Source organism: Brassica napus, chromosome C9, assembly GCF_020379485.1.
Source record: "Brassica napus cultivar Da-Ae chromosome C9, Da-Ae, whole genome shotgun sequence".
In the NCBI taxonomy this organism is placed as follows: Eukaryota; Viridiplantae; Streptophyta; class Magnoliopsida; order Brassicales; family Brassicaceae; genus Brassica; species Brassica napus.
Window position 1 is genome coordinate 42,635,025 of NC_063452.1, and position 120,037 is coordinate 42,755,061.

Genomic DNA, 120,037 nt, shown 5'->3' on the forward strand with positions numbered 1-120,037 from the left:
CCCCCACAACCTTCATTTTTGAATGATTCCCTAGTCTGACCGTTTTATTGATTCCTTCAATCATCTCGCTGAAAAGAGATAACTCCCCACACATGTGATTGTTGCATCCTGAATCAAGAAACCACACATCGTTATGATGTTGCTTTTGTGGTTCCTCAATGTGTGCCATAAGAGAGAGCTGGGAACTTTCTTGTATCTCTTCAACATACACCATGAGTAGCATCTCTTCTACCTCTTCCTCTGCGCAGTTTGCTTGGTACTCGTACTAGAAGTGACCAAGTTTGTGAGAGTTGTAGCATTCAACTGTTGCCTTGTTGAGTGTACGATGTCCTCTACCTCGACCTCTTCCTACATGAAAAGCAGAGCCCGTTCTTCCTATTCCTCTTCCAACATGATGGTCATCTGTTACAGTAAGAGCTTACTTTTCTCCTCAATCCTTCTTGAACTTATGCTCATGCACAAGTAAAGAGCTTTGCAGAGCATCAACAAAGAGGCTATCAACATCTTTTGATTCCTCAATGGAACATACAATGTAGTTCCATTTGTCAGTGAGATTTCTCAGGATCTTCTCGACAATATTGACATCCAGCATGTCATCTCCACAGTTTCGCATATCATTTACGATCCCCATTACTCGAGTGAAGTAAACATCAACAGATTATCCCTGTTTCATTACCAGGATCTCTAAATCTCTGTGAAGCCGATTAAGATGTGCCTTTGTACCCGATCCTTTCCTTGACACTTCAGCTCTTCATCGAGTCCCAAAGCTGCTAGGATGTCTGAAAATAACGTATTTTGGGTCGATAAAGGCATCCCACAGTTTTAAAGGCGGTAAAGAAACTGGGTTTGGTTCATTCAATTGGTATCAAAGCGATTACAATTCTAGGAAAAAATACATCCGCAAGAAGTCAATGGATCCATATTTGAGCTAAGTCATGGATCGACTTAGAGGTTCATAGAAGTCAATAGATTCAGATTCTGAAGTAGCGTGAAGGATTGGCTAAGATTTTTGGGATCTTAAGGAACGTTGAGCGGACTGAAGTCAAGACGAATCAATAGGTTCAAGAAAGCCATAAGGAGATCTGAAACTGACTAAGTAAGGCAAGCATTAACAAGGACCGATTCGACCAGAGGTGCAGCCAAGGATCTGACGAAGTTGGAATGCACAAGTCGTCCATGACGAATCTGGATGTCTGGATTCAGTGAGAAAGTGCTCAAGGGAAATAGCCAAGACGATTTAAACAAATTAAAGGCCCTGATCGGGAACTGGGATAGACAGGTGGTTCAAGAATTGTGATGGAGGTCTCAATGAAGGATGTTTTGAATATACGAGAAATTGGCTACGGTAGTGAATTGATTGCCAATAGATGTTACGACCAAACTAAGAGATAAGAAGATATTGTGATTGATAAGTCATCCATGAAGGAATGTATGCATAAAATGATCAAGGCATTGGACTACCAGACGTTGGAATTCCACGTGATTTCTATTCAGGAGTATTGTTATGTTGAGAATGCTTAGACGAACTCTAAGGTTTTCAAAGAGATGGACAAGATGGTCCGGGAATTAGAACTCAAAGTTCCATGAAGGGATTTGAATAACCAAATAAGTGTTACATGACAAAAGTGGCGATTGTAAGCAAGACAGGATATAGAGAACAAGACAAATGGATTGTCGAGATGACTAAGCTCGATCGTCGTAGTAGGGTTGTGCAGTCCTTGAGTTGAGGTCATCAAAATAATAAATTGAAAGTAAAGTATACTTTCCAAAGACTAGTTAACTGATCAAGAAACTACTCGAAAGTACCAAATGCTATAGATGATGGGTTGTAGTCAGAGTGACGATGGTAGTGGTATGATCAGTTCCTTTCATAAGTGTCTAGATCAGAAAATGTGCATACAAGCCGTGAAGCTTGCTAAGGCTTGACTGGATTTTAGATGATGGCTCAGTAGCTTGGGTTAGGTCAAGCCGGTCGTGATGATCGATTCTTTTCATGTGAGAGTTTAGACAAGTCAAGGTGCTTATGGACATGTTGCTTTCTAAGACTTAGTTGGGTCGCGAAACGACTGCTCGATGAATTGGAATGATTAGGATTGACAAGCGATCGAGTGTCTGTTAGACATGGCGCCTTTTGGAACCAAGTGGCGTTTCCAAAGCGTTCATGTGATTGTGATGATATAACCTTGGAAGCCAAGCGGGTTTTTCAAAGCATTGTTGTATTGACGCCAGTATGTTTTGTCGCATGTGGAAACCATAGAGTTTCCAAGACGTGATTGTTTTTCACCGTGTGACTTGTCTTAGTGTCTGTGGGAACTAGAGAGTTTGACAAGATGTAATTGTGATCGCGTCGATGGGAAATGAATTATTTTGCCATCGTGTGCATATACTGATGTCTGTGGAAACCGTGGATTTTCCAAGACATAACTTTGACTATCATTGGAATTCAGTGAGTTAACTGTTACGGGTTTCTGATCGCGATGAAAGCGTCAATGGAATCTTAAGGAGTTTGCCATCGCGTGAATGTTCTGATGTCTGTAGGTTCTGATGTCTGTGGAAACCATAAACCTTTCCAAGACATAATTGTGACGGTCACTACAAGAAAACAGCGGTATTCTGACGGACATTCCGACGGAAAATAAAATCCTCGGAATTTCCCGAGGAATTTTCGAGGAAATTCTGGGTTTCCTCGGAATTTCCTCGGAATATACCAACGGAATTCCGAGGAAACATAAATTCGTCGGAATATTCCGAGGAAATTTCGACAAACTAGTGATCGATCGATGCGTTTTTGGACATATACCCATCGATCGATCACATTGTTACGCTTTGGTCCATCTTAGTGATCGATAGATGCATTTTTGGACATAAATCCATCGATCGATCCGTTTATAAAAAAACATTTGAGATTTTGAAACCCCAAACACTAGTTCCTCGGAATTTCCTCGGAATATTCCGAGGAAATTCCGAGGAACACTTGATATCCTCGATCGACCGATGGGATAATCTCATCGATCGATCACATTGTTACGCTTTGGTCCATCTTAGTGATCGATCGATGCGTTTGTGGACATATATCCATCGATCGATCCGTTTATAAAAAAACATTCGAGATTTTGAAACCCCAAACACTAGTTCCTCGGAATTTCCTCGGAATATTCCGAGGAAATTCCGAGGAACACTTGATATCCTCGATCGATCGATGGGATAATCTCATCGATCGATCACATTGTTACGCTTTGGTCCATCTTAGTGATCGATCGATGCGTTTTTGGACATATATCCATCGATCGACCCGTTTAAAAAAAAAATTGACGTTTCGAAACCCCAAACACTAGTTCCTCGGAATTTCCTCGGAATATTTCGACGGAATTCCGAGGAAGAAAAGGGTTTCCTCGGAATTCCCTCGGAATATTCCGAGGAAATTCCGAGGAAATAGGGTTTTTAAACCGAAAACAACGTTTTTGCGGTTTGAATAACACCTATATAACCCTTATTAAGTGTCTTACGTTCATTATGAAGTCAAAAATTTGTTCCATACCCTATAATAAACACTTTTCCGATTGTATGAACGAAATCCCCACAACATAAGAGAAACACTTATACACTTTAATGAACGGTAAAGGGAATACTTACAATTCGTTTTGAAATTTGTTATTTCATGGTTTATGCTCATCTATACAAAGAATCCTCAATGGTATGCATTACAATTGTATAAGAAATGAAATACGGCAAAAAAAATTGATGTTTTGAAACCCCAAACACTAGTTCCTCGGTATTTCCTCGGAATATTCCGAGGAAATTCCGAGGAACAATATAAATTAATAGAAATACATGCACATGATATTCTTTTTCCTCGAATTAATGAAAATATTCCGAGGAAATTCCGACGGATATTTAAGTGGCCGTCGGAATTTCCTCGGAATATTTTCATTTAACCGGGCAAACAAGCCGCCAAATATTTCGGGAAAATTGAAATTGAAAATACTGAGGGAATTCCGACGGAAAATATCCGTCGGACCCAAGGTTTTATAAACTCGAACGCATCTTCTTCCCCATTTCTCTCTTCTTCCTCTCCGGCGATCTCTCTCTCCTTCCGGCGTTCTCCACCTTTTCTCGCGACGATCTCTCCGGCGAATCCTTTCCATCCCCTTACAAATCATGTAAGGACCCTATCCCACTCTCTTAGGTCCTATTTGTTAGGTTTTTAAGTAGATTTGATGATTTTAGAAGGTTTTTGATAGATTTTTGTTAGGGTGATTGGGTAGGATTGTGATTTGTTGTGTAATAGGTTTAGAATTGTGATTTGGTTGTGTTGAATTGATTTAGAACTTTTTTTATAAATTGTTCATTATTTTTGTATTTACAAAACGTTTTTTCTATATAAATTCGATTTTACAAAACGTTTTTTGTATATAAATTCGATTTTTGGATTTATGAAAGATGATTTCATATTTATAAAAATATTTATATTTATTAAAACTAATTTTGTATTTATAAAACATTTTTTTGATTTATAAACACTATTTTTTTATTTTTTTATTTATAAAAACTATTTTTAAATATACAAACCGTTCTTTGTATATAAATTCTATTTTTGGATTTATAAAAGATGATTTCATATTTTAAAATTAATTTTGTATTTATAAAATATTTTTTTTTATTTATAAACACTATTTTATTATTTTTTGTATTTATAAAAACTATTTTGTATTTATAAAAAGATGATTTCATATCTATTAAAATATTTATATTTATAAAACTAATTTTGTATTTATAAAACATTTTTTGATTTATAAACACTATTTTATTATTTTTTGTATTTATAAAAACTATTTTATATTTATGAAAAGTTGATTTCATATTTATTAAAACTAATTTTGTATTTATAAAACATTTTTTTTTATTTATAAAAACTATTTTATTATTTTTTGTATTTTAAATATGTTTTCTCTTTCAATTTTAATTTTATATTTTCGAATTTCAATTTAAAAAAATAAATTTATAATTTTTTTTTCAATTTTGGAAATATTCCGAGGAAGTTTATCCCTCGGAATATTCCGACGACATCTTCCTCGGAATATTCCGAGGAATTTACGACGAACTTGTGGTCCTCGGAAATTCCGAGGAAATAGGGTTTCCTCGGAATTCCGTCGGAAATTTCCGAGGGATTTTCGAGGAAAGATGAAATTCCGAGGAATTATTTCCGAGGATTTTTTTCGTCGGTATGTCGTCGGAATAGCGTTATTCCGACGACATACCGACGATTTTTTCCCTCAGTATGCTGCTGTTTTCTTGTAGTGGGTGTAAATGGGAACATGATGAGTTCACCATTTCAGAATTGTGACCCAAGAAAGACTGAGAGTTCGAAAGGAAAACTGTGCAAAGGATCAAGTGTGGATATGGGAAGAAACTTTTTAAGTATCAGCAATGACCCAGAAGTATCAATTTGGATCAGTATGGAATCCAAGTTGAGTGATCCTTGAGTACATGAAAGGATTAAGTTTCCTAGCATTTGGAGTTGATGCTACGAAAGGATTAGATTATGCAAATCAAACAGTCAAGAAAGGAATGTACTAAGAATGGAAGGACTAAGATTGAGTTAATGAATGAATGTGATTGGTTAAGAAAGTAAAGCATGTAACCTAATTCATTCTTTTTTTTAACTCGAAACCGGCAGAAAATAGAAACATCTCCGGAAGCAATAGCCCAAAAGTGGGAGACAAAACCTAACAATGAGATATACGAGAAATAAGCATTAGAGAGCCACAAGTACTAAAGCTGGAACTGATGAACTGATCATAACTCGCAAACACTCCGGAGAAACATGAGACCGAAGATAACCAAAGAACCAATGACTTAAGCAAACCCAACCCTGAAGGATACACCAACAAGCCAAAACAGGCGCAACATCGGTAAAAGCATGTGCGAGGATAAACTTACATCAACACCAGATACTATTGCAAAACGGAAGCAAGGCATAGGCAAGTCAAAAACACACAACTAGGCTCAAGGACCCACGAACTTGAAATTCTAAAAGGAAAAACACTGGCGAAGATTTACATGTCATACACGCGAACATTCGTTAGGCAGAATAGCGATCTACAAAGCTAAAACTGGCCACCTCCTCGCAAGAAAACACCTGCAAATCAAACCTAATGCGTCGTAACATAATTCATTCACACACAACAAAATCAACCTAATATAAACTAAAATTACAAGAGGATATTAGTTAATCGAAATTACAAAAGATGAAAGGACGACATCTCCGATAAGAGAACTCACAATCTTTGCGAAGAAGAGGAAAAGTTATGACAAATTGTCTGATGAGTTGAGGGTGACGATCGGACGACGGTGACAAACTAACGCTGATGACGATAAACTAATATACGGCGAACTCGAGATGAAGACGAGATATTAAGTTGAAGAAAGCTAAATTTTAATTTTAACTAGGTGTTTTCCTGCACAGTGTGCATTAATAAAAAAAATTTAATTAAATTATATTTAAGAACAAAATTTTATTATTATTTATATTTTAATATGCTATTTCCAATATTTAATATAAATTTTGATTTAATTAAACATAAAATTAAGATAAAATAAACAATTTTGTTTATTTTAAATTATATTTAAAAATAGATATGTCTATATTTAAAATTATAATCTTAGATAGATCTTTATCTATTTCTTTAGGAAAAAATATATTAAATCTACTTGTATAAAATTAATAAAAAAATTGATATAATTTTTTTTATAAATATCAAAAAGTACAATTAAACAGTATTTCTAGAATTTGTAGATATTTAAAAGAAGCTAATAATATTACAATTTTTTTTTTTTTTAATTCACATTTAGTCATAAGTCATGTTATCAATTCTAGTATTTCATCTCATATATATTTAGTGAAAGTGATTGTATAAAAGACATGTGTCAAATCATTTTACAAATAATGTCTAGGGAATTATCTATTTAATAATTTATTGAAAGAGACAAAATGGTAATTTATCCTATTTAATGAAATCTAGTTGAATAATTTTGGACTTTGGTTGCTAGTTTGAGAAGAAAAACTTGGATTATGGTCATATGGTCAATTTTTCTTTACATATTTCATAATTATATTTCTAAATCTTTTTCTTTTCGTGGAAGTCTCTTTTGGTCCAGTGGTTTGACCAAGACTTCGTAACATGATTGGTAATTGTTCATTCCCAAGAGTTGAGCCATTGATCTAAAAAGATGGGAATAGGATAAGCAGTTATGTCAGATAATTTCTCTTCTCTCCACAGAGGAAGCTGTTAAGACGAGCGTTTTATCCACTAGATGAAGACATGTTTGGATTTTGCTTCCTAGTTTTGAATTGAGTTCCAAAAAGTTCTTCTCGGATACCAATGCCTTCGTGAGCTTTGGTGACAGATTTTTGGACTCTAGTAGGGTTACATGCATACAGAAACTCAAGTTAACTCTTTGTAATAATGCAAACACTGTAGATGATACCTTTTATTCAACGTCATGGATTGGTGCTGCAATAAAGCGTAAGATCCAACATCTAGACATATATAAGGCTGGATATGGTTTTTTTACTCACAGTCGCCTAAGGTTGCATAGCTGTGAGACACTGGTATACTTAAGACTTTTTATGGTCTTCTTGGATGACGCGGTGTGCGTTGCTTACCTTGTTTGAAGACAATGTATTTAGAAGAAAATTGGCATCACGGTGATGCCCACTTGAAAGAAACTTATCTCATCTTGCCTGTAAAGTTTAAAGATTGTCGCATCTAATATATATTGATACACAAGTGTATCGGGTGCACTCTTGGTCACTGGAGAGCCTCAACATTGAAATAACTCCTAAGGTGTTTTATCGTACTGTTGCTGGTATTTTGGCAAAAAAAAAAATCGTACTGTTGCTGGAATTGTTATCGATGCTCCTCTACAAAACTGTTTGAGCATCCATGATCATGAACTAAAACCTTTATAGTAAACAATTTAGAGTCCAATGCAAAGTTATATATTTCTCTCAACTATGGTTTAGTTGGATCTGATATCAGAACAAATGTATCATCGAGAAGTAGCTTTCGTGATTTTCTCACGGGGATTTCTAGGGTCGAACTCTCGGAGATATGACAATATCTCAAAGTAATTATAAGTTCGAGGTTTACATATATATAGTTCAGCGCAGGTTTTGGACAAGCATAATATTTTATTGCGAAAGTCTCTAACCACATTGTTGTCTTTCTTTGTTCCAAATCATTTGTCTATACTTGGAGACAGAACCACTGCCTCAATTTGAATACATATGTCTTGCCTGTGCGTTTCTCTACACGCTACCAGTTCGATATGGTTGAAAACATTTCTTAGAAGTTTCCCTAATCTAAGATACCTCACCATTTCGATGTTGTTCTCATCTTCTTCTTATTTTCCCCTAAGGAACAAAACGGTTATAACGATTACTCGGAGCCACCATCGGTGGAGGAGAATCAATATGTGCCCAAGTGTTTTCGATCGTCTCTCGAGTTTGTCGATATCAAATTGTCATTTATTTTTTTTTTTGAACAAATCAAATTGTCATTTAAGGACATGATATAGGCATGAAGTTGGTAAGCTACTTCCTTGAGAATTCAGCTATCCTCAAAAAAATATACCCAGAATCTAGTATTATATATTAAATTCAAATGCTAACGAACATACTAATATAACAACGAAATATATATATATATATAAACTTACCTTAATAACGACTGAAAGTTGATGGTCTAAAATGATTAGTAACTGGAAACACCATTGTTGACTCTCATGACTGCAATATATTACCAAGTCAATATGCAATTTCAAACCCTGCGGATTGGGCTGTCTCGGTCGAATTTCTTTAGTTACACTAGAGATTAATCCGTCCTACGCGCGGAACTATATTAATTTTTGTATATTATATATTTTTTTAAATTGTGTATTTACTTATTATTGTATATAATTCGTATATTATATATTACGTATTTAAATATATATTTTCTTATATTTTCGTATGTACTTACTTATTATTACTTTTTATATTATATATTTACATATTTAAATGTATATTTACATGTATTTAATTTTTATATTTTAAGATAGATGTCTAATGTAATATTTCCATTCTTTATTTTTTTTTATTTACATTTTAAGATAGATGTTTAGTGCTTAATGTACTTTTTCCATTTTTTATATTATGTATTTACTTATTAATATTATTTTCGTATATTATATGTTTACTTAATATCTATATTTTACATTTTAACATAGATTTTTAAGGTTTAATGTACTTTTTCTATTTTTTTATATTATGTATTTACTTATTAATATTATTTTCGTATATTATATATTTGTTTAAATTGTGTAATTACTTATTATTGTATATATAATTCGTATATTATATATTTACATATTTAAATCTATATTTACTTATATTTTCGTATAATTTAATGAATCAAAACTATACTAAAAGGAGCAAAAGAAGCCTTCTTACGGCATCCACGTCGGACAGAAAATATGACCAATAGGAATGCATCAATTTATCCACGTCATTTGACATGTCAATTGGTTTGGGCTTTAAGTGGTTTTTCTTTTGTTGTTTGGGCCCATTTTCGTGTTCTTTGCCTCAAGCAGCCTCCGTCTTTCGTATCCCTATTTTTTTCTTTCCCCGTACCTTTGCGACTTCCATCTCTTCCGTTTCTCATCTCTTTGATTACGTCTCCACCAGTAAATCACCACTAACTGAATCCTTGATTAAGCTCATTCAATGGATTCTTTTCACCTTCTTCTCTGTTTATCTATATATAAATCTCTTTTCCTATCTTATCTTCCCATCCAAGTTGAAAAGACTCTCATAAACTCATCCCGATGGAATCCACCGGCAACTCATCCGTCTCCGGCGATCGTAAAGCCAGCAAGAAGACCGTCGCCTCCTCTGTGGCTGCGAAACCAAACGGGAAGTCCCCTCCTTCGTCTACCAATCCGATGAACCCAAACACTGTTACCGCTCTGTCCTCCGCGCATGCAAACCAAGTGATGTTCTTCAGAGATGTTTCACTCGGCCCACGCGAAGCCGAGTTGAGGTTTCGTCTGATTCACTTATGGGAGGCTCGAAATATATACACGAAAACCCTGATTGGACAAGAGATGCTCCTTATCGAAGAAGAGGTTTGTCAACGTGTTTAGCTTCCCTCTCTATTTTTCGTCTTGAATCGTGTTTTTGATTTAATATTAGTCGTTTAGATGTTTTCTTCGAGTCTTGCTTTTGGTAGATCTTATTAATTTTTTTGTGATTCTGAATTTATATTTGTCTATTAGATTAGTTCCTCCGAGTCCTATTCTTTGTCTTGCTTCTGAATTCATATTTGTCAATTAGATTGGTTTCTCAGAGTGTTATTATTGGTTTCTCCGAGTGTTATTCTTTTTCAGTAGATTAGATTGGTTCCTATGCCTGCTCTATATATGTCGCTCTAAGTGATCTGATGTATTGTTTGATTTATATTAATCGAATATTTGATCTGATGTATTGTTTGATTCATATTAGTCAAAGATTTCAATTTATTTTCAGGGAACTGTTATTCAAGGTTTTGTTCCAGCCGGTCGAGTAGGGACATTTGATCTTGTAGCTGGTTCCGTCTATAAGCTCCGCAATTTTTTCGGATCCAGGAACAAAGCTGAGTTCTCGGTTGCTGATCATATCGCCATCATCTCATTCAGTTGGAATTCTGATTTATCCGTTCTTGAGAACCCTCCGGTTCTGATTCCAGAAGACAGGTTCAGGTTCCACAGCTTCGAGGAGTTTATGGCGACCTGTGATTCCAAGGGTGATCTTTACGGTAAGTCATGTTGAACTATGATTGGTCTTTATGCCTGCATTTTAGTTTATAATTTTCACCTCCAATGATTATTACCCCGTTGAGTTTTGTTAACTAATCAGAGTATTATTCTGTTGTTTTTTGTTGACTGTTTAATTATGCTATCTCAGATTATGTTGGCCACATGAGGCTGGTGAATGGGCAGACTCTCACTGACCATATTGTTCTTGACGAAGTTGCCATAGCTGAGAAGCGGCATCTATGTGTTCATGTTCAGACACTTGAGTAAGTTTATTCATTTGTTAGTTGTTTCCGTTGTGTGTTATATTTAACACGTAATGTTTACATGTGTAGCGGACCAGTTATGAAGCTATATCTATGGGATAATGCTGCATCTGAGTTTTGCCAGAAATTTAAATCGTATGGAAGGATCCCACACGTTCTTTTGGTCACCACAGTAAACCCTAAGCATCTTGGAGGTTAGCATTTTTATAATAAAATTTCATGCTCATATGCGTAAATTAGCTGTGGTTAATCGTATAGTTTTGATTAACAGGAACCCTTTGTCTCACTTCTATGTCATCATCTCGAGTGTTCATGGATGATGATGTTCAGCCTAGCAAGGATTACTTTGAATGGTAGGCATTTGTGTTCATCATTTTAATATGGTTTTGATATTCAAGCGTGTTCATGTGTAACAATTTTTGGGCTTCCGCCTTTTATCAGGTTGAGCTCGAACACAGGTATTGCTAATAGGATTGCTGCTGAGGTAGTCACAAAGCCTGAGACAGTGACTCTTGAGGAGCTATTCTCCTACATTAAGCAAGAAGCTTCTAAGGTCAAGAGTTGTTATATTGTTATCATTCATTTCTGCGTGCTTGGGTACTTATGAATTTTGTTTTACTTTCCACAATGAAGGTTGCTTGGTTTGAATGCACAGCAACTATAGATGTTGTCCAGGGTTCTTCTTGGTATTACGTTTCCTGCGGTGGATGTAATAGTAAGGCAGTTAAAGACCCTACTTCTCTGATGTGCAGCAACAAGAAGTGTGAGAAGAGTGAAGTCACAGGCGTGCCTCAGTAAGTGTTGTAGTCATAGTTTCATCTACGTTTTGTCAGTACTAATAGCTAATCTTCTTTCGTTGCAGGTACCTCACGAAGATTTCTGTTTATGATAAGAGTGAACAAGCAGTTTTTGTCATCCTTGGTAATGCCGGCAATGAGTTGACTGGGAAACATGCAGCAGAATTGGTTGCTAATTACTTTGAGGTAATGTTGGACCTGTCCATCAATGGCAAATAAGTTTGTATTATAGCAAATTAGTTGGAACATCACCTATTCATGCATTTAGTAAAGGTTGTATTATTTGAACTCACGTATGTTTTTACATGATTGATAGTCTAATGAGGGAGCAGGAGCTGACCATTGCGTTCCGGTTCCGGGAGCTTTACTTGATACAATAGGGCAGACACGGAAGTTCATCGTGAAAGAGTCGGACCATAACTTGAAAGGCAAGACTCAGACCATAACTGTCACGAAGATACTCCCACTAGAAGCTCCACTTCCAGCCACGTCCGATGATATTCCTACGACTATGGGTGATGGATCTGCTCCTTCCAGCGGCTTTGGAGATGCTGCGGGTGATAGGGATAGAAAAGCTGCTGATAATCTTGAGTCAGACGATGCCAAGCGTTCCAAGAGTGGCTGATATAGCTTCAGCATATCCTCTACTTATTTACGTTTCTATAAAGACTTTGCTTTCTTTCAATTTTAATATTCAGACTTTTGTCTTTTTATGTTTAAGTTATTCTGATACAATTTCCGTTATATGGTTTTTACTTATCCCTTTAATCATCTACTTATCCTAATATGATCTTATTATGTTTTTTTCCTATCACTTTATGCAGTTCACTTTAGAAACATAAGATTAGGAATGTTGATAACTTGGGATTTTATATTGATTATTGTATCTGTAAAGTAATAAACCAAGACCCTGTATATTTGGACGAAACATACTCATTAGATCCAATAAGCTTCACTTACTGATGTGAGGATTCTATTTTCATGTCCCAATTTATTTCCATGTGTTTTTTTTTGTGTTTTTTTTATTAAGTAGCAATTAAAAGGATTATATACGGCTGATTTTAGTATCCACGAGTTGAATAGATTTATATGAGTTTATTTTTGAGAATATCTATTTACCATATTTGTAATGATACACGAGTTGAATAAAAGGGAAGTATTTTTCGAGACCCATAACTTTCCAGACGACCATATCTCTCCATCTTCTTAAAAATGTAAGTTTTTTTAAATCACCTAACCCTCTCCATAAGAAGTTCCATATTCCAAGATGTTTATGTTTTATCGATCGCATACTAAGGTTTGAATCTTGGACGAAATGGGGAAATCACCTTCGACAAGCAATCTGGACACCGGAGGTAAGACAAATAATTATTTAGCTGTTTCAAAATAATGATTTTACATATTTAGACTGATTGGCTAAGGATCCTAGACTACTTATGCTACGTACTTCTATATCTGCGTAAGAACAAAACTACACACAGTATGTCTTACAAATCACTGCATTTTAAATACAATTCTGCAGTATTACTCAGAACACGTTTTGATGAGACGAACCCCTGTATCGCAGTGCATGAACCATTACTCAATAAATACGTATAAGTTCCTTCATTTTATATTGACCATCTGTAACAACCAATTTTTTACATTTGGCATTTTGACTTCATTGGGAGTTTTTCCCAAAGAAACATTGATTTCTTATTCACACTACTCATCGTTGTAATATTTGAGGTTGATATCTTAATACATACACCTTTCTATGTTTGTAAAGAATCACGAAAGTGGAGTTTTTATATGTTTATTTATAATTTATATTTATGGTAACTACTAATTTATTCATCTAAGATTTATATAAAAATAGTTCTCTTATTAGTTTATATTTAATTAATATATACACTACTCATCGTTGTAATATTAGAGGTTGATATCTTAATACATACACCTTTCTATGTTTGTAAAGAATCACGAAAGTGGAGTTTTTATATGTTTATTTATAATTTATATTAATGGTAACTACTAATTTATTCATCTAAGATTTATATAAAAATAGTTCTCTTATTAGTTTATATTTAATTAATATATATAAACTAATTTAACAATTTTTTTTGCAGTCCTAACTTCTATAGCTCTACATCAAATAATAATTTAAAAATTACTAACTCCTCTATTTTGTTTTAAAACACAGTCGTGAATTTCATTATATTTGAAGTTTTCAGATAAAAATGCATAATATTAATCTACAAGAACAGTATTGTGTTGGGTGCAATAATATTTTAAATCTAACATCAAATATAAAAGCCAGAGAAAGAACCGGAGCAAGAAATTTTCAATCAAAATATTATCCTAAAACACTCTCCAAGATTTTAGATTATTGCTGGTTCATTACAGAAATAGTAGTTTTTAAAATAACATTTTATATTTCAAAAGGGAATTTTGATTTTTATTTCAATATTATTAATTTATATTTTAACTTCAATAGTTATAAAAAATCATAAACATATATTTGAAATCTTATTTATTTTGATTTGGTATAACTATTTAAATATAAATTCTAATAAATTTGAGACTTTGTTTGTTTTAGTTAAACTGAAAAAAGTTTTTATTAATTTAAATGATGAAGTGGAACAGATAAATTAAAATAATGTACAAATATCTAACTATCAATTTTATTTTTAGATTGGTGTTACTTTATTTAGTTTATTTTTATTAATGTGAGATACATATATACATACATATTATTATTTTAATTGTGATATATGAATTATTAATATAATTAATAGTTTACGATAAATAAGTATTTATATACAAAATTGACATAAATATTTATATACAAAATTTACATCTCACAATCAATATGATGCCATAACATAATTTTCTAAAACCATGTTATCTATTTTAAGTGCCTTGACATCTTTTTCAGCGAGAACAATTGTAATGATGACATGTGTATAAATCACTTCGTAAATATAGTTTAGGTTATACGTATTTTGAGGATTAAAGCATCAAACTAAATGAAGTTTACTGCTCTGATTATTATATATTTTGTTAGACCAAATCAGTACTTAGCTATTTTTTTGAAATACATAAGCTTCGTCCAGCGTAACACAAAAAAGAAAACGAGAACGTCCAATCGGATCACGTTCGAAATCGAAAGGTGTGTATTTATTATACGATATACATTTTTCCCTCCTAAAATGGTGTATTTGAATTTTTTCTAATTATGAGTATTTCTCAGTACGTCTAATAAACGATCAACCAACATTCAAACCGAAATTCTATGACTGTAAGTTTATATGGATTATGATAACATTCTTTTTTGAATGACTATTCGTATAACTAAGTGGGTTTCACATTTAAACAAACAGGTGGATGTGATATTTGCGACTCTTATGGTAAAAAACGTTATACCAGTATCTATATCTTACCTTATATCCTGTTAAACTAATTATTTTAAAACATATTAGTAAAACAAAAAAATGCACGTAACATGAGAAGGGCTATCTTGCTATCAAAACGAACTACTGTTACAGTGTAAGCATCATAATCAGCCAAATCTATTTAGGGTAAATATATTTATAATTCTGATGTTCATTGTTTATATTATATTTAGATGGTCAGTCAGGTCAGCATGGCTTGCGACACAGTCGACAAAAAAAAAAGAAGGTACATACCATATATTTATTCTAAATAAGAAAAATATAAGAACTTTGTATATAATTGATATTTGTTATTTTCAAATTTGACATTTTTTATTTAATTATATAATTTGGTGTATAAAATGTATATGTCATATAAATTATTACTTAATCTCATAAACCAATGTTTCCTACTTATATAAAATGTATACATATAAATTATTAATTTATATTTTAAATTGACCATATATTTACAAAATATTTTCAAAAAAATAATTATTTTATTATTTAATAGTTTTGTGTTCAACTTCGTACCGCCCCAAACTTGGGATAATCAAAATTTATTAATATATATTAATTATTAAATTATCAAGTATTTATTTATAGAGGTTGTACTATAAATCTTATGAAATATTAAGCTCAATAACAATTCTTAGATATTAAACACACTATGTGTTAACAATTTCAAACTCAATTTAAATCAGATAAGGGCTCCACTTCTAACGCCGAAGAGAACCCAATCGTTACATGCATAAAATGTGGTGCATTAATGTGGACTTCAGAGAGCACTAAGACGGACCCCAAAACAGGAGAACCAATATTCACAATTTTCTGTAACCATGGCGAAATAAAGCTTCCTCTGATCACCCAACCGCCAGCCCTGTTAGATGAACTTCTTCATCATAGATGATTTCGGGATACAATCCGAGTATATAATTCTGTACTGGCTTTCACATCAGTTGGGATGAAAATGGATTATGGTGTGGTGCATGCGCCTGGTCCTTACACTATTCGGATCCAAGGTCAAACCCACCATAGAATTGGCTCGCTTATACCGCAACAAGGCCGTCTCCCAGAGTATCTCCAGCTTTATATATTTGATACCACAAACGAAGTCAGAAACCGGTTAAACGCGATGGGTCAAACCTCGACAGAAGGTAATCTTGATGAGACAACCTTAACGCGCCTAATCGAGATGATTGACGCGAATAATTGTTTAGCCAAGTTTTTTCGACGGGCACGTGACTACTACGAAAGCAACGGGAAAGAGTTTACTATTAGGTTGCTCCCAGATAAAGGGAAAGGGAAAGAGTACGATCTTCCGAGTACGAGTGAAGTCGCAGGCCTTATCGTAGGGGATATGTCATCAACAATTGGAGAACGGGATATAGTGGTCCAATTCCAATCTGACACATTGCAGCAGATACGTGATGATCACCCTCTATACATGAGCCTCCAATATCCTCTTCTGTTTCCATATGGTGAGTATGGTTTTCACCCTGACATCCCGTTACATCTTCAGACAGGCACTTCAAGAACAAGGCAATTCCTAACCCTACGCCAATTCTATGCTGCCCAGATACAAACACGGCTTAACCAAGGGATGACGTTGGTTAAAGGCGGTCGTCTCCTCCATCAATATGTTGTGGATGTCTATACGGCAATTGAAGAAGATCGGTTAAGGTGGGTGAGGAATAATCAAGATGTCCTGAGAGCCGAGCTCTACAGTAATGTACTTGATGCTGTTGGCAAGGGTGACACTGATGCTAAAATTATTGGCCAAAGGTTCATACTACCGCCAAGTTTCACCGGTGGGCCACGTTACTTAGTCGAGAAATACCATGATGCGATGGCCATTTGCAGAGTATATGGGAATCCAGATTTGTTTATCACAATGACGGCAAATCCTAATTGGAGGGAGATTAGAGAGCATCTTGAGAAATATGGTGGAGACTCTCCCAATGATAGACCAGACATTGAATGTCGAGTCTTTAAAATGAAGTTAGATCAGCTACTCAAGGATTTCAAAAACAGAACTTTTTTCAGGCCATACACGGCAGCTCTCCACAGGATAGAGTTTCAAAAAAGAGGGCTCCCACATGCACATATATTATTGTGGTTGGGAAACTCTTCCAGGACACCGAGTGCAGAGGAGATAGATGGGATTATTTCAGCCGAGCTCCCAAACAACGAAGAAGACCCAGAAGCCTCCAATTTAGTAATAAAACACATGATCCATGGTCCATGTGGTGACGCTAATCGGAAGTCACCATGTATGGAGAAGAATGTCTGCACCAAAAAGTATCCTCGACCGTATAATGACAATACTTCAATTGATAAGTCTGGGTATGTATTATATCGTCGGCGTCGGAACGATGATGCGACTGTGGTAAAGGATGGGGCAATTCTAAACAATAACTTTGTTGTGCCTCATAACATTAAGCTCCTGAAGAAGTACGAAGCTCATATTAATGTTGAGTGGTGTAATCGTACGAGTGCAGTAAAGTATTTGTTCAAATACATAACCAAGGGTGTTGACAGAGCATCTGCAGTTATAGAAAAGGGGTATACGGCAACTACATCTGACGCAGTGGCCTCTAGCGAACCGAAGGATAAAGTTATCAAGCAACGGAATGAGATCCAAGAATTCATCGATGCTCGATATCTTTCAGCTTGTGAGTCTATGTGGCGGACATTTGCATTCCACATACACAAAAGAAAGCCATCAGTTGAGAAGCTAATCATTCACCTAGAAGGTGAACATAATATCACAGTTAAAGAAACTGATAACCTCGGCCGTGTAATCTGCAAGCCTGGTATTGAGAAGACAATGTTCACTGAATGGATGGTCTTATGCAGAAGGTCTGAGTTTGCACGAACGTTGACTTATGTGCAAATACCTGAATATTTCTTATGGAACAACACTACGAAAGTGTGGTCTGAGCGTAAGAGAGGAAAAGCCATTGGGAGAATCGTAGCGGTCCACCCATCATCGGGTGATCGGTACTATCTAAGGATCCTCATAAATAAGATTAAGGGTCCTAGAAGTTATGACGAACTTAAAACGTTTAACGATGTGAAATACCCCAACTTTAAATCGGTTTGTCACGCACGAGGCTATTTGGACAATGATGTTGAATGGTACGAGAGTATGTCAGAGGCTGCTATATCGGCTACCCCATTCCAACTCCGGGATATGTTTGTCATATTCCTAAATAATTGCTTCGTTACGAGCCCTAAAAAATTATGGGAACACTCATGGAAGTCAATGAGTGAGGATATACTTTACAAGAGACAAAGGCTTTTGGGTCACGAAAATCTAGAACTGGATGATGAGATCCTTGAGCAGTACACGTTGATCGAAGTGGAAACGTTGATGCGCATGAGTGAACGCTCGCTAAATGATATTAAGGAGATGCCGAAGATCAAACCTGTTTTGCTAAAAGAATTGGGGAGCAGTTTGTGGAACCAAGAAATGGATTACGATGTTGCTGACGAAACACTAAGACATGACAAGCAGTACAGCTTACTTAATGATGAGCAACGTGCAATTTACGAATCAGTCTTAGAGTCTGTTGATAAAAAGGATGAAAAGTTATTCTTTCTACAAGGCGCAGGAGGCACTGGGAAAACTTTCCTATACCAAACCATTATATCCAGACTTCGCTCAAGAAAGAAGATCGTTTTGCCGGTTGCCTCTTCAGGTATAGCTGCATTGCTTCTGCCTAGCGGGAGAACAGCTCATTCTCGCTTTAATATTCCTTTAAAGCTATCTGAAGATAAGCTCTGCAACATCAAACCAGGTACAATGCTGGCCGAACTAATCGAGAAAACAGACCTCATAATTTGGGATGAGGCACCTATGACTCATAAGCATGCTTTCAAAGCACTAGACAAAACGTTGAAGGACATAATGTCTAAGAAAAATACACCCACAAAGGACCAGACTTTTAGCGGCAAGACAGTTTTGTTAGGTGGTGATTTTAGACAGATCTTGCCAGTAATTCCACATGGGAATAGAGCTGATACTGTCATAACTTCAATAAGTCATTCATATCTATGGGATAGCTGCCACAAGTTCTCTTTGAAAACAAATATGCGAGTCAATCAAGATGAGAAGGAGTTCTCCGAGTGGCTTCTCAAAGTCGGGGAAGGTCGCACACAATCAGTACAAGAAGATGAGGATGATGGCTACCATGAACAGATGATAATTGTCGACAAATCACTAGTTCGAGAGGTTAAGGATGACTCTTTAAAACAAGTTGTTGATGTCGCATATGGAGATGTCAACAAGGTAAAGGCCTCCCAAAGCTCCTACACTGATAGGGCTATACTCACACCTCGAAATGAAACAGTCGATGAGATCAATGCATACACAATCTCCAAAACTGACGGGAATTCAAGAGACTACTATAGTTACGATAGCTTTGAGATTTCGGACACTCAATCTGATCAAAATGATACGTTATACGCGATTGAGTATCTCAATTCCTTGGAATTTCCAGGATTGCCTTCTCATAAGCTCACTCTCAAAGTTGGGGCCCCGATTATGCTTCTGCGAAACATAAATCAGAGAAAAGGATTATGTAATGGTACCCGTATGATCCTAACTTACATAGGCGAACGAGTGCTTAAGGCAGAAATAATCACTGGCTCACACATTGGAAAAGAAGTATTGATACCAAGGATTGTTCTCTTGCATGATGAAACAAAGCTACCGTTCACTTTACGTCGACGACAATTCCCTATTAGATTGTGTTATGCAATGACAATCAACAAAAGCCAGGGACAAAGTTTGAAAGAGGTTCTCCTATATCTTCCTAAACCGGTCTTCGCACATGGTCAACTCTATGTAGCACTCTCACGTGTAACAAGCAGATCAGGACTAAAAATCATTAAAGGCGAAGATTCACATCCACAAAAAGTGAAGAACATAGTTTACAAAGAAATATTCAACCGCCTTCGTTCCCATGAGAGTAAGTAAAATTTTAAAATCAGAATCACAATCAATATGTTTTTAGCGATTATTTATCTAATAATTCACATTTATATGTTTCTCAGTATTTTAGCTATCAACCGAAGAAGACAAAGCAAAAACTCCTACTCTAATGATGGATATCTCCCTACTATCAAGTACGTCTACCTATACTATAAACTAAATGAATTGATTTCTATTACTAATTTCTGATCACTGATTTATTTTAGAATAATTTCAGGCTCCCCAACTCGGAAAACTCATCGCATCAACATTTCCTCTTCGGAAAATGACCACCATCTTATCTATGATTTCTATTTTTCTGTCCTAAGACCTTAGTATCTGTTCTTTGTAACGATAATAACTTTCCTCTGCTTTCCTCTGCTTCTGCACAAGAGTTATACCGAATTCTTATTCCATAACTGATCTACTTTACATAAACTACTGATAAATGCAAAACTAAATGACTTAACAAACGGGATTTAATATAAAATTTGGTGCGCATGAACCTCCAACATTCCTGTTGTTTTGGAAAATACAACACTCTCATTCCAAATTCTTATTACGATGTTTACAAACTTCAGGATTGCTAATTTCCCACTACAAGAAAATATATTTTTTACTAGGGCAGTATTCGTTGTAAATTCGTCGTAAACGGGGTGTTAAGACGAATTAACGTCGAAAGACGTTTCGTTGTTAAACGTCCGTCGTAACGGAGGTTTCGTCGTAAACGACTCGTAACGTTTACGACGAAATATATTCCTCGTAAAGCGCAGGGAAAGGATTCGTCGTAAACGCCACGTAAGACTTCGTCGAAAATCCCACGTAATTATTTCGATGTAAAGCACACGTAAATACTTTCGTTGTAAATCACTCGTAAACATTTCGATGTAAAATCCTCGTAAATATTTTGATGTTAATCACTCGTAAATGTTCGTTGTAAACTCCATGTAATGTTTACGAGGAGTTTACATCGTTTCTTATTATATTATTATTAATTAGTATATAATAGATTTTAATTTATATTTAATATTCAGAATTTAAAATAATTTAAATTTTAAAACAAAATATGAAATTGGAAAACATATTTTTAAAAAGTCATACAATAATATTTAAATTCATAATACAAACAGAAAAAAAAAATACATATTGTCGAAGTAGTTGGTGGGGTTGCTCGGCTGTTGACGGGTTGGATCGGACTCTTGGGGATCTCGTGGTGGCATTCCAAGAGCGGCTCGTCTCTCACTCAACATTCTCTGCATAACCGGGTTTTCCACGGCCATCACGTCTAGCAAATCCTCAAGAGAGTCTAAACGAACCTGCTGGCTATCCATTTGAGCCTTCTGGCTATCCATTTGAGCCTTCATCTGAGCAGTCTCTTCATCCCGTCTCGAAGTGTATGACGAAGTTGCCCTTGCAACTTCGTTAACAGAGCCTATACCGACTATCCGTCCCTTCTTTTTAGGAGCCACCTATAAAATCAAAACATATATTAATATAGTTAATTATGTTAAAATATTTAAAATAATGTAAACTAAAATTTTAAGTTACCTCTTCGAAGATTCTGTCGACCTCTTGGGTGGACAATGTGACTGGTAATCCATCGGGAGACTCCTGGGTTAGTTGCGTCTCCCGTTCTTCAATCCGACCAGCCACTGTTCGGAAGAGTTTCTCAGATGCAGGATCCACAAAAACTCCGTCGGATGTGGCGTGAGTCATCTTGAATAGGTCAGACAGAGAAGGTAAGACTCCCGTCTTCTCGAACTACAAAAAAAAATTAAATTAAATATTATAAATTATATTAATTGAATATTTTAAAATATATATTTAAAACAAAACTTACAGCTTCTAGACGGACTCCTGCATGAGGTTTTTGTCCGGTTCTGTGAAGCATGGGCAAATGACCATCTTTATCCTTCGTCCTTCGAGAAGCCGAGCACGAATTGGCCTTTCTGATCGAAGAGGGGTGCTCCCAATAGGCGATGAGGCCATCCCACACATCCGTCGTGAGCTCAGTGGGCTTTCCCTCATACCCGTAGATCTCCCACTTGTCCTTCCAATCAGAGACTGTGTTGCAGAGGCGTATCTTTGCCTTTGCAACAAATTCCGCCTTCACCCTCTCGGTGATTCCCAAAGACCAATGCCACTTTTGCTGAAACATAAAAATTTTGAAAAATTAAAATTAATAATAAATATTAAAAATATATATATATATATATATATATATAAGTGAAAATTTAATTAAATTTAAAAATCTTACCGCAAAACATTTAAACCACGTGATCTTAACGTGATTTGGTATCTTCCTCTAGTTCGGGTATGCCCCGTCGTAGTAACCCTTAATCGTCGCCGAAACGCTCCGGCTAACACGGTTGTTAGCCCCAAACCTGAAAAAAAACAATTTAACCGTTACAAAATAAAAATTAATTAAATTTTAAAGTAATAAAAATTAATAACTTACCAATAAGTTCCTCGGGGTCTATCGGGGTCTAGAACATTCAAACCCTCCCGTCCAGGCTAGGCAAGCAAATCCTCCACCGTATATCTCGCAAAGGGAGCATATGAAGGCACACGCAAATCCCGATGAACTGCACCTTCTGGGACAGGCTCAGGTGCAGCCGCTGGAGGAGGAGGTGGAGGCATCTGCGGTGGAAGAGGAGGACTCGAAAAAAACTCTATGAGAAGTCTGAGAGTCTGGAACTGCATCGGAAGACGATGGACCGGAAGAAGATGTACCGGAACCATCGCCAAACAACTGGGCATAAGTAGGTGTTGCTGGTTTCCTTCTAGGAGCCATCTAAAAAAAATTTAAATAAATTTAATCAATTATGACGACATAATTAAAAAATTATTCAGTTACCTAACTAATCACCTAAACTATAGGATTCTGTCATCTAACTAATCACCTAAACTAATTATCTAAATAATCACCTAAACTAATTACCTAACTAATTAATAACCTAAACTAACTTTAAAAAAAAAAAAAAAAAGGAGGGAAGAGAATGTACCTTAGGGAGAGGAGAGGAGTTTAGGAGGAATGGACGAGGCAGCCTCGTCTCGGCGTCCCAATATATAAAAAATGTTTCGTCGTAAACGCGACGTAACATTACGATGAAGTTACCAGGCCCGCGTTTTTTCATTTACGACGAAGATACCAGGCCCGCGTTTTTCGATTTACGACGAAATTACGTCGAAACGTCGGTTTACAACGAATTTACAAGGCCCACGTTTACGACGAAGTTACCAGGCCCGCGTTTTTCCATTTACGACGAAATTACGTGGAAACATCGGTTTACGACAATTTTACAACGCTTAACCCTAAACACCGAGAATGAAATCCCTAAACCCCAAAGTCACATATCATCTAACATCATATCTCTTCTTCTCTACTACTTTATGCTCTTTCTCCAACTTAAACTCTAAAACCCTAAAACTCCAAATAATTTTTTTAAAATTAACACAAATACATATTATATAAAACAACATTTGTTACACATACATTAGGATGGTAAAAAACAATATTTCTTTAAACATACGTTACAATAGAGAAATACAACATCAGAGACATATATTTCATCACTCTAAATCGTTTTCGTTCTCATCAATATTACATCACTCTAAATCGTTTTCATTCTCATCACTATCATTACAATCATCATCGTCGCTTCTCTCGAACTCGTCTTCACGTGCTTCATCTGTCGCATCTTCGGGAATATCTTCATATTGAAAGTTTTGCGGGTCGATCAAAAGGATTTCATCAGTTGGTTGTTCTGGTACCTCAACTTCATTGATAGCGTCTTCTTCTTGCAAGGGCGGTTCTTCTTCAGCGACAATGTGTCCACGAGGTGTAATTTTGATAGCAGCTAACCAGTTTATCCCGGAAGTTCGAAGCCGAGGATAAAGAAGGAAGCTTACTTGCTCGGCTTGTGAAGCTAAAATGAAAGGCTCAAATTTGTTGTATCTTCTCCCAAAATTGACATCCACAACACCAAATTTGTTATACCGAATCCCTCGGTTCACAACAGGATCGAACCATTCACATTTGAAGAGGACGCATTTTAGCTTCAATAACCCTGAAAATTCCACTTCAATAATCTCCTGCAAGATCCCGTAAAAGTCCGTTTCACCTTTCACACATATTCCGTAGTTACTCGTTGCCCGATGTCTCCCATACTCGTATGTGTTAAAGGTAAATCCTCGTGTGAAATACATAGGTGATGTGGTGACCTTTGCAACTGAACCTTGAACCAATTCGTGAAACCATACGGGATAATAAGGATCGTCATAATCAACCTGCCAAAAGCAGTTATTCTTAATTAATATTGAAGTATCAAAACACTTACTTAATTAATCAATGAATGAGATATATTACGTACCTGTGATTTTAACCACTTGACAAAGTGCTTATTTTTACGTGTGTCCACATCAGTTGCAGATATTCCTGGTATTGCTTCTTCAACTTGAGATACAAACATGCTGCAAATAAAACAAATAATCAAGTCATACATAATTAACTACAATTCATATAATTAACATTCACAAAAATATTTACCTTACAAAGTAACGGGTCACTGCATCCTCGCAGTTGAGCAGAATATAAGTGTGGACACTATGTTTATCCTCTTCACATGACCACCATACTTCTTTCGTTTTACCACCAAACCGTGCAATTTCGCAGAAAATGTCAGGAACACCATCAATTGGATATGATGTCGGTACTCCACCATCATCATATCTTCTAGGAACTCTTTTCCTCGTACGAACAGTTGGAGCAAAGTAGTATGATGTGAAGTTAGATGTTTCGGCTGTCAAACTTCCCGCAACTATTGAACCTTCCACCTTTGCAAGATTTCTTGCTTTCCCCTTCAAATGTTTCATCTGTCGCTCATACGAATACATCCATTCGTTGTGAACAGGTCCACGAAGCAATGCTTCATACGGTAGGTGGACAACTAGATGCTCCATGACGTCAAAACATGAAGGAGGAAATATCTTCTTTAGGTTGCACAATATGATCGGAATGTTATGATGAAGTTGTTCGATGACTTCTTCCTTGAACGTACGTGTGCTAAGATCTCTGAAAAAAGCGCCGATGGCTGTATATTGCAAAAGTAATCAAATTAATAACATTTCATAACATATGTATATATATTATAAAATTATAATTACCTGCAAGTGCTTCATGGACATTTGCTGGAAGGAGCTCGGCAAAAGTAAATGGAAGTAGTCGTTGCATAAACACATGACAATCATGACTCTTTATTCCGGAGAACTTTTGACCTCGTTCAACACATCTTGACAGATTTGAAACATAACCATCAGGAAACTTAACTTCTGATGCAACCCAGTCAAACAAGGTTGTTTTGGCTTCTGATAACTTCTGATGGCCGGTGAGATATGGAGGAGGACCGTCTCTGACAATTTTTTTGTGCCGAAACAATGTCTTATTTCTTCTGTACGGATGGGCAAGTGGAAGAAAGCGACGATGACAGTCAAACCAACAACTCTTCCTACCATTCTTCAGTTGAAAAGCATCCGTCGATCCAAGACAATATGGACAAGATAATCTTCCATGTGTTGTCCAGCCAGACAACATCCCATAAGCAGGGAAATCACTTATCGTCCACAGCAGAACTGCTCACATCGTAAAATTGTTTTTCAAGGAACAATCGTACGTCCTCACCCCTTCTGACCACAATTGCTTTAGCTCTTCTATCAACGGTTGAAGAAAAACATCAAGAGACCGTTTTGGATGCTTCGGCCCAGGGATTAATATGGTCAAAAATAGAAATTCTTGTTCCATGCACATATCCGGCGGTAAATTGTACGGCGTAAGAATGACTGGCCACAAAGAATATTGTCTACCTGACATTCCAAATGGACTAAATCCATCGGTGCATAACCCAAGATAGACATTCCGAATATTTGTAGCAAAATCTGCGTGTACCTTGTTGAAATGTTTCCACGCTCTTGCGTCTAATGGATGTGCAACCTCACCATCTCTCTGGACATGTTCCGCATGCCACCTCATCGACGCAGCAGTCCTCTCAGATTGATATAATCTTTTCAATCTGTCTGTAATTGGTAGATACCACATCCTTTGGTACGGTACCCTATTTCTCCCACGGCCTTGCGGTTTGAATCGTGGTTTTTTGCAGAATCGACACTCTTCTAACTTGTCATCTTCTTTCCAGTAGATCATGCAGTTGTCGATGCAAACATCAATCATCTCCGAAGGTAACCCAAGACTATAAACCAATTTCTGAATCTCATAATAAGATTCAGCAGACACGTTGTCTTCTGGCAAATACTCTTTAAACAACTCCGCCCATGCATCCATGCAATTCTCAGGTAAATTATGATCCGTTTTAATATTCATCATCCTAGCTGCTAGAGACAATTTAGAGAGACCTTCTCTACAACCAGTGTAGATTGGTTGATTTGCAGCATCTAGCATTTCATAAAACTTTTTTGCATCCAAATTAGGTTCTTCTACATTTCCAGTTCCATCAGCTATTGTTGTAGTTGTTTCTAAAAATGCATCACTAATCATATCTTGAACCCTATCATGATCTACCATTTGCTCATGATCTTGATGATAATTATATTCATTATGCAAATGATTCGGTTCTTCACTATGATGACCATCCTCAAAATTATTATTACTACTACTAGCTTCATTTCCCCCATAACCCTCTCCATGTTGATACCAAATGTAGTACTGTGGTGTAAATCCTCTGTTTACTAAATGCTTCCATACAGTTTCACTACGTGCAAATTTTGAATTCTTGCATTTCCGACAGGGGCAGAACATCTTACCGCTTTCCTGTGTGATCGGTGTACTGGTGCATGAATGTTTCTAGCCCGCTCAGAAATGCGTTCATCACCCTCCCGTTGGAATCTTTGTGCAAATACATCCAACTCCGTAACTCGTAAATACTACCGCCACCGGCCATTTTTTTCTTAGATTTTTTTTTTCAAATCTTTTTTTTTCTGATTTTTTTTTTCGGATTTTTTTTCTCCCGTTTGTGTGTTGTGAGGAAGAGAGTTGTGGGAAATGACATATATATAGAGAAATTTTCGAGTTGGGTAGTTGAAATATAACAACGATTTTACAAGGAATATTTTACATGGATTTTACATGGTTTTAACATATTATTTACAACGACTTTACGACGAAATTAGGTAAGTTAAAGCACATTTAATACACGTTTTCACCTAAATAACGGTAACATGCTTCGTTGTAATGTCGATGTAATGATTATGACGTATTTCTCATTCCACGTACATTCGTCGTAAACTTACAAGGAGTTTATGACGAAATCAGTTCGTAGTAAATTTACATGGCGTTTACGACGAAAGTTAGATTCCTCGTAATTTCGTTGTAAAGCCCATGTAAATTTACGACGAAATATTTTCGTCGTAAATGTTCGTTGTTATGGGCACGTTTTCTTGTAGTGTACAGAGTTTATACTGTACTCAAAAACGCAATATAAAATAAGCAAGAAAAATGTGATTACTAAAAAATCTACTGTATGTCCACATATGTGTGCAACTGACTATATAGGGTGAAAACAAATAGTTTCATAAAAAAATCTTCCTAAAATGAAAATTAAAACTTAATAAAAATTATCAAAATAAACTCAACCTCAATAATCATATAACAATAAATAATAATAAATTTATTAAAAGATTTTAATACTACACAAAATATATATAATCCCATTAATAAACAAACGGAATATGATTCATTCCCGATGTGTATTAAGATTCTGTAAGCCACAGGGGTATCAAACATCTGATTCTGATCTTAATGAGTTTAAACCAAACGGAATATATAATTTGTATTTAGATGTTTAGTTCGGTTCGGTTCAATTTTAGCAACTCAAAATGGACCATCTAATTAGCAATACCATAATAATCCAACACCCATCTAATTATCGGGCCAAGCCCAGATGTAATTTTACATGAAAACGGCCCAAATGGCAACAATTTCAATTAAAAAGTTGAGTGCTTCAATTGGAAAGTCGGGACCCGTCGTCTTCCATCTCCCGACTGCGATAATCTCACCGCCATGACAGAACCGATACCTTCCTCTACTCTTCAATCAAGACGTCGGAGGTTTAGTGAGATCGATTCCACATTCGGAGAAAGCTATCAGTACCGACCTCGAACCCCATTCAAATCGTTCGATGAGCGGCTCCAAATAAGCCGACGATTATTCTCCGGTGCTGCTCCGTCCATCGGAGGTTCTTCTCGCCGTTATCATAATGACGAAGCCGCTAACGGGTACCTCTATCTTTCTCTCCGACGCTTTACACTTCAGGGTTCTTTAGATCCTAAGGACCCTTCTTTAGATGATGCGTTTAGGGTTATCGATAGCATAGGATGGTCTTACACTGTGATGCATGTGCATCCGTTCTTCCCCAGGGTCGTGCGAGAGTTTATCTCAAACAAACCCTTCAAATATGAAGGTGCTCTCATGCGGGGACATGTGTTCCAATTTAGCCCTTATGTGATCAATCAGTTGATGATGACACCATCTGTTAATCACTCTTTTGGGTGGAGAGAAGTTGTTCTGAAACAAGCCATCTCATACCTAACCGGAGGCCAATGCTCCGGATGGACGGGATTCAGTCTCATCTCTCTACTCAGTCCTTTCCAAGTTCTATACCGCGTTTGTGAACTGAATTGGCTTCCAGGTTCCGACTCTGACTCAATGATGAAAAACTGACTCCGTCTTCTATATGCTGTAGCGAAACGCAAGCCAATTGACTTTGGTCATCTTGTGTATGACCAAGTGATCGAGGTGACCCGCAAAACAGACTGGGACACAAACCTGATTTTCCCAAACCTCATCTACCAACTCTTGATGCTTCAGAAGGATGTTCCTTTCCTACCAGGAGATGAAGAACCTATAGGAAAAGGTCTCCCTATCTATGGGTTTGCAGATGACATAACTGGAGCAAGAGGACGTCGAAGGCTGTATTAGCTAAGCAGCCATAGAATTTTTTGTTAGCTCCATCACTCATTTCACAAATGTGACAAATATATGACCTTTTTGTAGAATCACATCGCTCTGAATCCTCTAATAGACTGTTGTAGTGTAAAAGAAAGTAATGTTTTGGTATGGTATCATAAGTATGGAGTCAGATATGTAGTCAAAATATTTATTTCAATGCTTGGGTATAAAGTAGCTGTTTTAGTTGCTTACAAGTGCTTGACTAATTAGGATAATTATAAGATTTCAACATATTCTGACCATGATCTAAGAAGAGATGATGCATCTCTGTTTTTAATAGAAGCGATGTGTTGTGGAAAGAGGAGATATACAGCTATCAAAGACGCAGACGACATGGGAACTGGAGTATTTGACAAATCTCTTTCTTGCTTTGGTTGTGGACTCGGCTGGTGAGTAGCTTATGTACTCTCTTTCTTATTCCGTTTACTTATGAGTCTAAGACCAATGCTGATTTCTTATTATCTTTGTCTCCCCACATGTGTGGTACTACGCTACGTTTTTTTTATCTCGGGAACTATTGCCGCAGAGATCCTAGAGAAAGGCCTGGCCTTGCTGCTTCCCCAATCACTGTAAGTTACTTCTTATACGAAAATTATAGTGTAGAAGTAGATACTCTGTAGTCTGGATCAGAGTACTGAAGTTGTAAAATTGATGTATGCAATGGGATTATCTCTTATGTTGCACCTTTTTTTTTTTTTTTGCTTTCCTATGGTTTTAAAATTTTTTTGAGATCAATATTATATAAGATCAAGCTGTCACATAGGAGGTGGATATACTTTCGGACAAGGTCTACTTATTAAGAGATGCAATCTTTTTGGCTTGATTTTGTACGAAAAGGGGAATGAAGAATTGTGTTTAAGTTGATTTTGTTTTGCAAAAATTAGGTTCGCGCTTACTAAGTTTTTGTGAATGGAGGGATGAAAGTTAAGGTGCATGAGTCCGACATGACTGCAAAGCCTTTCACGAGTATGTTGCTCAGTTTTAATGGCATCGAACCAGAAGGAGAACATATATAAATAGTAACAACAATTTTTGTAATTCATATACATTGACATCATTTATTATAATTGATTTTAACCGAACTATTAAAAATGATAGTACTAAAATATTTCATTCGGATAATTAACACTTCCTGCTTCACACATCAGTCTACCGTTTCTCTCTTCCTCCGTAACCAGTTTCAAGCTTCTTCAGTGTACATTCTCTTTCCAACGTCGCTCAGTTAAACACGAACCTCAACTCAAAACGTTTGGTGAGAAAGAGAAGATAGAAGTAAAATGGGTTGTCAAGTTGAAAAAGTACCACCTGCAAGAAAAAGTTACAGTACCGCGTTTCATAATATCCAGCCTATTTATTTAAAAATGATATACATATGAGCACAGAAAAATTTAAACTTCAGCAAAAGCAGAGCATTTTAATTACTAACAAATATTAAGGTATGATTACTAAAAGACTTATATAAACATTTTTCCCTTTTCCAACTCTTCAACTGATACCATTTGACTAATATGAAACAAAATATGAATTTATATTATTCCAAACAGAACATGTTAATCTTCGGAATAAATTGCTCTCATTTTACAAATATTTCATAGAAAATATTAATAGTAATGTAACATTTCAAATCAAACACAAAATTGAAATAGCCCATATTTCTTAATATAAAAATTACTAATAGTAATACAATATTCAAATCAACAAAAATTTGAAATAGTCCATTTTCCGCGCGTAGTGCGGACGAAATCTCTAGTATATGGTAATAATATGTAGTATGGTAATGTGATTTAATGTAATAAGGTAATAATATTAGTGATACCACATGTCTTATTTTCGAAGAGGGTTTCTATAACGATGTGGACGCTCTCTGGAACCTCGATTAGTTCCTTTTATTAGTATAGATTATATTAGCTAGCACGCACCGAGCATCGGTTAAGTGGATACAAAGATAGAACCGGAGCAAAATAACCGAGTTGGTCGGTTAAGAACAAAACTAGGGTTTTGATACTTGATTTGTGCTTCATGCCTTGAAGTGTTTTCACCATATTCGTTTGAGCTAGAATTTTTGGCAGATCTGAGGGTAATCATTATAGTGTTTTCTTGTTTGATTCGATTTTCCCGTTTAGGTTGGTTGCAAGCTATGCGTCTGTAATCACGTGCTCCAAATCGTCCATATAGAACTTGCATTTTGAATTGTTTTGAAGAGTTTTGTTTTTGTTTACTGGAGAAAGGACATATATATGGTTGGTCAAAAGGAAGCGAAGCACGCTTGTTTCAAAGGGTTGCGTCTGAGGTTTAAGGAAGATATAATAAGCCAGCTACCAGATCCTTTGATATGTCACATACTTTATCATCTTCCTTTACAGGAAGCTGTTAAGACTAGCGTTTTGTCCGCCCGATGGAGAAGCCTCTGGCTTTGGGTTCCTCGTTTGGAACTTAACTCCCAAGACTTCACAGATCTAAACGCCTTTGTGAGTTTTGGCAACATGTTTTTAACCTCCGATAGGGATTCATGCATACACAAACTCAAGTTAACTATTACTATTGGTGAAATTGACAATGATGCTTCCTATGTCTCGTCCTGGATTGATGCAGCTATCAAGCGTAAGGTCCAACATCTAGATTTACATTGGTGTGGAGTGTCCAACTTCTTTACTAAACCCTTAAAGTTGTATAACAGTGAGACTTTGGTAGACTTAAAACTCTCTGAAGTACTCTTGGATGATGCCAAGTTTGTTTACTTGCCTTGTCTAAAGACTCTGCATTTAAAAGATAATTGGTATCCCAATGAAGCCACTTTTGAGAAACTTGTGTCATCATGTCCTGTCCTTGAAGAGTTAAATCTTATTATTCATGAGGAGGATACAAAAACCTTTAGGCTGCAGTCTCGGTCACTAAAGAAGCTCAATTTAGTACGAGCTTATTTTCACTTTCGTTCTTCTGATCCGGGAGTTGTGATTGATGCTCCTCTACTATGTTGTTTGAGCATTTACGATTATGCATCAGAAAGCTTTATAGTAAACAACTTGGAGTCCATTGCCAAGATAGATATTTCTCTCCTCTTTGGTTCGGGGGTTTTTGATGAACGCAAGAGAAGTAACGTCCACAGTTTTCTCCTCGGGATCACTAGGGTCACGGATATGACGCTATGTGCCAATACTTTCGAGGTATATATATATATGTAAATGTATGTCTTAGACATGTAAGTTTATATCATGAAACATTCTGACCCATATATTTCTCTGTATCTAGATAATCTGTGGTCAATATTCAGAATTAGATCTGCTGCCTCGTTTTGGTTACATGTCCCACCTGCATGTTACTTCACGTATATCCGATTTGAAATGGTTACCAACCTTTCTTGACAGCTGCCCGAACGTAAAGTCTCTCGTCTTGGTGATGATTCGGATTCTCTTAAACCGTTTTTTTTCTCATCTAAATGAAATATTATATATTGCGTTTTAATGAATCCACTCTTGTTTTTTTTCCTCATCAGAGTTGGTTTTGTGATTATGAGAAAATGATCTCTGAGGAAATGAGTTTTCCATTTGTACCTCAGTGCATGTTATCGTCTCTAGAGTATGTTGATTTTAAAGTCCGAATCTTGGGACTCACGGCAGAGATGAAGCTAACAAGGTACTTTATAGAGAATTCAGCATTTCTCAAGAGACTCACTCTACGTTTGGTGGGTAATTCAGCTAGAGATAATTATACTCTCAAAGAACTTCTCCGAATCCCAAGAGGCTCTACCAATTGTGAAGTCGTTATCCTTTGATTGGTAAAATACTAAAGAGTAGCTAGAGGTTTTGTGGTTTCTTTGTCAAGTGTAGTTTCATAAGCGCAAATTATTTCAGGAATCTCCAAACTATCCTCCCCCCTTTTGATATGTTCCTTTTATTCATAAAATCAACATGTAGTTTTGGTGGTTTATATGTAATGACATTATAATGACAATATGCAGTTTCTTGGCAAGAACCATTATTAGTTTGATTTGTTCATATTAAAAAGAACGTTGTTATTTTGCTCATTCATTTCTGAGTTTCCCATGGCAGCTCTTATTAGAGAACTCTTGGCAAAATCAAACTGAGCCATTAACTTTCATTAATATGAGACATAGAGAAATAAAAATTGATCTTACAGACCAAACAAAAAATCTTCGGTGAATAAACCGAAAATCTGGTAACAAAGAGAAAAATTTGAACCACAGCTTGTCATACACGCTACCGACCATTGGCAAGAATGTGAGGCACACATGTCACTACCAAGACTCGTTTATTTTCTCTTCGTTTATAGCTCAACTCCTCTGCTAGAATGCAGGTTGAGTTTCACTGCTCACTCTCCTCATATTATATATTGTTAACAGTTGGAGACCCAAAGCTCACTCTCTCTTATGTGGCTATGCTTTTAGGTTTGATCCTTTCCTAAATTCTCAGTGGCATGATTACAAAATACCCTACTGAAACCGAACATAATTTTTTTAGCATTAGAGGACACCAAAGATATTTTCACAAAGACAAAATTAGGAGATTGTCACGCCTGCTTCAGCTGTTATATGCCTTTTCACATTTCACATGCTCAATTTGTTCATCTACAAGTTAAAATCAGTGGTTTCTTTGTTGTGGCGCCATATAATCACAACTCTGTCTTCCTCTTTGCACTGTTTTGTCATTCTTCTTTAACCCCTGAGATTGAGCCATAGGAGTCATTGCCACATACATTGAGTTTGGAGATGATAAAGCTGCTGCTGCCGCCACTTTGTACGTTGCTGCTGAAACTGACGCTGCTACCATTTTCTGTGCACCTTCTCTGACTTGAATGTAAGTCCCCTTCTATCATAAACAACTGCAGCCAAAACATGTTTTAACACGCTAGTATTTTTTGAGAAGATGAATAAATGATTTAAGAATTGGGATGAGACAGACCTCGAGATGGCTAGCAACAAAATCTTCAACCTCCCCGTACTTCTTCCTGTAATCATGCCATTGCAGAGGCGCTAGCATTTTGCAAGCAGGTGTGTTTATAAGAAAGAGACCACTTCCAAATTCACTCTCATTGTGATTGGTTTCGACTCTCACCGTTGAACTGATTCTGACTCTTTCACCAGCTGGTATAGTACGAACGATACAAGCCAAAAGCGACCTTTCATCGAGAAGAGCGCTCTCTAAGTTCCTCTCATCTTTGCCGGATGAGACTAGAGTTTCATGCACGATCACTACAAGAAAACACACGCTTAACGACGAAATTTAACGAGGAAAAACAATCCTCGTAAATTTACGTCGAGTTTACGAGGAATTTACGTGAAAAACTAAAGTCATCGTTATTTCCTCGTAACGTAACGACAAAAGTGTTTCGTCGTGGATGTAATTTTACGAGTATTTTACGAGGAAAAACTATTTCCTCGTAAATATGACGTAAACTTTGCGTGGTATTTACGAGGAAAAGTTTACGTGTATTTAGCGAGGAAATTTTTGAATCCACCAACTTTATAGGTGTTACACGTTTTTTTTGCCGACCTAATTAATTTTCGTCGTAAATTCATAGGAAAATTACAGCTACCAGATTCGAATTTTCCTATAAATATGGATGTTTGAACATCATTTTAAACACACCAACAACAAAAAACGTGAAAGAAAAAAAATGGCTGGCTCCGGGACTATTTACGAGTTGCGGAAGTGGATGTATATGCATAGAGATGCTAACGGGAGAGTGACGAAAGAATACCTTGCGGGTCTGTAGACATTTATGCATCAAGCAGATTCAACACCGCTCGCCCAAGAAAGTGGTAAGATGTTTTGTCCTTGTCGGAAATGCAACAATTCGAAACTGACAAACCGTGAAAATGTTTGGAAGCATTTAATAAATAGAGGTTTCACGCCAAATTACTATATCTGGTTTCAACATGGAGAAGGTTTTAATTATGTTCAGAACGAAGCTAGTAGTAGTAATAGCAATTTTCAGGAAAAAAAACCGGTTGATCATCATTTGCATAATGAACATAGTTACCATCAGGAGGAGATGGTAGATTATGATAGGGTTCATGATATGGTAGCTGATGCATTCGTAGCTCATGATGAAGATGAAGAACCTAATATAGATGCAAAAAAGTTTTACGAAATGTTAAACGCGGCGAATCAACCACTTTACAGTGGTTGTAGAGAAGGTCTCTCTAAATTGTCGTTAGCTGCTAGAATGATGAATATTAAAACTGATCACAATCTACCTGAAAGTTGCATGAACGAATGGGTGGACTTGTTTAAAGAGTATTTTCCGGAAGACAATGTGTCTGCTGATTCTTATTATGAGATTCAGAAACTGGTTTATAGTCTTGGGTTTCCTTCGGAGATGATAGATGTTTGCATCGACAACTGCATGATCTATTGGGGAGATGATGAGAAGCTAGAAGAATGTCGATTCTGCAAGAAGCCACGATTCAAGCTGCAAGGACGGGGACGTAATAGGGTACCGTACCAAAGGATGTGGTACCTACCAATTACAGACAGATTGAAAAGATTGTATCAATCAGAGTAGACTGCTGGAAAGATGAGATGGCATGCCGGGCATACTCAGACGGATGGTGAGATGACTCACCCATCAGATGCAAGAGCCTGGAAACATTTCAACAAAGTACATCCAGATTTCGCTAGCAATATCCGGAATGTGTATCTCGGATTATGCACAGATGGATTTAGTCCGTTCGGAATGTCAGGGAGACAATGTTCATTGTGGCCAGTCTTTCTTACTCCATACAACCTGCCACCGGAGATGTGCATGCAACGGGAGTTACTATTCTTGACCATATTAATACCTGGTCCGAACCATCCAAAAAGGTCCCTGGATGTTTTTCTACAACCACTAATAAAAGAGTTGAAAGATTTGTGGTCAACAGGGGTGAGGACGTATGACTGTTCAACGAAGACGAATTTTACGATGCGAGCGATGCTTTTGTGGACCATAAGAGATTTTCCTGCCTATGGGATGTTGTCTGGATGGACTACACATGGGAGATTAGCTTGTACATATTGTAATGGAACGACAGATGCGTTTCAACTGAAGAATGGTAGGAAGACAAGTTGGTTTGATTGTCACCGTCGATTTCTTCCCATTGGCCATCCTTACCGAAGAAACAAGAATTTGTTTAGGCACAAAAGGGTTGTGAGAGACACTCCTCCTCCATATCTAACTGGAGAACAAATTGAAGCGCAAATCGACTACTACGGAGCTAACGAAACAGTTCGTTGGGGTGGTAATTGGCATGTCCCTCGTAATATGCCAGATTCTTACGGTGTTCATCACAACTGGCACAAGAAGAGTATATTTTGGGAGTTGCCATATTGGAAGGATCTTCTTCTGCGCCACAACCTCGATGTGATGCATATAGAGAAGAATTTCTTTGAGAACATCATGAATACAATATTGAATGTCCCAGGGAAGACAAAAGACAACATAAAATCGAGGTTGGACTTGCCGGATATTTGCTCAAGAAGCGAGTTACATATTAAAAGCAATGGACAAGTTCCCGTTCCGATATTCAGATTATCTTCAGAAAAAAAGTCGGTGTTGTTCAACTGGGTGGCATCAGAAGTGAAGTTCCCCGATGGGTATGTTTCGAATCTCTCTAGATGTGTTGAAAAGGGTCAAAAGTTCTCCAGGATGAAGAGTCATGATTGTCATGTATTTATGCAACGACTACTGCCCTTTGCATTTGCGGAGCTACTTCCAACAAACGTACATGAAGCACTTGCAGGTACGTAGTGTATTATATCACAATAATTTACAAAATAATATATGACTAACATTGTGTTTATTTATTTTTGAATATAAAAGGCATTGGAGCATTTTTCAGGGATCTGAGCACATGCACTCTTAAAGAAGAAGTTGTGGAAAAGCTTCAGGAGAACATTCCCATCTTATTGTGCAACTTGGAGAAGATATTTCCTCCCGGATTTTTTGTCGTCATGGAGCATCTAGCTGTCCACCTCCCATATGAGGCATTAATTCGTGGACCTGTACATTACGGATGGATGTATCAGTATGAGCGAGCTATGAAATATTTGAAGGGAAAAGCAAAGAACCTCGCCAAAGTTGAAGGTTCTATAATTGCTGGAAGTTTGACGGAAGAAGTTTCTCACTTCACATCGTACTACTTTGCGTCAAAATTACGTACCCGGAGAAAAGCTCCAAGAAGATATGATGATGGTGGTGTTGCGCCAACATATGCAGTTGCTGGTGTTCCAGACATCTTTAGCCAGATTGGGCGACTCGGTGGGAAGTCTAAAGAGGTTTGGTGGTCGAGTGAACAAGACGCTCATAGTGCACACACCTATATTCTACTCAATTGCGAAGATCCATTGATGCGTTATTTTGAAAGGTAACATATATTGACACTTCGAAACACATATAAGTATAATTAATTGTATAATTGCGAGAGATTCATTCCTATAAAATGTGATTTTACAGCCTATTTGTTTCTCAAGTCGAAGAAACATTTCCTGGTATATCCACAAGTGACGTAGACAAAAGGAAAGATCAACACTTTATTAAGTGGTTGCGGAATCAGGTATTAACTAAAACTTTTTTTTCATACATGATCTGTATTTCATTAACATTCTCTTTATTTTTGCAGGTTGATTATGACGACGACGATGCAGATTATCCTAAGTGGTTACACGAAGTAATTCAATCTCCACTTGTAAAGGTCACCACATCACAGATGTATTTCACACGAGGCTATACTTTTCATACATATGACTATGGTAGACAGCGGGCGACCAGTAACTATGGAATATGTGTGAAAGGGGAAACAGATTTCTACGGGATCTTGACGGAGATTATTGAAGTCGAATTTCCAGGGATACTGAAGCTGAAATGCTTCCTCTTCAAATGTGAATGGTTCGACCCCGTCGTCAACAGAGGTGTTTGGTCTAACAAATTCGGTGTAGTTGATGTCAACGGTGGACGAAGGTACAACAAATTCGAGCCTTTCATCTTAGCTTCACAAGCAGACCAAGTTAGCTTCCTTCCATACCCTCGGATGAGAGATTCAGGTATAAATTGGTTAGCAGTGATCAAAGTTACACCTCGAGGACGAATCATCAGTGGAGAAGAACCACCATTGCAAGAAGAACAGATAAATGAAGTCGAGGAACCTGAACAAGAAATTGATGACATCCTTCTCATTGATCCGCATAATCACGAGTACGAAGATCTTACCGATGATGCCACAGACGAAGCTGTTGAAGACGAGTTTAATGAAAATGATGATGTTTCTAGTGATGACGAAAATGTCGATGTATCCGATTGATGTATTTGTTTTACGAATAAGATGAGGGAGTTTGTTTTATGAATAAGATAATGTGGGGTTTGTTTTATGAATAAGGTAATGCCGGGAGTTTGTTTTATGAATAAGCAAATGTGGGAATTGTGGTTTGGAATGGAAATAAAGATGGGGTTTGGAATATATGAAGTAGAAAATAAGGAATATGGGGTTTGGGGTTTCGGGTTTCGGGTTTTGGGTTTGGGGTTTCGGGTTTGGGGTTTCGGGTTTCGGGTTTCGGGTTTGGGGGTTGGGTTTTGGGGTTTCGGGTTTTGGATTTCGGGTTTCGGGTTTCGGGTTTGGGGTTCTAGGGATATATGAAGTAGAAAATTAAAGATGGGGGTTTGGAATATATGAAGTAGAAAATTAAAGATGGGGGTTTGGGTTTCGGGTTTCGGGTTTGGGGTTTCGGGTTTGGGGTTTCGGGTTTGGGGTTTGGGGTTTCAGGTTTGGGGTTTCGGGTTTGGGGTTTCGGGTTTGGGGTTTCGGGGTTTGGGTTTTCGGGTTTCGGGTTTCGGATTCTAGGGATTTAAACATAACACTCGTTAATTCCACGTAAGCACAAATCGTCATAAAGTCCTCGTAGGGTGAAATCGTCGTAAATACCACGTAGGATGAAATCGTCGTAAATACCACGTAGGATGAAATCGTCGTAAATACCACGTAGGATGAAATCGTCGTAAAAACCACGTAGGATGAAATCGTCGTAAAAACCACGTAAGACAACAAGGAAATAACGACGAAACCTAAAAATAAAGATGGGGTTTGGAATATATGAAGTAGAAAATAAGGAATATGGGGTTTGGGGTTTGGGGTTTGGGGTTTGGGGTTTGGGGTTTGGGGTTTCGGGTTTCGGGTTTGGGGTTTCGGGTTTGGGGTTTCGGGTTTGTGGGTCGGTGTTTGGGGTTTCGGGTTTTGGATTTCGGGTTTCGGGTTTCGGGTTTCGGGTTTCGGGTTTCGGGGATATATGAAGTAGAAAATTAAAGATGGGGGTTTGGAATATATGAAGTAGAAAATTAAAGATGGGGGTTTGGGTTTCAGGTTTCGGGTTTCGGGTTTCGGGTTTCGGGTTTCGGGTTTGGGGTTTGGGGTTTGGGGTTTCGGGTTTGGGGTTTCGGGTTTGGGGTTTCGGGTTTGGGGTTTCGGGTTTCGGGGTTGGGGTTTCGGGTTTCGGGTTTCGGATTCTAGGGATTTAAACATAACACTCGTTAATTCCACGTAAGCACAAATCGTCGTAAAGTCCTCGTATGGTGAAATCGTCGTAAATACCACGTAGGATGAAATCGTCGTAAATACCACGTAAAAGGATTTAAACAAAACACTCGTTAATTCCACGTAAGCAGAAATCGTCGTAAAGACCACGTAAAAGGATTTAAACATAAAACCCGTTAATTCCACGTAAGTACAAATCGTCGTAAATATCTCGTAGTGTAAAAACTAGAAAAAAGGAAAAGGAGAGAAATACCAGATTAACATGTGGCAAGACTTCCAGCAATTATAATACGTAAGTCTCGCCCAAATGAATTCTAATATCTTCTCCTTTTCCTATTTTTTTCAAATATTTATAATTTGAATAGGATTTTGCTGAGGAATGTGATTTGAGATAAGGTGTGATTTGGGAGTTTGTGTGTGGTTTGAGAATGAGAGTTGTGGGTATATTTATAGGAAAGCAAGCCTCGTTAATTCCTCGTAAGCTAAATCGTCGTTAATACCTCGTATAAAAAAACACGGGCCTTTGTGATTCCTCGTAATTTCCTCGTAAAAAAAACACGGGCCTTTGTAACTGCTCGCTATTTCTTCGTAAACTTACGAGGAATTTGCGACGATATGTAATCTTATATATACACCCGAGCGCTCACTCTTTCTTTCCTCTCTACTTCCTCTCTACTTCCTCTCCATTTCGTAGCAATGGTAAGCCTCTTTGATTCCTCTCTAATTTGGTTAGTTTAGGATAGATTAGGTGGTTAGTATAGGGAATTTAGATAGGTTTGCGGATTTTATGTTATTTAGTGTTGATTAGGTGGATAATGTTGGGAAATATATTGTTGATGTTAATTTTAAAAATTTCATTTTTTTCCCAGGTTCGAAAAGGAAGACTTACTGCCCATTACAGAGAGATCTTCGGTGAGTCGGGTAGTCGTTTAGACCCGGCCTCTTCTTCCGCTCCCGGTTCTTCGGGTCAGGAGACTGTCCCCGAGACTCAGTACACTCAGAGAGTCTCTGGGTCTACTTCTTCTAGTGCACCATCGGCTCCTCATGTGCCTCCTCCGATGCCTCCTCCTGTGCCTCCTCCGATGGCACCTCCGATGGTCGCCGATATTCATCCTGATTTGATGGTGCCTCCGAGTGCTCCTTACTCGCAGTACACTGTAGAGGACATTCTCAGTCTGCCAGGCAGAGAAGGTTTACCTGTCATCGACCCAGACCGACCAGGCGGAACTTTGTGGTATGTTGCATTAATTTTTTTTTTAATTCGTTTAAATTTCTTTTATAACATTAAAAAATAATTTATATTTTAAATTTGTATTTTCCAGGTGGGGGGTTGACGGATGTCATGCATCGGACGTAACCGACACGATCAAGGGTTACTTCTCCATGCCACATCCAAACTGGAGTAAGACGCCTCACTACGTCAGAAAGACGTGGTTCAAAATTTACGCTGTAAGTTTCTATTAATTAATTATATATACTTTAATTTTTTCATGATTTATATATATACTTTCTAAAAAAGTAATTGTTAATTTATTTTTTCCAATAGCAAAAATATAATTGGGCCTTGGGGATCACTGAGAGGATGAGGAAGAAGTTTAACGCGAAGGCGAAAGCTCGCTTGTTGGACACGGTCTCCAACTGGAAGGGTGACTGGATCGTGAAGGGGTATGAGCGTGGCAAACCCGCTGAGCTCACCACGGATGTGTGGGATGGCCTCATCCGTTATTGGCGCCTTCCTGATTCCATTAGAATAGCTCAGGCTTGCTCTAACTCCCGTAACACGGTCGATGAGCACGGAAACGGGCCGATGCTTCACACTACGGGCCAAAAACCCCACGCCGGTGTCCGTTTGGAAATGGTAATTAAATATTTTATTAAATAATTTTTTTAATATATATATTAATTTATTCTAACTTTCTTAAATGTTTTTTAGGCCAAAGAGACGGGACATCTCCCGTCTCTTATGGAACTTTACAAGAGGACCCACAAGAACAGGGCGGGCGTATTTGTAGATGGCAAGTCCGAGCAAATCTACAACGACGTAGTTGCTTGGGTTGAAGACCGCCAGACTCAGCTGACCCAGCAGTCTACCGACGGATTACCCGTCACCTTATCCACACTTGAAGTGGATAAGATTTACGAGGAGGTAAATTTTCAAAAAAAAATAATTTTTTATTATTCATTTAATTTAACTTTAAATTTTTACTTACAATATTTATTTTTTGTTTTTAAGGTTGTCCCTAAAAAAATGGGACGGACGTTGGGTATTGGTTCCGTCAACGATGTTCCGAGAGCGACATCGTCTTATGGTCAGCGACGGGATGATGAAGTCACTGAGCTGCGTAGAGAGTCCGCTCAGCTGCGTAACGAGTTGACCGCGACAAAATCTCGTATGGGTGGAGTCGAGGGCTTCTTGGACGTTATTGCGGCCACAAATCCGGAATGGGAGTCCATGTTGAGGAACATGCGACAACAACATCCCATTCAAGGCGAGTCATCCGACGTACATAACGAGGCGGATGTTACGAGGAGGAGTGATGAATTCTACCGGGCGATGAACGACCCTTAGTTTTTTTTTCGGTTGTTGTATTATATAAATTCAAAACTTATTTATATATAAAATATTTTCATATTGATTTATTTTTATTTTAAATTTTAATTTATTATTAAATTAAATAATTTTAATTATTTTTAATTATATTTTTAAATTCTGTAAAATAATAAAAACTAAGTAAATTCGTAGCTAATGTACGACCTCTTTACGTGGAAACCTTACGAGGAAATGACGAGAAATACTAAACGAGTATTTTACGAGGAACCATTTACGAGGAAATAACGAGGAAATATTTACGATTATTTTACGAGGAAATCCTTTCGTGGTTGTTACGTGTATTTTGCGAGGAAAGTTTTTCAAGGTATTTACGTGTAGATTACGAGGAACTCATTTCGTGGTATTTACGAGAAAATATAGCGACGTCCTTACGTGGAATATTGACGTGGTCTTTACGACGAATAGCTCTACTTCGTCTTTACGACGAAATATATTCCTCGCTAAGTTACGACGAATTAGCGAGGAAATATGTGTTACGACAGACGAGTAACGAGCAAACGTGCTTCCTCGCTAATTCGTCGTAAAACCTCTTTTACGACGAAATAACGAGGAAAACCGCCCTCGTTAAGATTATGTTTTCTTGTAGTGGATAGAATTAGCACCAGGTGAAACTTGACCATATTAGCCTCCTGGCGTAAGGGGATCAAATCGAAAACAGATTCAGAATGTTTCCTCACAAGCAAAGTATACATCTAAATAATACGAGCATACCTCAGGTCTCTGATTTAGAGCATAAGAATCTAGCCTTAGCACATCACGGAACTGTGAAGAAATGTCTTGAAAGTTATTCTCTAATCCATTGCTAGATTCCACTAGCTGTTTGTAAAAGGGCACTCTCTAAGATAGTATCGTTTTGAACAAGTTCCATTAGATTGTTAACAAGAACATCCCCTACCTGTTCATTCACAGAGGACGATGGTGTACTTGATCCGTATTGAGCTCCATTGCTAGTTTGAGCAGGGGACTGACAGTCCATAGGCACTTACATGATTCTGTTTAGCCATATCTGAACTAGCCTGCGGAGAAAGACTACATATGGTCATTAACCTGTAGCATTCTTCCAACAAAAGATGGATTCTTAGTCTTCACACCTTTTGCTGCAGTAACACTGACGGTGCAACTTGAGGTGAAGCCCCCCGAGTAATCTCTTGTTGATGCATGACAAATGAGTGCAGAGGGTTCATCTGACCCGCTTGAAGGTACCCCATGCCTCAGAAGATCAACATCCCTTTTCTACACAATTGAAAAGGCAACCATGGTTAAGTTAGGATCCATTTCAAAAGTGCTTTAGCATGGATTGTTTCATTGCCAAGAGAACACAAAACCTCGATTTGGTTGCCGCTGTTCTTGATAATCTGGGAGTCACCGTTAAAATTGGTTTTGGAGCCACCTCCTCCTCTTTTCCTTTAAATTGGCAAGCTCATGCTGAAGCTGTTGCACTGTATGCAGATGCAATCTCTCCAACTCCGCAAACTGAAGTCAATAAAAGATGAAACAATATAAGATGAGAGAGTAAATTTTGGAAGATAGTTCTGGTAACAAACCTGTCTTTGGCAACCATGCCATAGCTGGTTATACTGCTCAGTACGTTCTCGCAATTCAGCCTGCAAGGAGTGATTTGTAGATGATTGGAAAGCATCCATCTCTTGCGCACGCGCCATCCAACCTTGCGCTTCTCTCAGCTGCTCATCCTTGTACTTGCTTGTTTCTTGAGCAATCCTATCCTACAAGATAAAGAATCTATTGTTTAGTGTAATTCATTGTCAAAATAACACTACAAGATTCATGAGAGAACCTGTTCGTGAAATGCAGCGTATTGTCTCTCTTTCTCCTGAAAATACTCCTCAAGTTCAGATATTTTATGTATATTTTGGGACCTCTCAGCTTCAAAATGATCACGCTCACTTCTGCATATTGAGAAAGAAAGAAAGAAAAAAAGTAGCCTCCATATGTAAGACTCCTCACTAAGTAAACCTGTGAAATGAAAATGTGTAGGACCTTAACGAAGAGTAGAGTTTCAAGAGAAAAGGAAAAATCACCTTAGAGTAGCAACTTCTTTGTTTTGTTCTCTGAGTAGACTCTCATTCGCCCAGGCCTGGTAAGAGAGTTCGAGGACAACTTAGTATCAAACCATTCAGACTAAATAAGACCTTGAAATAAAACATACAGCTTCGTTATCTATCGAGTTTAACAGCATGCAGCTCTCTGTCTTTCTCTTCTAACTTCCTCTCCATCTCCCGAATAGTTCTCTCCTTCTCACGAAATTGCTCCTACAAACATTCCTTCTTCTATCATGGAAAACAATCAGAGGATAAAAGAAGAATGCGCTACCTGCAATCTAGCTGCAACATTCTCATACTGTGCAGAACGAGACTCAAAGCTTCTCTGGATCTCCATAGCCAACATCCGAGCTCGGAGCTCAACCTCCTGCTGCTGTAGCTCTCCTTTTTGTCTAGAAACTGAACGAATCTGCTCCAAGAGATGACCATCTCTTCCACTCTGCACACCCCCACCCACAAACAATGTCATAAGTGATTAACCTCTGGTTTAGCTTTAACCGTTCCAAAACAAGAAAGCAAGATTCCAGCAAGAGTGAGGATCTGGAAATCCAACAGGATAATCAGTCGAGAGAAAGTAAATTTTGAAGAAGAACACCAGTAGCTAGTGTTAGGAAATACGCGGTCAAATTTTGCGGAAAACCAGAATTTATGGGAGCGGAAAAACACACACAAAATTGTTGACGGAGTTCGGCCAATGTTGCCTACGTCTCCGGACCTGCTACAGATCTTTTATTATCAACCCAGGAAATTTTACAAACTCTCAACTCACACCCGATCCCAAATACACTTAAGAAATTATTTGTAATTTCTTAAAGAGAAAGATTTTTCTCACAAGAAAGATAATTTTTTTTTTCTCTCTTGCACTCTCTCTTCTTCTCTTCTCTTGTTCTCTCTTACTTTGTTTTTCTTGTTTGGGATGAATTTCCCCTTCCCCTTCATGCATGTATTTATAGGAGGGGGATTTGTGAGTTGGTGTAACAACCAAACTTACCAACCAAAAAACCAAAAAAAACGTGTTCTTCACCAACTTGCATGCGTTGTTTTTTGATCAACAATCTCCCACTTGAAGACTGATTTCAATCTGCCTTCACACCTTGATCAATGTAGCAGGTCTTCTCAGCTTGTTACTCTGACAAGCCAACTGAGGTTACACACAACCTCAGCTTATCATACGGCACGACCTTCGTTAGCATGTCTGCCGGATTCTTGCTTCCTGGGATCTTCTCAAGCACCAACATTTCATCTTCCAACGCTGATCTGATGAAATGATATCGACGATGTATGTGCTTCGTCCGAGCATGGTAAACTGGATTCTTTGCTAAGTCGATGGCACTCTTACTATCACAGTACAACACACTTTTCTCTTGGCCATGGCCTAGCTCCTCTAGAAAAGACTGTAGCCATATCATCTCTTTTGTTGCCTCCGTTACCGCAACATACTCAGCTTCACAGCTTGATAGAGATACAATTTTCTGCAACTTTGAAACCCAACAAATTGCAGTACCGCCAAAGGTGTAGACATACCCGGTTGTGCTTTTCGTGCTGTCAATGTCACCTCCATTGTCAGCATCAACATATCCCTGCAATCCAATCTTAGACTTCGTGAAACGTAGCGATAAACTTGGATTTCCTTTTAGATATCTGAAAATCCACTTAACGGCTTCCCAATGTTCCTTCCCTAGATTGCTCATAAATATGCTAACGACTCCCACTGCATGTGCAATGTCTGGCCTTGTACATATCATCGCGTACATCAGGCTTCCTATAGCAGAAGCATATGGAACTTTATCCATACATGCCATCTCATCTTCCGTCTTTAGAGACTGTTCTCTAGATAACCGAAAGTGACTTGCCAGGGGAGTACTAACTGGCTTCGCGTCATCCATGTTAAACCTTTTGAGGACTTTCTTCACATACTCCTCTTGTGATAGCTTAAGACCTTCCTTGCTCCTACTGATTCTCATCCCTAGAATCTGTCTTGCTTCTCCAGGTCTTTCATCGCAAACTCTTCTGAGAGTTTTGTCTTCAAGCTATTGATCTCATGCAAGTCTGCTCCTACTATCAGCATGTCATCGACATATAGGAGCAATATCAAGTAGGACTCTTCAAGCGTCTTGAAGTAACAACAGTGGTCAGCTTCACACCTTAAGAAACCAACGCCTTTAATAAAGTTGTCGAACTGTTTATACCACTGTCTTGGAGCTTGTTTTAAGCCGTACAAACTCCTTTTCAGCTTACAAACAAGGCTTTCCTTCCCTTTGATCTCAAAGCCTTCGGGTTGCTTCATATAAATTTCCTCATCCAAATCACCGTGAAGAAATGCCGTCTTCATACCATCTGTTGAAGATGCAGATCTTCTTGTGCTACCAGCCCAAGAGCCGTTCTAATGGTCACCATTTTGACTACAGGAGAGAAGATTTCGGTGTAGTCTACGCCTTCTTTTTGTTGGAATCCCTTCACAACAAGCCTCGCTTTATAGCGCTTATTCCCACCAGGTTCTTCTTTTATTCGGTAGACCCACTTGTTATGCAATGCCTTTTTCTCCTTAGGCAAATCTGCTAACTACCACGTGTGATTGGATAACAACGAGTCCATCTCGTCGTTCATTGCAAGCTCCCACTTTATCGACTCATCAACTTGCATAGCTTCCTCATAACATTCAGGCTCGCCTCTGTCTGTGAGCAGAATGTAGTTGAGCGATGGAGAGAATCTTACTGGCTTTCTGATGATTCTGCTTGACCGTCGTAACTCCGTGACTGGTGTATATGGGACCACTTCAGAATCATCACTTTCTTCAGCCTCACCACTCTCGTCTTGAGAGATTTCTTCTTCTGCTGTTGCGGTATCCTGTGGCAACTCCGGTGTCAGGATATCTTCTAAGTCAACAGCTCCAGGCTCTTTCTTCTCTGAGTCTTCTCTTAGCTTATCCTTGTACAACGCTTCTTCGTTGAACACAACATTCTTGCTGCGGATGATCTTCCCATTTTCATCATCCCAAAACCGGTAACCAAACTCCGCGTTACCATAACCGATGAAGTAACACTTCTTAGACTTCGAGTCAAGTTTACTTCTTGCAGCATCGTCAATGTGAACATAAGCTAAGCAACCAAACACCTTTAGATAAGAAAGGTTTACTTTATTTCCGCTCCAAACTTCTTCAGGGATCTTAAATCCCAATGGTACAGACGGTCCTCTGTTTATTAAGAAGGCTGCGGTATTGATTGCATCTGCCCAAAACGTCTTTGGTAATCTACAGTGCAATCTCATGCTCCTTGCACGCTCATTCAAGGTTCGGTTCATCCTTTCCGCTATTCCATTCTGTTGAGGCGTTCCAGGAATAGTCTTCTCCATCTTGATCCCATTATCAGCGCAATATCTCTTGAACTCGCCGCTGATGTACTCACCACCATTATCAGACCTTAGACACTTCAACTTGAGATTCGTCTCAATCTCAACCATGGCTTTCCAAATTTTGAAAACCGAAAACACTTCATGCTTGTTTTTCATGAAGTAAACCCACACTTTTCTTGTGGAGTCATCAATAAAGGTCACATAGTAGTATGAACCTCCCAGCGATGCAACAAGAGCGGGTCCCCACACGTCAGTGTGCACCAGCTCTAACTTCTCAGACTCTCTTCCTCCTTTAGAGAAACTAACTCGTTTCTGTTTCCCAAGGATGCAACTTTCACACATCTGATGATCCACCGTTTTCAGATCCGGAAGAGCACCATTTTCCACCATGAGTTTCATCCCTTTCTCACTCATGTGTCCCAACCTACAATGCCACAACTTGGTATGTTTGGCATTCTCGACAACAGCAACAGTGTCTTGATAACTCGTCGTCATATAAAGAGTGCCTCTTTTATGACCTCTAGCCACCACCATGGAACCTTTCTTGACTCTCCAGGCTCCACCACCAAAATTAACATCGTGCCCCATATCATCAAGTTGACCTACTGAAATCAGATTTCGCATCAACTTTGGCACATGTCTGACCTTGGTAATCTTTCACACACGTCCGTCTGACATTTTCAGGTTGATATCTCCAATACCAACTATGTCCAAAGGTAATCCATCAGCAAGATATACCTTTCCGTAATTTCCCGCAACATAATTTTCCATGATGTTATGGTGCGGTGTGGTGTGGAACGACGCTCCTGAGTCAAGCACCCATGAATCAACTGGGCTATCGACATAGGAGATTGACGCTTTGGTGGTATTTGCAGTTGCATCACGAGCTTCAATTTTTCTCGGAGAATCAACAGACACTACCAATGCATCAGCGATTTCACGTGTCACTACATTGGCTCCGCCTCTAGTGTTGTCTTCCTTCTTCGGTGGTGCTCGGCAATTCTTCTTGATGTGACCTGTCTTTCCACAATTCCAGCACTCTGCAGGCTGTCTGAATTTGGACTGGCCCCATCCATTCCTTGACTTCGATCGGCCATTACTCCGGTTATTTCTATCTGGGTTTCTCCCTCTGTTTTCCACGTTGAAAGCAGAGCTCGTTGATGCCTCCCCAGAGTCTATCCTTCGAACTTCCTCACCAAGGATACGATCTCTAACATCATTGAATTTGAGCTTTTGAGTACCCACGGAATTACTAACCGCTGCCCTCATCGGCTCCCAACTATTTGGCAGAGATGCCAACAAAATCAGTGCTCGCACTTCATCATCAAACTCGATTTCAACCGATGACAGTTGGTTGACAATCGTGTTGAACTTGTTCACATGTGCGGCAACCAGGCCACCTTCTTCCATCTTCAAATGAAAGAGTTTCTTCATGAGAAATACATTATTGTTTGCCGAAGGTTTCTCATACATATCAGAGAGAACTTTCATGAGCCCTTCCGTGGTCTTCTCCTTCGCAACGTTGTGAGCAACGTTTTTTGACAGTGTTAACCTTATAACACCCAGAACTTGTCTGTCAAGGAGCTCCCACTCATCCTGATCCATCTTGTCAGGCTTCTTGCTCAGCGGTTGATGAAGCTTCTTTCCGTACAGATAATCTTCAATTTGCATTCTCCAAAATGCATAATCTGTACCGTCAAATTTCCCGATACTGTGCGCCAAACCGTCTTCGCCTCCCATCGTTTCTGGAACCACCGTGTATTAGAACACCTTCGTCGACAAACCGATGTTACCGAGAAAATTCACTATTCACGAAGTACTGTTCACGTGAATAGTAACCCCGCAAAAAATTTGACCGATCACCGTAACTCAGGCTCTGATACCAGTTGTTAGAAAATACGCGGTCAAATTTTGCGGAAAACCAGAATTTATGGGAGCGGGAAAACACACACAAAATTGTTGACGGAGTTCGGCCAATGTTGCCTACGTCTCCGGACCTGCTACAGATCTTTTATTATCAACTCAGGAAATTTTACAAACTCTCAACTCACATCCGATCCCAAATACACTTAAGAAATTATTTGTAATTTCTTAAAAAGAAAGATTTTTCTCACAAGAAAGATAATTTTTTTTTTCTCTCTTGCACTCTCTTTTCTTCTCTTCTCATGTTCTCTCTTACTTTGTTTTTCTTGTTTGGGATGAATTTCCCCTTCTCCTTCATGCATGTATTTATAGGAGGGGGATTTGTGAGTTGGTGGTGAGTTGGTGTAACAACCAAACTTACCAACCAAAAAACAAAAAAAACGTGTTCTTCACCAACTTGCATGCGTTGTTTTTTTATCAACAGCTAGCTATCAAGTATGACCGTTCGTTCCAAATCCCCATAATAAGCTCCTCTTCCTCTTCCTCTCCCCACAACAGACGGTCTGAAACAAAAATAATTCAGCCGCCATTTGCATCACCACAGAGAACCAAAACGCATGAATGTTCCAGAAAATAACCCCATCCCAAAATAATAACGCCACAAAGAATCCACTCCCAAGTCAGAAACAACCTCAGATCCAAAGTATCACCCCAATGTCCAGCAAAATACATTCCTAACCAATAACAAGTAAGAAACGCCACATCAATCTCTCCTAACCTTAACGTACCAACTTTCCCGTTAAATGGTATTAGGGAATCCTATTGTGATTAGGATTACCTATAGATAAGCTTTATTAAGATAACAACATACATATGTTGCTAGAGATAAACACAAGAAGATATAGGATATTGTGGTCGGTCATTCTCGTGTATATAAGTCGATGTAATAAGTTTCAGTAATCAGAAGTTAACCGTTTATTATTCAATCTCTACTTTACATGGTATCAGAGCAATAACTATCCTGAAACCTAGTTTTTCAGTAGCAAATCAAGTTCGATGGCTGGTGAAGAAGATTCTTCTGCTAGTAAAAGTAGTGCTCAAGTTGAGCATGTTGAGCAAAGTAACGTGGGCTCAGTGAGCTCAACTCCGTACTCGTTGTTTGCGTTGGACAACCCTGGAGCATTAATAACTTCGGTGGTGTTTAACGAAGACAACTATAATGAGTGGTCTACAGAGTTAACCAATGCCTTGAGAGCTAAGAGAAAATTAGGGTTTATCGATGGAACAATACCTAAACTTTCCATTGATGATCCGAAATTTGATCTCTGGTCTTCGGTTAATTCTATGATTGTCGGCTGGATACGGTCTTCTATTGAAGCGAAGGTTCGGTCAACAGTCACCTTTATATCAGATTCTCACAAACTTTGGGAGAATTTGAAGAAACGTTTCTCAGTTGGAAACAAAGTACGAGTTCATCATCTCAAAGAACAACTGTCGTCTTGTAAACAAAGTGGTCAATCAGTGATGGAGTAGTATGGACGTCTAGCAAAGATGTGGGATGAACTAGAGATGTATAAGCCTCTTCCGGCTTGCAGTTGCAGTGCTTCTGCTGAGTATGAGAAGGAAAGAGATGAAGAAAAAGTCCATCAGTTTGTCATGGGACTTGACGAATCTCGGTTTGGAGGAGTTTGTCAAGGAATCATATCTAGTGATTCGTTAGTTGATCTTGGAGAAGCTTATTCCAAATTCATTAGAGAAGAACAGCATCTTGCTTCATTCAAAGAAAGAGAGGCTCAACAAGGTGCAGTCGGTTTTGTCGCAAAGAAAGATCAAGTTAATTCAACTATGCGTCGATCCTCGTAGTGTTCTCATTGTGGTCGCAAAGGACATGATAAATCCAATTGTTGGCAACTGGTTGGTTTCCCGGACTGGTGGGAAGAGCGCTCAAATAAGCAAGAAAACAGAGGTTCTCAAAGTAACAGAGTACGTGGTTCCTCGGGTTCTGATAGAGGAAAGAGGAATGGACCAAAGGCACACAACGCTCATGCAACTTCCTCTAATGAATCAAATTTTCCAGTATTCACAGAAGAGCAACTGAAAGCCCTTACACAGCTGATAAATGAGAGAACTAAGCCATATTCCGATAAGTTGTCTGGTAAGCTATATGGAGATTTGATTCTAGACACTGGAGCATCTCACCATATGACTGGAGATCTCTCATTTCTTAATATTTCCAGTATACCTCCATGTCCAGTTTGCTTTGCAGATGGAAACAAGACGTTTGCGACTTACATTGGCGTGTTATATCTTTCTGAAAACATCACATTATCTAATGTGTTGTTTGTACTGAATCTCTTTTAGTTTTGAGTTTGTTACCTTTGTCGTTTTCTACTAATAAGTCTTTGGCTCATAGTCCTTGTGACACATGTTTTCGAGCCAAACAGACAAGAGAAGTATTTTATCAAAGTTTGAATAAAACTAAAGAGTGTTTTGAGATGATTCATTGTGACGTATGGGGTCCTGATCGAGTTCAATCTTCCTGTGGAGCTCGATACTTCTTAACAATTGTAGATGATTTCTCAAGGACAGTTTGGACGTACTTGCTTCTTGAAAAATCAGAGGTTCAGACTGTGCTTCAAAACTTCTGTGCAATGGCGATGAAACATTTAATAAGGAAGTCAAGACAGTTCGCAGTGACAACGGCACAGAGTTTTTGTCTTGCTCGCTACTTTCGTGAAAAAGGAATCATCCATCAAACCTCATGTGTTGCAACTCCTCAACAAAACGGTCGTGTTGAGAGGAAGCACATGCATATTCTTAATGTAGCAAGATCGTTACTCTTTGGAGGAAACATGCCTATCCGGTTTTGGGGAGAGGCAATCTTAACAGCTTCGCATCTCATCAATAGAACTCCATCGATGGTGCTTAAAAACGTCTCTCTTTATGAGTTATTATACGGAGAGAAACCATCATACGAACATCTCAAAGTCTTTGGAAGTTTGTGTTTCGTGCACGCTAAGTCAAGAGACAACGATAAGTTTGGATCAAGGAGCAGAAGGTGTGTGTTCGTTGGCTATCCATTCGCTCAAAAAGGATGGAAAGTGTTCGATCTCGAAACAGAGGAGTTCCTCATATCACGAGACGTTATATTCAAAGAAACAGAATTTCCTTATTCTTCTCAGTCATCAGTTCCGACAAACAGTCAGTTAACTACACAAGTTCATATTGATGATGACTGGGAAATAACAAATATGTCTGCTATTGAAGACAGGGGAGTTCAGTTACTGTCAGCAATACACCATTACCATCTCCTCAACAGACACCGACTTCACAAACAGAGGAAATAATTAACTTGCAGGACAAGTCACCAATATCTTCAATTCAACCAAACCCAGAAAATACAGTTCAGAATAATACAGATTCAGTCACCAAATGATATCGCGTTATCTGAACCAACTGGTCGTGGTCAAAGAGCACGAATACCTTCAGTTAAGCTCAAAGACTACATCACATATAATAATATTCGCTTATAAGACACCTCTCTCTCATCTACCTGTTCTGCATCTTCGTCGTCGTGTAACGATCCAGGTAAGACTCCTTATCCTCTCAATGATTATGTGTCTGATCTAAAGTTCTCTGTCTCCCATCAAGCCTTCTTAGCAGCTGTTACTGCTGGAGTAGAACCTCGAACATATTCAGAAGCTATTAAAGAAAAGGTATGGAGGGATTCTATGAAACTCGAAGTAGTCGCACATGAAGAGCTTGACACATGGGATTTGGCAACTCTGCCTCCTGGCAAACATGCTATTGCGTCAAAATGGGTGCATAGGATCAAATACAACGCAGACAGTACTATCGAGCGACATAAGTCTCGTCTGGTTGGTTGTGGGAACAAACAAGTCGCAGGTGATGATTATGACGAAACGTTTGCTCCGGTAGTTAAAATGGCGACAGTTCGGAGTCTGCTAAGTTGCAGCAAAGGGTTGGGAAGCTCATCAAATGGATGTTCACAATGTGTTCTTGCATGGTGATCTAGAAGAGGAAGTTTATATGCGCTTACCACCCGGCTTTACTCATGAGGATCCTCGCAAAGTTTGTAGGCTTCGTAAAGCTATATATGGTTTGAAGCAAGCGCCTCGTTGCTGGTTTGCAAAGTTATCTAAAGCGCTAATTGAGTTTGGTTTTGTGCAATCATATTCGGATTACTCTTTATTCACATATACTAAAGGACCAAAAGAAGTTCGAGTTCTAGTGTATGTTGACGACTTGGTAGTGGCAAGTATTGACCTCGAGTTACTTGATAAGTTCAAGACCTATTTAGGTGATTTTTTTCGTATGAAGGATCTTTTTCGTATGAAGGATCTAGGAAAGTTGAAATACTTCTTGGGGATCGAGGTGGCTAGAACAGAGGAAGGAATTTTTCTTTCTCAACGTAAATATGCGTTGGACATTATTGCAGATTGTGGCTTGCTTGGTGCTAAACCTGTGTCTATCCCAGTTGAGCAAAATCATCACTTGGCAGCAGACAAAGGGCCATTGTGCTCAGACCCAAAGAAGTACAGACGCCTTGTGGGACGTCTTGTGTATTTATCAATTACACGTCCTAAACTCTGTTATACGATTCACTTATTGTCTCAGTTTATGAAGGCACCACATGTAGTTCATTGGGAAGCTGCTCTTCGTGTGGTTTGGTTCCTTAAAGGCTGTCATGGACAAGGGATACTCTTACGATCAGATAGCAACCTTGAGCTCTCGGTATATGTTGATGCAGACTGGAGTGCATGTCCTCTTACGCGACGGTCATTAAGTTCTGATGTAGCGCTTCTTGGAGGGAATCCTATTTCATGGAAAACTAAGAAGCAGAAAACGGTTTCAGATTCTCCCGCTGAAACAGAATATCATGCAATAGCCGCATCCACGAAAAAAATGAAATGGATCGTTCCTTTGATGAAAGAACTTGGTGTTCAAGTTGACAAACCAGTTCCTTTCTATTGTGATAGAAAAGCAGCGATCCATATAGCCGCTAATCATGTCTTTCATGAGCATACCAAACATATTGAAAGAGACTGTCACAGGGTGCGTGATGACAGTCTTATCTCTACTACAACCGTCCGCAGCAAAGATCAGAGTGCTGACATTCTAACCAAAGCTTTGGGGCGTTCTCGGTTTGAGTTTCTATCATCCAAGTTGGGTGTTCAAGATCTTCACCCTCCAACTTGAGGGGAAGTATTAGGGAATCCTATTGTGATTAGAATTACCTATAGATAAGCTTTATTAAGATAACGATATACATATGTTGTTAGAGATAAACACAAGAAGATATAGGATATTGTGGTCGGTCATTCTCGTGTATATAGGTATGTAATACGTTTCAGTAATCAGAAGTTAACAGTTTATCATTCAATCTCTACTTTACAAATGGTTCCCATCGTTCCTTCAGACTCATGATTCACATCCGCTTCTTCCTTCACGAAGAAGTTTCCCAAAGGCCTAAGATACCCGTTGCTGTGTTCTTGCTGTGATTTAGTGCTCGACTCTGGGTATATATGCTTTTGACTATGCTGCAGGTTTTTCTATAAGTGTAGGCGATGAAAGTAATCAATAGAATCACGTAAAGAAACGTCTTTGGGCTCCAGTTTCGTAAAACATTGTTTAGTTCTATTTTTGTAACCACCGTAACCCGGTAACCCGGTTTTATTGAATAATAGTTTGTTTTTGTTTAATATTAATTCTTGTTTGCAAACCGTTCCTAAACCAATTGGTTTGATTTCATTCAGTTTTGATCAGTTTTGATTATTATTAACCCTATTCAATATTTCCCTAACCTAATCGTGTAACATATATATTATTGTTGTAAAACGAAGATTCGAGAACTGAATGTTTTCTATCTATCATTAATGAATAAGTGTTCCCTTATATAGGGGATTACAAGATAAGTAAAAATGAAAGTATCCAAAACCTAAACCCACTAGGATTAGGAAAACTACTAATACATAATAATGGAAAGATAACAATTACAAGGAAAAGGAAAGATGGTTTCATTTTCTCTAAGCCGGCTCTCTCTCTCTCTCTAAGTCGTGACCGACTCTCTCTCTAGGTGTATGGGCCGGTTATGGACATCCACTAATTGATTTATAACACTCCCCCTTGGATGCCATAACCATTCAGGGATTGTAATACGCTTAATGTTGTCTCATTAAAACCTTATCATGAAAACCCAGTGGGACAAAAACATGATGAAGGAAAAAGAGTACAACACGTACTACTCCCCCTGATGTGGACCTCAGTGGAGGTTTCTTCAGTCTACGCATCTGATGCGTGATCTTTCCTGAACGTGCAGGTAGGGAGTAAACAAATCGGCCAAGTTCATTACTGAACCGCAATTGGATTACTTTGACCTTTCCGGTCTCTTCTCATGTCTTCTGACATCGTGTGTGCATGGTCAAGAAGTGGACCTTTGGCTGTCGACTACTCTTAATTAGGTCGGGCAGACTAAACACACTATGGACAATATATATTGAGCATGGTACTTATGAACTTATAGTCTCAGGTCGTAAACCAATGTTCCAGTGTATCTACTACACGGATGTGTACCAATGTCTCTGTCCATAGATCTTTCTTTATTATCATCGACTATGCACTAATCTGATTGATCCATATTGAGTCATAGACTTCTTCTATACATGTTTATAACTTGTCTCATGAGTGTTCTAGATCAAGATGTGATCAATGATTATTGCTGTAATGAGTTTTATAATCTCATCAAGCTATGGCTTTTCGGCCGAACACACTCATGGATCTCGATCAGTAATCTCTCTTGCATTCGGTAATGCTATTGCAGTCTTTTATCCATACCTTGATGGTGTCCCATGACCTTTGTTGCCGTGGATCATACCACGCACCGGAAGATCTATTAGGTCATGGACCTCGACTACACGAGCTTATGGACGACAATCATGATGGCTGATCTTTCTTTTCCACTAGCCATGATCAAAGAAGAAGGGCCGGACAGCTCTAGCCAGACATATTTAATAAATAATCTGTATCAACCAATTAACCTCTCTTTAGGCTGGTTTATTATAAAGTAAACACAAGGAATTCAAATCTCTTTTATAAGTATATGCATGGACTGAATTTGGATTGTCCTTATACAATTCCTTTATATAATATATGCAACTGCTTTGTTTCAGTCCATGAACAACTTAGGAACAATGTTGTTTTTTATCCAAGAACAGCTTAGGAACAATGATGTTTTTTATCCAGTGATCCATATGCTGTTTACTACATCTTTGTATCTAATTTCTTTCTTATGACCAGACCTTTGTCAATTTCGAAAATATGTAGCAGCATCCACACATAGGAATTTATCTCCTTATAATATGTTCATTTGGTCTCTGTGAGTATCCTTGTGTAACAAGCTATGATCGAATGTTGTTAGTAGGAAACATGAACACCTTTAGACCACGTGATCATGTACCATATCTCACGGTTTCTTTTCCCTCACAAGACCCATCTATTTCACTGGTTTATCAGATGGCGTTTTTGTATATGTATATGGCCAATACGCCTATCTCTTTTTTAGATACTTTAAACCCCACGTTTATCTTTTCAATCAAATCTTTAATCTTTATGAGTACTCTTTCGTGGGTTCATGATCCTCGTTTATATCTTTAAACTCAAGTGCTACTACTTTATGTATCCTTATACAAATATAACTCTCATGTGTCGACACTTATATATATGTGTGGTTCCATCTAATCGATTTGAGATTTCATTATCCAGGACCTTTGTTACCTAGTAGCTTGGCGTCCCAAGCTACATGGTTTGATACCTTAGATGTTTAGCTGCGCAGCCTTTTCTCAATGTCTGGTATGGTTTCTATTTTGACCTCGGATCTGTATTCTATGCACCTTTTCTTTCCGAGGTTCCTTATCTTATGGAACACTTTGGTCTATCTTGTATAGACTCTGTAGCAACTTGACTGTGTCTCTAGGACATCAGATTTTGTTTGGTGCTAAGCTGGTTATGACTTAGTCATTCTTTTCTTTTCTTTTCGGGTCAGTGTCTGGCATCTAGATTAGCTAGCTTTGTATAATCTTTCTTTGGACGTCTTAAATCATACTTTTAGTCCGAGGATCTTGCCAAGACAATGATGGTTGATACCATTCTATTTCTCTTATCATTCTTTTAATCTTTACCAGCTTATAAATTTCTCCTTCTAATGTTGGATAGTCGGATTCATTAGTCATGAAATCCGTGCACCTGGCCTCAATCTGATCACCCATATTTGGCTCAAGGTCTCTTAAAACTCGTGGGAGAAAGACATACTTTTATCCAACATATATTCCCAATCCTCTTCTGAGGTTCCATCTTAGACGGCACATATGTATGTGGTGGTTTATTCAATAGTCTCTTAAGATGGTATATGTCTGGCTCATGACCCGTATTCAATTTGAGATGAGAATATCTATGCTCACTTATATGGCCTGATTCATATTAACCTTATATACATGTAAAACTCGTGATGTCCCTAAGCTTTATAGACTTTAGAGTCTGAGCCTTATAGATAATGGCTTATACGGCCGAACCTTTGTAGGTAATGGCCTTTTGCGGCCGAGCCGTTTATATCATGGTCATAGACCATAGTAGTACACGAATTTGTAGTATTGATCATGTGTGATCATGGATCACGGGTTTATCCTCTCTCCCCCTCATGAACATACTATAATTTCGTGATGCTTAGGACAATAAAGCCTCATGAGTTTCCCTTGTGTACATGTTACACAACGTGAGATATTATGGGATAACTCTGTGTGCCTATTCAATATCAATCTTTACATCAAGTTTAGACCAGGATGGCTAATCCGGTCATGCCATATAGTGTATAATTTTCGTGGGGTATACCAATCTGGTTACCATGGCTTTTACCTTTATCATACTGATCTTTGCATAGTCTAGATCAGTAGAGAATGCAGGTATAGTTTTGATCGCTCTTTGTTTCCTTTGCCCATTGTTTCTATATGGAAACCATTATCTTATATCTTATAAACTCAATGGGCTTCTTTGGGTGGATATAGAGCATTAGATCTTTTAAGCCTACGTGCTCTTTTTAGGCACCAATGTACTTAGCCTCTTTAAGCGCCAATGTACTAAGTCTAGCCGTAGCCCTTTAGGCAATACTATACTGGTCGCAGGCCCTTATCTGACTGACTATACCCGCAACATTGCCTTATATATTGGCGTTTTCTTAGTCATATCTAAAATCATTCATTCATCTTATAATATAAGTTCTTAATTCAAGAAAATCACAAACATAAAGCAAAGCAAACACAGAAATCGAAATCAACATTATTCTTTTTAGACAATCAGATGTTTTAGCCTAATGATTCCCCATTACATATCTTATGGCACACTGACTTGGTCGAGTGTGGTGGCTTAGAAATGCCACGGCCTCCTCTCCCTTAACCATGGCCAAAAATGGGTCCACAACCACGGTTATAGTGATTCATATGTCCATGGTCGTATAAGGTAGTTTGGCTATGCCCATGTCCTTTCCATCCATCACGGTTACAGCCGTATGGTTTATCATGATGGACGTGGCTGCTTTCTTTAGATTTTTTTTTTATTTTCCTCTGCAGCCTCATTGGCTTCAGGTAATGGGGTTGGCGAGTAATCATTATTGCCCTGTATCTATTGCTTTCACTTGCATTATTGTCCTCGATGATACATTCACCGAGGCCCTTTGATTTCAGGACAATCTCTGTGTCTAATGCCCATTATAAATAATTATCTCCAAAGAGATTTAGGGCATCATAATCTAGATTGCTGATTTTCGACATCTGTAATCATATATCACTCAATCTTTATAAGAAAATAAATCGTGTGACCAAGTAAACAATCGAGTTAATGCATTTCTAATAAACAAGCCACGCGGCTATAGGGGTGATATGCAATGAGGTCACACGGACTAGGTGATGTATGATGCGGCCAAGCAAGCAATCAAGTAATGATCAATGCATCAGTAAGTAAGCCACACGGCTATGCGGGTTTAAGCAATACAATCAAGGCCACACGGCCATACAGTCATGATGCAAGCAAAGAGGCCACACGGCTAGATAGATATATGATGCATACGATCCTAGCTTTCGGATTCTATATGTGATCAAGGTGATATGATGTATGCAAGCCACACGACTATGATAGTAAGGTGCAATAAAGGCCACACGGCCAAGCTATGATGCAAACAATCTATGTTGATCCAATTAGGGTTTTATCATCTTAGCAATACGAAATGTGGCTAGGGTTTCAGATTTTATGAGAATCAAAATAATCTAGCACCTTAGCTTTCAAGACATCAATTAGATCAGTCAAAATAACAAGAATCAAACCTAAACTCAATTTGGATCGATATCATAGGATTTAGGGTTTCAAGGCCCTTAGGGATTCAAATTCGAGATTTAGGGTTTCAGATTCAATATGCAATCAATCTAGCTGACTTAACTCACAATCAATAGAATCAATCAAGCAAGCAAGCCTTATGGCTAAGGTTTATGCCTCACGGCCAAGAAGAAGCCACACGGCCATGAGGAAGCCACACGGCCAAAACAGGAAAACAAGCCGCACGGCTAATAATTCAATTCAAGATCAATGCATATAGTTTGTTGTGTAATTGCAATCCTAGCATAGATGCATTCTATCAGTTTATACAATGTACTCAACACAAGCAAGCTAATCGGCCAAGCAAAGAACAATCATACTTGATTTCAATTTCAATACCATTCTAACATGAGATTCTAAGTGCAATTGCAATCAATCAATGTGATTAGGTTTAGGTATGAATACAACAAGGCCACACGGCCACAAATATGAATATGTCTAGAATAGTTTAACCTAATCCTATAGTTTCAGATTTCAATTTTAAACAATCTAAACTAGATCATTAGGGTTTTAGTTTAAATATGCCAATCAATTCAAATTTCAAGATTCAAGTTTAAACAATCATAATCATAGTTCTAGGTGATCAATCAATCAAACAAAGTTTCAAATTCCAAACAATTAAAATCGATTTTTCAAATTAGGGTTTTGGGAATTCGATTTGAACTTAGATCAAGGGAGTTTAATTTTGAGATTCAAAAACCTTCAAGGTTCTGATTTTAATTGATCAATGGATCAAATCTCGATTTTAGGGTTTGGATCGAACTTATAGAGCTTCGATTTACTCATAGGGTATTGATCGATTATCCTATGGCTTTCATCATTTTAGAGATTATATTTTAGGGTTTCAATCTTTACAAAACAACCAGATTCGATTCATGTTTTCAGATTTCGAATTACCTTTATGGTTATGAAGATTGTAGAACCGGACCACCAAGAGAACCTCAAGCTGGACGATCGGACGCGAGCTGGAACAAGCGGGAACGTGAGCTGGAACAAGCGGGAACGCGAGCTGGATCGGAACGCGTCTGATCGGGAACGCGAGTTGTAGCTGTCCGGGATGCAAGCCGAGAACAGATGGAGCTGAAGCTGAGTTCGTCTAGTATCAGGAACGCCTTAGGGTTGGGGCTGATTGGATGAACACGAGCTGGAACCCTTGCAAGAAAAGATTAGGGTTCCAAAGCAAATTGGTGCGCACTGTATCGGTGCGTGAGGGCGCGTTAGTGGTTAGATCGACAAACGGTTTGCACTGACTGATTCGTCTCGGTAAGAGCTTCGATTTGATATCTTGATCGTTTTCTGGGTCCTTACAGTTTTGGAGAACGACCTCTTTGAATTTATGGGCAGATTCCTCTTCGTTTAGGGTTTTTAGGGTTTTTAGTGATTTTGGTTTTAGGCTCAGGGTGTTAGAGGTTATCGTGCTGATAACGTGTTGTAAAACGAAGGTTTGAAAACTAAATGTTTTCTATCTATCATTAATGAATAAGTGTTCTCTTATAAAGGGGATTACAAGATAAGTAAAAAGGAAAGTATCCAAAACATAAACTCACTAGGATTTGGAAAACTACTAATACATAATAATGGAAAGATAACAATTACAAGGAAAAAGAAAGATGGTTTCATTTTTTCCAAGCCGTCTCTCTCTCTCTCTCTCAAAGTCGTGGCCGACTCTCTCTCTAGATGTATGGGCCGGTTATGGACATCCACTAATTGATTTATAACAATTATGACTTTCTTTCTTCACCAAACTCCAGCCACCATCTTTATTTGGAGCCATCACCATCATTTCACCTTCTCCTCTCGCTGTTAAACACCGGAGTTCATCAACGCTCACTATCGCCACCACCAACCACCCCGACCGGAGCCACCGTTTCAATCTGACCAGCCGTGATCCTCAACCGTGAGTCACCGGGGAGGGCCATGCACTTTTGTGGCTGAGATCCGCAACTATGATTCCAAGCCGTGAAGGTTAAACCAAAGATTATATGGATTTCTTGTATCGCAAGTTTCTTAAACCCTAGACTAATTATATTTTAATCATATCTCATTGTTTTGTCTCTATTCTTTTCCAATCTAGTGTGTCGTTGACAAGATCGAGATCCATGGCGAAACCCTAGTTTTATGCTAGAGCTATGCCTACATGGTCTTAGGGCTATGTACTGAGTCAGTGGTTTTCGGTTTAGCATCCCTCATGGAGTAACTCCCATGTTACTCACCCCTCTTTCTTCCCCTTGCAGGTGAACATGACGTGTAGTTGGATATGTGGACGGATTGGTGTCTTGTGATCGTTGTATTTTATTTCGGTTTTAATTAACTTTTCGATTTAATGTATTTGGTTTTAAATTACAAACTTGTTTTATTTGGAAATTATTTGATTAAAAAGTTTAACATTTTATTCGGTTTTATAAATCGGTTTAATTTGGTATTTTTCGGTTAGTAGCACACCGTTTCCGAGAGATGATGAGACGGGTGTTACAATTTGGTATAAGAGCGGGGTTTTGTCCCGGCTCTGACCAGGGACGGCGATTTATGGGACTTGGATTTCAGCGATTTTCAATGTTTGGGGATTAGGAGTTTTTGGGGAAAAAAAATGACACCGGTCTGTCCTATATCATTCGATTAGTTCTTACTGTTTCTAACTCTTTTATTTTTATAGGAGAAGACTAAATTTCTATTTGTTTCCATTATTTTCCCATCTCTCGTTCTTCTTTTCATTAGTGTCGTCGAAGTTCTTTTTGGGTTCCATCTAGAATTCGGGGCGAATTCTGATTACGTGGGGAAGAATTATAACGACCGTAACCCGGTAACGTATTAAATAATAGTTTGGTTTGATTTAATATTAATTCTTGTTTTCAAACCGTTCCTAAACCAATTGTTTTGATTTCATTCAGTTTTGATTATTATTAACCCTATTCAATATTTCTCTAACCTAATCGTGTAACATATATATTATGACTTTCTTCTTCTTCACCAAACTCCAGCCACCATCTTTATTAATTGTGCCAGAGAGCACTTAACCATGAGGGCACCATCTCCTTCTCCTCTTCTTGTTTCTTCTTCCTTGTTCTCGAACGGTGGAGCCATCATCATCATTTCACCGTCTCCTCTCGCTGATAAACACTGGAGTTCATCAACGCTCACCATCCCCACCACCAACCACCACGATCGGAGCCACCGTTTCAATCTGACCAGCCGTGATCCTCAACCGTGAGTCACCGGAGAGGGCCATGCACTTTTGTGGCTGAGATCCGCAACTATGATTACAGGCCGTGAAGGTTAACCAAAGATTATATGGATTTCTTGTGTCGCAAGTTTCTTAAACCCTAGACTAATTATATTTTAATCATGTCTCATTGTTTTGTCTCTATTCTTTTCCAATCTGGTGTGTCGTTTGACAAGATCGAGATCCATGGCGAAACCCTAGTTTTATTGTTGATCGTGTCATCTCGTCTATTGTCGGATCTCTTATGGTTTTCCGATATGGCTAAGGTGATGATCTATTCCGTAAATATCGTACCAGTGTAAAATTCTCTTTATAGTAGTTTAGATTTTAAATCATGATACATCCGTTTGAATTGAGATTGTTTGAGTCTTGATTGTTAGTTAATTTATTCATTGTAAACTGGAACTAGGGGTCTAGAAGATTCAACCGTTGATTTTATTGTTTGATGTTTAGAGATGCGATATATATATGTATACATAGTTATGAGTAGGGACTATGTGCGAGGGCGGGGGTCCAGAGATGTCTGGACTAGCGACGCAGCTTTGGTAGGTGGGGGCTCAGAGACGTCTGGGCTAGCGACGCAGATTGTGTGGGACGTGGGTGCTTATATGTTTGCATTCGACGCAGCTTTGGTGGGCGGGGGTACAGAGACAGACTGTACTAGCGACGCAGCGTATGTATATATATCCGTATGAGGAGATGCAGGGTGTATGGACTAGCTATATGCTATCATCGCATTGTTTGTGTTGTGTTTGTGTGATGCTTTAGGCGTCTTGTTTGTTAATGTTAGAGCTAAACTTCCATAGTGAGAGTTCTATTTAGTCAAGTCAGTGGTTTGCGTGTTTAGCATCTCATACCTCACGGAGAAACTCCCGTGTTACTCATAATTTTTTCTTCCATTTGCAGGTGAACATGACGAGTAGTTAGATATGTGGACGGATTGGTGTCCTGGGATCGTTGTATTTTATTTTGGTTTTAATTAACTTTTCGATTTAATGTATTTGGTTTTAAGTTACAAACTTGTTTTATTTGGAAATTATTTGATTAAAAGGTTTGACATTTTATTCGGTTTTATAAATCAGTTTAATTTGGTATTTTTCGGTTTGTAGCACACCGTTCCCGAGAGAGGATGAGAGGGGTGTCACAATTTTATTAAGCTTTTCTGTAAAACTTAGTTGGCTCGAAAAGCTGTTGGTAAAGTCATTATGTTTCGAGGAAATGTTCTCGGATAATTTTGTCCGCAGTATCGTCGTTAAGACAAGGTCGCGTATCTGGATTTATTCTTTATAAATTTGTTGGTTTGGTCATCTTGAGACATATTTCGTCATATTAAAGAAAATTTAGTTGTTGATGTTGATATAACAGATTTTGATCCCAATGCTAATTTTGCTCGCTACATTTCTTTATATACATGGGAGAAAAAAAAATTTTATCTGCATCCCGTATAAATATAGTGATAACCATATGAAATTATTTTTTTACTTTCGCATATGGTAAACAAACAAATAAATGTTTTACATGGATCTTTTGTAAAATAAACATTTTTAGCACCCGAAGGTTACTGGTTATTCTAATTCTAGACCGAATAAATAATTAACTGATATTTTTCATACAAGTTTATATATTATTATCTCAAAATAAAATAGTGATTTATCTCAATGTAAAAAAAAAAAAAAATCTTAGCATCATATGTAAATAGCTTTTAAAAAGACAAAATTCATTGCTTACTAACAACCCAAGGATGTTGGAATCCCTTTGCTTTATTATTTTTTTCTAAGTAAATTCCATCAAGTCTAGAAATCCATGAACGTTTCTCACCACATCGATGCCTCATGGCTCCTCTGTAAGCGCGCCATAGTATTTGAGAATTTTCCACTTTATTTCCATGTCGTAAAAGACAACGCCATACAATTATGTTTCCTACTCCTCTTTCTTTAAGAAAAATTTGATATTTATCATTGAATTTTATCTCGTGGAGATCCTCAACTTCTTTTTTGTTGGATGAGCAATTAACTTTGAAAATACTACCTGGATTAAGTTTATTTTGAAATTCTAAAGTATTCATGAGACATCCTTTTCGACATTGTGGGAGATGGTAATTATCAATATTACACACTATACCTTTATTCAAACTAAAACACATAGCAATAACGAGCATAAATATGAGGTAATTCATCATCTTTTATCTAAAATATTTGTTGGAAAAAGATGATTTTACAGACATTACTGTGGAACATATCTGTAGTTTCTGGTAAAAAATCCTTAATATTTTATTAAATTTTTTAAGTAATGGTTAAAATAAACACATATATGAACCAATCAATTTTGTGGTAAAAAAAGCATTTGAAGTCGAGAAATAAGGTGAACCAAATAAGATTAGACCAATTGAACATGCAAATTAGTATTGATAGTTAAAAACTAAAAAGAAAAGCTAAAAACAATGCACATACAATATTTAGTCAAGTTAGTTTTGAAAGAAAAATTCCCAATCATTAATTGTAGAAAATAAAATTTTGACCTCACTTTCGAGCACCATAATATATTGAGCCTTTTTAATATTTAATTCTACAATATGTGACCATTTATTATTTATATTAATATTTAATCTAAACTAATAGTATCAATCAATAAAATCTAATAATTTCAGCAAGATCCCATGAAATTTCAACTTTGCATTTTATTCAATTTTAGAACATTATGTATCATCTATAACAATATAGTTCAAATAGTTATATTAAAAGTTTCATATAATTATTTTGAATTAAAATTTGAAAATATTATTTATTTAGTAAAAATTTTACACATCAATTAAATCAAAATGAACCAGTTTCAAGACTCCTAAAAATGTTCACGTGGACAAGTTTTTTAAAGTTTGTGGGTCCTATATTTCGGTTTGGTCATAAGTTTTCAAGTTTGGTTTGATTATTGTGGGCTCCTTGTTTTTTGGTTTGGTTTGGTCAGAACATTTTTTGCCAAATAGGTCAACGAAATTATAAAAGGTTAACATAATAAAGACAACTTTTACTCATCGTAACTTTCCGTCTTCCTCCATCCCCGGTCTCATCGCTATCTCACAAGTCACAGCAACAAGTATATCGTTTCAGATTGCGAAGATATTCATCCACATACAAAGCTTCAAATCTAATTATTAGAAATACCGATAGTTTACAAAACGGCCACTCCAGCCGTTTCAGAAATTTCTCAGTCTAATCCTATAAAACGCCTCAGCTCAGAAAGTTTACAAAACTGCCATTCCAGCGCGGGCAAATCACATCGCAGATTCTGAAGGAAGAAGAAGTCAATCGAGTATTTCACTACAAGAAAACAGGGGGATTCTGATGACCGAAATCGTCGGAAATTCGTCGGAATAGACCGATTCCGACGAAATTTCCGACGAACCTGTCCGTCGGTATCGTTTTGTCAGAAAAAAAAAATTCGTCGGAATTTCGTCAGAACTTCCGACGACTTTCTGACGAATACCGAGAAACGTCATTCTGACGAACTTCCGACGATATTACGATGCGGACACACGAGACCGGAGTTTATCGGAAAAACTATCTACCGACGGAGAACGTTCCTCGGACAATTCCGACGTAGTGGATTCCTCGGTGTATTCCGACGAACTCTGGGCGTCGGAATATACCGACGGACAATGGTCGTCGGAATATACCGACAGATATTTGTTCGTCGGTATATTCCGACGAAAATTGGTTCGTCAGTACATTCCGACGGATATTTGTCCGTCGGTATATTCCGACGACCATTGTCCGTCGGTATATACCAATTTTAAAAACGAATTAATTTTGCATTTTTATTTATTTTTTTATATTAATAAATTAAAAAAATCAGAAATTTAAAACTAATAATATTATATAATTTAAATTCATACAAACCGAAATAGAAAAAAAACATTCAGAAAGTTTAAAATTTATACAAACCGAAATAGGAAAAAAAAACATTCCGAAAGTTTTAAAAAGCCGAAAAAAACTAAGATGAACTTGAAGACATCAAACGATCTAGCTTCTGCATTATCTCGGTGTTGAACTTCTTCTGGGATGCCAACTCAGCAAGGATAGTGGCATTCTCCGAACGGATAGTGGCATTCTCCGAAAGGATAGTGGTGTTCTGCTCCTCCAATGCCCCAATCCATTCATCTTTGTCATGTAGCTCCTCGAGAATCATGGGATCGGCATACGGAGCTTGCAAAGAAGATGCCGGATACGAAGAAGCACGGCGGGCCAACCCAACTAAACGGCCTCCTTTCCTTTTAGGAACTGCCTACAAAAATATTTAAAGTAAGTAAATAGGGACAAGTTAGTAATCGACATTATAAAAAAAATATATTAATAAAAAAAATTACCTTTTCAACCATCTCATTTATTTGCAATAGGGACAAGTTGGTTGAAGCTCCCGTAGAGTCGCCGTCATCAGAGAGAGGCTGAGATTGAGATACTATTTCAGCTTCCACCAAATCAACGACACCTTTGATCACGGGGTCCTGAATTTGACCAGTCGTCTTGTTAGTGTGAGCCACCTTAATGAGTTGGAGACGATCAACGGGATTATCGTCATTTGCTTCGATCTAAAAAAACCGCCACTATTAGCCAAGGAATATATAAAATATTTATTTAAAAAATATAAAGATAAATAATAATAAAAAACTTACAAGTTCATCCTCCTTAGTAGACATAGAGCAAGCGCCGAGGTTGTGCACATACATACCTTTCCCGCCACGATCGCTCTTTGGGTTCTTGGAGTTCCTAGAAGACGTCTCTGCAGTTTCTTCCTTCTCCCAATGAGCTATCAACTGCTCCCACACCGTCCCGTTGATGAACCGTGGCCTCTTGTTCTTCTGCCAAACTGTCTTCCACGCGTTTATCTGCTTTGTATAAGAGTCCATGGCCTTTTCGTTGAATTTCTTACGGACTGTTTCCGTAAGATCGGAGTGCCAGTTGAACTATTGCTACAATACAAACACAATTTAATAAGTAAATATATTAAAAAAATGTAAAAACTTTAAAAAAATGAAGAGTTACTATACCGCAAACTGACGAAACCACAACTCTCGTTCGTCGGAAGGGATCACACTCCACTTTGGATATCCAAAACGGAGCATGGAGTACATCATCTGGTTGATGCTCCGGCTAATGCCATTTTTCGACTTGGTGAACCTTTAAAAAAAATACAAGTTAGCAAGTTAATTAAAGGAAAAAAACATAACGGTACAAATAAAAGAAATACTAACCAAGTGCTATGGCCTCGTCGTGGGTTGGGTTGGAGAACCAGGAGATGCTCTCGACCTGGTTGTTGAACCAATAGATGAACCGGCATGACCCTCGGATCCTGTTGAGCAGCAGCGTGAGGGGCAGCGGGAGCTGGAGTGGGAATATATGCGGGAACCGAGTCATGAGACGATCCCGATACACGGGAACTGCTCACCGAACTACGTCGAAGACGGGCTGCGGGGCGGGGTTCATCCTCGGCCCTAAAAAAAAAATTAATACATCAAACATATTTTCAAATCATTTCTATTTTTAATGTTTTCATTTATATAGTTACGAAAGGTTTTATAAATGTTTTAAAAAAAACTATTAAACCTTTTATTATACATAGTTTATTACTAGAAACTTAAAAAAAAAAATAAAAAAATTTAAAATTTTTTATTATACATGATTTATATATATATATATATATATATATATATATATATATATATATATATATATATATATGTATACACAATTATAAAAAATTTATAAATGAAGAAAAATGTTGTTAAATATTTATAAATTTTTTTAAAAAATGTTTTATTATACATAGTTTATTAGTGGAAACTTATAAAAAATTTTAAAATTTTTATTTTACATGATTTATATATATATATATGTATACAAAATTATAAAAAATTTATAAATATAGAAAAATGTTGTTAAATATTTTTAAAAAATTTTAAAAACGTTTTATTATATATATTTCATTACTGGAAACTTGAAAAACGTTTTTAAAAATAAAAAAAAAACGTTTTAAAAAATCAAAAAACGTTTTTAAAAATCATAAAAAATGTTTTTAAAAATAAAAAAATGTTCCAAAAAAAACTAAAACAACAATCCAAACAACAATCCTAACTTATATATCCTAAACTATCAATCAAACAACCTAAAATCCGAGATCTAACTTCCAAAACCCTAAACAATTGAGATAAAAGAAGGTTTGGGATGATTCTTACATGATTTAGGGTTTGGGGGAGGAATCACTGTTGTAGAGGGACGAATCGCCGGTGTAGAGAGAGAAATTTAGAGAGAGAGAGGCGGAGATAACGAAGAAGGAAGAAGGAGGGTTATTATATCTGAAGATTCCGACGGACACGGGTTCGTCGGTATTCCGTCGGTATAATTAAAATATACCAAATGCCGATTCGCGAAAATTTTCAAGCGGTTTGGTTCTCCCGGGCAAATTTAATTTCCGACGGAATGTGTCCGTCAGTATATTCCGACGGAATGTGTCCGTCAGTATATTCCGACGGAATTCCGACGACATAGTGTTTAGGATGTTGATTTCAAGTTTCTAAATGCAAAATCCAAATCTTTGATAATATATATAGTATTTGCATAAAGATTTAACAATAAAAATGTTTTATAACACGATTTTACACATCAACTTTTTTTGTAGTGTAAGCTTATATGAATATGATTATATAAGTATATAATGTTAAGATGAGATGTTATGAAAACAATGATATGCATACATAAATATTTTAATGAGTTGTTATATTTGAACGGTTGCGATCTAATACTATACTAAACACTTATTATGTGTTATTTTCATAGTTTTGGCATCTAAATTTATAGATTTTTATGATTGAAATTTTTTAGAAACACATGTCGTCGGTAATTCGTCGGAAAATACCGACGACATTCCGACGAACTTGTCCAGTTTGTCGGAATGTCGTCGGTATATTCCGACGAATTACCGACGACTTTTCCAAATTTCAATGAAACCCAATGTCGTCGCTATGTCGTCGGTATATTGCGAGGGATTTCAGACGGACCAATAAAAAAAAAAAAATAATAAAAAAAAAAACTAATCAGAATCTTCTGAATCTTCATCAAACTCCCCAACCTCGGCTTCTGGCTCTGAATGTACGACAACATCATGTCCAAACACAGTCAAATTCTCAACGAGTTGAACATTTTCCAAATCTTCAACTGCCTGGGCGTTGCTGGTAGACTCTGGTTGCAATGGTTCATCATCATCAGAAGTTCCATCCACTCGTCCTCTTGGGTTGATTTACGTTACAGTAACCCATGGATCGTCTCTGTACGTCACCCGAGGGTAACTGATGTAGCACACCTATACATATCAATTATACAAGTATTAGTAAAATATATAACATTAATTAATTATATTGGTAAAAAATTATGAATAGATTGACATACCTGATCAGCTTGCGAACCAAGAATGAAGGGATCATAATATTGAAGTTTCCGCCGCGAATGAACTGATGTAACACCAAACGCATCAATCTTCACTCCTCTACGCACTTCTGGTGGAAAATAATTTTCAGCAAAGATTGCAGTTTCTTCATTGCAGTTTCTTCATTGATCACCTGTGCCACTATAGATTCTTCCACCCTGCTTTGATTTTTGACCATCTTCTTCAGATGATGCATATAACGCTCAAAAATATACATCCATCTGTACTGCACAGGACCACCAAGTTCCAATTCTCTTGCGAGATGAATAGCAAGATGTTCCATTACATCAAAGAATGATGGAGGAAATATCTTCTCAAGGTTGCACATGCTGACTGGTGCGTTTGTCTTCAAATTATTAATACCCTCTTCAGTCACTACTCTGCTGCATAAGTCGCGGAAGAAAACACTAATCCCTACATAGATAAAAGACATAATTTTCGTAAGTATTAAGTTTTTATAAGCATAATTGTTAAATATAAAAATAAATTAAATTGTAAAAATATAATATACCTGCAATTGCTTCATGAACATTACGTGGCAATAATGCTGAAAAAGCAAACGGAAGGAGGCGCTGCATAATTACATGACAATCATGACTCTTCAAGCTAGTAAACTTTCCTTCGCTTCTATCAACGCAGTTCCCCAAATTTGATGCATATCCGTCAGGAAATTTCACTTTATCTGTAATCCAATCAAAGAACTCTTCTTTTCTAGCACCATCCAGCCGATAAATGGGAAAAGGGGCCGTACCATTCTCATCAACGTGAAGTTCAGAACGATCACAAATATCGACTAAATCCAACCTTGACTTCAAATTATCCTTCGTTTTACCTTGGATGTTAAGGACTGTGTTCATCAGATTATCGAAGAAGTTCTTCTCAATATGCATGACATCTAAATTATGCCGCAATAGATGACTCTCCCAATATGGCAGATCCCAGAAAATACTATTTTTGTGCCAGTTATGTAGCTCTCCAACCGCATTGACTCGAATATTTTCATGTCCACCTACATCTGGCGTCCTTTCTGCATCAAAATACCTAAACTGCTTCAACAAATCTTTCCCACTAACTTCCTCAGGTGGACCATCAAACACCTGCTTGTTCTTCGTAAACGAAGTCTTACTCCTGCGGTATGGATGATCAGGTGGTAGAAATCGTCTGTGACAGTCAAACCAACACGTTTTCCTTCCGTTCTTTAGTTGGAAAGCATCTATGTCATCTTGACAATATGGACATGATAGCTTCTCATGTGTTGTCCATCCAGATAACATACCATATGCTGGAAAGTCACTTATTGTCCACATAAGTACTGCCCGCATCTGAAAGTTTTCTTTGCACGAAACATCGTATGTCTCAAAACCATGCGCCCATAGTTGTTGCAACTCATATATCAGTGGTTGAAGAAACACATCTAGTGATCTTTTAGGATGATCTGGCCCGGGGACGAGAATTGAGAGAAACAAAAACTCTCGTCGCATGCACAAGCTCAGCCGTAAGTTGTACGGTGTCACAATAACTGGCCATAGAGAATACTGTCTTCCATGCTTTCCAAATGGGCTGAAACCATCAGTAGATAATCCAAGATAGACATTTCTTCTCTCTTCCGCAAATTCTGGATATGTTGACTGGAAATGTTTCCAAGCCTTCGCATCTGAAGGATGTCTAATCTCACCATTTGTGGAATGCTCTGCATGCCATCTCATTGCTTTTGCTGTGCGCTCACACTGATACATCCTCTTCAATCTTTCCGTCAAAGGCAAATACCACATTCTTTTGAATGGGATCAGAACTCTTCCCCTCGTCTCCTGATAACGAGGTTTCCCACAAAATTTGCATACATTCCGTGTCTTATCCGCTCTCCAGTAGATCATGCAGTTGTCAATACATACATCTATCACTTCATACGGTAGTTGAAGACCTGCAACAAGTTTCTGAACCTCGTAGTATGAACCCGGTGCAAGGTTATCCTCAGGTAGAATACCTTTGACAAAATCAGTAATCGCATCCATACATTCTTCAGCCAAATTATAGTCTGTCTTAATACCCATTAATCTAGTTGCAGATGATAAGACTGAATGACCATCTCTACAATTTTGATACAAAGGTTGTTTTCATGCATCCAACATGTCAAAAAATCTCCTAGATTCGGGATTTGGTTCTTCCCCTCTATAATGATCATGTACCATCTGCTCAGTACCTACACCATAATCTATATCCGTTCTAGATTCTTCTAACCTAATATCAGGCTGAAGTTCACTAACAGGCTGAGGTTCGCTAGTACTACCATATTCATAACCAGTTTCCCCATGAAGGTACCAAACTTTATAATTACGTGAAAACCCTTTCATATACAAATGAGTCCAAACATCAAATTCTTTTATAACCTTATTATTATTGCAAGAAGAGCAGGGACATCTTAACATACCACTTTTTGTATCCGGTTGCTGTTGAACAAGCCTCATGAATTCTCCAATCCCTTGAACGTATTCTTCCGTAAGCAAATTGGTGTTCGGATCCAAATGAGGTTTATCCATCCACGAACGATAATAAACTTCTGAAGACATGATTTTCACGGAATTGTTATGACTAAAGATAATGAAGAGAGAATGAAGTGTGAATGAGTTGAATGAGGAGGGGTTGTATTTATAGGAAATTGCTTACGGCCCTCCGACGACTTTCCGACGAAATTCCGACGGATGTAAAGCAGTCCGTCGGAATTCCGTCGGTATTGTCCAATCTCAAACGGCTATACAACGGTCATATATATTTGTCGGCAACGGTCACATGGTTCGTCGGAAATTCGTCGGAAAATTCCGACGGAATTCCGACGACTTTACTGTTAATCGGAATGTCGTCGGAAATTCGTCGGAATATACCGACGAACTTCCGACGACTACAACGGTTACATTTTTTATCGGAATGTCGTCGAAAAGTCGTTGAAAAATTCCGACGACCCTTGTTTCGTCGGAATTCCGTCGGAAATGGCCGACGGAATTCCGACGACTTCAATTTTTTGGATTTGGTCGGTAATCCGTCACAAATGTCCGACGACATTGATGTCCGTCGGAACCTCCGTCGGAATTCGGCGTGTTTTCTTGTAGTGTTTAGCATGCTAAGAAGTGTCAACAAGTCGTACAAGAGAAAGATTCTTCATGAGGTAATCACGAGATCTATATCTCTTTGCTGAATTAATAATTATGTTACTTGAAATCTCCTTCCTGGTATCTTTAAGTTCTTGAATTTAGTGAACTGATCTCTTATTGCGACTAGGTGGACTGCCTTGGTCTTGAAGGTTTGATTGAGGGACTAAATATTTGTTTTTAATGAACTGACAGCCAGTGCATATGGAGTTTCTAAGCATAGAAATTGACTTTGGGAATGGGCTATAGCGTCTGGTGTCTAACCATCAGTGAGATATCATCATGTATGAGTATGAAAACTTCTTCCTCTTTGGTTCTCTTATATAGCCCCATCATAATAGTTTAACTGTTTGGTGATTTATTTAGAAATGGAAGATTTCATGTGTCCGGTGGGTCACTTGGTGGTGGACGCATGGTTGAAGACTCAATCTGCAGTGTCACAGGTTAGCAAACAACGAGAGAGGGAGAGGGAGAGGGGGAGGGGGAGAGGGAGAGGGAGAGGGAGCGGGAGAGGGGGAGGGAGAGCAACCTTGACCTTAAACTGCAAATAGGTTCAGTTACAACCAAAATTCAATGCAGCTAGGAAACATTGTAAACATTTAGCTGGCAATGCAGAAATAAGAACACACTAGCAAGAAATATAAATGGTATTCAAAATCATAAAATATGCAAAGTCAGTTTCATGAGATAGTCATTACTTAATAAACGATTTATATTTTCACATGCTTAATAGACCCATTTTTGATAGGATAGAGAGAAAAAAAAAATGAAGATGGATACAAAGCATTTCAAGAATGATACAGAAAATTCAAAATTATTAATAACAAGATAGCAAATACAAAGCAAATGACCCCGCGCAAGCGCGGGGTTGACGATTCCTAGTATACAGAGCGAGATTGACGATTCCTAGTATACATAATGGGTCGAGTTAATTATGTTCAACCACTAGGGCCGGCCCGTCCTATGAAAATTAAAAAAATAATCTAAACAGTTAGAATTAATGTTTAATATAAATTTTTATCATATAAAAATATACATATTAGTTAAATATTGTACATGTTATGTTATTGTATTTGAATTCTAAATAAACTATGCTTTATGGAAAATTAGTTATTATTTGAAAAAATAGAATTTTTTTTTGTTGTTGAAAGATTTTAGATGATTTTCTTTTGTTAAGAAACATATGTTAATTATACATTAAGAATTGAATTTGACCTTACATCATTCTATTTGTTGGGTAGCTCAAATTTGATTTAAACAAATAAACTAAATTTCAATCTTTTAAAAAAAATTATGAACTACTTGAATGATTATACTATTTAACTTTTATTAATATATATATTTCTTTCCATCAAAATATGCGAATGATTTTCTTTTTACCTAACAATATTATGGATGTACAAATTAGTTACTTTATTTTATAAAACAATTACTATTGTATTTAATTGTTTCTTATGCCAGAATAATTTCTCCTGTATGAGTTATATTTTATGAGGTTGTGTCACACACCATTTGTGTTGATTTTTCTGAATATATTTATTTTATTTTCTGTATGAATAAAGTAGTTTGAAAACATAGCTAAATAGTTTTTTTTTTTTGGCAGCGAACGGTTATTATATTACTCAAGCTTGAGGTGGTCTGGGAAGCCAGACCGGAATAAAACAACCAATAAAACATAAAGGTCTATGAAAAGAATGTGCATTCCTAGCTAACGAATCTGCAATCTCATTCTGCGTCCTCGGAAAGTAGTTGATCTTGAAGTCCGAAAAACACAACCGAAGAGTTTGAATGATTTCCAGCTCAGTTGAGAAGTTAGGCCAAGCTTGTGGTTGTTCTATCATTGCAATCAGATCCTTGCAGTCTTTCCCAAACCGCTGACAGGTCGAGTGTTGTATCATACTCTCCATTGCCAATTGTAGCGCTTCCAGTTCCGAGTGTAAAGCTGTATCCCGCCTCCTCAAGTTCCTTGACCCCATGAGTTGAATCTTCCCCATGGTATCCTTCCAAACCCATCCAATTCCACTAAACTGAGCTGTAGAGGTCCATGAATCATCCACCATACAAATATTACCCAAGCTTAAGGCTTGTGTTTCTTCAGCAGTCTGTACATGTTGCGGAACCGGTACAATGTCTCTTGCATTGTACCAAGCTTGGCACTCGCTCTCTGCATACCCGACTAGTTCCAATGGGTCTCTGACTATGCCTCTAAACAACTTATCGTTCCTAGCTTTCCAGATGTACCAAATTATCTAAGGATAGGGATCTCTATCATCTTCTGGCTCCAGAATACTACTCTTTCTCCTAAAAAAGATAGTCCATATTAGCATAAATACTTGGTACATGGAAGATTTGAGAGCTCGACGGTGTTGATGATTGTTCTCAAGCTTGTAAGGCTGGTGGGCACTCAAAGATAGCATGAGTAACAATCTCTTCTGGCGCTCCACATCTTGGGCAATAATGATCACAACGCATATTACAGCGTACCAGATTCCTTGATACTGCTACCTGTCCTGAGATTAGTTGCCATATAAGATGACAAATCTTTTGTGGCGCATTCACCTTCCAAGCAAAGGCTTGAAGTTTTGTAAACATAGCTAAATAGTTTAAAAAAAACTACTAATGTATCTTTTGATGTTTTTTAAATCCTGTGGACTGCATATATTGAAAAAAGACAACAGCGATTCAGAAGCATAAAAGGTACTAATGTCGATATTGCATACTCCACCTTGGCGATGAGGGTCTTCTTGGTCAACTTGGTAGATGTTGGGGCCAGAGTTTTTTTTTTTTTTTTTGTTGATGAGACCACTTGAAGTTGCTTCACGTTCCTAGGAAGAGATTATCTTGCTCCTTTCTACTAAGCTGCATGATCTTATTCAGGGATGAATATACATTAAGCATACTACTTAGAACATCAGGGATTTGTCCTCAGTTCCACCAACTAAATCTCTTGACGGTTATTTGGAATGTTTTCTATTGTAGATCGTGGCCGGCACTGCAACATTATGTTTCTCTGCTACAATAGCTAACAGTGGCTCCATCGAAGTAATGGTTCAGAGTTGTCGGGAGCCAAACCCTGAGGATTTGGAACAATCTTATTCATATCACAGAACAAAATACCATGTGAAACAGTGAAGTTGCATGAGAGTAAGTACTTTCAGAACAGATGAGTGTATATGCATGTCCGAGCAAGAGCTATCAGAAGGACAAAGTAGTTTGATTTGAATGATGCAGAGAGAGCCGTCTAGAGCTACAGAGGAGGAGATGAGGAGAGATGATGACCAGGATGAGACTTAACAACCTCACTGGCGCTTACTGTACAGTAGAATCTCTCCGACTTAGTCTGGTCGCTCTAACACCATCGTTGCCGTCACCACCGCCTGACAGTACGTACCCCCATTTCACAGTGAAGAAAAGTAGGAGATAAAGGAGTGAGTGTAAGTTAAACAGAAGCTACTGATCCAAAGAACAAACGTAAGCTATTGGAGAAAAAATTTGATAATCAAGACATGAAAAAAGTAAAACAGAATCAACAAACCAAACAATAATAAGCTCCCGAATATTTAAAGATTTTTAAGCCGGAACTACCTTTGGGTCGAGTAGGAGTATGTCAACCCCATAAGCTTGCCGTAGTGCTTCATATTCCTTGTTTCTCAAAAGCTTAGGAGGCGGACCCGGACGGAGTAATGACAGCCAGCCTTCAAATAGGCGAAGAGTACAGAGGAGATGACATCGACGGTTGGCTGGCATAAATATTGACTAAAACACATGCGTAAGAAATCCAAATCAACAAACAGGTTCAAGACTTATAATTCAAAGTTGTTTGCATAAATATCTAATTACAGAGTCTTGAATAATTATGAGTTTAAACGCCATAAATAGTTTCGAAGATCAGAAAGTATCTATATATATATATATATATATCGAGATACAGAATGATTATCGGAAAAATGAAAAGATACATAAATCAAGATTTTCACCTCCTGCCATCAACCTTGAGATTACATGGAAGAGAGCTTAAACAATTTCTAGATGCATTCGCTGTTCCAAAGAGACAGAGAAGTAATTAGAGATCAAAGAAAAAAAGATTCACGTTTTTGCATATAAGAAAGAGCTTAAAAACTGAGAAAATACTGCTGCTGCGACCTAAATCTGCGAAGGATCCAACAGTGCGAATAAGTGTTGTTGAGATTGAAGCGGCCATATTCTTTGAACCAACTGAAGAAACCCCAATGGCTCATCTAAAACACTAACTCGAATTTCTCAATCTAGCGTAAAACACAATCTAATCGAAACAAAATCTCAGTATATTAGTATATTATAAGAGATATGAAGAAATGATGATTCCAAGAAGAGAAATATTGACCTATATATACCCGAGATCACACCACCTTGTACATCTAAACACGCATTGAATTACTCATCGTGGGTGAGTCCATGAATGGAGTTAAACATGAAAAGCCATCAATCGGACCGTTTCAGAGACTGAGATGAAGCTCAGGCGTCACTGCCCGCCATAGAAGGAAGATTGAATCAGAACTCCATGGGTTCGCGTCTGTAGAATTAGGGTTACAGACAAAATCCATTTGTTCGGGCCGTACACACAATTTCACGCCTAAAACACACGACAAAGCCCATCACAATACAGAATTAATGAAACGATGAGTTTCATTCCCCTTCGACACCTGTCACGCATACAGAGACAGACTTTCTGACTTGGAATCCTAGGTGTCCTCACCAGAAGAGAAAGAAATCTTCTTTATATATAAAGAAGATAACTATATCATTTACAAAGAAAATTACCATATCTGCCATATAAAAATGGGCAGATACTCTCATTAACTGATTTTATAATCTATTCTTTTAGAGTAGATTGAAGAAATTGATTGACAATACAAAACACTCACCGGATTACTTGAGAGATTTTGTTATTTTCATTTGATACATCAATCACTTGGTAAATTGGATGCGTGAGAATTTTTGTTATTTTCATTTGAGACCTCAATCACTTGGTAAATTGGATTCAATGCCAGCACGACGCCTATTTCTTGTAGAGAATTATGTTAATAAAAGACATTTAATCTAATTTATCGTGCAGTTGCCATAAAACTAACTTTTTCTACTTTGACATTTTTTACTTTTTCATTGTCTAAAAAAGTTCAAATCAGTTAATTGAAAAGCCAAAAATGTGGGAAAATAAAAAATGTGATACTTACATATATATACACTAATAAAAACAAATTATTAAAAGACATTTAATCTAATTTAATCTAATTTATCGTGCAGTTGCCATAAAACTAACTTTTGCTACTTTGACATTTTCTACTTTTTCATTGTCTAAAAAAAATTCAAATCAGTTAATTGAAAAGCCAAAAATATGGGAAAATAAAAAATGTGATACTAACATATATATACACTAATAAAAAAATTTGTGGTGAAATTATTATCGAAATAACAATTTCAAAACTGGTCAACAAGTGTCAGTTAACCCAATCTACCATATATGACAGATTAAAAATGTAAATCCACTGAGGATATGATAATCTACTGGGCATAAAAAAATACTTGATTCATATAACATGTAGAATATACACTCTACAACTAACATCTAAATTTTAGGGAAATTGTTTTTAGGCAAAAAAAAAAAAAGGTACAGTAGAAACTCTATAAACTAATACTTTATAAATTAATAAATACCATAAATTAATAAATTTCTCCGGTCCTAAGTTGGAACGGTTCAAAATATGACACAAGTCGATAAATAATTAGATAGTATTTTCTTAGAAAATCCTATGTAAATATATGGTCCCACTAAAGTTATGAATTAATAATTTATATGTATGGACATTTTACATAAGTACAAACCAACCATTATGTTAATTATTTTATATTTACAACGGAATTATTTTTATATTTTCTTAACCTTTAAGATATTTTGATGGGATTTAGTAAAATTATATCTAAAACCACTTTTAAATTCTATTAAACATATTGTATACACACCAGATAATATAATTAAACTAATATCAACATCGGACTTAAAAAGTTAATTAATGTATATATACTAAAATCAAATATTTTATTTCTAGAAAAATATATCTTAAAATAGAAAAATTCTAAAAATGAAACTTTTTTTGTAAATTGATAACTCTATAAATTAATAAATATCAAAATCATAACATTATTAATTTATAGAGTTTTTTTCTGTACATTGTCTCATTAGGCTAATTCCAAATTTGTACAATTTTTACCAATAATGTCTTTCTATTTATGAAAATAGAGCTTGTGATGTCGTTTCCAGAGTTTTCGGTTTCATTGTTAAAATTTCAAAAACTGTCCCTTGACCTTGCGATGTTGTCTTTTTTTTTTTTTTTTTGCTAAATACCTTGCGATGTTGTCGCTAGAGCAGCGAATGTTTATTCGCCTTATTAAAATCTGAGAATCCAAATTTGAACTTTATTGAGAAATAGTATATCTCCCGTTCTTTGCACGGACATGTAATGTTCAATATAAAAGTAAAATGAACATACAATATTGATTTTTTTTTTCAGAACAATGGAAAATTATTAGATATGAAAGTTTAGTGGAAAGATTTCCCTTGAAAAATACAACTAAATTTTTTTTTGGTCAAATACTACTAAAATATTAAGATTGCTTTTGTACTCACTACTGTGGATGGTATTTCTTGTATATTTTCATTATTCTCCGTGTATATTTTTGTTTTTGTAAAACTATGTTTTCTTTCTTCATTTCTAGTGATATATTTATTTCCAATTTTTTTTTGTGAGAAAAATCTACAAAATTTGGTAACAGTATATAAGAAAAATAAAAAACAAAAGTGTGTGTTGATATAAAAGTAAACATATATAATATTTCTATAAGACTACAAAATATAAAATAAAGAAAACTAATTTAAGATCTGGTTTTGATATAGAGTAAACATGGGCTTAATTTTTTAACTTGTAGTGCTTTTCAATTTTATTAGAGGCTTGTAAATCTGCTATAAGGTGAGTTTGTTACTTTCTTTCCTCGAATTATCACCATCACAACCAATATAAATTTTCTAGCAAATCGAGAATAATCTAGTCTACTTAGAATAATATTGATCAATGTATTACATTAAAAGGTCAATATTATAAATTGGTTAGAAGAGGTAAAGGTTAACATGATTCAAATTATGATTTGAGTATTGAATAATTTGAGCGTATTTAGTTTTACTAACCTGGAGTTAAATCTTCATTGGTTAACTCTGCATTAATCTTCACCACGGAAAACTTATGTTTTTCTTAGCCATTGAAAATAATTTTCTTGGAGAATAGAAGCCATCGATTTGTAAATTGTAATTGCATTGCAAAGAACCATTTCAAAGAAATTAGAAAATGACTTTGAATGTAGGTAGGGATGAATCTCATCGTGAGTCAAAATTCCTTTGTATATAACAGTTTCCAAAATTGTGTGATCATGAAGTAATGGGAGGTATATTAGGAACTTTTGTTTTATCAATTTTTTTTTATTTTTTTTTAATGTATCAGTTATTAAACGTAACTGTTTTTTTGTATTTTAAAAAAAAATTGTTAATCCATGTATCAAAATTTTATTGGTCATGTGGCTTGTACTTTAGTATCTAAAAGATGTTATCGTTAAAAAATAATTATCTAATGGATAAATACAAAAAGCTAATGCATTTGGAATTTTTCAATAAATTATGCTATAAAATTGATCTATCTATTCATATTATATAACTATGCATGTATACAAAATTAAACTATTTTGACTATGATAAAACATGTATATTTTATTGTGTAATTTAAATATTGATTTAGTACTAGCTATAGAATATTTCACAGAAAATAGATATGATGGTAACATGAGGTAAAAAAAAAAATTGAGAGATAAGAATAAAAATGGTGAGATTAGTTAACAAAATTAGAGGATAGTAGAATAATTTTGCACGTGACAAAAGAGTAACATGGTTAAAATGTTTGAATGTAATTGAAAACTTAAAAAAAATATGTCTAAATGTAATTTTCTCACTATTTAGTATGATGAAATTATTTTTAAAGCTGATTTATTATGATCTTACAATTATGATACGAGAAAGAGACTGGTACGAGGAATCTTCCAGCTGGCTCATTTCACATTTCACATTTCACATTCCAGTGTTGTACACATAAAACTGTAGCTTTAATCTTTATTTCTTTGTTAATATATCTGAACAATGAAACATTCATTCCCTATTATATATCCAATACAACTTACATCCTCTCATAAGATTAGTTCAGCTACAAGCTCTGAGCTCTTTTTGTTTCATCCTCCTTCCGCTTCTCCTGTGGCATCAAACATTTTTGTCAGCTTTCGCAAAATACTCTTGTTAGCACGTGTTGCACGACGCTTACATTTGACTCAGTTTGTTCAAAATGTTGTTGCGGAACATCATCTCCTCTAAGGATTTTTGCACCACATCCTGGTGATCCTACTGAACCAACAGCCTCTTCATCCACCAAGACCGCCTTTATACTCTGTGATCCTTCTGACTTGCCATCTGGTACCTGTTTAGGATTCAAATTTAGCTTTTAAAGGCACCAACACAGTTGTTCGTATGGACCAACATGCAATGATTTATATTGAATATTCAAGGTATAAGGGTGCATTCCTCAGCCATACCTCGAACATTGCTTCTGTGAGGATACTTTCAAGTATAGACCGTAAGCCACGTGCACCAGTGTTCTTTGACATGGCCTTCCTCGCGATAAGCCTCGTTGCACCTTCAGTAAAATGTAGTTGGACCTGGCAAAAAGGGTTAAAGCATGAGGAAAGAGGCATGCATATGCAAGTAACTGTTAGTGGTAAATATGAGTTACATTGTTCATGCGAAACAACTTCTTGTACTGTTTGCCCAATGCACTCCTAGGCTCTGTTAGAACCTACATAAGGAACCAGAAGGAGTTATAACCGGTAAAAGAGAAAGCTGCCTCACTCAAGATGCAATCTCGTACAGCCATCAGTTGCTTACTGGAGTGGAACAAAGATAAACAATATTTATAAGAGGACACATAATGTCTTGACCTGATTGTAAACAAGGGCAAACTAAACGACAAAGGATTTGTCTAAAAGGCCATTCCAAGGATTCGCAAAATTAGTAGAAACAAGCTACCTGTACAAGCTGGTCTTCATTTAGTGCAGATAAGCTCACGAAGATGGGTAGTCTTCCAACGAACTCAGGAATGAGACCATACGCAACAAGATCCTCACTTTGTAACTACAATAATTATATATCAGACAATGAACAAGTTAAAATATAGCGGAAAGAGTAGCATAGAATTTAAGAGAAGGTATTCCTTACAGATTCCAACAATGAGGATGTTACTGCGGAACTACTGAACCCAGAAGTGTTCATATTTGTACGAACCGAAGCACCAAAACCAATAGAGGCATCGTGTTGACTGATACACTAAAAATATGTGAATCAAGCCTTAGAGAAAAGGATACAATTAACCTATTTCGTCGAGACTTAGAGAAATATACCGTTCAGAAACAGTTTTCTCCAGATCGACAAATGCTCCACCACAAATAAAAAGAATGTCTTTTGTATCCATCTGCATATTTGATGAAACTGGATTATTTTTGACTGGCTGTGTCACAAAAAGTGCTATTTAAAATGCTTGAAAACAAACCTGGATGCTATCTCCTCGAGGATCTCTCCGTAATCCTTTCTCTGGAATCGGGACACTGACCACCTGCAAATTTGTTTATGTAATAGAAGCTGGAGTTTTCATTTTTTGCTAAACTTTTTAAGGCATATAGTAACAAGCAACCTGTTTTTTCAATCAATAATAATGTCTGAGCATATATGTAGAGCTCTTTACTAAATTTTAGCTATCTACAAGGGAATAGTCCCCATGTGTTTTGTTTCCGAATAATTCAAAATGATACTATACACATGTAAGACCTGAACACCAAGGCCGAACAAGGAATCCCTAATTGTTTATATCAGCAATCGAAGTTGAGAATAATTAAAAAAATTTTAAGTAGGAAATGCTCACAGTTCCTTCCAGCAATTTCAGCAATGACTGCTGCACACCTTCTCCAGAAACATCTCTACCACCATTTGAACTATGAGACTGAACGAGAAAAATAGGTAAGAGTCATTATTAATCATTTTAGGATCAAGGTAAGGAGTGAAGAAAACTTATACCTTCATGCTCATCTTATCAACTTCATCAATGTACACAATACCCCTTTGAGCTTCTTCTACATTGCACCCAGCTTCCTGCAGTATCAAAACATAAAACATGAATGCTGTGCAAGACTAAAGCATTTGAGAAGATGCAAAGTTTCTCAACTGTTATGAACTATCGTATCAGTAGGAACATTGTAGCTTATCCAGTAAGCAGTTTAGATGACATCTCAAAAGATGGTATACACTACAATTGAAACGTAATATGAGGTGATAGCATGCCATACCACGTATAGCTTGTAGAGTATTGATTCCACATCTTCACCGACATAACCTGCCTGGACAAGAAGAGTAGTTTTAGTTGTGCTAAGATGAAGGCCCGTGTAATATCTCCTCTTAAAACCATCCAGAAAACGTCACTTCATTTTCCAAAAAGATTTTCAAAATGGTAAGACATCCCAATGCTTCTCTGATATAATACATACGAGCAACGATTTGTCATAGTCAATAACCAAAGGGATAAGTGGAAGCAACTTGCCTGAGTTAATGAAGTGGCATCAGCAATGGCGAAAGGAACACTGACAATACGCGCTAAAGTTTTTGCCAGTAAGGTCTTTCCTGTTCATATAATTAAGGAGGGCGAAGAAGGAGGTAAGCGTACCAAATAAAAAGGCTCCAGTCGTAAAGAACATAAACAGACCTGAACCAGTAGGGCCAAGCAACAACACATTGCTCTTATCCAACTCCACGAGATCAATGCTATCATCATCATCCTCCATAACAAGGTTAACTGATTCTGAACCAGAACTGGGCATCAGAATAAAAAAAAAAGGAATTAATGAGAGGTATGCAGTAAGGAAAATAAGAATGATAATGGAATGGAAGACAAACCCTTTTAGCTTGGAAGCATGATATATTCTTTTGTAATGATTGTAAACAGCGACAGAGAGCACCTGCACAATGGAATGGAAGGGAAAGGAGTGTGAATGGCAATAGGGAACAAACTAGCTAGAACCGGACCGGAGCGGACCTTCTTTGCCTTATCCTGACCAATGACAAACTGGTCAAGCCCCTGACAGATCTCCTTAGGTGTGGGAAGCTTCACCAAGCCGTTGCTGCTATTTGCATCATCTTCGTTTTTGAGACCTTGAATCTTCCAAGATCTGTCATCACCGTCGTCGTCGTCGTCATCGTCATCACCATCAGCACCTTTCTTGACCTTGCCAAGCTCGATAAAGCTGCCTTGAAGGGGAGAGAGCTTGAAGGGCCTGAAGTAAAAAGCGGACTTGCATTGGGGACAGAAGTTAACGGCTTGATAGATGCCAGGCTCTCTGGCAGTGAGGGACAAAGGACGATTGGAGAAGACGACGAGCATGTGGGCGGAGCAACGAGGGCAATTGACGTCACTCCTGATGTAATCATAATCACCGCCGCTGGAGTCGTAAATACTACGGCGGGAGGAGAAGAAAGGGAAAGGGGTAGTAAGGGTGGTGTTGGAAGTGGGGGGTTGAAGAGGGATGCGGTGGAGAGTGTCGTCGGCGGAGATAATGAGTCTGAAACTGCGGGAGACAAGAGATGTCTTCCTCGACAGAAACCTCGAGATGGATAAGCTACACAACATTGCAGAGATTCCACTTCTTTTTTTTTTGTTTTTCCTCTTTCCTTGGTTCACACCATATACAGTCTGTAACAAAACCCAACCAAGTCATAACTAACTAACTAGCCATCAATTTGATCAAAAAACAAACTTATCCCAAAATAAACTCCATCAGATCACTCAAACTACATACACGGATTCGAAGCCAAAACACAGATTCGAAGATATCAAAATGTTCACAAACCCTAAACGTAAATCCACGAGAAATCAAGAAGAGAGAGAGACCTGAAAGTTGGTCCAGATACAAAACCCTAAACTCCCAACGATTGGTGCTGCAGATGGAGATTAGATCGTGAAGAAATCCGCCATATACCCAGGGAAGAGACCTTAATCTGAAATGGCACTATAGAAAATTCTCAGGCAACCATTTTTAATCTATATATGGACCCATAAACCTGAAATACCTAAACCAACCTTAATGAAATAACTAAATGAATATAAGCCCAATCCCTCACCCAATCCAGTTAATCAAATTGGTTGTCATGTAATCTATGTGACTTCTTTTGGTAATCAATTGATCTGTTTTCTTAAGAAGCATCAAAGCTTTTCATGGGCCTCATCATACGTGGTGAAAAACTCACCCATCTTAGAAGCATCAAATAAAAAAATAATTTTAACCAAGTTCAGAAACATCACATTATTAAAAGTACACACCCATCTTAGGGTCCAATGGTAACGGCAGAGATGATATAAGCAGGACGGAATTAAGTTGCGGTGCGGTGCAACAGCGGTTCATGCAGTTTTCGAAAGAAGTACGGTTTTGATAGAATAAATAGTGCGGTTTTGATTAGAAAAGCAGTGCGGTTTTCATAAAAATTAATTTTAATAGAAATAGTAAAAATAATATATATTAATGTAATTTGAAATTATTATTTTTTGTAGTGATATATATATATAAATTTAAATATAACTTTTAATAGAAAATCTTACTGTAATTTATGTAATTTTATTTTTTTAATCAAAATAGGCGTTGTCAAAAAAATTATACTAATCATTAACTAATAAAATAAGTAATTTATTTTGTATGGTGTAGAATCATCACTAAAAATAATTAAAAGATAGTAGGGCAATTGATTGTGATTTATTATTAGGTTTATTTACCTAATAACAAAAAAAAATTAGATTTTTAATAAGAGGATAAAGAGAGATAGGAATAGAAATGAGGATAGAGAGAATGTTTTTAGTTAAATAATGAATTTGTGCTTTTATATAGGAAAATTGGGCTGAATAGCTAAAAAATAAACCATATTTAAGAATCTAACTAAAAAAAAAAAAAGTCATCATTATTACTATATTGCCCTCAGTAGCCGGTTACTAAAATCTCAAACACCTTCTTCTTTAATTACCAATCACCACCACCGTCGTCTCTTTCTTAATCACCACCACCTTTTTTATTGTCGCCACTTCCACTACAATCATCACAAATCTGTAATCTTTGTTCAGTAGTTTATATTTTTCTAAGCCACAATCCTATAAACCATCATTTCTTCCTCCATAATCACCACCGCCTCCATCAACTATGTTATTTTGTCACTTAGCCACCGCTATGTCATCATTTTTTTTTTGAATTATTAAAATCTGTAATTTTTGTTTTCATATTTTTGCCATCGCATCTTTTAAAACACTTATGTCTCTTTGATATCAGTCACCACATCTTCCACCATAACCACCACCACACGTATGTACTATGCTATTTGAACGATATGTACTATGTTATTTCGTTGTTACTATTTTATTTTAATAATGCTTCATATTATGTACCATGTGCATGTTTTGACATTTGGATTAGGGTTTATATTCCATTTTAGGGTTTAGTGATTAGTGTTTTGGGTTTAGTTTATGGAAGGTTTGGTTTGACATTGTGGTAAACATTACATGTTTCCCTTCAATCATAGACATTTCAAAATTTGAACAATAAATACTATACTATTTTGTTTGTTACTATTCTATTTTGGTAATGCTTCATATATGTACATAGTGCATATTTTGATATTTAGGTTAGGGTTTATATTTTATTTTAAAGTTTAGTGATTAGTGTTTGAGTCTGGGTGTAGAAATCATCCATAGATATCAAGGAGGTGAACACAATTCATTTTCGAATATACCATTCTATTTAATAATTTTACTCATACTTGCTATACCATCTAGTTTGTTCTATACTATTTCTAATCTATGTTATAAGAAGTTATTGGTTTTTACATGTCCACGTCCGTCACTTTCTTTATAACCACCGCTCTCACTACCACCACAACCACAACCACCACCTATCTCATTGTCTCTTTTACATATTTCAAATTATCGCCACTTCACCATCACCACCGTACTTACCTCCATTGCTATGCTACTACGATAATCATCACCGTCACGATCCGTAAGCCATCCTTTCCGTAATCACCACCACCGCCGATGTGATAATATTAACGACACCACTGTAACATCGAAACCGTTATCATCACCGATTGTTTCATAACCGTCACCGTTTTTCTTCCATCACTGTCACCACCCATGTCTCGTCACCTCCCCCCATTTTTTCTTTCAATTTTAACGTCATCAATTATTTTCTTTACCGTGTACTTGCAAGACACAAAGTTAAAACCAGATGGAAATGGGAAAAAATGATATCCATTTAATTAAGTCAAATCGATAGCTATATTTTTAATATTGATCCCAAAATTGGTTAGTTGGCAAATTAACCCTTTTATATATATATGGAAGGCAAATTGTTATTATTATTTTAGGGTTCATAGAAAAACTGCATTTTTGTTATTATAGAAAAAGATAAGATGCAATACATTACAATAATGTGTCCTTCTAGTGTATTTTTAGTACTTAAACAATTTAGATTGGTAATAAATAGAACAAATGTATTAGTATTTTAATTAAATAAAAATAAGAAATAAATAATCAAAAATAGAAACACACACTTTTGAACGTCCATAATTGATGTGTATGCGATTTTGTCAAATATAGAAGAAACAAAACAAAAATTGTTTTAGAAAAGTGCGTTATTGGATAAATATCGTCCCGCTAATTCATTTGTTTTGTGATTGGTGACATATGTCAATTCCGTCCCGCACGACACCAATTCCGTCCCGCCTTTTTGTTTCCATTCATACACTTAGGATCTCACTGGTTCAAACGCAGCGGTTACGGTTGCGGTTGCGGTTGCGGGAGTTTGTGGATACGGCCGGTTGCGGTTTCTAGCGGTTTTAAGAGATTTGTACGACTGGTACTGCGGTTAAAAATTGGTGTGTTTGCGGATGACTTATGACTGGTTAACTACCAAATGCGGTAATAGTCAAATAATAAATTAACAATATTTAAATTTAATATAATTATAAAAATATCAAAAATCATAAAATTATAATAAATATAAAATTTCTATTTAGAAAGTTATAATTTTAATTTTTGAAAATTTATTGAAATTGTTTTTATTATAAAATTTTATAATATTAATTAAAATATAATAGATATATTTTAATATTTTCATAATTTCAATTTTAAATTTTTTATTAAATATTTTTACTTTTGTATATATATTGTTTTAAAAAAAAAAAAAAAATTTTACCCTCCCGCAACCGTCCGCAACCGCAAACGCTAGCTGGAGCCGGCTTTTGAATTTATGAGATTCAGAGCGGTTTGAGGCGGTTTAAAGCGATTTGAGTGATTGTTGTAAACCGCCGACAACCGCTACCAACCGCAAAAGCTGCGTTTGCGGGTGGTAGCGGAAAAACCAGTCGCCCCCTTAATGGCAACACTTGTGCGGTGCGTATTTCGAATGATGGGACTAAAAAAATACACATGTCACCATTAAACACAAAACATAATAAAAAGCATTTTTCAAAAAATACCACTTTTTGTCAAAAACTGAAAAAAAAATACGATGATATTTTTTGATACAAGCAAATATTGAAAAACGAATCAACAAAAAGACAATTATATAATATTTCGGCGAATAATATTCAGGCGATGATTGGCGATAAAGAAGGCAACACGAAGGTTGATACAAGCAAATATTGAAAAACGAATCAACAAAAAGACAATTATATGATATTTCGACGAATAATATTCAGGCGATGATTGGCGATAAAGAAGGCGACACGAAGGTTGACGGCGGGGCGAAGGCGGATGGAGGTGTGACAGATAGCGGAGGCGTTGGCTCATCCCCAACGGCAGGGGCGGTGACAGGCAAGGAGAATGATTTGGAGGACCAGGTCTCTTCTCCACGAACGGATGTTGGAAAGGGCTTGATGGATCTGACTCCGCCTAAATTGGTATCGGGCAAAGGGAAGGAAGAGGTAGGGGAGGGTTTCTTACTCCTCTGCACTTGTTGAGGGGTCGTCAATGGCTGACATAAACCTAGAGTTTGTAGTGGAAGATGGAGTTGCAGAAGTGGAAATTCCAGGGGAACTTTTTGAAGGTGTTGATCCTTTGTGGAGGTGTTTTGTCGTTGGTTACTTTATGAACGATGCTCCGCACATCGGTCATATTCATGCTACAGTGAACAGGATCTGGAACTCTCCGGGGAAAAGGTCCAAGATTGATGTTCAATTCATTGGAAAAACGACAGTTTTGTTCAAAATCGAGGATGCAGCCACGAGAAACAGGATTCTGAACCGTAAATTCTGGCATATCTCGGAAGTGCCTTTGATGTTGGGAGAGTGGACTCCAGAGACAGCCCGTTCCCCCCCCCCCCCAGATCTATCTGCAATGCCTTTGTGGGTTGATCTATTGAATGTTCCAGGTTATCTATATTCAAAGAAGGGCCTGAGTTTCCTGGCCAGAACCTCAGGGAAGTTCATCAAGCTCCATCCCAACACGGAACGGTGCATACGTATGGATGTGGCTCGAGTTCTTGTGGAAGTTGATTTGACTAAACCGTTACCTAACAAGATCAGTTTCAAAAACAGAGAAGGTGTTCCCGCTCTAGTCTCTATCAGCTACCCTTGGCTCCCTCCTCGCTGTCCAGCCTGTTCTCGTTGGGGACATCGTGAAACGGATTGTCAGGCTCAGAACCGGAGAGAACTTTCTGCACCTGGGAATGAGGCGAATATGGTAGTAAATGACTCTGTAATAATGGAAGGTTCCTCCCTGAATGAACAAACAGGGAGAGCTAGTAAGGAGATCGTAACAAATCTCATAGCAGAGCTTAAGTCTTTATCGGAGAAGGAGAACCTATCTGGTGGGCGGGTCTCAGTATCTCAAGGTGTTACTATTGACTGTGAGGAGAAGGTGGACTGCACTGATCAGGAAAAATGGGCCTTAGTGACGAGTAACAGTGGTATGACTTCTCCAGCCAGAGAAGTGGAAAGTTGCCACTCGCCAAACGGTTTCCAGATCCTTCAAGATCTACAGGAGGAAGGTGAGATTGCTGATGATGATGACTCTCAGAGTGATACTGCAGAGGAGACTGTGGACGAAGCATTGGAAAAGAACCCAAAAGCAGATGATGTAGTTGGTCTAACGGTGAAGACACTGCCACCAGCAAATGGCGGTTCCAAAGCGAGAACTCAAAGACAGAACCCAGTGAGTCGAGGTCGAGGCAGAGGCTCTAAGAGACACACAGTTAAAGCTAGGGATCTGGTTCTTGTCGCAGCACAGCAACAGAAGGGTCAGCAGCCAAGCAAGAAGGTTTCCTCCCGGAAACTCTGATGTCGTCAATTTTTGCATGGAACATGCGTGGGTTCAACAAACCACGCAAACAAAAGGCGGTTCGGTATTGGGTAAAAGCTGCTAAACTGTCTATTGGGTGTCTGATTGAGACTAGAGTAAAGGAGGAAAGTTTTCAAAAAGTGTTTGATGCTACATTTCCTGGCTGGAAATTTGTTCATAACTATTCAAACCATCGGCTGGGTCGCATCTGGGTTTGTTATTCTGATGAGGTTGAGGTACGTTTGGTGTCTAGCAGTGCGCAAATGATCACCTTGTGGGTGAAATACAAGGGGTCAGGAGACACGTTTCTCTGTTCGTTCGTCTACGCTTTCAACCATGCAAATGAGCGTAGGGAACTGTGGCGTGAGATGGAGGTTATTGGGAGGTCTGCAGGGCAGAACCCGTGGATTATACAGGGTGACTTTAATGTTGCTCTAACGTCGCAGGAGCATTCCAGTTTTATGAACACCAGAGTGGATAGGAATGCAATAAAGGATTTCCAAGATGTGGTTCTGAAATGCGACATGATGGACATTGCTCAGGTTGGGCCTACTTTCACCTGGACAAACTGCAAAGACGAAAATCCAATTAGTAAGAAGCTCGATCGGGTCATGGCAAATAGCAGCTGGATAAATGCTTTCCCGCAATCGTTTGCTACGTTTGAATCGGGAGGAGTCTCTGATCACCTACGTATGCACATTCAGCTGCGTGATATGTCTCCGAGTAATGCAAAGCCATTTAAATTCTTCACTCATCTCACCAGTCATCCTCGATTTCTTGAAGTTGTTGGACGGATATGGCATGAGTCTCCACCTCTTTTCCACTCTCGAGCTGCACTTGGTAAACTCCAGGAGAAACTGAAAGCTCTTAAAATAGAAATGCGAGGTCTGAATAGAGATTTTTATGGTGATCTACCCGAGCGTGTCAAAATGGCTTATGAGGATCTGTGTGCTAAACAGACGGAGGCTATTCAGAGTCCCCAAACGTCCACTTTTGAGGCTGCATCAGATGCGTGGGAGCATTGGCATCATATATCGGGTATTGAGGAGCAGTTCTATTATCAAAAATCTAGAGTCTAGTGGTTGGGACTTGGGGACAGGAACTCTAGATTTTTCCACAAGGTAACTCAAAGCCGGAACCTCAGGAATACGATCAGGAGAATTGTTACTAGTGACGGTAGAATCCTCACAATACCCTCTGAAATTAAGCGTGAAGCAGCGGACCATTTCAAGACTTTCTTAAATGGCTCCCATCATGTGGAGATGAGAACTTCGCATGAGGAGCTCAATCAGTTGATTGATCACCGATGCACTAATGAGGATGCCATAAAGATGCAGGCTCTGGTGCAACCGGCGGAAATACATGAAGTTCTCTTCTCTATGCCAACAAACAAAGCTCCTGGACCAGATGGCTATCCCATGGAATTCTACAAAGCGGCATGGCCAGTGGTTGGAAAGGACTTCATCACCGCTGTTCAGTCTTTCTTCATCTATGGGTTCATGCCTCATGGTATCAACGCCACGATCCTCTCTTTGGTTCCTAAGGCAACGGATGCTGGAAAAATGACAGACTTCCGGCCTATTGCATGTTGCAATGTCATTTATAAAGTTGTGTCCAAGATCATAGCTCGTAGGCTAAAGTCTACACTACCGGAGGCTATTGAGCTTAACCAGTGTGCTTTTGTGGAGGGGCGGTTGCTACTGGAGAACGTCCTCCTAGCAACAGAACTGGTGAAAGACTACCACAAGGATTCGATTTCTCCTCGATCAGCTATCAAGATGGATATAGCCAAAGCCTTCGATACAGTTAGCTGGTCATTCATTGAGGATACATTGCGAGCAATGAACTATCCGGATCTTTTTGTTACCTGGATTATGAGATGCATAGACACGGCTGCGTTTTCAGTATCAGTGAATGGTGAGTTAGAGAGATTTTTTACAAGCAGCAGGGGTGTACGGCAGGGATGCTCGCTCTCACCGTATCTCTACGTCATAGTGAGTAATGTTCTCTCGAAGCTCCTCAATAAAGCAGCTACAGAGGGGCAAATTGGATACCACCCGCACTGCAAAGAGATCAGGCTGTCACACCTAAGTTTCGCTGATGACATAGTGGTTTTCACCAACGGCTCTCCAGCATCACTTCGGGGTGCACAGGCAGTCTTTGATAAATTCGCAAGTATGTCTGGCCTGAGAATAAATGCTGCTAAATCGACGGCATTTGCTGCGGGACGGGGGAAACAGGCTCTGGAACATGAGGCAGTGGCTGCAGGGCTCTTAGTTTCGGCTTTGCCAATCCAGTACCTTGGACTCCCTCTCACTACAAAGCTAATGACCAAGCACGACTATGAGCCACTCCTAACCAAAATACGGGCGCGTCTCCTTTCATGGACAAGCAAAGCTCTTTCGTATGCTGGTAGACTTCAGCTCATCAAGTCTGTCATTGCCAGCCTCGCAAATTTTTGGTGTGCTGCATTCTGCTTGCCCCAGGCTTGCAGTGACGACATAGAGAGTATGTGCTCTGCCTTTCTTTGGAGTGGTTCTCCAAACAACACGTCAATGGCTAAGATTGCGTGGGTGGAGATTTGTCAACCGTATGAGGAAGGAGGCCTTGGCCTTAGGCGTTTAAACGATGTGAATACGGTCTTTATCTTGAAACTAATCTGGCGGCTTATGTCTCAGGCCCTTTCTCTATGGGGCGCTTGGGTAAATAAATATCTGCTTCGTGATGAGACCCTCTGGGACGTCAAGGATACTGGTCTTGGATCATGGGTGTGGAGGAAACTGTTACGGTTCAGAAGTTAGGCCCGCAGTTTCATCCGTATGGACATTAAAAGAGGTATGACAGTGAGGTTTTGGACTGATCTATGGCATCACAGGGGTCGGTTGATAGAGATTACTGGAGAGATTGGCACGCAAAAACTTGGCATTCCTAGGAATGCAACAATAAATGAGGTACTCGTTGACAGAGAATGGAGATTTAGAAGATGCAGAGACCAACGAATCCAAACGCTAATGCAAGAGGTCCGCATGTCTCAGGTGACACTCTCCACGGGTGTAAAAGATGGGGTTTTGTGGAAACTGGGGCCAGATGACTATGGAGATAGATTCAGCTCTAGCGCGACATGGCAGCAGATAAGACAGCAACAAGATAGGGTCCAATGGACTCACCTGGTTTGGTTCGCGCAAGGCGTTCCCCGATTTGCGTTCATCACCTGGCTAGCGTTCAAGGACAGGCTCGCTACTGGTCAGCGTACGCGTAAATGGGGCCAGCTGCAAGGGTGTCTATTCTGTGGAGAGCCGGAGGAGTCGCGCGATCATCTTTATTTCGCGTGTCCGTATACGTTCACTCTATGGCTGCAGGTTGTTGGGAAGTTGCTTGGTGTGGAACCGGACCCTGATTGGGAGACCACTATTCTGCAGATGCTCTCTGGCACATATGACCGATTGTTTCGTTTGGTGCTGCAAGTAACTATTTACTTCATCTGGAGGGAGCGTAATGATAGGAAGCACAATAGCGCAGCAAAGCCAGTGCCACAGCTGGCTCGACTGATCGATAAAACTGTGAGGAATCGCATCATGTCTACAAAGTATCATCTGAAGCCGAGGTTGCAGGAACTGATGGTTCGTTGGTTTGAAGCTCACATGGCATAGGAAGCCAATAGAGCAGCAATAGCGTAGAGTAGCCATTTCTTACATTAGTTTGAAAAACTACACAGTTGTGTATATACTTTTCCAAATTTGATCAATAAATTGAATATTTCATCAAAAAAAAAAAAAATTGAAAAACGCACTTTGCAATTCGCATCGGACAAAAGGCAGCGGTTCACTACAAAACCGCACTGTGAAAGAACAAATAATTATTTTTCTTTTTACTAACAAGTTTTATTTGTATATTCAACATTTTTTTATACTAAAGCACAAATTATATGAGCAATCAGAATTTGACACATATTTAAAAGAAATTTGATATAAAAAATTATCTCTAAATTTTCTAACATTATAACTCTCACGTCCATAAAATCAAGATGTGAAACTGTTTTATTTCTCTTTGATTGATACCCCATATACTCTCTCTCTCTCTCTCTCTCTCTCTCTCTCTCTCTCTCTCTCTCTCTCTCTCTCTCTCTCTCTCTCTCTCTCTCTCTCTCTCTCTCTCTCTCTCTCTCTCTCTCTCTCTCTCTCTCTCTCTCTCTCTCTCTCTCTCTCTCTCTCTCTCTCTCTCTCTTTCCTTTTCTCTCTCTTCTTCTTCAATTCACTCTCTTATTCTCCATCGCTTCATTTTTTTTCTATTGAGTTTTTCAATTTATAATAAAAACTTCATAAAAGTTTATGGTTACTCTTAATTTAGATTCAGTTCCCTATTATTTTTCAATTAGAAGTATATTGATAGTCCATCTCAGGTTAAAATGATGCTTGAATATATTTTGTTTCAAAGCTTGATTTTTCAATAGAAACTTGGAAAATTAAAGTTTTGCCAATAGTGAAGGTAATAACAGAGATTTCCAACTCTTATCTAAAAAGAAGGTACTTACATATGTTCTTTACTTTCCTTGCTTTTGCATTCAAGAAAAACAGAAACATAGAAGGAAGAAGAAAAAAGACAAACAAGCTTTTTCTGCTAAAACTTAGAACAAAAGCAGAACCGTACACAATCTAAAAACAAATTGTTCTCTCTTTTATGTTACTCTTTAAAAACTATGTTTTGTTTTGTAACTTGGAATAAATCACATCCCTTGATTAACAAATGGTGTGATACTACTCCACCGAGAAAAAAAGTATTAACATATATGATTCTGCAAATCGGGTATTTACAAGTTTTTAGCATTTTACAAATCTGTTTTTTTTTAAAGAGCATATTCTACTATTTTACAATTTATTGTAAGTCTATTATATAGAAATCGACTATTTTACGTACATGTTTAATTTCATTTTCGTGATTAATTTTTAAGAATTATATTTAATACTTTATTTACATGTAAATATACAAGTAAAATTGAAAGTATCAAATATGGTATTTTAAGGTGTTATCCTTTTCTAGGAATGTGCCTAAAATAAATTTAATTTTTATTAAAAAATATTAAAATGATTTTACAAGATAATTTAAATGCAAAAGAAAATCTCCGTCTGTAGCACGGGTTGATACTAGCCCTGGGACGGATCCTGATATCCGGGAAATTTAGGGTATCCGGATCTGGATCCGTCGGATCCGTGGATTTAATATCCGGATCCGGATTCGTGGTTTCCGGATATCCAGATTTTGGATATTCGTCTCGATATTCTATTATCCGTGGATATCCGTCTCGATATTCTATTATCCGTGGATATCCAGATCCAGATCGATCAAAATAATTAAAAATAATTTTTTTAACAAAAAAATACTATTTTTTTAATATAATACATAAATTAAATATTTATAAATATATTTATATATGTTTATAATATTGTAAAAACTAAAATATAATATTATAAGATTAATTCATGTATAAATATTAATATTTCAAATATAAATATTAATAAAATTTAAAAATTTAATGTATTTTAAAAATACGGATCCGGATCCGGATATCCAGACCTAAAAATTAAGATATCCGGATCCGGATTCGGTTTGCACGGATCCAAGATTTTACTATCCGGATTCGGATCCAGGCACTCCGGATATCCTATTTTCGGAGCGGATCCGGAGCGGATCTCGGATCGAATCTGGATCTCGGATAATAAGTCTCGGACCTAGTTGATACTAGTCTGACTAATAAAACAAGACAACTTTCTTATGCTATAGTATTATGCGAACAGTAAAATACGTAACAAGTTTTTGATGTTCTATAGTTCTTTTAAATGTCACAATTATTTGAAATTAAATATTTTGTATTTATAATATTTTAGTGCATTACTATTAAATTTAGGGTACTTTAGCTATATTATATATAATTAATATTTTTATATATTTGGGTACCCTTTTAGTTTTTGGTTCGGTACGGATTCATTTCATAAATGATCTTCGAACTGTTTGAGTACGTAAAGGTTTCGGTCCAGTTCTTTTTTGCTTATTTCGGTTTCGTTCCGGTTTGAATCTTTGGTTCCATTTTTTTCCCATGCATAAACCTAACCTATACTGTAAATACTTAACCATAAGTTCTAATCACTAAACTCTAAATTCAAATGTAAACCGTCGATTTCCGTAATCGGAGGAAAATCAGGAAACCCTAACTTTCCCTGAGGTCCCGGATTCTCTGCGAGAGCCAACGACAAGTGACCAAATAAATGCGGAAAATATGAAAAGATAACAAAACGAATTTATAGAAAAGGTAGATCTTATTTCGAATCCGCGTAAGAGCGTTGCGATCATTACAAGAGATTATAAAAGCTTCAGCCACAAGAGCTGTCAGCGAATTACCTAGTTCTAGCAACCTAAAACATTAAACCTAGTTGAGTCGCAGCTCGATAACAGAAGACGGAAAAGATATGAAAATGGTTTTGATTGATTTCGGACTGAACCTTATGAAAGGCTTCCTACGTACCCCTTTCGAGGATCAAGCCGAACGTAGTTCGAGAGTGAACAAAGAGATCGAACTGCTTGTGCGGGTTCGTCTGGTAATCGGGTGCCAGTCATAGATACAGAGCATGTCGAGAATAATGCCTCAAAGTTTCTAAGTGCCGAGAGTTTTTTTTTTTTGCCTCTCACATAGGACTCCTTATATACTTGCTACTAGGTCGGTTTGTGTCTTTCCCCTTATGCCCTTAAGCCGCCATATCTCAAAAATGGAGATATTCCAATTTTCCCGATCTTCGTGATTATCTTCGGAAACTTAACATTTATCCGCGGAAACTTGACATTTATCTTGCCTTAAGAACCAAGCATAAACCGTCATAAGGCTTATTGGTTTTTGGTTAAGAAATCGTAAGTGGGCTTCGAGTTGCGTTTTAGGTCTCTTTGGGGCGTCTTTGACTCGAAACGTTTATTACGGTTTCTTGGATAAAAACAAACTTCCCACGGTTTTTATCATAAAGTTTAACTGATGACTTCGAGTGATGAGAAACAAAGAATGGTTTAGCCATGGCCTACGGGAGATAGCATTAAAGAGTAGTCGAGAATGCATGGATTCGTGTCGTATCGACGTTTTGGGAAACTTCGGTCGCTACGTAGCGATCGAGCCATTTGCGTGCTCGGTCGCTACGTAGCGACCGAGCCGTGTGTGTGCTCGGTCGCTACGTAGCGACCGAGTTTGGCTTATGCGTGGTCCGATGGCCATACTTGAGCTTGTCCGTGGCCGATTTGGATACGTGTCAGTTGCCTCCGGACAATATGTATTTAGTGGTTCGATTGAGATTAATTAGAACAAGATTTTACCGCAAGGCACTTTGTGAAGATTCTTTTTACGAAGAATAATTTTTGTAAAAACGTTCACGCTGATTTTTACGGGGACTTTCAGACATTGATTCCGTCGTGACCGATTTTGACCCAACATGTATTGTATTATTATTTTATCAAGTTACGGTTTTTAATTTCTAATTTTATTAATATATTTATTTTACATTATTTTCTGTTAAAACAGGACTATTTTTATCAAAACCGCACTATTTTTTTTATCAAAACTTCACTACTTGTTTTTTTTAAAGTCCGCACTTGTCTTTCAAATCACGTGAATCGCAGCTGCACCACACCGCACTCTAATTATGCACCACTTATATTATCAAAACCGAAGTTACTATAGAAAAGATAACAAAACGAATTTATAGAAAAGTTAGATCTTATTTTGAATCCGCGTAAGAGCGTTACGATCATTACAAGAGATTATAAAAGCTTCGGCTGCAAGAGCTGTCAGTGAATTACCTAGTTCTAGCAACCTAAAACCTTAAACCTAGTTGAGTCGCAGCTCGATAACAGAAGACGGAAAAGATATGAAAATGGTTTTGATTGATTTCGGACTGAGCCTTATGAAAGGCTGCCTACGTACCCCTTTCGAGGATCAAGCCGAACTTAGTTCGAGAGTGAACCAATAGATTGAACTGCTTGTGCGCGTTCGTCTGGTAATCGAGTGCCAGTCATAGATACAGAGCATGTCGAAAATAATGCCTCAAAGTTTCTAAGTGCCGAGTTTTTTGCCTCTCACCTAGGACTCCTTATATACTTGCTCCTAGGTCGGTTTGCGCCTTTCCCCTTCTGCCCTTAAGCCGTCATATCTCAAAAATGGAGATATTCCAATTTTTCCGATCTTCGTGATTATCTTCGGAAACTTCACATTTATCCGCGGAAACTTGACATTTATCTTGCCTTACGAACCAAGCATAAACCGTCATAAGGCTTATGGGTTTTCGGTTAGGAAATCGTAAGTGGGCTTCGAGTTACGTTTTAGGTCTCTTTGGGCCGTCTTTGACTCGAAACGTTTATTACGGTTTCTTCGATAAAAACAAACTTCCCGCGGTTTTTATCATAAATTTTGACTGATGACTTCGAGTGATGAGAAACAAAGAATGGTTTAGCCATGGCCTACGGGAGATAGCATTAAATAGTAGACGACAATGCATGGATTTGTGTCGTATCGACGTTTTGGGAAAGTTCGGTCGCTACGTAGCGACCGAGCCGTTTGCGTGCTGGTCGTTGCGTAGCGACCGAGCTTGGCTTGTGCGTGGTCTGATGGCCATACTTGAGCTTGTCCGTGGCCGATTTGGATACGCGTCTGTTGCCTCCGGACAACCAGTATTTAGTGGTTCGATTGAGATTAGAACAAGATTTTACCGCAAGGCTCTTTGTGAAGATTTTTTTTACGAAGAATAATTTTCGTAAAAACGTTCATGCTGATTTTCACGGGGACTTTCAGACATTGATTCCGTCGTGACCGATTTTGACCCCAACAGTTAGCACCCCAGCTCGTTAGAACCATGAGCTTCTAGCGTGAGGTTCTAGCGAGTGTCTTGGCAAGTTAGGTAAGTTAGGCGGAATTAATGGTTGAAAAGGTCTGTGGTAAGTGGTCTTCTCGCTCTTCTAAGAGTGGAACGTGATAAGATTGGGGCTGCGGCTTATGACGGCTTCCTACGTACCCTTGTTGAAGGGATCAAGCCTTTCGTAGTTCGTCTTGGAGTTAAGGTTCTTATGACCTTGTTTCCAGCGAGACCTTTACGGTCTAGTTTATATGTAGAGGTGATCAGGCATGTTGCTGCCGATGGCATTTTATATAGGTGTAGAGGGAAGACTATGAGTTGTCATCTCGCAATCTAACTCTGTGTGAACTGCTATATCCGTGATCTGTTTCGAGAGTTTTCCGCAGTGTGTAAACTTGCGGGATTTCTGAAGACGCTTGAATATTGGCCAAGAGACAAATTTTGGGATATCATATCAGGGTGTTTGATACTATGCCTAGAGATGTTAGAGACCAGTGTGCTGGGTTTAGGGCAAGACCTAGTTCTAATCACGGCTTTAGGGGGTGCGATGACTATTTCGACTTACGTTTCCCGTATCATTTTCGACCTGATTCCATCCCGCTTTAAAGTCCGCGATATGTTCTTGGTTTACGTGACTTGTATGGTAGGAATCGAGCATCTCTTCGAGGACAATTTTTAAGTCTCCTGAAAGTGTTGACCAAAATTTCGGATTTTTTTTATATAGCGCTATTACCCTTGTGTCGGGTGTACGAGAGCTATCTCTACGAGATGGCTAAGTCTGTTTAGGACGTTAAGAGTTTGTTGTGATCAGCAGCAAACGTATCGGTATATATTACCATTTTTAAGTCTTCGTGAAGAATACGTGTTTGAAAAGATGTTAGTATGTGTGACTGTTTGGTCTTCCAAGAAGGTGCCTTTATCGAGGAAGGTAATTTTGTCGAAAAATGGTTCTTCAGGCGTCTGCGACGTCTCGCAATGCTGAAGATTGATTTTTCTTTCGTATGCCGCGTTTCGTGCTCGAAATGTTCGCGGGCTTGAAGATGTTTCGCGATATTGCAAGATTTTTAGTCTTAACCCTGCGTTCGAGAAACATTCAGGTTTGTCTACAGATGTTCGCAGCCAAAATTGTTGTTCCTGTTCGGATGCTAATAATTTGATTTGCGATCGAGGAATGAGGACCGAGGGAAGAAGCGTTTTCTTTCGTAGTGCTTTGTGCGGTGTTGGTTTTCGGAGATATATTTCTTGTACATTTGAGGATGTTTCGTATAGCTCTAGGAGCTCTGTTACGAGTTTTCCTTACATGCCGCATTTTACGGGTAAAACATAGCGGGCTATAAAGTTATCGGTGGAACGTATTGAACTTGGTCGATTGTAGACAAGCTTAGGTTTTTCGTTAACCGTTTGGTTGTTAGGACTGAGTTTTGTTGCGAAGAATTTATCATATGATTTCCGACTATGGGTTATACGATAATTATTTTCTTGATAGTCACATGACTTTTTTAGACAAATCGCGGATAGTCGTTTAGCCGTTAAGTGATGGAGCGATGGTTTCTCAAATAGTTTGGCTTGGCGTGAAGGATGTGTTCACTCAGATAGCTAAGGATGTTGTAGGTCAAGGATTAGACCATGGTACTTTAACATTTAAGGTCATGTTAGTTTACGATCGTCCTTAAAGGGGATGGTAAATTCTGGTTTGGACTTTTACTAGAAGGCGTAATTGACCGAGGGCCAAAAGAACGCTTATTGAGATTAATAGGCCAAGTTTGCCAGAGTTATATACTTATATGTGTTAAGATGGCTGATAGTCATAGAAACGATTCTATGCTTTAGGTTTCAGTTATAAGAAGAATGTTTCGTATAATGTTACCTATAGTCTTATGAAAATTTATTCGTTTTTGTCTGAGGAAGACGTAGCCTAAGAGGTTTTATACATAACCAGTGTAGAGTCAGTTGCTGGACGATTGCCTGCTCGGATGTGACCGAGGGGAACGAAATGCAGAAGCCAGTGAGCTGCATGGCTAAAATATGAGATCTATTAAATCGTAATGCGAAGAGATCTCTCTTTAGATTGGTCATCCAAAGTCAGATTTTACAGCTTTGTGTTTGCTATACAAAATATACTTCTTCGTAAAACCAGTTATGTTTACTTACAAAAGTTTCTTCGTAAGACTTGGTCTGATTGTACGAAGGATTTTTCGTGTAAGGAATGGGGACCGGTTCTACAAAGATTGTAAATCGGGGATATGTATACACATGTCAAAGTAGCGTTGTTTCTTCGGGTTTTACGAGAAACGTTTCTGCTGTGATTTCGATCTTAGGTGAAAGTTGCTTGGAGTTACTCATGGAGTGTTACCGAAGTTTATTTCACTACGATTTAGTCGCAGAACGTTTTTCATTGGTTTTTTGAGAGGATTCTCATGACACATTCGTTTCTGGAACGAATTGGTCAACCAGAGGTAGATCTAGCCAACGATCGGGAAGAAAGTGTTCCCTTTAATGTGCTCGATGCTACATTTATTCTTGAGTTTTCTTCGTCCCAAATGTTCTCGATGCTGTTCCGTGACTCACTTGGTTCAACGAAAACTGAAAGAAATGCTTTGATGCTTGAAGATTTCTCGTAGAAAGTTTTATATGAAAATGGCTTTATAAAGCCGGAAAGATCTTCAAGACTTTGGCTAATCGTCGAGTTTCAGTTTGATATTGGTACAGGTTTTCTATACGCATGATTGCGACAAGAAATGTTGTATAGTCTTTGAGATTATATTCATGATCGTCTGGATATGTTGCTAGCGTTTAGACGAATTTTAGATTGTCGTTTGCTCTTTTGGGACGATTTATGGAGGCATCGTATTGCCAAAATGTTTTTCTGCCTAGTGTTGCGAGAGTTTGCTTTGACGAAAGCATTTTCTTGATGAAAAGTCAAAAGTTTTTGAAGTTTGGAAGTAAGTTTGAGAGTATACGAGTATAGTATATGTACCTACTCCCCCTCCCCCTTTTTTTTACGAAAAAAAACAGTTGAACCAATACCTTGAAGGGTTGTGTACGTTTCTTCTTCCGAGGATTGGAATGATGGACAGTCTTGGTCAATTTAAAGACGACCCTGGGACTGTGATTTGGATGTTGACGACTTGGGATATGTCGGCTGTAAGAAAATCGCTAGAAACGAATCGGTTTTAAGACGACGCTCGTGTCTCTAGTTCTTTCTTTCTTTAGGAAGTGATCTGAATATGCGTGGCGATCGTTTCTCCATTTTCAGAGAGTTTAGATCGGTTTGCAAGATCTACCTAAACATTCATGGAACAATATACCAAGACAGGAAAAATCGCCTAAGACTTATTTCGCTAGACTATCCACCTAGGTTTTAAGTTCCCTAAAGGCGTTTCTATTTCTTAGTAATTTCCTATAAAATTACAAGCCTGATTTCAACTCGGAAATACCTTAGTTCTCTCGAAGATTCGGGTTAGCCTCTTCTCCTTTTTGCTTTCTCATTTGCCCTTACTATTTTCATGTCTGTCTGCCCATTTCGAATAGCAAGAATATTGATTCTTCCTGGACTTCTCTTCTTTCCTAGCCGCGTTTAGGCTGCTGCCAATATTTTCGGTTTTTGTGATCCATGTTTCAATCTTAGTATCATTGGATTTACGAAAATGAATGAGCATCTCGTCGAAAACTTTTTTAGCGTTTGGGAATAGCCAGGGATGATCAGGAAGATTTGCCAGGTGATGATATTTTGGCGACAGATCGAGGCGCGAGAGGAAGGATGGTGAGACCGTGGAGAGAGGCGGATGGGCGAATTTGATTCTCGGATTTTCTCTATCTCTTTCCTTATCCGAGATTATTTTTCTACGATTGTTGTTAGATTTTCGAAGGTTGTCAAATGTTGCCAACTTTAGTTTTACGAAAGTTTTTTTCGAAAAATAATATCGAGTTTAATTTTACGAAAGTTACTCCGCAAAATGTTATCGATTTTAATTTTACGAAAGTTGTTTCGTAAAAGGTTGACGAGCTTAATTTCTGCAAAGGTTATTTCGCAAGATGTTGTCGAGCATAATTTTACGAGATTTGTTCCGTAAAAAACTTTCAAGTTTTGGTTGTACGAGCCGTGACGAGGTTAATTATTGCAACCAAACTTAATCAGAAGTTTTTCTCATATCTATGGGATTGATCCGTGGAAGTTTCGAGTAGTTTTTTCTGAAGTAAGATATAGGTGACAAACATCGACAACTCGCGAAATTTGTTACTATGGAAGTGATACTTGAATTCTTACGAAACCTTAGGCTTCAGAAAATATTTTAGCGCTGGAGATACGATCTCCCGTTTTGCTTTATTTAGTCTTCGTCAGCCGTTTTAGCTTTCGAGTGATTCTATAGAAATTAACTCTGTTTCTCTGAAAGTTATTTGGAAGAAGTATAGCCGTGGGGGTTTCTTAACCGATTTGCTGCGCTTCCTTTTTCTACGATAAATCAGGGTTTTTCCGAAAGATATTCGGAAGGAGTACAGCGGCGAGTTATGTACCCGATTTGCTATGTTTCCTTTTTCGCGATTAACCTAGGATTTTTCTGCGGTTTTGGAGAGAGGAAGTTTTACTTTTCCGAAAAGTTTTCGGAAAACGTTTTTTGGTAAAACCCCTACACATTGAGACTTCTTTAGTTCGGTAATGAGCCAAACTTACGGGGTTTGATAAAATTTATCGTTTTCCTTTATGTTTAGAAAGAGAAATCGCGAGCTCGTTTCATTGCACTTCCTGTGGCGAAAAGTCGCGGCTTGGTTTTTGATTTTCTCAAGAACTGTGGCGTTTGCGTAAGTGTTGGCCATAGGCGCTGTGGCGGCTGGAGTTGTCTTACCAGTGTTGTTGCGAACTGCGATTTTGTCTTTCGTATTTCCAGACATTGTTATGATCAATCGTTTTGCGGCTATGAGTTACAGTAATATGTACCCCCCTCACCTTCTAGCACCAAACTGTGGAAACCAAAATTCACACCGTCGATTTCTGTAATCGGAGGAAAATCAGGAAACCCTAACTTTCCCTGAGGTCACGGATTCTCTGCGAGAGCCAACGACAAGTGACCAAATAAATGCGGAAAATATGAAAAGATAACAAAACGAATTTATAGAAAAGGTAGATCTTATTTCGAATCCGCGTAAGAGCGTTGCGATCATTACAAGAGATTATAAAAGCTTCAGCCGCAAGAGCTGTCAGCGAATTACCTAGTTCTAGCAACCTAAAACATTAAACCTAGTTGAGTCGCAGCTCGATAACAGAAGACGGAAAAGATATGAAAATGGTTTTGATTGATTTCGGACTGAACCTTATGAAAGGCTTCCTACGTACCCCTTTCGAGGATCAAGCCGAACGTAGTTCGAGAGTGAACAAAGAGATCGAACTGCTTGTGCGGGTTCGTCTGGTAATCGGGTGCCAGTCATAGATACAGAGCATGTCGAGAATAATGCCTCAAAGTTTCTAAGTGCCGAGAGTTTTTTTTTTTTGCCTCTCACATAGGACTCCTTATATACTTGCTACTAGGTCGGTTTGTGTCTTTCCCCTTATGCCCTTAAGCCGCCATATCTCAAAAATGGAGATATTCCAATTTTCCCGATCTTCGTGATTATCTTCGGAAACTTAACATTTATCCGCGGAAACTTGACATTTATCTTGCCTTAAGAACCAAGCATAAACCGTCATAAGGCTTATTGGTTTTTGGTTAAGAAATCGTAAGTGGGCTTCGAGTTGCGTTTTAGGTCTCTTTGGGGCGTCTTTGACTCGAAACGTTTATTACGGTTTCTTGGATAAAAACAAACTTCCCACGGTTTTTATCATAAAGTTTAACTAATGACTTCGAGTGATGAGAAACAAAGAATGGTTTAGCCATGGCCTACGGGAGATAGCATTAAAGAGTAGTCGAGAATGCATGGATTCGTGTCGTATCGACGTTTTGGGAAACTTCGGTCGCTACGTAGCGATCGAGCCATTTGCGTGCTCGGTCGCTACGTAGCGACCGAGCCGTGTGTGTGCTCGGTCGCTACGTAGCGACCGAGTTTGGCTTATGCGTGGTCCGATGGCCATACTTGAGCTTGTCCGTGGCCGATTTGGATACGTGTCAGTTGCCTCCGGACAATATGTATTTAGTGGTTCGATTGAGATTAATTAGAACAAGATTTTACCGCAAGGCACTTTGTGAAGATTTTTTTTACGAAGAATAATTTTTGTAAAAACGTTCACGCTGATTTTTACGGGGACTTTCAGACATTGATTCCGTCGTGACCGATTTTGACCCAACATGTATTGTATTATTATTTTATCAAGTTACGGTTTTTAATTTCTAATTTTATTAATATATTTATTTTACATTATTTTCTGTTAAAACAGGACTATTTTTATCAAAACCGCACTATTTTTTTTATCAAAACTTCACTACTTGTTTTTTTTAAAGTCCGCACTTGTCTTTCAAATCGCGTGAATCGCAGCTGCACCACACCGCACTCTAATTATGCACCACTTATATTATCAAAACCGAAGTTACTATTAGAGGCATGAGTCTCACGCTTCATTCAGCTTCTGGTCAAACTGATGCGTATCAAATTGTTTATCTAATGGAGGTGATCATGCCATCACTATAACAAAAATACGAAAATCATATATATAATGAGGCTCTTTCCTCTCTTCTCAGGGCATCCACGTATGCAAAACATTAATTTTGTGAGTCCCCATTTATTGTTCAGTTTTCGTTTTGATTTGTTCGCACGGTTTGTTGATTGGGCCAGTTATGTTACATCTAATTGTGATTGTCGTCTGGGCTGACTTGGGCCAACCTTGCTTACATTCACTCATGCGCTAAACGTTGTGTTCCGTGAATATTCCAGAATTAGGGCTTCGTCGTTGTTACCTTCCTCACATAATCAAACCGCCATATTTTGTTTTCTGATCTTAAAAAAACCGTTCCTCTTCTCATCTCTACACTTCACCTTCCCGTATCTCTTGACCTCCCTTTAGGTTCGATGTTTTGCTTTAATTCACGAGTTATTGTTACTCACATCAATCCCAGATCTCGCCGCTTCCGTTTACTTCGCGTTCAATCTATATATATCAGCTTCTCGAGAGGATGATTGCCCCTCGAAATCTTTGTCAGTTTATCATTTTCTAAACTCTAGAAAGTTTGTCAGATGTGGCTTCCTCTGATGTTGTTCTCGCTTACTCCACCTTCGATGCTCTCCGACTGGGTAGATCTGCCCAGATCATTGTTGGTCGTCTCCTCCGTTTCGGGGACTCGAAAAATATCAAGAAGCAAGGTGAATTCATGGGCATCACTCTCCTCTTCCTTGACGAGAAGGTATTGTAACCATAACATTTTTTTCCTTAGATCTTAATTTTGTGACAAACCGATAATCTTAATCTTGATCACTCACTGCAGAATTCCGTCATACATGGATTCATTCCTGCTGGTCGCGCTCCTTATTACCGTCCGTCCTTGCGAGTGGGTTCAGTTGTCAGAGTCTCCCGCTTTGAAGTTGCAAGATGTATAAATATGTAGAAGATTACGGATCACCTCTGCCTCAGCTCAACCCCGGCGACTAGAGTTTTTTTCAGCCCCGACCTTCCAGACACCAAACAATTCAAATTGAGGTAAATTTTGTTTTTAAAATTCGTCTACACAATATTTTGATGTGTGCTCAAATAAACAAACACAACATCTGTGTACAGCTTAAGTGGTGCAGGAGGTGAGCACTTCAACTGGTTGGACGACAACGCGGCAATCAGTAACAAACAACTTTGCTCGGTTGGAGATCTCAACATGTTCCTCTCCAGCTCTACCACCCAGGTATCTAATAGACTTCCAACAGATTTTTATCTCTTCCCCTTAAAACTATAATCTCAAATGGACCATCTTTAACTGGGTAAATAAACAGGAAGGTTATTTTATCTACAAAGCCCGGATTGTTGAGGTCTTGACCCAAAATGGATGGAACTATCTCTCTTGCATTCATTGCAGCAAAGAAATTGAGCAATCTGGCGCAACTCTCCACTGCAACCGATGCTTTAATTCCAATATCACCGGTGTTGTGAGGTGAAAATTCAACGATCTCATTTTTTTTAAAAAAATTACTATTATCTACATTCAGATCAACCAAGCTATCGCGGATAACATGTACCGTGTAGAATTATTGGTTGATGATGGGAATAATTATGCCACTGTTGTGGTGTTAAACAAGGAGATGCTCAAACTCACTAAGCAAGACGCAGCTACTCTGCTTCTTAATGAGGTTATTTCAAAGCCACAAACACTTATCAAAACTGTTGCAATCACTCAGATCTCAAAAAAACTACAGGTCAATATTGGTGGCGACGGGAAACTCCCTCAATGCATTGAGGAACTTGAAGGGCAGACATTTATTTTTCATATACATGTCTCGCCCAACAATTCTGTCTTGCCCAGCAATTCTGCTTCTTCCCACTGCCCGTTCACAGTCTCTGCAATCAGTGGGAAGATTACTACAGAGGTATTACACTATATACTCACCTTGATGTTTTATTCCCATTCTAAGTTTTAAAAGGCACATCTGTTCCTATCCCTAGGATTTCAACAACAGTGAAACCCCATATGCTGTAAGGGAATTCAGCGAAGCATCCACTTCCGCTTCTCCCATAAACACGTCAACCGTTGAAGTTGAACAAGGTGGACGCAAAGACGCACGTGAGTGAGTCTTTGAAGGAACCAAAACATCAACCCAACTCTGCTTACCACTTCTTAGCTATTTCAATATTACTATGCATTTACTCTTTCAGACTTTCTAAATTTGCTCTTTTCTCAGTTTTTTTTCCAAAAAAAAAAAAAAACATTTCCTTCATTGTATCGCATATGAGGATCACAATTCTCAAGTTTAATAGTTTGACACGGGTTGACGTCATATTTATAATAGTTGTTTCAATTTTTTTTTAAAAATGCCACAACCCATGCAGTTTTAACGTAAAGTCCACATAGTTCTCACATTACAATATTACATTCCTATAATAGCAGATATCACACGTTATACATGTATAACTACTTAGCATTACAAAAAATCTCTTCACTCTCCTTCTTCTTATACTTCTCTTCACTCTTCTTCTTCTACAACACTCCACCTCCGTCAACATTTCCGAACTACAACTGCTCAAGTGTTCACAAAATTCCCGCGCGAGCGCGGGACTCCGCCCCTAGTATATTATATAAGACAGTTTCGAAGTCGGTGACAACCTCTTCATCATTTGCATTGCGTTTTTGGTCTTTAGATTTTTTGCTTCTCTTTATTTTGGCCCGAACCTTCTATTCTAAACAGATCCTTTTTTTATTTCCTCCTCAAACTTTCTAATTGTACCTACAAACTATATTATATGCAAATAACCACATAAATGCAATATATACACTTAAATAAAATATGAAATGATTAAAATTGAGCTAAAATAATATGCATCATAAAATGTCATAAAAATGAAAAATACAATAAAATTCTATATATTTTGCTTAGTTGATAACCCAATTTTAGAAATTTGTTAGTTTAGACTAATGTCAATATAATGAGTATGTTTTGCAATTTTAATCTATCCTATTAAAACTAAAGTAAAATTAAGAATTACCTTATTTCAAGTGTAATATTACTCTTTATGCCACAGGTCTTCTCATCATTTAACATCTTCACATAAACCGGTCTATTTCAATTCAAATATATCTGTGGAAATCTTCATTTGACATAACCAATCAAAACTCGGATGAATGAAAACTCGGATTGATCTCGGTTTGTTCTCCTACTGCCGCAAAAAGAAAATCAATTACTCCCCTACTACCTCAAAAATGGGTACAACTCAAAAACGGGTACAACTACTTATTATTAAAAGAATTTAGTTGTACCAGTTATACTAGTCATACATATTTTTCTCTTTGTTGTACGAGTTGTACTGGTCATACATAATCAATTTTTTTCTAATTTTAGTCCTTATACGCGTTCATTCTCTTGATGGAAGTATATTTCTATTGATGACCTTATTCAAAACCTTGTAGCATATATAGTCTCAACTTGTATTCGTATTGATAGAAACACAAGCATAATCAAGACATTAAACAAAGTTTACCCATTGGGATACTGGTACAACTGGTTTAACTTTTTCATTATAGAAATTTAAAATTTCATTTGTTTTTTCATAAGAAAAACAATCAACCTGCTAAATTGGTAGGTGTTTAGAATGATATCTCCCAACTATTTCAGTTTTTAATATTTTTTTGGCAATTTCTACATCATCACATAAATTTCAATGTTTTATCTTATAGTTTAAATGTTTATATGTTTGTCAACTATATTTCTGAAAAATCTACAGTGGATGCATTTTAACGAAATTAATGATTCTATAATATGTGATATTAGGTAGGTAAACATATAGAAATAGTACAACTCATGTTTAATAAAAATGATGTTATTTTTTATCTTAATTTGCATCTGTTGAAATATATGATCTAGTACAGAATAGTTTAGATCTATACAATAATCAATAAATATAATATTAACTTCTAGCCATAATTGTGCTTCCTCCGTCACCATCTGCACAATTCTCGAGAGAGATTCTTGGGTAGCAGCATACAGAGTGGCGTGCACGTGATGGTTTTTTCAGATGTTTTAGATCAACCACGGAATTGAACACATTACATTGGCGCTCACTTTACTATTTTCCATGAGATTCAACAGGAAAAACAAGTTCTCCTCCTAGGAATTAGAGAAGTCGGTCGACGGCATTGGTACTGACGATAACAACCAAGTGTTGATCGTTGGATCACATAGAAACAATACATGATTGATTGAATCTGGAGGTAGCTTACAAAATTGACATATAGGTGTCACATTAAGTCCCATTGAGTTGAGATGATCGACCATTGCTACAGCTCCTGAAAGAACCCGCCAGAGGAACATCTTGATTTTTGGGATTGTTGCCATCTTCCAGACTCTCCTTTTAAGTTTGATTTGTTGTAACTCCAAGGGAGAGCGATTTATTTGTCTTCGAGCTTCCTGATTAGCAATCAACCAATATCCATTTTTTATTTTATAGGAACCATGTTTGGTATAAGTTCAAATGAACATATCCTCTTTGCCTCCTACATTGAGCGATGTAATTCTCTTCATTTAATTTTCTGGAAACAATTCAACCAAGATGTCCATTCTCCACTGCCCAGCCTAGTCAAGCAATTCATTGACACGTAGATTAAAGTTCATCATTAGATGCTTGTTGACAGGTCTGCGAGGTTCCTCTAAACTCCCATTCATCTAACCAATCAAGAGTTGAAGAGCCTAGTCCAATTGACTTGATCATGTCGTTGCCTAGTAACTCTCTACCAAACAGTATGCCTTTCCAGGTGTAAGAAGGATGATAACCATTACCAGCTGCAACGATATCAGAATTTTCAAAATATCATCTTTTAAATACTCGTGAAATCAAACTCATCGGATCACTCAGCAGTGGCCAGGCCTGTTTCACAATAATACCTGGCTGAAATCTTCAATGAAAGCCCATACCACTGTTCTCCTTAGATTAACACAACTTCTTCCAAGCGACCCAATGAATCTTCTCCTTAGATTAACACAACTTCTTCCAAGCGACCCAATGAACCTTCAACTGCTCATGATATTTTGGCAGTGGTGTTTAGTCAGCCGGAAACATGACATTGCACATACTGGAAAAGCCATTTCTATTGACTTTAGGAGTACCTCATTTCCCGCGAAGGAAAGCATTTTGGCATACCGTCAGTTCAGTCTTTTATGCAATTTCTCTCCAATAAAAGCAAGAAGATTTTGCTTAGAACCGCTGAAGCATTCGGGAAGCCCAAAATATGATCCATCCCCATCTTCGTTCTCCACATTCAGTATTTCAGCAATCAACTGTCGTGTGATCGGGTCAATCGCAGCGCCATATGTAACTGATGATTTCTGAAAGTTAATTTCCTGACTTGACGCTCTTCCATAGAGATCCAAACACCGCAAGAATTCAGTATACTCGCTCAGCGTCGCTCGGCACAGAAACAAAGTCATTAGCAAACATGTGTTGTATAGCTGGACAGTTCTTCGTTAGCTTCATACGGTGACAATACCTTTCACCTCATCTTGATTCATGTATGAAGTAATGTCTCACCACATAAAATGAAGATGAAAGGCGATAATCGGTCTCCTTGGCGTATCCCCCTCTTTAGTACAATGAGGCCAAGGGACGACCATTCAGCAGTATTGTATACGACACCGAGTGCGGAAGACCATTCAGTAGTACTGTATACGAAACCGAGTGCACAGAGCATCACTACAAGAAAACAGCGGTATTTTGACGGACATTCCGACGGAAAATGAAATCCTCGGAATATCCCGAGGAAATTCCGAGGAAGCACAAAATTGGGTTTCCTCGGAATTTCCTAGGAATATACCGATGGAATTCCGAGGAAATATCAATCCGTCGGAATATTCCGAGGAAATTCCGAGGAAAAATGTGTTCCTCGGAAAAAACCGATGAATACCAAGGAAATATTATAGCCGTTGGAGAGCCGTTGGGGGATTTTAAAAAATTCCGAGGAAATTCCGACGAATTAGCCTTTTCCGTCGGAATTCCGTCGGAATTTCCTCGGTCTGTCGGCAGGATTTAAACTATAAATACAAGCACTCCTCTTCCTCTTCATTCACTCCATATCTTCATCCTCCCTCTTACTCTATTTACACACGAATTTGATTCGTAAAAAATATTTCTTCTTCAAATTATTTTCGTTCTTGGATCGATCGACCTCATTTGGATCCGAACACGAGATTGCTTACGGAAGAATACCAACGAGGTATAACCGAATTCATGGGGTTAGTTCACCGACAACCGGAAGCAAAAACAGGTATGTTAAGATGTCCTTGCTCTAATTGTAAAAATAGAAAGATTATAAAAGAGTGGGATGTTTGGACTCATCTATATTTGAGTGGGTTTACACGAAGTTACAAAATTTGGTATCATCATGGGAAAACTGATTATGAACATGGTAGTACTAGCGAACCTCAGCCAGCGGTTAGATTAGAAGAACCAATTAGAACGGATGTAGATTATGGTGTAGGTACTGAGGAGATGGTAAATGATCATTTTAGAGGGGAAGATTTAACCAATGCAGAAGCTAGGAGATTTTATGATATGTTGGATGCTGGAAAGCAACCATTGTACGAAGGTTGCAGAGATGGTCATTCAGCTTTATCATTTGCTGCAAGATTGATGGGCATTAAAACAGATTATAATTTGGCTGAAGACTGTGTGGATGCGATTGCCAATTTTGTAAAAGGTATTCTACCCGAGGATAATGTAGCTCCTGGTTCATACTGCGAGGTTCAGAAACTCGTAGCTGGTCTTGGTTTATCGTATCAGGTAATAGATGTATGCAGCGACAACTGCATGATTTATTGGAGGGCGGATGAACAGCGGGTTACATGCAAATTTTGTGGAAAGCCTCGTTATAAAGATACGAGTGGAAGAGTTCCAGTGCCATATAAAAGGATGTGATATTTACCTTTGACGGAAAGGTTGCAGAGGTTGTATCTGTCTGAACGCACAGCGCAACCAATGAGATGGCATGCGGAGCACTCAACAGATGGTGAGATCAGACATCCTTCAGATGCAAAAGCGTGGAAGCATTTCCAATCAAAGTATCCCGACTTTGCGTATGAGAGAAGAAATGTCTACCTTGGATTATGTACTGATGGTTTCAGTCCGTTTGGCAAGAGTGGAAGACAGTATTCTCTATGGCCCGTCATTCTTACACCATACAACCTACCCCCAAACTTGTGCTTGCGACGAGAGTTTTTGTTTCTCTCGATTCTCGTTCCCGGACCAGAGCATCCTAAGAGATCACTTGATGTGTTTCTTCAGCCACTAATATATGAGTTGCAACAACTATGGGCTCAAGGTGCTGAAACATACGATTTTTCGTGTAAAGAAAACTTTCAAATGCGGGCAGTACTAATGTGGACAATAAGTGATTTTCCAGCATATGGTATGTTGTCTGGATGGACAACGCATGGAAGGCTATCATGTCCATATTGTCAAGATAACACTGATGCTTTCCAACTAAAACACGGAAGGAAAACGTGTTGGTTTGACTGTCACAGGAGATTTCTACCACCTGATCATCCATATCGTAGGAGTAGGAATTTGTTTACGAAGAACAAGAGGGTGTTTGACAGTCCACCTCCGGAAATTTGTGGGAAAGATTTGAAGATACAACTAAGAGATTTTGGTGCAGAAAGGACGCCAGACGTCGGTGGACATGAGCGTTTTCCGGTAGATGCTGTTGGAGAACTACATAACTGGCACAAAAAAAGTTTTTTCTGGGATCTGCCATACTGGGAGGATCATCTGCTAAGGCATAATTTAGATGTCATGCATATTGAGAAGAACTTTTTTTGACAATCTCATGAACACGATCCTTAATGTTCAAGGTAAAACAAAGGATAATTTGAAGTCAAGACTGGGTTTAGTCGATATATGTGCTCGTTCAGAATTTCATGTTGATGAGAATGGTAGGGCTCCTTTTCCCATATACCGACTTGATGCAGAGGGAAAAGATGCGTTCTTTGATTGGATTTCAAACGATGTGGAATTTCCAGACGGTTACGCATCAAATTTGCGTAACTGTATCGACAGAAAGGAATGAAAGTTTACTGGCTTGAAAAGCCACGATTGCCATGTAATGATGCAGCGCCTCCTTCCGTTTGCATTCAAGGAACTATTACCACGAAATGTTCATGAAGCAATTGCACGGATAAGTGGTTTCTTCCGCGTTTTATGCACGAGATCAGTGACTCTTGAAGGTATTGAAAATTTGAAGACTAACATAGCCGTGATTCAGTGCAAACTTAAGAAGATATTTCCTCCCTCATTTTTTGATGTTATGGAGCATCTTGTTATTCACCTGGCAAGAGAATTGGAACTTGGTGGTCCTGTGCAGTATAGATGGATGTATCTGTATGAGCGGTATATGTTCCATTTGAAGAAGATGGTGAAAAATTTAAGTAGGGTGGAAGGTTCTATAGTCGCACAGATGATCAATGAAGAAACTTCAAACTTTCCCGAGTACTACTTTCCAGCAGAAGTTCAGACCAAAAACAGAAGACTTGCTCGGCATGATGATAGAGGCGAACGGGCAACATATCATGTTACGGTTCCAGACATTTTCACAGACGTTGGACGACTTAGTGGAAAACCAAAGGACCGTCGACTTACTGAGCAGGAGCGCAGTCATTTGCAAACATATTTGCTCACCAACTGCGAAGACGTTCTTCAATATGAGAGGTAAATAAATGAGCTTACAAATTTTTATTTTAACAAGTTGAAATTTAAATCTTAATTAATTACATTATTGTCATCATATACAGGATTTTCATGGCAGAAAAGCGGTTCGAGTATAGATACGCCACAGAGGACGAACTAGAAGAAATGAAGCAGAAAGAATTTACTGGATGGATGTTTACTTATGTGAGTGCTTTAAACAAATTAAAATATATTTTATCACATATTTATACTAATTCACATTTATTGATATAACATATATATATGTGCTATTAATAGGTGTCTGCTGGTTTGGCCAGAGGTGAAACATTTGACGATTGGATACGTGAGATGGTCATTGTGAAGTCATATCCGAGATTTTGTACTCGAGGATATGCATTCACAACTCAGAAGAGGAGACGTTCGAGTACGACTTATGATGCTGGCGTTTGTTCTGCATCAGGAGATGATGTATACTACGGACACATACATGAGATTTTGGAAATCAAGTATTCGGGCATGGTTGGATTGCGCTGTACTGTTTTCTATTGTGATTGGCACGACAACACTCTAGATCGAGGTGTGAGAACAGATGCATTTGGTGTTACATCAGTAAATTCGAGGCGAAAGCTGCAATATTATGATCCTTTCATTCTTGCTTCTCAAGCCGATCAGGTAATTAAATGTTAATTATTCAGAATGATTCATCATCATGTGTATTAATTTATAATTTTTCTAAATGTTACAGGTTTGTTATATCAAGTACCCCCGGGTAAGGAACAGAGATGAACCATGGGTTACTGTTACAAGACTCAACCCGAGAGGCCGAGTTCAGGGAAGTTCTGAGCTGGAAGACCCACTACAACCAAGCACATCCGGCAACTTAAGTGCAGCAGAAGATTTAGCTGGAGTTGGCCTTGTAGTCGATTTAACCGACTTTGGAGAGGAAGCCGTCGTTCACGTAGAGGATGAACCAGTGATTGGAGAGTTTCACCAAGATCCAGATTCAGATTTATCTGGTGATGATGACTCGGAAACAGACTACCATTGATTTTTTTTTTTTTTTTTAAGATGCTATGAACAGGCGTACCAACTCCGGATAAGTGGGTTCGTTAAGGTTGCATAGTTGGCCTAGACCCATGTTCTGGAACAGCCCTTCAATGTCTGATTTGATTCCCAATATTGTCATCGTCTCAGGACATGCTAGTTGTGTAGCCGGAACGGCTACCTTCTTCATGTTGTTATAGTGGGTAGTATCAGACTTATCCCACTTCTTTGGCCTTTGCCTCTCTCGCTGAGACGAACCCTCTTCTTGTGTGTTCTTTTTTGTTGATGTTTTCGTGCGCTTCATTCTCTACAAAATAGAATCATTGCTCTCAACATGGTTATAATCAATTAAGAACTCAAAGCAACATGAAAATGAAAGGCGAAATCGAGTTGTGATAAAAAAAACCAAATTGAAAAAAATTCTCAATCCCTAAATCATCTCAAATCCTGTTCCAAACTCGTTGATCACAGACAATTGTGTTCTATTCCATGTTTAAACATCTGTTTCATGCATATTTGATCAAGGAATCAACACGGAAATAAGAAATTCACAAAACCCAAAAAATTGCTCAAAAATACGATTTTAGAATGTGGAGATTCGCGGAGTATACCTGTCTTAGGGTGAAAACGAGTGTAGGAATCAGGTAGAGCTCGAAAAATCAAGGGGAATAGAGCCCAAAATTGTTCAAATCGGATGATTATAGAGTAAAAAAAGGGGGGGGGGGAGGGGGCGAATTATAGGGAAAATCGGAGGGATGAGAGTTCTGAGGTTTTGATCCAAAAAGTTCGGGTTTTGCCTTATAATTCTATTTCCCGCACACGCATCGATCGATGCGTTTTTGAACAAATACGGATCGATCGATGCGTTTATAAAAAGGCTCCCGAGATTTTGTTCGATCCATCGATGGGATAATCTAATCGATCGATCACATTGTTACGCTTTGGTCCATCTTAGTGATCGATCGATGCGTTTTCGGATATATATCCATCGATCGATCCGTTTATAAAAAAACTTACACGATTTTCCGAGGACATTCCGAGGAACGTTTGAGATTCTCGATCAATCGATTGGATAATCCAATCGATCGATCACATTGTTACGCTTTGGTCCATCTTAGTGATCGATCGATGCGTTTTTGGATATATACAGATCGATCGATCCGTTTATAAAAAAACTACGAGATTTTCCGAGGACATTCCGAGGAAAGCTTGAGATTCTCGATCGATCGATGGGATAGTCTAATCGATCGATCACATTGTTACGCTTTGGTCCATCTTAGTGATCGATCGATGCGTTTTTGGATATATATACATTGATCGATCCTTTATAAAACAAAAATTGACGTATTGAAACCCCAAACACTAGTTCCTGGGAATTTCCTCGGAATATTGCGACGGAATTCCGAGGAAGAAGAGGGTTTCCTCGGAATTCCCTCGGAATAATCCGAGGATATTCCGAGGAAATAGGGTTTTTAAACCAAAAACAACGTTTTGCGGTTTGAATAACACCTATATAACCCTTATTAAGTGTCTTACGTTCATTATGAAGTCAAAAATTTGTTCCTTACCGTATAATTAACACTTTTCCGATTGTACGAACGAAATCCCACAACATAAGAGAAACATTTATACTTTTTAATGAACGGTAAAGGGAATACTTTCAATTAGTTTTGAAATTTGTTATTTCATGGTTTATGCTCATCTATACAAAGAATCCTCAATGGTATGCATTACAATTGTAGAAGAAATGAAATACGGCAAAAAAAATTGATGTTTTGAAACCCCAAACACTAGTTCCTCGGTATTTCCTCGGAATATTCCGAGGAAATTCCGACGGATAGTAAAATATCCGTCGGAATTTCCTCGGAATATTTTCATTTTACCGGGCAAATATTTCGCGAAAATTGAAATTAGAATTCCGATGGAATTCCGACGGATAATGTCCGTCGGACCCTAGGTTTTATAACCACGAGCCCCTTCTTCTTCCCCATTTCTCTCTTCTTCCTCTGCGCGACTCCTCTCTTCTCTCCGGCGATTTCCCCCTGAAATCCGATGATATCTCCGGCGATCTCCCCCTTCCCTTACACAAATCATGTAAGGACCCTATCCCACTCTCTTAGGTTCTATTTGTTAGGTTTTTGTGTAGTTTTGATAGATTTTTGTTAGGGTGATTGGTTAGGATTGTGATTTGGTTGTATAATAGGTTTAGAATTGTGATTTGGTTGAATAATTTGTTTTGTTGAATTGATTTAGAATTTTTTTATAATTTTTTTATTTTTTTGTATTTATAAAATTGATTTTTGTATATAAAATCGATTTTTGTATTTTACAAAACGATTTTTCTATATAAATTCGATTTTTTGGATTTTACAAAATCTTTTTTATATATAAATTCGATTTTTTGGATTTTACAAAACATTTTAAACATCTATAAAACTTTTTTTGTGATTAAAAAATATTATTTGGGATTTAAAAATATTTTTAATATATAAATATATTATTAAAACTATTTTTTGTAATTATTAAACTATTTTTTATTTATTAAAACTATTTTTTGTTTATTAGAACTATTTTTCTATATTTATTAAATATTTTTAATATATATAAATCTTTTTTTGTGATTAAATTATTTGGGATTTTTTTAAAAATATATTAAAAACTATTAAATTATATTTCTGTATTTATTAAATATATTTTTTTAATTTACAGGTCTCATGATGATCAGACCCGGCCTCGACAGCGTCGTGGTCGTGGTGGTACGGAGAGCCAGTCTCGGGATTCCAGCCATTTTCAGGATTCTCCTTCGCCCCACAGCTCCAACCATACATCTCCCTCTGCTGCACCAGCTCCTGCTCCTCTCGCTCCCGCTGCTGCATCCGCTCCTGTTCCTCCGGGTCCTCCGGGAGTGATGAATGTTGCGGAGTTGGTTCAACAGCCCGGTCGTGACCATCTTCCGTATCTCACTCCGTATCCACATGGACGGGGTCAAACATGGTAATTAAACATTTTTTTTTCTTTAAATTTGGATTCATTATTAACTGTTTGTTCTTTTTATTAGGTTCAACCGATCCGGGAACGGGATCAGCGCATGGATCAACCGTATGATGTACTCGGCCCTCGACAGGGGACATCCGACTTTCACTCACTTCCCTACCGACAAGCAGGTTCTGTGGTTTCGTTAGTTTGCGGTAAGTATTCTAATTTTTTACTTATATTTTTAATCTTTAATATAAATTTTCTCTTAATTGTGTTTTTTTTTCAGCAAGAGTTCAACTAGAATTCCGATGAGACGCTCTTTATCTATCACCACTTTGTCCATAAAGTTATGGACAACTATGGGAAGCAGATCC

The 120,037-nt window shown here is 37.8% G+C and overlaps 4 protein-coding genes and 3 long non-coding RNA genes across 10 annotated transcripts; 4 read left to right on the forward strand and 3 right to left on the reverse strand.

Annotated features, from left to right (window-relative positions):
* The first annotated feature begins 16,279 nt into the window (after positions 1 to 16,279).
* On the forward strand, positions 16,280 to 20,293 carry LOC106417353. Its single transcript, XM_013858170.2, has one exon. It carries the CDS (start codon positions 16,280 to 16,282, stop codon positions 20,291 to 20,293), a length of 4,014 nt encoding a protein of 1,337 aa, XP_013713624.2.
* Positions 20,294 to 30,961: 10,668 nt separating this feature from the next.
* LOC106418110 (putative FBD-associated F-box protein At5g53635) lies at positions 30,962 to 34,635 on the forward strand. Its single transcript, XM_013858768.3, has 3 exons — positions 30,962 to 32,470; positions 32,556 to 32,699; positions 32,800 to 34,635. Exons 1-3 carry the CDS (start codon positions 31,544 to 31,546, stop codon positions 33,076 to 33,078), a joined length of 1,350 nt encoding a protein of 449 aa, XP_013714222.2. The 5' UTR covers positions 30,962 to 31,543; the 3' UTR covers positions 33,079 to 34,635.
* On the reverse strand, positions 33,905 to 45,438 carry LOC125592669. Its single transcript, XM_048768015.1, has 10 exons — positions 45,397 to 45,438; positions 44,980 to 45,039; positions 44,771 to 44,938; positions 44,479 to 44,534; positions 44,235 to 44,346; positions 43,984 to 44,163; positions 43,487 to 43,672; positions 43,274 to 43,403; positions 34,226 to 34,515; positions 33,905 to 34,132 (listed from the first exon to the last, which is right to left on the reverse strand). The coding sequence occupies exons 1-10, from the start codon at positions 45,436 to 45,438 to the stop codon at positions 33,905 to 33,907; spliced, it is 1,452 nt and encodes a 483-aa protein (XP_048623972.1).
* Positions 45,439 to 61,156: 15,718 nt separating this feature from the next.
* LOC125592282 lies at positions 61,157 to 64,727 on the forward strand. The gene is made up of 2 exons (XR_007328109.1): positions 61,157 to 63,636; positions 64,277 to 64,727. It is a non-coding gene; the product is annotated as an uncharacterized LOC125592282 (long non-coding RNA).
* An 11,858-nt stretch (positions 64,728 to 76,585) lies between these two features.
* Positions 76,586 to 78,667, reverse strand: LOC106417720. Of its 2 annotated transcripts, XR_002661568.2 has the most exons (5): positions 78,350 to 78,667; positions 77,964 to 78,268; positions 77,572 to 77,742; positions 77,139 to 77,363; positions 76,586 to 77,059 (listed from the first exon to the last, which is right to left on the reverse strand). It is a non-coding gene; the product is annotated as an uncharacterized LOC106417720 (long non-coding RNA). The 2 variants fall into 2 exon arrangements; XR_007329264.1 differs by having other exon boundaries at positions 77,964 to 78,608.
* Positions 78,668 to 82,091: 3,424 nt separating this feature from the next.
* LOC106418579 (CLP protease regulatory subunit CLPX2, mitochondrial-like) lies at positions 82,092 to 86,222 on the reverse strand. 2 transcript variants are annotated; one of them, XM_013859307.3, is made up of 16 exons: positions 86,043 to 86,222; positions 85,191 to 85,844; positions 85,052 to 85,113; positions 84,861 to 84,967; positions 84,699 to 84,778; positions 84,448 to 84,498; positions 84,179 to 84,253; positions 84,027 to 84,104; positions 83,658 to 83,720; positions 83,509 to 83,579; positions 83,327 to 83,426; positions 83,138 to 83,242; positions 82,845 to 82,907; positions 82,648 to 82,770; positions 82,380 to 82,532; positions 82,092 to 82,310 (listed from the first exon to the last, which is right to left on the reverse strand). In XM_013859307.3, exons 2-16 carry the CDS (start codon positions 85,779 to 85,781, stop codon positions 82,266 to 82,268), a joined length of 1,767 nt encoding a protein of 588 aa, XP_013714761.2. In that variant the 5' UTR covers positions 85,782 to 85,844; positions 86,043 to 86,222; the 3' UTR covers positions 82,092 to 82,265. The 2 variants fall into 2 exon arrangements, with proteins under 2 accessions (XP_013714761.2, XP_022565856.2); XM_022710135.2 differs by having other exon boundaries at positions 82,289 to 82,532.
* Positions 86,223 to 107,107: 20,885 nt separating this feature from the next.
* LOC106417814 lies at positions 107,108 to 110,217 on the forward strand. 2 transcript variants are annotated; one of them, XR_007328808.1, is made up of 7 exons: positions 107,112 to 107,676; positions 107,758 to 107,969; positions 108,048 to 108,165; positions 108,254 to 108,411; positions 108,504 to 108,607; positions 108,674 to 108,844; positions 108,921 to 110,217. It is a non-coding gene; the product is annotated as an uncharacterized LOC106417814 (long non-coding RNA). The 2 variants fall into 2 exon arrangements; XR_007328807.1 differs by having other exon boundaries at positions 107,108 to 107,676; positions 108,254 to 108,607.
* The last annotated feature ends 9,820 nt before the right edge of the window (positions 110,218 to 120,037 follow it).

What these genes read in the sequence shown, in the direction of transcription:
- LOC106417353 (XM_013858170.2), top strand. Translation starts at nt 16,280, where the DNA reads ATGGATTATGGTGTGGTGCATGCGCCTGGTCCTTACACTATTCGGATC.
- LOC106418110 (XM_013858768.3), top strand. Translation starts at nt 31,544, where the DNA reads ATGGTTGGTCAAAAGGAAGCGAAGCACGCTTGTTTCAAAGGGTTGCGT. An exon ending in TATGTGCCAATACTTTCGAG is followed by an intron (nt 32,471 to 32,555) that starts GTATATATATAT and finishes CTCTGTATCTAG; the next exon opens with ATAATCTGTGGTCAATATTC. An exon ending in ACGTAAAGTCTCTCGTCTTG is followed by an intron (nt 32,700 to 32,799) that starts GTGATGATTCGG and finishes TTTCCTCATCAG; the next exon opens with AGTTGGTTTTGTGATTATGA.
- LOC125592669 (XM_048768015.1), bottom strand. Translation starts at nt 45,438, where the DNA reads ATGAAGGGGAAGGGGAAATTCATCCCAAACAAGAAAAACAAA. An exon ending in AAAGAAGTTGCTACTCTAAG is followed by an intron (nt 44,347 to 44,478) that starts GTGATTTTTCCT and finishes CTCAATATGCAG; the next exon opens with AAGTGAGCGTGATCATTTTG. An exon ending in TTGTTGGAAGAATGCTACAG is followed by an intron (nt 43,404 to 43,486) that starts GTTAATGACCAT and finishes ATGGACTGTCAG; the next exon opens with TCCCCTGCTCAAACTAGCAA.
- LOC106418579 (XM_022710135.2), bottom strand. Translation starts at nt 85,781, where the DNA reads ATGTTGTGTAGCTTATCCATCTCGAGGTTTCTGTCGAGGAAGACATCT. An exon ending in GTCAGGATAAGGCAAAGAAG is followed by an intron (nt 85,114 to 85,190) that starts GTCCGCTCCGGT and finishes TCCATTGTGCAG; the next exon opens with GTGCTCTCTGTCGCTGTTTA. An exon ending in CATCCTCATTGTTGGAATCT is followed by an intron (nt 83,243 to 83,326) that starts GTAAGGAATACC and finishes TAATTATTGTAG; the next exon opens with TTACAAAGTGAGGATCTTGT.